At 42.9% G+C, this 142,132-nt stretch overlaps 2 protein-coding genes across 4 annotated transcripts; one reads left to right on the top strand and one right to left on the bottom strand.

The window, feature by feature from the left end:
- The first annotated feature begins 24,572 nt into the window (after positions 1-24,572).
- On the top strand, positions 24,573-49,196 carry PLAC9 (placenta associated 9). 2 transcript variants are annotated; one of them, XM_032786387.2, is made up of 4 exons: positions 24,573-24,975; positions 45,179-45,279; positions 47,825-47,942; positions 49,109-49,196. In XM_032786387.2, exons 1-4 carry the CDS (start codon positions 24,918-24,920, stop codon positions 49,117-49,119), a joined length of 288 nt encoding a protein of 95 aa, XP_032642278.1. In that variant the 5' UTR covers positions 24,573-24,917; the 3' UTR covers positions 49,120-49,196. The 2 variants fall into 2 exon arrangements, with proteins under 2 accessions (XP_032642278.1, XP_032642277.1); XM_032786386.2 differs by having other exon boundaries at positions 24,583-24,975; positions 47,822-47,942.
- A 1,461-nt stretch (positions 49,197-50,657) lies between these two features.
- Positions 50,658-105,822, bottom strand: ANXA11 (annexin A11). Of its 2 annotated transcripts, none has more exons than XM_032786383.2 (15): positions 105,497-105,822; positions 72,774-72,834; positions 71,457-71,569; positions 69,137-69,523; positions 68,398-68,485; positions 67,853-67,947; positions 67,271-67,384; positions 65,968-66,058; positions 65,697-65,776; positions 63,510-63,566; positions 59,893-59,986; positions 57,910-58,005; positions 54,474-54,532; positions 53,361-53,483; positions 50,658-51,441 (listed from the first exon to the last, which is right to left on the bottom strand). In XM_032786383.2, exons 2-15 carry the CDS (start codon positions 72,823-72,825, stop codon positions 51,382-51,384), a joined length of 1,509 nt encoding a protein of 502 aa, XP_032642274.1. In that variant the 5' UTR covers positions 72,826-72,834; positions 105,497-105,822; the 3' UTR covers positions 50,658-51,381. The 2 variants fall into 2 exon arrangements, with proteins under 2 accessions (XP_032642274.1, XP_032642275.1); XM_032786384.2 differs by lacking the exon at positions 105,497-105,822 and adding an exon at positions 88,957-89,098 and having other exon boundaries at positions 51,056-51,441.
- Positions 105,823-142,132: the final 36,310 nt, after the last annotated feature.

The following is a 142,132-nucleotide window of genomic DNA, read 5'->3' as shown; positions in this document are numbered from 1 at the left end:
GACCCGAAACATCCAAGCCTGTCTCCAGTACTGAGTATTAAACCCTAGAGTTACTAATGAGGCACACTATTCCCTTTTTTCTTTATGGAGACCAAGGGACCTGTCTCAGACTCTGTGCACTTTTGACTTAACATTAAAAAGGCCATACATACCCATATAAAGATACCTCAAAATAATCTATCTAATGCACATCAAGATTTAACAGAGGTGATCAAAAAATTTTAATTCAGAAACTGGAATTGTATAAAAATGATTCCCCCCACCCCCAAAGAAAATATTATTGTTGATTGTTTTCCAGTTTCTCTTAACAGGTAAAAATAATTTCCAAAGAGATTTGTGCACGCATGCACAAACACACACACACACACACACGCACGCACGCTTTCTTACTCACCCTCACCCCGCAATAGTAGGTAATGGTAAGAATGTGTGATAACAGCCCTGATGAGTTGAAAGTGTTACTTTCTGTCTGTTAAACACTTTCGGATCAAGCCATATTTTCACCTTTCAGAGCAATGCTTCCGAACACTTAACAGTGTTTCCTCACACAGTAAGAAAGTGTGTGTGGATACTCTCCAACCTTTTCAAAATTTCCTATGGGAAAATTTCAAGAGGGGATTTTTCCTGCAAATAATTTCATGGGGAAAAAAATCATGGTTTTCCATCAAGCTCTAAAATTAAGGGCTTGCCTACCCTGCCCAACAGTTTGGATTACAGGGCTGTGAATAGCAACACACACACTCCAAAGTGCGGTACTGTAACTCCCATGTCTGGACATGAACTAAAAATTTCCTAGTTTGCATTAATGTAGTTCTGTTTGAAGAGGACGAAGTTAACGTGACCACAGTGTCCACATAGTGCAGTAACAGTGCAGGACGTGAGTGTGCACTGCTATTCACAGTAGTCTGAACTATGGGGTAGTGCAGACATAGGCTAAGAGACCCCTCCTGTGGGACTTAATTTTAGTAAATCCTGAAGGACCTAAAACCAGGCAGCTAGACACTAGTTAAGGGATTAAAAGATGGCCCAAAACCCCAATTGCAGATGAAGCAATCAACATCTTACTCTAACAGATATAACCAAAACCCAGAGTCACATCACTACAGAACTCCAATAATTCCAATCCAGACAGCCCTCTGGTTTAGGGAGTTTGAATTCAGCCTAGTACAGAGATAGAATGAGCTTCAAACTCTTGATCAAAACTCAGATCCATGAGGTTGGTGCCATCTTTAACTACAAATTTTATGTATAATCTGCAGCAATTAATTAGTGAGAGCAGAAGAAGAGCTTGAAATGGCCTATTCACAATGAAAAATGAAATTAGTTCATGCTCTTATATCAACACTTTGCTACAAATATTTCTAGCCCTGATTCAGCAAAGCATTTAAACAAATGTTTAACTTTAAGCACATGCTTTGCTTCATAGGGATGGTCTGGTTTTAAGCACATACTTGGTGCTTTGCCAAATCGGGGCCTAAATCCAGTACAAAACTATATTATTTGAACTGTGTTAACTATATCACCATAAGCAACAATGACATGGTAGTTTTAACAGTCTTATTCCTCAATATTTCCTTGTCTTTTCAGGCCTCGCCTCCTTCCACTCCCACCCCCAGCAAAGCCTTGTAATTACTAGAGGCACTTTACTTGATCATTCAGACCAGCATAAAGATAGCAAAGAAACCCTGAGGTTAGCCCCACAGCTGGTCAAGTGGACACTGACAGTTGAAGTCATCACAGTGGGGTCATCACACTAGCTCTCACACTGCCACCAAATGCAACTGTCAGCTGTGAGGAGAACATCAGTCCACTGGGAGCCGCAGTGAAACATTTCATATAGGCCACCACCAAACAGCCTTTTGGTCACTACTGGCCAGCGACAGATTTGAACTAATGACCTAGAAGTGAAAGATTCTCTATCCCATTAGCAATCCCCTCAATGAGCCATCCAATTCCCTATAAATCCCTTTTTCCAATATTAGTCCCAGTAAGTCAGTTGTTTGCAAGCTTTAGTAACTATCATGGTTGACTGAGCGACCCACAACGTGCCTTGTTCCCAGCTTGTTTCTGCAGCAAGCAGCATACTTACGCTCCTACAGTACACCATCTATTTTAAGGATGATCCAGATTACCCTTCACATGTAACCTCACCGTCTGCCTCGTGGATATGAATTACCAGATGTCCCACAATTAGCTCTTGCATAGCACTGGGTAAAGTACATTGTGTTAGGTTCAATCATTTTGAACCAGTTCTGAAACTGGAAAAGAGCACATCCTTCACGATACGCCATCTCACTAACCTCTTATCAGCAGAGTGCAAAAGGAAGTCACCTGACTATTTGGGGAGTAATCTGTGCATGTATTTAAAGAACAGTAATCTAACTTCCTTGTCAGCTTGCTACAATGATTTTGGATGAGTTCAAGGTTCTAGCCAAACTCTTTAAATAGCCTTAAGAGCCCTTGTAATTGCTGACTAAATTTTTTAAAGGATTTGCTAGACTATTAGCCTTAGTAATACCCTGTGGCAGTGAGTTGCCTAGGACACATTGTCCCTTTCAATCTCTTCCTCATTCATTAACTCCCCACATTGTGTGTAAGAAATGCAGGGCTTGGGATTCACACTTTTTTCAGACTCCTTGAATATCTGGTTGCAACAAGCTGAACAGAGGAAGCATGTAAGCCCCAGCTTTTAGCCTCCTTCCGCGAAGCAGTTTAACTCTGAAACCAATTTCTACTATCACGTTTTGCTGATTTTGCATGGATTTTTTGTTCTTTGACTCAGCTTTAAATGCCAAGTATTACAATTATGATCTCAAAATGCATTTTATAGGAATGCAATTAGTACTGCGATGGTATGGGAAGTAACCACAATTTTGAATCAAAACCATTTGAACAGAGCTGCAGAGTTAGGGCTTTATCCTACAAAGAGTTACTGCTTTGTATATTTCACTCTGTTCAAAGTCCCAGTGACTTCTCCACACAGTAAGAACTGCAGAGCCCATTTCACCCAAAAGGATCGTAAGTACATTATACAATTTAAGTGACATACAGGGTTCCATTTATTCCCCACTGAAATGCAGCAACCTCCAAGCCAGAATGCTGTTGAAGAACGTACAATAACCACACAGGAAGGAAAAACCCTCTTTCACAATTAAAATTATGAGAATTTAAACAGACAAGAGACAATGAACCTGGTGGCCTGGTTAAATTCCAGCCTGAATAACACTCCTATTCAAATACAAAACAATTGCTATGAGATCTTTAAAGACCATATGGGGTCAAGATCTCACAGCACAGAACTTCCAAAAAACCAGTGTTCTTTATATACCACACTGTAGCTCAATACTGACCTAAAAGGGAAGAGAGCCACCATTTCCACACTATGCAGCATTTTAAGAGAATCTTATACACCCCACACCCACACTTTATTTGGAACAGGGAGATTGCAAACCCAGGTAGCATGACTGTAGGCACATCTAGCAAATAGGTCTCAAGTGAAGCCAGCTTTCTGTCAGAAACTTTTTAATTTTATAAAGAGACAATCTTTTCCATTTATGATGTTATTGATATAAACTGGGACCATATAGAACATGGGTTGCAACCAAGGTCCTGTAGTGGCACCAGATCTTATGTAAAGAGGGTCATATAAGGTGTCAAAGACCAGGTTATGGGTTACTGGTTATGATTATGCTGCCTCTGTATCATTTCGTAGTTGAAGTTATTAATATTGGCTATATACTGTCTATATTTCAAACTTGTGCTGTGTTACTGGGAAAGATCCCAGACAAGTGGGCATTAGCTCCACTTAGCCTGCTTGATGGCCCATTAAGGACCATCAGCTACACAACTGACCCATTGAGAGGAGGCAGATACTCCTTGTGACTCAGCAGGGTATGCAGAAACTGGCCCATGTGACTGCAGACTCCATTTTGCTGTAACTTTCCACAGTAAGAACAAAGACGTGTTCTTACACCTGGAAAAGCCTATATAAGGCTGATGCCTCATCTCCATTTTGTCTTCAGTCCTGCTTCTTACCTCTGGAGGGACTTTGCTACAAGCTGAGAGCCTAAGCACAAGACTGATTGACCCATCCCACAGTCGGGGAATGTTCTCCAGAGAACTGTGGATTTGAACCTGCAGTTTACTCCATCACTGCGCTAACAAGCCTGATTAAGACTTTGCCATTGACTGCTATGTAATTGATTATTTAACACAAATTCTATGTCTCTCATCTCTACCTTTTTATCCTTCATGAATAAACCTTTAGATGTTTAGATTCTAAAGGATTGGCAACCAGCGCTGATTTGGTGGGTCAAGATCTATGTGTTTATTGACTTGGTCTGGGCGGCTTGCGGTCCTTTGGAGATCGAGCGAGAAAACCTTTTTCTTTTACGGGGTGTGGTTTTCATAACCGTTCCATCCAGGACGAGTGGCACTGGTGGTGATACTGGGAGACTGGAGTGTCTAAGGAAATTGCTTTTGTGACTTGTGGTTAGCCAGTGGGGTGAAACCAAAGTCACTTTTGTCTGGCTGGTTTGCTTTGCCTTAGAGGTGGAAAAACCTCAGCCTTGGGCTGTGACTGTCCTGTTTGAGCAATTGGTCCTGAATTGGCACTCTCAGTTGGGTCCTGCCAGAACCGCATAGTCACACCATTACTTTATGCAATATACCACAACCCCCATATGGTTCATATGTTTGCGATATTTTATTCTGGGTCTTTAATTCACTACCAGCATGACAAGTTTTACCTACTGTAGCATTTTATGTCAATACTGGAGATGAACTCATCATCTTCAGGGTGAATGTCACATGATAATCCTTAATCTTTTGCACCAGCACATGAACACTTTACCTTCAGTGAAACTGAGATCAGGTGAAAAGATGTAGACAGTAATAACTGATTGCGGGACAGAACCCTTAGTCTTTTTATACAAACATTTGTGCTAACTTTTGTACATCTTGGTGGTACACTCCTGACACACACACAGTCATAAAAACACCCTCCATGCTGTACTGGACTCATTAAGATACATCTTATTCCCCAAACAGCCTGCCCTTGGCACTGACCACTCCCTCTTCTCATAGAAGACATTCCAAGGCTGTGCAATGCCTTCCACCTGTGAAAGAACAGCTTGCTCGTTTCATTGCAACCCTTGTTTAGAAGGTTCCGTGCTGTTCTTTTTCCAGATTCAACTCAAAAACAAAGAGATCGCATTGGCTTTTAAAATGGGGCAGGAGGGGAAATTCACTTGCATTAAACCAGAGTGAACTCATTTTGGACAGCACAAAGAGACTATTATCCTAGTGAAGAAAACCTCCCTTGAATTATGTCACTTAAAGGTAGGTTCACAGGATGTAGTTAAGTTTTCCATATCTAAGATGAGTAATATTTCCAACTTAAGCATACAATGGCATGGGTGGGAACGGCATCTCTCCATGGTGGAGGGATCTTTGGGGAATTTGATTAGCTACAGAAGGAGGGAAAATGGGGCCTATGGTAAAGCCCACACTCAAAGTTGTAAAACAAGGCAACACAGGAAAACAAAGTGATCACTTAGAATTATGCTGTGCAGTGATGCAACTGACATTTTACAGAACATCATTATATAAAAACTAATGTGGCCACACAAAATGTGTGAGGTGAAGAGCCAACAAGAAACACACAAAATATAGAACAAACACTAACTGATGGCAAATTTCTCTTGATCAGTTCCAAGTTCTGTTCAATCTTCCAGACCACATAACTCAGATTTTAGTGGCAAGTAAGATCCGAATATGTCCCCATCTGTTCACATTTGTAAAATAGCAGCTGAGGTATGTGGGCATAGTTTTCATCTTATTGTTCATTATCTCCAGGGATCAACTGAATAACCTCCCCCAAAATGATGCAGCAGGCTGAAATGAGTGGGAACAGAAACAGCTTTCCTATGCCATGTAAAGTGGAGAGGGAAGCGAGGAGAAAAACCAACACAAAGAAAAATATCTGTTTGTGTAAAACTCTGGAATGGAGTCGGAGACTTTTCTGCAAGACACTTACTGTGTGGGATACAGACACAGACCATGTTCATTTATAATTCAGATACATGTGCAGAAGTTAGGAGTCTAAATATGAATTTTGGAAGCTATGTAAGTGATCTGATTTTCACAAAGGCTGAGTACCTTCACATGCCTAGGCCAGTATGCGCTGGTCCAGTGATACTCAGACCTCAGTGCTTCAGGAGCCAAATGTTGATTCCTAATTATCCAAAAGAGCCACAGTCATGTGAATTCATTATTTCATTTACAATAGTGCTATATTTTCATATTTAAAACAGTATGATAGGGGAAATATTTAATTTTTATATCTTATTCTCACAACAAAGTGACTGACCAAATAGTATTATTTTATCAATTACAATTGATTAACAAAGTAAAAGCATGCTGATTGGTTAATAATTAAATCACACAGTATTTTAATATCATGGGCTGCAAAGAGCTACTGGAAACACATTAAAGACTTGCAAGCCTCAGTCTGAGTATCACTGCCCAGACCTTCCTGCAATTCAGAGACAAAAATAGGTGATGTGTGCTCTTTACACAAACAATGTGAAGGAACCACAGGCACAGTGGGGACCAAATGGCTGTGTTTACTCAATATTTACAGCACACTAAGCTTCGCTATGTTCTCTGGTCATGTTCTGCTAGACTCCAACAGAATAGACTGTGAAGGTTACCAGAGAGCTCACACACCATTTACAGGGCCACCCGGAGAGGGAGGGAGCAAGTGGGGCAATTTGCCCCAGGCCCCAAGCCCCGCAGGAGCCCCACGAGCCCTGGCCCGGTAGCAGTCTGGGTTTTCAGCAGCAGTTCAACAGCGGGGGAGCCCTTCAGTGTTGCTGAAGACGCTGAGCGACTGAAGGGCCCCCTGCCGCAGAAATGCCGCCGAAGACCCGGACCGCCGCCGGGTGAGTACAAGCACTGCAGCTTTCCTGCTTTGCCCCAGGCCTCCTGAATCCTCTGGGCAACCCTGACCATTTAAAAGGATAATACCCAACTTCTATATTTATTGTTGTGCACTAAAGCATCTCTAACTGCCAAGACGGATGTATCCGACGCAAAATGTGGGCAAAAAAAAAAAATTACTTACGCAGGCAACTGATTGCTGTGGGATTCATTTCTTCAGCATAAGTACATTTTTATACTTTTAGTTTCATGCTTCATTTCTGATTTAAACCATATTCAACAATGAATATTTGACTGTTTGATGGAAGGAAGGTAACTTTGGGACTAAAATGAGGGTGCCAGAAAGTAGTGCACCAAAACGACCTATGGTTTAATGCCATAAATGAGGCTTATGCTACCACACCAGTCTTTATGTGTATTGTTCCCCTTTTACAGGCACTAGCGTCCCTTGCTGACACCAGCATTGTCCCTCAGATGAGTGGTAGCAGATGTCTGGGGTCTTCCAGGTTGGGTTCCCAGTTCAGATCAAGAAGAAATCAGTAGCTCAGATCCTATGTTTAGTTTGTACTAGTTACACATATCAGTCCTAGAACAGAGGTGGTCAAATCATAGAATCTTAGAGTTGGAAGGGACCTCAGGAGGTCATCTAGTCCAACCCCCTGCTCAAAGCAGGACCAATCCCCAGACAGATTTTTGCCCCAATCCCTAAATGGCCCCCTCAAGGATTGAACTGACAACGCTGGGTTTAGCACGCCAATGCTCAAAACACTGAGCTATCCCTCCCCTCCATCATGCAGGGCAACTCCATTTTTCAGAAATCACAGCCCAAAATTAATGTCCTGTTACTAGGAATTAACTCTGATCTCTGATTAGAGTAAATTCTTGGGACAAGCTCTGATGCAGCCTCAAAGCTGCTTCTCCAAGGACCCTTTCCCTACACACAAACTTCCAAAACAAAAACTAGCAACAACACAGCTTGTGTGCCAAGATGGCACTTTTGATTGCTTGCACACTAAGAAAGAACTCACAAGAAAACTGTGTAATAGCACCACTAAGGGACACCTGCCAGAACAGCATAATAAAGACCAATCAAACCAAAATAGACAAGAATGAGCATCAGGAAAGGAACAAGAGTAAACAGATGACTGTGGTTTTCCCCTTTTGTAATTCACATACAGAATTATTGTCTCCTGATACTGTAGAGTGATCTGCCATTACAGATTAGGTAATTGGGCCATCCTCCCCATCCCACCCTCCCCCTCTCATCATGGCCTGAAGGTGCTGCACACATGGTCCAAAAAGAGTACCAAGAAGTAATGTTGATTCTGTCCAGACGCACACCCTTACCTGCAGACACTTATGCACTGTGAGTAGTCTCATTGATTTCAATGGAACTACTCACGGCTTCTAAACTTAAGTACTTGCTTAAGTCTTTGCAAAATTAGGGTCTAAGCCCTCAGACCCACAATTGCATCTGTGCAGGACGAACCCCATGCAGAGCCCCTGAGGTTTGCCAGATTACTTCTTGTAGGGGGAAGGGGATTCTTCCCACCACTTTCTGGTCTTTTTCCTCTAACAGCTGTGAATGGAAGTGACACATTCCATAACTCACAAGGCTCAAGAATTACTATCATTTTCTATTAACTGCTCTTCTGTTTGTTTCCCCATCTGTGTAATGAGGATAATGATACTGACCTCCTTTGTAAGGCACTTTGAAATCCATAGACCTCAAACTGTTACACAAGAGCAAGGTATTGGTCATTTTTAAAAACCAATACCTCAATTAAAATTTAAAATTCATTTTGTGTACAATGTATATATATCTACAAATGTAGCCAAAGAGCTAAAATTCTAATAAAGCCTGAGAGCAGACATATGTAGGTTATTCTAGAATTGCTCAGAGTAGCTAGCCTTCCTTATGGTGTTTAGTTATTTGATGTGTTGATAAGTGCTCAAAAAGCCTTCATTTATGATACATTGCTGCTTTGATGTGACAATAGAAACCATGAATGATCGTGCACTTTGCTGAAAGCAAATAAATGTTTCGGCTCAGTGTTAGACAATACGTCAGGGCGGATTTGGAAATGGAAGACTAAACTCTTTGCTTTCCAGTCAGCACTAGTAGTCTCAAGGTAAAGTATTTAATAGTTCAAAGTCTCTTACCGTGTTCTAGACTCTCATTGATCTAAATCCTCTTTCCTGATATGTCTGATTAAAACACTTAGCTTTGGATCATAGTTCAAGCTGTGCTTAAAATCAACTCGGTTGGCCCAGTGCCAGGTAGGTCTCATTTTCTGTTGGTGCAGTTGTGGCAACACTGAAATCAACCAAATGTCTGAATTGTGTGTGTGGGGGGGGGGGGGAGAACAGCTGTGCAAAATGTATGTCTATTTGGCACATAGGCCAACAACAATAATGAAGGGACCCTGACAAAAATGTACACAAACAGGAAATAAACCTAAGAAATAGGTAACCTATAAGTACCAGAATCAGACTAAGAAATGCGTGAGATCAGGTAAGTGGACTATCTATGCAAGTTTCTGGATCATGGCTCTTGAGTTCAGAGGGGAAAAAAAAAAAAGTTTACCTGGGTCCTTCAATCTCATTGCTACCCACTACCCACCTTGCTTTTTGATTGGTCTGCTCCCTATAATCATTCCCACTCATGAGTTAACTAGTCTAATCAGATCCTAGGGCCTTTGTGCAGTCAGATCTCCTGCTAACTTCGTGAAGGCTGAAAGATCAGGCCCCTTATACTGACTATTTCCAGGAAGGAAGTATGGTGCCCCCACTCCCCTCCAATCTTTTTACAATACCCAGTTACCCATATGGGGCAGAACATTTTCTAGTGCTTAGTCTACCTTTTCTTTTCTTTTTTTTGTTTAAAAAAAAGCAAGCTTTGGACCATTGCTTCTTGTCTTACCATCTTTTGAGGTAGTAAGAGAGAGGGAGAGAGAGAGAATATTCCTTCCTTGAAATTATTCATAGGCTTATTACAATTCAGATCACCTCCTCTTCTCCCATCCTGATTATACTCAAGAAATGAAGAGTCAATAAGCTCCCCGGTTCTCTCCTGTGTATTCTGTCTTCCAATCTGTATAATATTTAGTGCTCTGTGAATTCTCTGTATCAGCTTTCCTCAGTGCAATGTTAGCAAGCGGCCTTAGAAGTGCTTTCTAAGTAAGCATCAAATATTTAAGAGGTCATAATAAAGTTATGAATGCCCTTGAATTACTATTTGGGTCACAGCAGTGTCCATATATATTAATGCAAAATAACTACCGACAAATAGGTGAAGCCACAACAAATAGGTCTGTGTATCTTCCACTGAATTCCAGTGGGGGGGTTCTACATTTAAGAACCACAAAGTTAGCCACGAAGGACCTGTACACTTAACTTTGTTTTGGTAAAATGCTGCCACACAAACATTTTGTCAGCGTATGAACAAAACTAGTGTTATCGTAAAACTATAATTGATGTACCAAAACTTCACATTATAAGCAGCATCTAGCATTCTAAATAATGCAGAGCTTCACATGAAAGCCCTCACTTTATTTCACTTCCTGAATCTTGGTCATTATTTGTTCATTTCAGTTTCAGCATTTATTGGAATCACCACTGTGTCCCTGGTGTAACCATCTGTACTTGAAACTGTATAGAACTGGTATATATTTCTGTAAGGATTAGTGCATCTTAAGAAATACATTGTCTTTTTTAGAAAGGAACCTCAAGAGAAAAAGACGGAGGGAGGATCATAATTCAGATTATGCATCTGGCTCCTGACAACATCAACCAAAGCCTTGGCTCCTGTTAATTTAGATCTTTTATTAGGTAGTTTAGAGTGTGTCAAGTTTTTTTATGCTGTGAACCACATTCATTGCTATTTGCATTTCTATTCATGATCACAAACCATCTGTGTGGCAAATGCAGCAACTGTTTCCAAGAAATAAAGTCTTTGGGAAAGTATTTAAGATACCTTTTCATGGAGGTTTGTAACTGGAAATAAGGAGAAGCCAGTGCTAGATGATCAGCCAGCTCTCATTTGACAATTTTAGGCTTATTCTACATGCCAGTGCTGGTCAGGAGCCCTTATATGATTAACTACATAACTAAGAAAATATCAGACACTCGCATTCTCTGCTCAGTAAAGTTATGAACTGAAGTTCCCAGGCTTGTCTTCTGAAGGTGTCATGGTATAATTCCCATTCTGAACCTTAGCGTCCAAAAGATGGGGTACCAGCATGAATTCCTCTAAGCTCAATTACCAGCTTAGTACTTGTAGTGCTGCCACCAACCAGGAATTCCAGTGCCTGGTATACTCTGGTCCCAGATCCTCTGGTTTCTGTAACACAAGGAAAGTAAACGTCTTTCCCGCACCGTTTGCCCTCCCAGGTCTTCCCTCCCCGGGTTAACCTGGAAGATTACGTGATCTCAAACTTCTTGAATACAAAACAGAAAGGAACATTCACCTTCCCCCCCTCCTTCTCTTTCCTCCTCCCAGACTCTCTGAAAGAGAAAGTAATCCTAACACAGAGAGAAAATTCACCTCTCTCCCCTTCCCTCCTTTCTCCCACCAATTCCTGGTGAATCCAGACCCTCCTGGGTCTCATCAGAATAAAAAAACAAAAACAAACAATCAGGTTCTTAACAGAAAAAGCTTTTAATTAAAGGAAAAACAGTAAAAAATCTTTGTCTATTTATTAAGATGGATCTAGATATGGTTTTCAGCTATAACACAGGGATACCGTCCCAGCCTAAGTATACACGTACAAATTAAAATCTTTCAGCAAAATACAATTTGAACTCTTCCAGCCAAATGCACATTTGCAAATAAAGAAAACAAACATAAGCCTAACTCGCCTTATCTTCCTAGTACTTACTATTCTGAATTTATAAGAGCCTGTATCGGAGAGAAACCTGGTTGCATGTCTGGTCACTCTCAGAACCCAGAGTGAACAACTACCAAAAACTAACAGCACATACAAAGACTTCCCTCCCTCAAGATTTGAAAGTATCCTGTCCCCTGATTGGTCCTCTGATCAGGTGACAGCCAGGCTTACTGAACTTGTTAACCCTTTACAGTCAAGAGATATAAAGTACTTCTGTTCTATTAACTCCTACTATCTGTTTATGACAGAAGGTGTTGTGCAGGTTTCTTTTGAGGACAAAAAAGACTGAGAGGTCAGATATGAAGTGACCACTTTGTGAAAATTTCCCACTTCACTTTACATGGTGTTCTACAGCACACATGAAGCCCCTACCTGTACGTAATCTGTCGTACCTTGCATTTAGCTTGGACATTCTGCTTACCTTCCCCAGACCTGCATAAGAGCTCTGCGAAGCTCATAAGCTTGTCTCTCTCCCTAACAGAAGTTGATCAAATAAAAGATATTACCTCACCCACCTTGTCTCTCTCTCTCTCACATCCTGTGATCGCCACAGCTACAACAATATGGCTAACATTTCTCCTACAACCTATTTTAAAGGATTCATGGCTTGCTTCTGCTATATGCCACCTGAAACATGATGACATGTGCTTGCTGTATGTTATCAGAAGATGGGTAAAAAATTAACCTCTTTTCTGCTAGTTCCTGCCACTGGAATATTACAGGTAACATAGCAGGAACATGGGGTGCATGGGAGGTGTCTTTTATTCGCTATGCACATTTTCATTGAAATGGCTCGTTTGGTCCCTCCCCTTGGCAAGGCATTCCCTTTTCTGAATCAGTCTGTGACCTCCTGTAGCTACAGAAAAGGGAGCATAGGCCAATGGTTAGAGCCCAATTTGATTCAGATTCTAGTCCCAACTCTACCTCTGACCTGCTGAATGACCTTGGATAAGTTTGCTTGATATCCTGCACCTCAGTTTCCCCACTTGTTAAGTGTTACCTGTGGTCAAGAGGCTTAATACACTCAGGCATCAAGTCACTCATGGCAACTGCTACAAAAATGCAAAGTAATACAGTGCTCAGCCTCATTGGTATTTGACAACACGACTTCCCTTCCTCCACAGCAAAAGAAGCTGAACTTGCTGTATGCAAGTCCTACAGCCACCTAAGCCTCTCTCTGCAATCAATTTCTCATGCTTGTGATGAAAAAGGTTCTTCCTCCACTCTCAGTTGTTTTCCACTTTGACAAGTACAATTTATAAAGCTAACCTGCCAAAGACCGTAGCAATCTAATCCTGATCTCTGGGTTATTCAAATAATTTCCTGACTAGTTTTTCTGCAGTATGATATGCCATGGATCCACTTTACCATTTGGTAACCCTGGTATACTCCACCTTAGTGGTGGGTCGCACTCTTGTATGATCTAAAGTTGCATAATACAGGAAGTGTGTAACAAATGGGTGCAGTCTATCTAATAGAAAATATTCTGTATATTTAGGAAGCAGCATGCTTAGAATAGAGGACTGGAATGCACAAATTCTATTTCTGCTTCAGTCATTTAGACCTTAGTTAAGTCAATTTCTCCAGACCTAAAATTTACCCCTCTCTGATGTAGGTATAACTAATATTCACGGATATTGATAATATTTCACAGGGGTGTTCTGCGACCTAATGAAGCTTCATAAAGAGCTGAGATCCTCAGTACGAGGCTGGTTAAAAATGCAAAGTGACAATATTATTAACTTGTTTTCCACTTGAACCCCCTATTTTCCTGTCAGTTTTCTGGCCCACCTAGTTGATCACTCACACAACTCTGAAGCAACTGCTGCACACAGCTTGGAGTCATCATTAGATTTTTAACCAGTTTTGGCAAATATACAAAGCTAGATTGTATTGGCACCAAGACGACCTAGGAGCAACATTTCCAATTACTGACTCACTGCTGGCTTTCAACACAGTACAAAATGTATTGTTCTGACGGGGGCTGGCTCCAAAGAGGTCTGCTACATTATCCTAAGGTCTCTCTCTCTTTCTCCCTGTGACAGTATGTGTGTATACCATTATGCATGCAGTTATTCTCAGCAATACATTATGTAACCATTTGGTTTTTTGCTTATTTCCACAGTGTCAGCTGTTGGTGTAGTCACGGTGATCCCAGGCTATTAGAAACAAGGTGGGTGAGATGTTAGCTTTTATTGGACTAACTTTTGTTGGCAAGAGAGACAAGTTTTTGAGCTTACACTGAGCTCTTTTTCAGATTCAAAGAGCTCTGTAAGCACGAAAGCTCGTCTCCTTCACCAACACAAGTTGGCTCAGTAAAAGATATCGCTTCACCCACTCTGTCATCTGCAGAGTTGTACTTCAGTGTCAGAAAATAGAGCACTTTATTGAAACAATGTAAAGCTTCCTGCACAAAGTATAGACAGACAATGACACTAGTTCAGTTCAACTGCTATATTGCTGCTTATGACAGTGATACTGTCTAACACGATGTAATATGAAGGCATTCACAACACAGGCTGTAGCCCACAGAATCTTGCAATGTTGATCAAAGGCATGGTGACCAGACAGCAAATGTGAAAAATGGGCACAGGAGGTGGAGGGTAATAGGGGCCTATATAAGAAAAAGACCCAAAAATCGGGTCTGTCTCTATAAAATTGGGGCATCTGGTCTCCCTAATAAAAGGCGCTCTGATGTATAATACGTCTTCGGTGGAGACTGCAGGTCCTAGGATGCCACACTCCTGCTGCTTAGAGAACAAATGTGTATGGCTGCCAACATGACCCTGGATTAGGCAAATACTGACCGTCCCTTCTGTGAATTGTAATCTGTGTCTTTTTATTGACTCTTTTTCTCTGCAATTAGCCTAGAAGTTTTTTCATCTTTTTAGAGGATCTGAACAGTTTTCCCATTCATGTTCATTTCTTAAAGTAAGGACAAAAATAAAGCACTTGCTTAAATTTCTGTGCTTTGTACCTGGGGCTTTCCCACTCTTTTATTGGCCTATTATATATATTTTCATACAGAAGTTAGCAGACAAGAAGAACAGTTTGTGTGACATTCTAAATGTTAAGGTGAGTTTAGCGCTGGTGCAATCTCTGGTCCTTGGACTTTTACTTATTCCCAGAACAAGTTACAGCAGCCGCAATGCAAACTTCCCACACAAAGATCATCCATTGGGCTGCAACGGTGCCCTGGAGGGACCCACCCCCGCAGGCAAAAGATCAGTTTAGTTTCCATGTCTATTCAACCCTCAATCTCTTGCCTGCAGATGCCAACAAAGTGGGACAGGTGTCCAGTGAAACCTATCTGGCGCGCACTGGAATGGATCCAGAACTAACCCCCTTGTTTTACATACAAACAGCTGTGATAACTTCTGGTCACTACCAGCCAACCACCATTAGCTAAGTTTAGATGGGGGAGGTGAGACAATTCTCAGAGTACCTGTAGGCATGTCTCCTTGGTTTGATCAGCAAAATGATCTCCTCCTAGCGATGAAGTGTCTTTTCTCCATATCTGCTCAGGAGAAAGCTCATTGTACTTCACCCCCTTCTCTCTAGTGAAGGATGCTTTTCTTTCCCTAGACGATGCCACATTTCTGTTCCTGGGGTGATTTCCCTTTGAAGCCAGTCACTACATCTCCTTCCCTGGTCATAGGGGACTCCACATCAGACAAAATCCTTGCCCAGGACATGCCCAACCCTAGCTTCAGTCAGCCCTTTTACAAGAGATCAGACCCAGGAATGCTACTGATGTTTCTCTCATTGCAGCACAAATCTGCCTACAGATGTCCCCTCTTTACTTCATTCCTCCTCCCTACAACTCAGCAATATCATTGAGCATTTATTTACTTCTTTTATCAAGTATTGGACTTGTTCAAGTGAAAGACAGAAAAGGTTTATGCAAACATCATTGGCCAGTGGTATGTTGGGAACATCTCAACAGCTGGATTTTGTACAAACCCATATTCACATGATCTAATTAGTTTCTCATGTAATGCCATTGCCAAAATAAATACACTGGAGAATGCTTTCTCCAATGGTAATTAGTAGCTTACTTTCCAGAGAACTGCATCTGTAACATTGTTTCCTCTGTTCCAAAAACTTCCTTCCACTCTTCTGTTGAAGAATTTACTTAATCAGCTTAGTCATGCATGTGCTGTGCTTTTTTATCTAGTAAGTCACTGTTGCTAGTTATGTGCTCTTCGCTTATATTTTTGTTCTAAGATCTAGATCCGTAAAGAGACTTGAGTGCTAGCCAGTTTTAGGGACAACTGCAATCCACAAAATCCCTGCTTGGTGGCTATCTAACCCTGCAGATACCTAAACTCAAAGTGCCTAAATTTCTGCCACTGGGCATCCACACTGCTGCCTCACTTCTAGCTCCCAGATGCCTCTCTTATGTCTAAGACTCCGCACGAGTCTCAAGCCAGGTGTAGATAGATGTTCCTCCCCGCCCTTGTCACTGGGGCCTGATCCAGAGCATGCCTAACTCCTCACATAATGGCCAGGGAGGAGATGGTGGCAGTGTCCCAAAGTGTCACCTGCCTAGGAGCAGCCCAGTGAAGCACCAGGACTGGCCCATGGTGGTATCCAGCCTGCTTCCTTCCCACATGCCCGCCGAGGAGGAATGCCATTATAACCATTAGCCCAGTGGTTAGGTTACTCATCCAGGATGTAGGAGATGCTAGTTCAATTCCCTCACACACACACCTGATGAAGAAAATGGATTTGAAGAGGAGTTTGCCACCTCTCGGGGAGTGCCATAGCCACCGGACTATAAAGTCACTATAATACAAAGTGGAACAACTTCAGCGAGAGAGAGACCACTTATCAATATTGTATATTCAGCTGCTCAGTCCCAAGAATTGACCTCAAATACAGCAAATGAGAGAGACCAAACTCTCTGCTGTCTGCAACAGCATCTTTCAAACAAAACTAAAAGCAACATTTCTTCAAAGATTTGTGCGCATGCTAAGAAAGAGCTTGTACCACATCCAAGTGGAGTAGATTAAAGTGGGCTAGGGAATTTCTAGTGGAAGGTAGCAGGATCCACACAGATTTCCCTTGTGCACTGCTGTCATAAATAGATAGCTAAGGGTTAATGTTTCTTTCACCTGTAAAGGGTTAACAAAAAGAACCAAACACCTGACCAGAGGACCAATCAGGAAACAGGATTTTTCAAAGCTGAGGGAGGGAATGTTTGGGTCTGTGTCTTTTGTCTGGCTCTCAGCTATGAGAGGGGATCTTTTCTATCTGTAAGCTTCTAATCTTCAGTTTCAAAGTTGTGAATACAAAGGTAGAAAAAACAATAGGCTGTTATTGTTTTTTTGTATTCACATGTGTGTAGTTGCTGGAATGTTTTGAACTGGATATCTTTTTGAATAAGGCTGTTTATTCATATTTTTCTTTTAAGCAATAGCCCTGTATTGTCACTTTAATACAGAGATTAACTTTTTTGTCTTTTACTTTCTTTTTATATAAAGCTTTCTTTTTTTAAAAAACTTGTTGACTTTTCTTTTTCTAGTTAAGGCAAGGGGATAGGAATCTCTGTGCCAGGATTACAGCCTCTCTCAGGGAAAGACTGGGAGGTGGGAAAAGAAGGAGGGGGAAGGTAAATTGTCCTCTCGGTTTTGTGTTTCAAGGGATTGAAGCAGGGAAATCTCCTAGTATACCCAAGGCGGGAAAATCTGGGAGGAAGTAAAGAACAGGAAGGGAAATGGTTTATTTCTCCTTGTTTTAAGACTCCAAGGGATTTGGATAGTTGGGGTCCCCAGGGAAGGGTTTGGGGGGACCAGAGTGTACCAGGCACTGGAATTCCTGGTTGGTGGCAGGCTATCAGATCTAAGCTGGTAATTAAGCTTAGAGGAGTTTATGCTAGCTTCTCAGTTTATGAACACTAAGGTTCAACTCTGAGTAGGAAAGCTACGACAACTGCAGGTGAGCATGAAGTACATTCAGGGCCAGTACAAGGATATTTTGCGCCCTAGGTGAAACTTCCACCTTGTGCACTTCCTCCCCAAAATTGTGCCCCAGACAATTTTTCTTCTATCTGCCATGAGGCTGCATCAGCTGAAAAATGAAAAACACACCATTTATTCCTATCAGCTTTTCCTTGTTCACTATTAAATGTAAAGGATAGTTAGCAAGTGACATGTATTCTCTATGAGTCACTATTTGAATTTCATCAACTGTTTGACCTAAATATTGATTAAGAGATCAAGATGATCTTTCCTTAAAATTAAGCAATGTTGATTGTAATTGGAAATACACCTTTTTTAGTTTCATATACGTTCTCCCTTCATTCTTTCATATCAAAATCTACTACATTTTATTCTACCTTTAGAATATCCAATTGTTAAAATTAGAATGGTGGATACTCTGTCAAACAACAACTTGACAAGCAGATGAGCTTGTCCAGTCCGGTGAGCTGAGGAGCGTCACTTTTCCTTGCGCAGCAAAAGTCTCCACACCCCAAGCCCTCTGGCAGATGGGACCCCAAGGAGCACTCCCTGCTGGGTTTGCAAAAAGGAAAGCCCCCTACCCCTGACCTCCAGTGCCATGAAACAAGGCAAATGCCCTGGGCCCCTGGCTGACATGCTGGGGCGGGCTCAGCTGGGAGTCCGAGGTTCTGGTGCCAACTCGCAGCCGCTTTGCTTGAGCATCAAGTGGGAGGAAAGAGGAACTTGGCCTTCCCCAAGGTGCCCCCAGAGAGAGCCAGGGAGGGACTTGAAGGCCAAAAGGACCCAACCTTGATGCTGGCAGACCCTTATCTATTGGAGGGGGCACATCCCTGCCAGAACCCACCTGCACCAGGGTCCCTCCCTTCCTCCTCTCCAGTGTCCCAAAGTGTCACCTACTTAGGAGCAGCCCAGTGAAGCACCAGGACTGACCCATGGTGGTATCCAGCCTGCTTCCTTCCCACATGCCCGCCAAGGAGGAATGCAGCCCGCTGGCTGGCGAGGGCAGATCACTGGCTCGGAAAGCCATAGAGCCATGTGGGGCTAGGAGGAGCCCTTAGAAGTTCATCTGCCTTGGTGGAACCGGGCAGGGGGAGGGAAGATGTCAGCCCTAGCACAGGCTGCTCCAGAGATTTGCTGTTGTTCTGCCTTCATGCAGCCCACCAGGAGAGACAGCGGGGCAAGGAGGCTCATTAAACATCCCCCTGTGTGTGTGTCTCTGATCCAAGAGGCTCACGCTCAGCCACCGCTTTGCAGGAATGCCTGCGCTGCTGAGCACACCCCCCGCCCCCTACGCCATGTGCTGTTGATAGTTTTAATGGAGCTTGGCACCTACAGGTTTGAGCTTGCAGAAGGAGGTGGAGACTTCCTCATCCTAACCCCTTAAAAAAATTGGGGGCACCACTTTTTGGCACCCCCAAATCTTGGCAAACTTGGCAGCCGCCTAGTGGTTACACTGCCTCTGAGTAGATTTAAACCTCATCTTGCTCTGAACTAAGTGTCCATGAGGACAAGTTGTTCGGGTCAAATCTGTTTCATTGACAGAGACAAGCATTTACTATCATTAGCCCTGAAAGGTTGATACAGCCACAGAATGAAGCAGCTGGATTCTATTCTGCCTCATATATCAAGGAAAACAAAGATTCTGCAGTTGGAATTCAGTTATTAGTGGGGATGACATAAGAGGCAGCAGGGGGACACATGGATTTCACCAATCCCAGTGGAGCTGGTAGGGATTATTTTTAATCCCGTTGGATTGTAAACTACCCAAGGTTGATATGGAGGCTGAATAAAGATTGAATCCCATGAGGTCATGTATAAAAGCTGACTTTAAGCAATTTTATTTTCAAATAACTTGATTGTAACTTTACTAGGAATGTGTCAAACAGAACACACAAAAACCTGTTTAATTTAGCAGGTGTTTTCAATAAAGGGGGCCCTGTTGATCCTGGATAGTGGCCTTTAAAAAAAAAAAAAGTGCATTAGCTCACCAATATATAGCATCTGACCCTTTAGATTTGATGGTTTGAGAAAAGACAAGTCCTGCTCAGCTATCATATGAAGAAAGTCAATTTATGGAGACATCTTAGTTGGGCCTCTTGATATCAGTCTTATGAGTGTCTGTTTGAAGCTAGATTATACCCAATAAGACACTGAAGCTCCATTGTCCATTCTGTCTCACAGGTGGGAAGGGGGAAAAAAAAAAGTCTTAATAGGACCAAATTGTAGGATTTACCAGCCATTTTTCTAGCTCAGGGGTGCTTAAACATTTTCATAGTGCAGACCAGACCTTATTGAATAGGTTGTAGTGCGCATCATCCTCCATCATTAGCCATCGCATGGTCCCTCCCCGTCCACAATGACCATATCAGCTGACTGCTATGTTGCAGTCACTTAACGTTTTGGCAGTGCATACAATTTCTGTCATGGAAAACCATTCTTACAGTCAAAAATTTTAGCTGCCTTTGATGAGAGAAGCATTTTGTCCTTTAAAAACAATCACACTGTATACTTTTGTCATTCATTTCATCTCTCTTCCCCTGGGCTCTATTTTCGGAAATAATGAGGAACAGATGTAGTACAGGGCCCAGATGAGTTTTACAAGGCACTCCAGCAAATGGAGGACAACACTAAGGTTGGCTGCTATGTTTTGTGGTCAAAAGACAAAACTGCAAAACCTAGGATCAGGTCCACCCATGACTCCAATCTCTTTGAATACTGAAGCTGTCAAAGCAGTCTCCAGCTTTTGCTATTTGGGTTCTATACTCACCAGTTCCTCCAGCTCTCACGTGGAGGTTCTCCACTGGATTGGATGACAGCGTCTGCCATGGGTCATTTACAACGAATATGGAATCAACATCACCTCACCATGGCGACCACATTCAGGATCTGTTCAAGCTGAATCCTGTCCGTAGTGCTATACAGTTGCGAAACATGGACATTGTGCTGCTCAGACTGGGCAGTGCTGGAAGCTTGACACACAAAATGTCAATGTCATATCGGGCATAAAGTGGAATGACTTTATTTACAATGCAGATGTTTATGGTCGCTCCAGTCTACAGACTACTGGGTCCATTGTCCGCAGACAGCCTCTAACAACACATCCAAAAAGTGCAAGAATGCCCCAAGACATTCTGGCCAACACTGTTCTCCAAGTCTTGTAACATCCAGAATAAAATTACACCAACCAAGGGGTGGAGCTAGCCCAGAGGCAAACCCCCTATTACATGGGTGCATCAAGTGTGTTCCAACATTGGACTTTCAGCCTGTCAAGCCCTTGTAGCCACACAGGAACAGACCAAATGGCTAACAATTACTACTGCCAACCATTTGGCTAAGCATTGAAGAAGGAGGGAGAGATGTACCTCTCTGTGACCAGTCAGCTCTCCAAAGACCACCAACAAGTTCTCCATAGACTACAAACCATTTTGGAAATCTTTATTTTCTCTTTTAAAAGAAAAAGGGTAATTAATCTGCTAAGCAACATTTTGATTCTTTTGGATTGCTCCCCCCCACAAAAGCAACTTGGGACAGGACCTGAGCCAGTGTAAATTGCCATCGCTCCACAAATTTCAGCAGGAGGATGAGCTGCTCCAAGAAGTTCTTTAGGCCCATCTGATTTCCTAAAAGACTTAACACTTCATAAACTCAGCTGTCAAATTCAGTTTGTCCCTTGAACCAGACTGCAGCATGGAAGTGTTAACATGTAGAAACACCAGCGAGAAGGGAGAATCAGGACAGCTGCCTACTATAACCACACCACCTTTGGCTATTCTGACCAGTGCTATTTACAGGCAGCATGCAGTGAATACTTAACAAGGGCACATTGTATAGTGTTGCCATATGAAATTGGGTAGCATCCCTTTATACAGTTTGGAAACCATTTACGAGCCACTGTCTTCTACTGAAGCCATCGAAACAGCAGCAAAGCAGCAATGTACGTAAGTAGCTTAGCTACATACAATATACAAAACTAATACATACAGTGTTTTGGAATCCAACTGTGCCAGTGTCTTCGCTGTCTATGCAACGTCAAGACAACACCTTCCGAATAGACTCACTTTCATTCTGCTAACAATCCATGTGGCAAAGTGCTGGTTCTGAAGTTTTCAGCAGCTGAATTTCATTTTCCTTTACTGTATGATAATCTCATTAGCTCTGAGAGTTCACATAAGAGGCATAGGAGAGTAGTTGTCAACAAGATACAACAGTATTGCCAGCCTCGAGCCTTAAACACATACAAATCACAAGGCAGGTCTCCAAAAACCACAAGATTGGCTTAAATGTACGATTCTGAAAATAAAAATTTGTTTTTTTATTTGCTCTATTTTTTGAGCATTTAGGGCAGGGTGCACCAAGGTGCACTCCTTCACCATCCAGCACACTGACTGTTACAATAGTATTGCCCCAGAAGCATAGGTACTAGAAGAATGCTCCAGTCTCACAACAATGCTTTCCTAGTTTTAGTATTTTTCTAGTCCATCTGAGAACCTGAGGTTCCCCCCTTCTTCATTAGGGACAGTTGGAATTGCAGAGAGTTTTGCAGAGAAAATGGACATCGGGGTTTATTTACCATTTTATCACCTGTGGTTTATTTCAGTTCTGCAAAACTGATCTCTCCCAGGTGCAGAACAATTTGTGAAACTCACTTTTAGGAAATTCTGAGCATTAATGCTATCATTAAGCGCCAAACCAAACCGTCATGCCAGTCATTCCTTTGGGATGTCTCCAGAGGCCTGCTCTCCTGCCCCACCATAACTAATTGCTTGAAAAATGGAATTACATTCATTGGTGAAGCACATGTAAAACCAACCACTATCACATTACTCTCAAAGTAACATTCTCACCACTACAAGCACATCTCAAACATAACTGGGCACATTCAAGTGAAACACCAAGAATTTGTGAACAGAGAAGGTATTTATCAGAGCTGAGTGGGAACTGGAGTTCCCAATCTGTGGAAAATGTTGAAAAAAGTTTTGGAATGGGAACCAAAAATCCAAATTGTGACATTGTTTGTGAAACAGAATTCCATTTGAGAAAATTCAGGGCAGTTAGGGAACCAGTCAGCCTGCCCATCTACCAGCTGGCTGGAAGGAAGCAGCAGGCTGACCAGTCAGCCAGCCTACCTACCTAGTCTCCAAAAAGAGTTTTGATGGGGTCACCACATTCTTGTGGGAGATTTCAATTCCATAAAATCAGCATTTTCTGATGGGAAAATTTTTTCCTTGAAAATTTTTGTTTTTAGCAGTTCTGGTATTTAGGAAAAACCTTTAAAAGCAAGTATGTTCCAAGCAAAACTAGAGGCTCTGTTCTTAACTTACATTTTTGTACTGAGAAGATGACTGTATCATGCATTAAATTCAGGCACTACTTGGTAATCTCATCCCGGAAGGGAACAGGACAGAGAGGAAAGACACCAAATGTTTCATGAAAACACATGGTCATGAAATTTGCTTTTTGCAGGCTCTGTCTGACAGAATGGCTGAACTAACCTCTTGGTCCACTTCGTAAAAGTCAGACATTCTGACTGTGAAAGACATGCTGCTGCTTTTGTCCCCCACACTTCAGATGAGACACTAAGGATTTGGATCCAAGTTAGGCCTCTTTTAACATTTCTGCTCAGGTCAAAAGATCCTCAAAGATCATCCTGAAAAGCATCCAAGAAAAATACTAACTCTGCAGGCTCAGTAAGACAACAGGATTTTCAGTGGGTCCCACCCAGAACAGATGTCATTATCACAGCCACTCTTTGCTGAAGTGGCTTTTGTAATTCCCCCCTTGCTTTGTGTTCATTTTCCTTCAACAAAGGATAATGCTTTACTTGTACATATCCACTTTATCCAAAAATCTCAAAGCACTTTACAAACATTAAGTAAGCTTCACTGTCCTGTGAGGTAAAGTAGTATCTTGTTTCCACTTTGCAGCTGGAATTGAGGGACAGACAGTTTAAAGTGATGTGCTCAAAGTTACACAGGAATTCTGTGGCAGAGTCCAGATTAGAGCCCAGCTGACCCCAAACCATAGTCCCATATACTAATCACTTGCCCAACCAATACAGACTAGCCCCATTAGACAAAAATATGTTTGGTAACAGTTAGTTGTAATCCTGTTAAAAGATAAACAAGTCTTCAAGATAAACCTTCCTTGGCACTGAAATTTTCATGCATGACAGTATCAAAGACAAATATCGTGATTTAGGTTAGGATTTAAGATGGCTGCAAAACTGAAAATTCAATGCAGTGAGTCCCAGATTAGGTCCAACAGTACTTTTAAAATATTAGGCAGAAACAACAACTACTAATAGAGGCGGTGTTGGCAAGAGCACTGGTCCGGGATTCAGAAAACCTGGGGTCTATTCCTGATTCTGCCACCGGCCTACCGGGTGATTTTGGGCAAGTTATTTCCCCTCTGTGCCTCAGTTTCTCTGAAAATGGAGTAATGATAGTAAAGTTCTTTGAGATCTATGGATGAAAAGCCCTACAAAAGAGCTAGATATTACCACCACCTCTAATCCAATACTATTTAATCCAGTATAAATTTTCAACTGTCTGAAAGAGACTTAGCCACTAGCCAATATCTTTAAAAAGAAAGAATTTGTACTGCCAGGGAGATTTGTGGATTTAAAAAAACATAAAACCTGTTAGATCATATGTTGAAAGCCGTTATGTTCTTAAAATGTTCACTCTCAGTATCCCCACCCTAGACTGACTTCTAAAGGAGGAACAAACATGCACACACTCACTTGTCTCAGGATCCCAGGCAGAGCAACCCCCTCTTTTTCTTGCCCCGTTTGCCTATAATCAGGATTTGAAGCTCTTCAGCACATTCCATTCATGCTCAATATAAATAAATACAAAAGTTTGGAAAGCTTGGACTGCAGCCAGGTTGCTTGGTTAACTGGACCCTTTGTGGAGTTTGAAGGGTGTTTTTAAAAAGAGGAAGGAAAGAGATCAGTTTAAAAATGTTGGCTCAGCCTTGGAGTATTTCCTCCCAGAGCTCTGGCTAAACCTCCGCACAAAAGCCTGGACTAGGAGACTATTTAACGGAGAAGGGACTCTGCATTGCTCCTCTCCTCTTGGACTAGGAGAGAGATCCCCAAACAGAGCTTGGAGGCTTTGAAACCATGCTTTTCATTTGGGCTTTGGCTTTTATTTTAGTGCTTCAGGAGCAAGCTTTTTCAGGTAAGTGATTCCCAGCTTGAAAGGAACAGACTGTACGATAACTAACTTTTTGCGTGAAGGGCTTGCATGGGGAAAAAAGTAGATAAATTTCTTTGTATAGGTGCTGAAATCAAGTCAACAAGGATTTTATGTGAAGATGACATACGCAGTGTTTGTAAAGCACTATATAGGAGAGGTTCACATTTTGTGCTATTAAAATGCATGTGAGCATTACAGTTCTAGTTAGAAATGTTACAGGATAGGAGATGTTTCACCACTCATGAAACATACCATCATTGAGCTATTGCAGAAATTTAGAACTACATCCACAGGCTGCTTCTAATGTCCTGCATGTTTATAATTATAGCTGTGGCAGTCTTAAATAATAACGTACATATAAAATCATCTTGAACTAATGCCATATGGGCACTGGGAGATCAATGTCCCAGGAGATCAGAAAGACGTTTCCTTAGGGGTGGAGGAAAATCTACTTTAAATTTTCCATTAGTAACAACAAATTCTGTTTCTGGTGCTTTTGCATTATTGACTTTTACCTGTTCCTGAGCTGTCTAAGCACATAACTCTAAGCATGCTGAAACCACTGTGATGATGAGCCTAGAATAAGCATGTAGACAGAAAGCACACTGGTATCTATGTTTAATTTTTATTAGTAGTACATCTAGCTCTGGGCTACCCTCTAACAAAATTGCAGCTGCTTTTCTGGTGAGCACTGAAATCTATTCTCAAGCAACATTTCCATTTGGCTGGTTCAACGATTTATAGTCCCCACGTAACCACAAACCTTGCATTGCCAAATGTTTGTTTTATGTGTTTTTTAATAACTAGAACCAATCGTTATTTACCCTTTCCTATTACTTCTTCACAGCACTTAACTTTTTGGATTTTATGACAAGGGAGCAGGTTTTCTTTACAACCAAAACAGTTTCTGAAAAACCAGTGGTACCTTTCCCCTCCCAAACCTAGGCCAACCTTCGCTGTTATTGTACAAGCCTACATCTTTCAGGGATTATGCCAGCTTTCAGCCTAGAATGGGGCACTATCTTTCCTTCACTTTATAGGAGCTCATTACCCTTTCCTGCATTATTGTGGCTTTCAAGTAGGGCTGGCTGCAAAACAGTGTTTGTGTTTCATGAAAGATTCTGAAATGTTGAAATTTGTTTTCATTCTGATCCAAACAAACATGAGCAAGACTGTCCCAATAGCCAATATACCAGGGACAGCTCTAGGGATTTTGCCACCCCAAGCACGGCAGGCAGGCTGCCTCCGGCGATTTGCCTGAGGAGAGTTCGCTGGTCCTGTGGCTTCAGCGGGTCCTCTGAAGCTGTGGGACCAGCGGACCCTCCACAGGCAAACCGCCAAAGACAGCCTGGCTGCTGCCCCCACGGTGCCGGCAGAGCACCCCCCGCGGCCTGCCACCCCAAGCACACGCTTGGCATGCTGGGGCCTAGAGCCGCCCCTGCAATAGACCAGGGTATTGATTGGGAGCAGTGGCTTGAACGTGGGCCTTACACCCTAGTCATCAGGTTATGGGTATTCTGGGCCCTCTCTCTCCTGCCCCAACCTGAGAAAGTTTTCTCTGAACTAATACACCTCCAAAAATTGGCATTTTCCACCAAAATCATGCATCTCTGAAAAATTCTCAACCTGCTCTACTGAGAAGTAGCTTGAAGACGACTAGTGGTGGCATGGAGTCTCCTAGATTAACACACATATGCTCCCTACATAACAGCAGTGCTTTGCTATGGTTTGATGGGCTATTCGATGGGGTTCTGCTGCTGCTAAGGTGTACTAGGCAGTCTGGTGCACTGCAACGGCTGCCCCCTCAGAACAACGAGTTCATTCAACTCATTCAAGTACTCCAGCGTGATACCCCAGGCTGGGCAGCTCTTTAAGGTGCTCAGTGGGCTGTTCTGAACTCAGTGCTGAATGACCTTAGATCAGCAACCAGACCTGGATGATCAGCATGCCTGAGTATTTGAGAGAGAAAAAAACTGCTTCAGATCAGTCTATTCTTGCCAAGATTGGCTGCATGCATCTTACAATTGCACAGTGATGTGCTTTGAATCCAAGAGTCTACACTCCACTGAATACATTTCTCAGCTGGAGAAGCAAATCTATAGTTCAGATTTTAAGAGCATTTCCACTGTAAGCTAGATTTTTGTCCTCTATCCCTATGTCATAAATCATTTGAAAGTTAATTCACATTCCCCTGTCACGGACATTTAATCTCCATATGCAACTCCAGAAGTGCCAATACACAGCCTTCAACATATGCAGGGGTAACCTTTGAATGGGCTAGAGTTTACTTCACTGCCCTTTTTCTAGTGCCTAAAAAAAACCCAATTCCCATAGCAAAGCACAAGGAGACCCCAAATTCAGTCACTGAGGATTTTTAGCAATGAATGCATAAGGGCAACAAAATCAACTCCAAAAAAAGAATTCAAGTAAATCGCATCTTTACATAATCTTATCATGATAAAGCAGCATAAGTAACTTAAGTTTTACAACATAACATGGCTACTTTATAATCCACATATATTAGCTTCACAGTTATAAACAAATTAAATCTAAATAGGTCAGTCTCCACAGAAATGGAGTGAGAATTAACTCAAGAGTTCCCAAAAGCAAAGGTTGAGTGCACTCAAGTCTGAGTTAGTCTTTTATCACCAAAATCTATACAGTCTGCTGAGTCTAAAGCACTGCAACAACATCTTCTTTCCTCTTGCTTGTCAATACCTCCAGCTGAAATCCATGCAGACTCTTCCTCTGCTGAAATCACTCAGTTAGCTAGTCAGCTAATTAACCAACCAACCAACCACTCGCTTTAAGTATGTAGATAAAAGACCCCTGCAGCAAAACCCTTCAGAGTTAGGGGGAAAACAGCCTGCTTTCTGCTCTGGATTCAGCTTCTCCCAGCCCACACAGGGCACATGGCCTTTTGTAAAACAACTGTCATGACTGCTTGCCCTCATGGAGTCTGAGTAGAGCTACAGGGAACTTATTGAGCACAGTCAAAACTACCACACCCAATTCCAGAAATTCTAATTGTGCATCTGCTTAGCAACAACAAACCAGACAACTCATTCCTACCCCCATAGATCTCTTTAAGATCTATCTTCCTATTAAGCACCTAGGTTACATGGACATTGTTGTCTGGGAGAGGGAAAAGGAAGGTTGGCACAATTGAGGGGATATGTGTCTGGATACAGGGAGGGCTCTGAGCAGAATAAGATCATAAGTACAGGGTCAGTGCTACCATTAAGGAGAACTAGGTGGTTGCCTAGGGTGCCAAGATTTGGGGACACCAAAAAGCGGTGCCCCCAAGTTTTTTGTTTTTTTTTTTTTTTACAGCGGTTCCTCCCCAGGCACACAGTCGCTACTCCACTCCTCCCACCTCCCAGGCTTGCAGTGCCAATCAGCTGTTTGGCCAGAGGGGTGGAGGGGTGGAGAGCTGCCCCAGGGCTGCCTCAGGGTGGGGGAGAGCTGCCACAGGGCTCCCCATCCCGGCTCACCTCTGCTCTGCCTCCTCCCCGAGCATGCCGCCCCCGCTCTAATTCTCCCGCCTCCCAGGCTTGCGGCGCCAAACTGCTGTGGGTGGGAAGGTACTACACAGCTCCCCAGAGGTGGGGGAGGGGGGGAGTTGCCGCAGAGCAGAAAGCTGCTGCAGGGCTTGGGGGGGCAAGGTGGAAGTTTCACCTAGGGTGCAAAACTTCCTTGCACCTGCCCTGCATAAGTACATCCATGCTGGGTCAGACCAATATTCCATCTAGCCCAGTATCCTGTCTTCCAACAGTGGCCAATGCTACATGCTTCAAAGGGAATGAACAGAACAGATAATCAAGTGATCCATCCCCTGTCACCCATTCCCAGCTTCTGGCAAACAGAGGGTAGGGCCACTTCAGGGTAGGGCCTGCCTATCCTGGCTAATTCCCATTGATGGACCTATCCTCCATAAACTTATCTAGTTCTTTTTTGAACTTTGTTATAGTCTTGGCCTTCACAACGTTCCCTGACAAAGCATTCCACAGATTGATTGTGCATTGTATGAAGAATCAGAGGTCTGAAGAAGGGATCCAAGTAGGATTGGGCTTTTTACCAGATTTAATAAACCCTTCAAAATTCCATGTTCCAGACTTTACATTCTATTAAGTAAAGTTTAGTTTATTATTAAATTCTGTGGCCTTTATAATCTTAACTCCCAAGAAAGCCAGGGGTCAGGTGGAATTTATAAACCCTGTGCTGTTCAGCTGTATATATAACTATAGTTGATCTGCTCTGGCTGAAGGAAGCATTGGGTTTAAATGTTGGAATCTTGTATATCTTCAATGTACAAGGTCCTCTTTAACTAGCAAAATTGCAATATTAGGCTTCCACTGCATTTTTGGAAGTGGATGGCTGACAGTGGAAAAAATCACATAAAAGTAATAGTGGACTTCATTACTGCAAATAAGGTCTATTGTTACTTTTCCACAGCTTGTCTGCAACTCAGCTGTCAAAATATTGCAATCATCCTGCAATTCAAGTAAAGCCTTAAATATATCGTATTTACACCACATGGGAGATGGTACAATAGGAAAATGTAATCTACAGCAAGCTCCCAGGAGTAGCTAAGTATTGTCAGGGGAAAAAACAAAACAAAACAAAACACGAAACAAAACACACAAACAAACACCTTTGCCCCAGACAAAGGTTGCAAAAACATCAATTACTCCCACTGTACTGTGCTATTTCCAGTACAAGCTACCTACTCACACAAACAGCCCATACAAACTACATTCAGTATGGAGTTGACAAGCTAGCCCCAGAGCCTTCTGGCATGAGAGGCTACAACAGCTTTCACTCTCCTATTTACTAGATACAAATTAAGAGATATGTCTCCTTAAGCCGAGAGACAATTTCTGTCTCCTTATCTACTGTAAGAAAGATAGGGTATAAAACAAACCTAGTTAAGCAACTGCTTAATGGAGTATGTGTACCACCTTTCTTGGGGTTCTTTTAAATTCAATTGCTTAACACAAGAACAGGATTCAAGAGATCAATTTAGTTTTATTATACATTCTTAACAGCAGCAACTAATAATGATAATATGTGATATAAGAAATCAAGAAGTGGTATTGGACTATGATTTGTCTATATCCACAGTAGAAAAATAATTTCTTATATTCAGTCACTATATTGGTGACTTTTTAGATCTTATGACTAATTGTTGCTCATAACAGGGCCTCACTTGTGTCAGTTGGTTATCAGCTCTGGTGTTGCGAACACAACAGAGGAAAAACAAATCAAAGCTAGGTCACAAAACAATTGGGTCAGTTACTCACATGCCAATTCACCAAAGTTTCCCTCCCAATGGATCTATGGCAGTCAACCCTTGTTACCCATTTCTTAATTAACAATATTAGTCCTAGGATCTTACTAACTCCTACAGATGGAGCACAGTTCAAAAAGCTTGCACTCTTGGTCTCATTTTATGTCTACATACACCTAGGACTTGAAAGGCTGTGTGAAGCCATTGACTATGATAGACACACATATACTGTTCTATAATCCTAGTTAACAGTACCTTATTCAGTTTTAAAGTTACTTTACAGCAATCTTGACTGGAACCAGTTGCAAAACAAGACACCCTGTAACTCTGTGACAATCTTTAGAACATATACAGGAGCATATACATTTCCTTACTAATTAGGTACTCTGTTTCAGGAACTGATCAATTAACTGATTTGGGTCATCACTCAAGAAAAAGTCTGTATATTACTTATTAATAATCAGTCATCAGTTTTCAGCTCCATTATTGTATCAGGTGAAGTGAGGGGTGGACACAAGTACCATCATCTTTTCCCAGTGCGCTAGCAGGAAACCTATATTGCTGAAAAATGGGAAGACAGTTGAATGTGCCTCTCCAAGACAGGCACTTGATGTCACCAGGAGGGCTCCCAGGCCTGGACCCCAGTCTGCTCTCTTCAAGTTGTCTTTGGCTTTCCGGAAGCAATGTGCCGAAGGAGAAAGGTAGTTTTATCCTATTTCTGCTGAGTGGCGCAACTTGGTTCCTTTTCTTGGAGGTGCAGACATGGGCAAATCAGATGGTTACTCACACTTCTTCCAAAGATTCAAAATCTCCAACCAAAATGTAAGTCTTCCTCTCTCACCATCCAATCAGGAAACAAGACATCAGACACCCACCCCTATCTTAATGTTTTGTAGCAGCACCCATCACTCCAATGACTGAGTGCCTCAAAACATCAGATTAGTCTTCTAAAAACTCTAGTGTATAGTAGCACAAGTGCCACTACATGCTGCTTATTTTCCTTCCAGATGAAGTCATCCATACACTGCTATCCACTGACAATGGTCTTATACAAGTGCCAGATGCAATCTCCAAAACAAAAAATATATTTATAACAAATAAAATAGAGGGGCACATCTCCAAGGCTCTAGGCACCCATCCCATAATTTACACAACCAAATAAAGTTAATCCATTTAACTAAACTCCCCTCCCCTTTCATAAATCTGCTTTCCTCCAAAAGCCCACCTCTGCAGCAGTTTGCACAAGTAGATTGGCAGCATGGCCTGGAGGTCAATAGTCTTGGGCTATTTTGGACGCATGTTCCAGAATCCAGGGCAGAAGACCTGTCACAGAGTATGTTGTACCACTTGCCCCCTCTCTTAAAATCACTGTTGTCGTACGGAACAAGAAAAAGGCTAGTCTCTCAAGTACCAACATCCTAGGGCTTGTCTACACAGTAGATTAATGCACTCTATGGGGTGTGTGATTTCTAAAACACACTAATGTGTTGCACATTCATTGGTTTGCATAGACTCTGCTGGAAAGCACTAAAGGTTCCCCTCTGCACTTTAATGTAGAACCATTTCAAACAGCACCACGTTAAAGCACACCAGCAGGGTCTGCAAGGACCAGTTAGTGTGCAAACCATTAGTGCACTTGCAAAACCACACCTCCGTAGAGTGCATTACCTCACTATGTAGGCAAGCCCCTAAGACATTTAAGGCTTTATAGACCAAAGCCAACAGCTTACACTGAACCCAGAAACAAGCAAGCAGCCAGTGCAGATCATGGCGCACCAGCGACACATATATCACTGAAGCATGGGCCACTGCATTCTGTATCAGTATAAACCTCCAGATAGAAGCAAGTAGTTGCCCCAGGTAGAGTGAATGACAGTAATTCCCCCATGGGGTGACAAAGGCATGGATCACAACAGCAAGATCTGCATCCAGATTAAATGGTTGCAGTCTCCTGGACAGGTGCAGATAGCAAAAATATCCTTGGACCCTGCTGTTTCTGATTTTGCCGCCAAACAAAATACTTAGAGGCACCAAACAATGTTGCACAACACATGCACGCATGGCAGAAACAATGCCAACAAGGAAAACTAAGGGCTGGTTTTGTAGTGTGCCTATTTCTTATGTTGTCTCTATCTGTTTTATTAACTCCTCTGGATACCCAATGCATCGGAATTTCTTGTCTTGGTACTTCCCTTTTTCAAGGAAAGGTGTTTAGCATTTATAGCAGGTACTGCATCAATAGCCCTGGAGATTGAAGTCCTAGAAATTATTTTAAAACTTTTTACACTTAATGGGTAAATTCCTCCTCTCCAGTCTGCACTGCAGACCTTTACCTGTAGTTTGGGTCACTTTTGCGTATTCTACACTTGCTCTTTTTATAGAATTTGCAACAATGTTCTGCATTGCGAGTTGGAGGAGAATCAACATGCATTTGTGCCGATATGCAAATCCTTGCAGCTACCTCTGGAATGGAGCACAGAAGACTATGCACAATATACCATAAACTCAAAACAATCTTTGCATGTAACTTATTACTCCACTGAGCCTCATCAATCTAAATTCCTAAAATCCAATAGCTGAACGTTGTATCTTAACTGGAGGTTGGGGGTGTGCGGATTGTAGCAGACCCAGTTAGCGATATGACGAGTTCATCCAGTACCTCTAACCCTGGAGATGTGAGCATAATTGAGACTTGGAATTCATGAAAGCTGAGTGATGCCCCTAGGTAAGGCCCTAACCAGCACTGATCCACATCATAAAAATCACCATATATAGTCTACCAAGTTAAGCATGGCAAACAGGGGCTCAGGGCAGGGCAGAGCAGAGCAGGATCAACTATCTGAAGCTTGCAATGGGCCTATTTTACACTAAACCTCCAGTTAGCTAACCACATCAGTCCCGTTTTCGTAAAGTGTATAATTTTCTGGGACAACAAGTTATTTAAAGTGGAGCACAACACTGTATTTAGATATGGAATCATTTAAGCAGGGAAGGGCAAAGTCCTTGGGAGGTCAGGGCTTCTAGAAACCTCTCAGACTGTTGTTTTGGTTCACCATGAACTTTTCGTAAACCCCCTCTAACCTCCCCACAACCCCATGGGAGAGAGTCATTAAAGGACACTTGTGCTATGTATCAGGATTAGAAGGATCCTTATATTCAGTTGTACACCCCCTCCCCCAACATACATAGCCGTTATCTGCATCAGTTACACCTTTCCTCTCCCCTGATATATTATTCCCTTCTTCACCTTTTGGATATTGTCAAGCTCTCATACTTGCAATCTGGTTCCTGTTTTAGTCTCACTTGTCTGTCATTTAGCTTGCAGTCTTCTCTCTCTTTGATTTGTTCCCTGCCCCCCCCCCCCCCCCTTCCCCACACACACTTGCTTGAGCAGATCACAAACCCAGTAACATTTCAAAGCCTCTGGGGTGATGAAATGAAGTATAGTGAGTGTTGCAGATGCATCAATTTGAAGGTCAGAATGGACAATTATGATCATTTAACCTGACCTTTACAGGCCACAGAATCCCACCTAGTAATTTCTGCAGCAAGCCCATAACTTCCGTTGAGCTATCTGCTTTTCATGTAAAGACTACAAGTAATGGAGAATCCACCACATCCTTAGGTAAATCGTTCCAATCGTTATTTACTCTCACTTTTTAAACAAATTTATTTCTAGTCTGAATTGGTCTAGCTTCAGCTTCCAACCATTGGACCATATTATGCCTTCTTTTAGGCTGAAGAGCAAGTTACTATCAGAAATTTTTTCACCAGGTAGCTACTTGGAAGCTGAGTTTGCTTATCCCTAATACTAAATCAAGTTAATGAAGTTTGAGTTTTTTGTGAAATAAATAAAATTATCTAAAGCTTTCCACTTATTGCCAGGGGAACGATAAGTGATCTCTGTAAATTGGGAATTGATCCTGCGCAAATAGGCACACATTTAATGGAAGGCACATTTGGAAGATAATCACTACATGGATCAGAGTGGGTTCTGTATTTCATATTTTTATTGGAGTCAATGACATTACTAATCTTAATCACTTCATCTCCAGTGGGATTTTTCTTATGTGAACAGCGTCACTCCACTCTTGGCTACAGTCCAACAGTACAACTGTCTGTTATATTTTAAGATAAAGCAGATTTTTCTCTAGTTTGACATACATATATCTGATTATTAAAAGATTAAATGTTGATTCAAGTGTCCTGTTAAATAGCTTGGCTAAATCTACACCTGGGTGTGGGCAGCTGTTGTGCCAACTTCCCTTCCCACTAGTCTTCTGCAAACAAATAATCAGTCTTGACCTGCAATGCTGTCATAGGCCTCTATGTCCTTATTCTAACACAAGCACATTCTCAGGACTAAACTAGGAAGATCTTTTACTTGTGAGTTGAACCAATAACATGACATCCTAATGGAACACTGATCTTGGGAGTAACAAAGGGTTTGTCCTGACTGCAAAGTCAACTCAAGATATAACTTGAGTGTTGTCCTTAACTTGAGTCCCATCCATGCACAAAAACCCATGTGTGGTGGTGCTTTTAACTCAAATTGGCTGAAGTGTCAGTGGGAAAGACTAAGCTCAGATTAGAACTACTCATCAGTGCTAACATGACCCTCTGCAGTTTGGATACAAGCTATCTCCACATGAGTGGTGTTAGTCCTCCAATGCCTTCCCACAATTCCCTCCATCTGCCCAGAAAGGACAAACATTGAATTTTTTTTCCCAGTGAACTGTGAGACACATAAAGCAGCTCAACTTACTGCCATGCAAAGAACCATGGGACATGCCCCCAGAAGCCTTAGTGCCACCCGTTGGTGAGTGCAGTGCCAGTGGGACACAGCCGCTCAAATGTTACAATATTTCATTGTGTGGCTGTTCTCCCCGGAGCAAGGCTAACTCCAAAGGAATAGCTTGAGTGTAGATAACGAGTTAACTCTGCAGTGAAGACGTACCCACAGAGGGGTGCAAGTAGATTTTTTGTTTGTTTAGCTTGCTATGTCACAGCCAGCTTTTGAAAGCAATTACAGGAAATTAGTGTTACAACTGGGATTAGACTGGCTCATATGCATATCTACAGCTGAGAGCACTTCCCTACATGTCATCAAGCAAAAAGAGTTTCAGCTGATGAGCCATGTTATGTCTGAAATCACTATGTAACCCAATATCAAAATGTACACATCATTTACTGGTACAGCATGGCAAACATTCAACCCATTACTGAAAGTTATGGGCCTGATTATCTGTCACCGTGTGTAGTCATTTACACCAGTTCAGTTTTCATCCAACTATAGTAACAGTGGGACTGCTAGCGTAGACAAGGCACATGTGGTTGCTGAAAAGCCAGCAGCCACATCACCCAAACCTGGTGCTTCATGTTGGCAGCCACCCGAAGCTCTGTCTACATCACTTGTTCCTAGGGTGGCCAGACAGCAAGTGTGAAAAATTAGGATTGTGGGGGGAGGGAAAAATAGGAGCCTATATACAAAAAAAAGACCTAAAAATCGGGACATCTGGTCACCCTATTTGTTTCCACCAGTGGTAGCAATAACCAGCAGCAGTAACACTGGAGACATTGGAAAAAACAATTGTTAAAAGAGCTGGGGCTGATAACTTTAACAGCATATGGAAGCTATCTGCAGACAATGACAGAGTGCAACTGTTTGTAAGGGGAGGAATGAGCCCAAGGTGGGTCAGGTATAACAGCAGCCATGGCCCTAAAAACCTCACCAACGTTTGCAGTGTTATTTCACATTAGCCTTTTGGCTAAGCTCAAATCAAGTGACAGTTAATTACTGTAACCATCCCCTATTAAAAGACTAAGTTCTGTCCTCTAGGGATGGAAAAGAGCTACTAGACCAAAATCCATCCCAAATTACTCCATCTCTTTCCTACATTTCCATGAAAGAAAGATTTTTGGTAAATCTCTGAATCAACTGCTAACAATTTCCTGGTCCCTCTATAGTTACAAGCTGTACCACAAGGAATTTAAAGTTACTCAACTCATTGGCATAGACAAGTCAGTACAGAGATTTTAATCAAGAGAAAGGGAATGGGGGAAAAAAGAGGACAGCATAGTGCATGTAGCAGCCTTTTAAAAGTTTCCAACTGCATATACAATGGTCATAGAAACTGTAACTCTTGATAGCACGAGAATGTAGTTCCCTGTTACTGCAAAAAGACTAAGTTTTCTGAAAAATAAGCCTTCTTAATAGTTAAGCTATTTCACATAGAGTTGTAAAAAACATTTGAATATTAAGATGTCGACCTCCAGAGCGACTAGTTTGGGTTTTAAGAGTCTGCTTAGCATTTCGCTTGCAAGAAATAGACTCTATCCCAGGGCTCTTGGTCTTTGAGTTTGGAGAAAAATTTGGCCCCAAACTACTGATTTTTCCTCCAGATTGAAACATTATTGCAAAACGTCTAGTCTGCTAAGTAAATACAACTGCTTGGAAGACAAGATCATTACGTCAAAGTTTTGTCTCTTGGAGAATAGCCTGACAACCAGAGGTCAATCATATATACATACACATATCCCTTAATTTCCAAGAGTGACTAGTGATTTTGAGTGCCTAATTTGAAACATTGTCCCACCCTCTGAAAACCAGGCCCCTTTAAGCTATCAAATTGAGCACCCCTCGAAAAAGTCACGTTATTTTTGAAAAGGTAGTTATCTATGTAACCGTGTATAAAAGCTATGTATTGCAGTACAAAGAGCAGTTGGCCTTCAAGAGTTCTTTATAATAAACTGCCTATCAAGATTTTACTCCGGGAGAGTATGTAGATTCTACTGCACTTCTAAATCCGAGTTTTCCCACATGACTTTTCTGAAATAGCAGAGCACGTGCATGGGAACACCAGAATTGTTCAGGTGTGCTTTGGCTACATGGGTATGATTTGTAGCTGCTGACTTATTCTTGACCTAGCTCTTGTTAACCTATTATAGTAGCACTCTCCCCCACCCACAGCTTATTCCTGAAACAAACTCCATAAAACACACGCTAAAGGAGTCCGAGTTTCAGAACCACCTTTAGATATAATTCTTACCCAGCTATCTTGAGACAGTCTTTGTATTACACTCTGACTGTCCTCTTGATCTCCCAATGAAGTGTACCTGCCCTACTTTGGAAGGACTGCTGACTCATCCTGGCCCCACCCAGAGCACATCTGTTTAGAGTAGCACTCAGGTCAAGCAGCATCATGTTGAGGTGCTGCCTACAGAATAGAATCTCACTGGCACCCAGACAGACAAAGCAAAGTAAAGGCAAAAAGCTCATTCTTTGAAGAAGGCCTAATTGTATCATCCCTGCTTCTAACTCCCATTTTGCCACAACATAGTCAGCAGTAGTCTCCATGGCTGCTACATCAGGGCCAAGATGAAAGGAAAATTTAGTTGTTCCAGGCACTGCAGACTGTTGGAGGAGTTAGAGAAGGAGAGAACCCCAAGGTCACAGTCGATGTCCAGCAGCACAAGTAGTTACCTTTCCATTCATTCCAATAGAGCCCTGTGTTTTCTATAAGCTACAGGAACGTTATAAGGATCATAATGAGAGGAGGCAGCATTGGCTAAACACTAACTTCTTTGCATTCTGTTTCCATAAAGTGAGTAAACTCAAAGGAATCTGACTCTTAAGTTAAAGCTGACCAAAGGCTACTTTAACAAATGTACACCACAGATGTTGGGTCTCTACTCAAACCTTCCCATATCCTCCTGATCCAGCCACCTACCATTAGATTATCCCAGTAATCCACACTAAAGAGAATAATATTCCATTGTGGGATTTTTACATGGGGGTACCTTCCTGCATTTGCTGTACTAAGCTCAGAACAAAAAGAAATCAGTGTACATCATAGGCTATTATAGATGGCAACATTGTTTTCCATTTGCATGAATTATGTGAATACCACACACTTTACTTTTGCAGCATTTACTCATTGTGGTTAAACCTGGGGAAGTTCTCAACAAGCTGAATTAGAAACTGTTTACTTCATATCTGACCCGCCACTATGCTCTGTTAATAAGTCAGCTTTGCCGATGAGAACACTGCATATATGAGAATCATACATGTAACTTTTGACAAGAATAGCAGCAGGCAAGGTACACGTGCAATTCTCCTTGACCTAGGTCTTCTAGACAGAAAAAGGCTGCAATTTGCCATGCTGCTGAATCAGATCAGGCTTAAACCTGTAAATATTGGAGCCGGAGAGAGATTTGATTATCCTCTCTCAGTAGAATGGAGCTTAGCCCATTATGATAGTCTTGCATAACTGTCAAGCTCTAAGTGCATATGAGAAATTACTGTTTCATAATTGATCTATGCAGTCAATTCTTATAGCCAGACTCTGGTTTTACTTCTAGTTAAGACAGCATAAAAGTGTTTCCAGAACATCAATAGTAGCAAAAAAATATTGATGACTGTAGGGTTCTATATCCATTTGCACAATAGTTAGTAGCTATGTACAAGCCAAATTCCAGCAGTCCTTACCGAGAGTTAAATTGACATATTACTTTAGTAGGATTCAGTCCCAGCAGCACCACCTATTGGTGAATTCACTGAAACAAACCAAAATCTACCTTCAAAGAGAAGAATGGAAATGGTCTTTATTTAAGCATTGACTAGCCCATTTTAAAATAAAGACCAGATCACATTGTAGATTAGCAAAAATTAATCTAGTGTGACAAAGTTCCTCCTCTACCTTGGTGGGTCCTGCGCTTATTGGCAGATTTGCTCACCTCAGTGATCTTCTCCTCTAGAGGAACCCACAGTCTGGGTCAACTCCTCCTATGTTGGATCAGGAGTTGGGCGGTTTGGGGGGAACTCGGGCCCACCCTCTACTCTGGGTTCCAGCCCAGGGCCCTGTGGTTTGCAACTGTCTATAGTGCCTCTTGTAACAGCTGCATGACAGCTACAGCTCCCTGGGCTACTTCCCCATGGCCTTCTCCAAACACCTTCTTTATCCTCACCACAGGACCTTCCTCCTGGTGTCTGAAAACACTTGTACTCCTTAATCCTCCAGCAGCACACTCTCTCACTCTCAGCTCCTTGCACCTCTTGCTTCCAGCTCTTCACATGCCCACCACAAACTGAAGTGAGCTCCTTTTTAAACCCAGGTGCCCTGATTAGCCTGCCTTGATTGTCTGCAGGTGTTCTAGTCAGTCCATCTGCCTGAATTGGTTCTAGCAGGTTCCTGGTTACTCTAGTGTAGCCCTTGCTCTGGTCACTCAGGGAACGGAAAACTACTCACCCAGTGGCCAGTATATTTGCCCTCTACCAGACTCCTGTACCCACTGGTCTGGGTCTGTCACATAAGCTTCAGAAAATTTCTTCTATCAGTGACACTCCAGCCTAGTGGATGGGGGGATGCAGTAAACGTGACAGATCTGGATTCTAGTAAGGCTTTTTGACACAGGCCTACATGACATTTTTATAAGCAAAATGGATGAAATTCCTATCAAATGGGTGCACAATTAGTTGAAAGATTGTACTCAGAAGTTATTAATGTTTCATTGTCCACCTGGGAGAGAGTATCTAGTGGAGCCTTGCCTGGGTTCAGTCCTGAGTCTGGTATTATTCAATATTTTCATTAATGACTTTGACAGTGATATGATGAGTATGCTTATAAAATTTGCATATTACACTAAGCTTGGAGAGGTTGCAGGCACTTGAGAGTACAGGATTAGAATCAACATGATCTTGACAAATTGGAGAATTGGTCTGAAATCAACAAGATGAATTTCAGTAAAGACAAGTGCAAAGTACTTCACTTAGGAAGAAGAAAAGTCAAATGCACCACTACAGAACGGAGAATAACTTTTAGGCAGTAGTAGTGCTGAAGAGGATCTCGATATTATAGAGGATCACAAGCTGAATGAGTAAACAATGTGATGCAGCTGAAAAACAAACCAACAAACAAAAAAAAGAGCCATTATCATTCTACAGTGGGTTAAACAGGGGTGTCATATGGAAGACATGGGAGGTAATTGTCCCACTCTGCTCCACACTGGTGAAGCCTCAGCTGGAGTAATGGGTCCAGTTCTGGGCATCATACTTCAGGAAACATGGGGACTAATTAAGGAGAGTCCAGAGGGGAGCAATAAAAATGATAAAAGATTCATGACCTATGAGGAAAGGTTAAAAAACTGGGCATGTTTAGTCTTGAGAAAAGACAAGAGGGGAGATCAGGTAACGGTCTTCAAACATGTTAAGGGTGGTATTTATAAAGAGAACAGAATTGTTTTTGTTCTACTTTCACTGGACCTGGAGAAGTAATGGGCTTGATCTGCCACACGGAAGATTTAGGTTAGTTATTAGGAAAAGCTTTCTAACTGTGAAGGTCATTAAGCTCTGCAGTAGGGTTTCCAGGGAGGTTATGGAATCCCCATCACTGAAGGATTTTAAAAGACAGGTTGAACAAACACCTTTCGGGGATGGTCTAGGTTTATTTGGTCCTGCCACAGCACAGGGGGCTGGACTTGCTGGCCTCTTGAGGTCACTTCTAGCCCTACATTTCTAAGATTCTGTTCAAGTGACAACTTTTAGTTTAACTATTGTGGCTCTTAGCCACTTTATAACTGTACTTAAGAAATTCAATAGAATATTCAGCAGCTAATATATAATTTTATACCCATTTCCTCTTCCCACAGCTTGTAGTAGAGTGGGGGGTGGGAGTGGGGAAGGGAATGGAAAAGGTGGTAAGCCAAGAATCACTTCTCAGACTAATTTATTTAAAGTGAACGTGGACAACATAAAGTAGGCCTAAGCTAGATGGTGAGAGAGATCACTGACATTTTGACTAAAGCTCCGAGTTGGAAGAAGTGTGTATTTGAAATACAGTATTCAAATTGCCCTCTCTCAGTAAGCACTACAGTAACTCCTCACTTAACATTGTAGTTATGTTCCTGAAAAATGTGACTAAGTGAAATAATGTTAAGCGAATCCAATTTCCCCATAAGAATTAATGTAAATAGGTTCCAGGGAAAATTCTCTCACCGGAAAAAAGACTAGATTGTATATACAGACACTCTCTGACCTATGCAAGCATTCCATTCCGGAACACCTTGCATAACTTAAATTTTGTGTAACTCAGAAATGCATACCTGACCATTACACAAAAAACACCCTCCTATTTCTGGCTTACGGAACTTTTCCTTAAGTGCAGATTTGCGTAACACAGGGGGCATCTGTACATACACACACACAAGTTTTAAACAAAATTTAATACTGTACACAGCAACGATGATTGTGAAGCTTGGTTGAAGTGGTGAAGCCAAAGGGTGGGCTATTTCAGGGGGAATGCCTTACTGCTAGATGATGAACTAGCATTCAGCTTAGCCCTCAAGGGTTAACACATTGTTGTTAATGTAGCCTCACACTCTAGAAGGCAGCACAAGTGAAGGGAGGGGAAGACAGCATGGCGGACAGAGACAGTGATGCACATTGCCCCTTTAAGTACGCTGTCCCCACTCTAAGTACGTTGCCTTTTTAAGTAGGTCAGCAAGTTGAGACAGCAGCTGCTGCCAGCACACTCCTTGTCCGGAGGTCTGTTGTGTCCCCCCAAGCTCTATAGAGATGGGGTAAGCAGGGGACACCCGACATTAGCCCACTTCCTCCCTCCCCCCACCCCCCAACCACACAGCAAGCAGGAGGCTCCCAGGAGCAGCTTTAAGGTAGAGGGCAGAAGCAGCACATGGCAGTGAGGGGAGGGACAGCTGAACTGCTGGTAATTGATAGCCTGCTGGGCTTCTGCCGCACAGGGAATTTAGGGGAGCAGGGAGCTGATGGGGTCTGCCAGTCCACCCTGGTTCCAAGCCCCAACCAGCTAGTTGCAACGGGCTGCTCTTTCTGCAATCAGTGGACAAAGCAGGCGGCTGCCAAACAATGTTATAAGGGAGCATTGTGCAACTTTAAATAAGCATGTTCTCTAATTGATCAACAACGAAACAACATTAACTGGGACAACTTTAGAGACTAACAAATTTATTTCAGCATGAGCTTTCGTGAGCTGTAGCTCACTTCTTCGGATGCATAGAATGGAACACACAGACAGGAGATATTTATACATACAGAGAACATGAATAGGTGGAAGTATGCATACCAACAGGAAGAGTCTAATCAATTGAGATGAGCTATCATCTGCAGGAGGGAAAAAAAACTTTTGAAGTGATAATTAAGGTGATCCATAGTACATTTGCCAAACTGGACAGTCTGGTGAGACCCCAGGGGAATGGAGTGTTCCATTCTATGCACCCCAAGAAGTGAGCTGTAGCTCATGAAAGCTGTAGCTCATGAAAGCTCATGTTGAAATAAATTTGTTAGTCTCTAAGGTGCCACAAGTACTCTTGTTCTTTTTGCAGATACAGACTAACACGGCTGCTACTCTGAAACCTGGGACAACTTTAAGTGAGGAGTTAATGAACTCTATATTGTGGAGCAAGACGACAGGCAGAATAGGCTAGTGGATAGGGCACAAGATTAGGAGTCAGGAGCCCAATGATTCCCATCCCAGTTCTTCTTGTGACCTTGGATGAGTCATTTCACCTAACAAGTTCTTATCTTTCCCCTCCCAGCCTTTACCCGTCTCGTCTTTTTGGGTTGCAAGCTCTACAGGGTGGGCCTGTAGGCTTAGATGACATAAGAAATAATAAAATCTCTTCACTCAACTATAAGAAAGTTACTCAGAGAAACTTTGGCAAATTTTTCTTCTGATTGTACAAACATGGTTTCTAGGAAAGCCTATTGCGAAGAGAAGGTAAATGATATTGTGTGGGGAGAGACTAGGGGTGCTCATAGATTTTACCTGTTTTGGGGAATGGAGGCTGCATGTGTCGTAGGGAAGAACTTAAACATAAGCTATGACTCACATTGATCAGGACACACAGGAAAATGAAGGCCAACATATGGATGATTTAAGCAGCAGGCTTAACTTTATTAATTTAACAGTGAAGAAGGGCCCTCTCCGCCCCAGCTCTTTCTGTGGGCATTTAAGTGGGTCCAGTGGAGCTTTACAGGAAACTTACCATATAATACAGGGGTAGTCAATGAGTGGACCCCAGGCCAAATCCGGACCACCAGATGCTTTTGAATGGACCCCAGAATCTTTTTATTTACTTATTTTCTTCTCAGGAGACTGGACCTTGACTATGGCTTGACCAAGAAATGTGGACTGTGACAAAATAATTGACTACCTGATATACCCCATAACTCCCTCTCCCTTGTGAAGGGGGACAAAGGGTCCCTAAAGAAGGGCCCGCAAGTCTTCAGGACTTGAATTTGCTCATATGCCAATGGTCTGCCAGTGAGATCCCAGGTCTTATTTCTGGGAGCTAGCACCCCCCTCCTCCCCCTCCGTACGGCTTCAGTTGAGCCACGTAGATATTCTTCTTCTACGTTTTGGCCATCCTCTACTTTTCTCTCAGCCTTGTGGGCTGGTGCCAGCAGTAGCTACCAGATATAAGGGCTGAGCCAATTCCCATAGGTATTGACAGAAAAAACTCCCAATTACTTCCATGAGTGTTAGATCAGACCCTTTTAAATACCAGAATGTGTCACTGTTACAAGATCTTTCTCCACTATTTCTTTAGTGTTTCTCAGTCATCTTTTAATAGGAGCATCTTAAAATTAACTCATTATTATTTGTTTAGAATCACAAAGTTTAAAGCCAGAAGGAACGCCTAGATCATTTACTCTGATCTCCTGCATACCACCAATGCCATCCAGCATTCACACACTAAATCCAACAACGGAAATCAGAACAAAGGAAATGAGACCCACATTGCTCTGGGTTCTGTACAAACAGAGACAATCCCATCCCAAAGACCTTAAAAGGCTAAATAGACAAGATGTGTGCGGTGAATTATTTGCTCACAGCAGATCAGTTGCAGAGCTGAAAATAGAACACCCGTCTGTGGCTCACACCCTTTTCCACAGGACTGTCCTTTCACATTCAGCATTCCCAGCTGAAATGCTTGTGTCTTTGGAGGTACCATTAGTTATTAAAAAGTTTTTTAATAACTCTTTAGGATTTTACACAAATGCTTACAAAACCCTAATGCAGCAGCACATAGACACGGAAGAATTATTAAAGGGAAATCATGAGATGGCTACATTAATGAATGAATGCTGACAGACTCTAACCCATACCTAGGGTCCTTTCAGAGGCTACAAACAAGAAAATGAAAAGTGCACTAATATGAAGTGAAAGGAGCTCATTAGTTCCCTCAATCAAGTCCCTGAGTAAATGAGGAGGAAGAGCAATGCAAACAAACAGCACTACTAAGCAGATAGACAAAGATTAACCACATTATAAACAGCTCCACAGGCACACCATTTGTCAACAAAACATCATTTGTACATGTCTGTTGCTCGAGTTTCACAGCAGGGAGGAGAAATAATCAAGACACTTGCTCAATGGCAACAGGCATCACCAAACAAATTGTATCCCTTCAAGCAGCATAAGCAAACAGGCACGTCCTTCCAGGCCAGGGTACACCACTTTCCTTAGAGAAAGGCTAGTATAGAGTCATGTGGAAGTACAGCTGCACCTCCTTGACCATCAGGATATATATTAGTAGAGATACAGCAATATTATGGAAAGCACAGATTATGCATACAACAAGGGCTACATAGCACGGAAGAAAATCAATGGTCTCAAAAAGCATGCAGCTTGATCGCAACAACCCCAGTGTGTGTACCTAACACCCCAGGGCCTGGCTTAGGGGGCTTAGTTATTAGGACCACAGGTTCAAAAATCCTATGTTGGTGTTTCATTGTATTCTCTTTAACATCCCAAGAGCCCTTCAGTCATTAGAACTCCAAGCTGAGCTGCCTGATGAAAAGTTATCAACCATTAGCAAAAGCAAAGCCCCGTCACATCACTGTAATTGTTTTCACAGCTACTGCAGATCCTGTTAGCGTACCACCTGGAAGTTCAGGGAGGAGTGACTGGTGCAATGAACACAACACAATCCACAGGCACTTAGATGCAATTGAGGAGGTAAGAACTGCTGCCACTTGGCCCCAAACCTCAGTTCCAATAGGCTGACCAAAAAGGTGGAGCAAAAGGCCACTTTTCAGGCAATTTTCCTTCCTGGATTCAGTTTAGCCAGACCTTCCAGATGGGGCAAGGGCTCTTGCACTATCTGCAACAGAACTAAATGCTTAAAGGCAGGAGATAAAATCTTGGTGCCTCTGAAATCAATAGGCATTTTGCCACTGACTTCAGAGGAGCCAGTATTTCACCCACAGGACATCTGTAAGTAGCTCTTCCAGAGCTTCCACGGAGATTAGGCTAGACCTGAGAGAAAAGGGAAGGGACACGTCTTTCCATGCAGTTGTTTAGTTCTATGATAAATCAATTTACACAATTCTTCTATCCCTCCCAGGCTCAACTCAGTTCTTGTCAGCCATCACCAGAGCACCGATTCCCTGGGCTATTTCCTCTTGGGAATCCAAGCACAACAGAAACCACAATGAGCTTCTATCCCCTCTGGGCTGCAGCTAATTTAAATCAAGTCTCTCTTCCTCCTTACCAGAGCACTGACACTAGATTTTTGTCTCCAGGACTAAACTATATCTCCCCTAAAATAGAAGAAGTCACTCACCACTTCTTCCTCTCCCTGGTCTTCTTCAGGAACACTGGCCCCCAAGGCTGCCTTCCCGGAGCCTAGCCTTTGTTTCAGGGCTCGCTACAGGAACTTGCCACACCCCTGTAGCTCTTTCTGATAGGCCCACCTTTGCTGGCTTCATCCATTCTTAAAAATCCTACAGCCTGCACAGGTGTGGCATGGCAGGGTATGGCTAATTGAACAGAGCTAGCCATGGTTAAGGATCATATTGACTTATGACATTCAACCCTTGAATAACTATTTACTAAGACATCACCCATTCACCCTTTATAAACTGTTTATAAAATTTACCTTCAACATACCAATCCCAGCTTCTTAGTGCTTCATAATATAGGCTGCAAATAGAATTTCTTTGAATATTGGATTGTCCCAGGACAGGACTAGTCCACCCTGCCCCTAGAATTCAACTTCAAACCCAGAAAGTTTCCACTCTCATACTCATTCGTCCCAAAAAGTCTGTGGTGAAGATTGCTTGTGCAGCATGATCGGAAGGTAACAACCCTATTTCCAGGTGCTAGACTAGAGAAAAGCCCATGGCAAAAGGGTGCATCCACATCCGTGTTGATGGCTGAAGTGTCAAATTTATGACTGGGTTTATATTGTAGCTCACAGCACTGATATTTAATTACTCCTAGTGCCCATCCAAAGCTGTCACATCATATCAGGGATTGGCAACCTTTAGCACGCGGCTCGCCAGGGTAAGCACTCTGGTGAGCTGGGCCGGTTTGTTTACCTGTCGATTCCGCAGGTTCGGGGATCACAGTTCCCACTGGCTGTCGTTCGCTGCTCCAGGCCAATAGGGGCGGTGGGAAATGGCAACCAGCACATCCGTCGGCCCACACTGCTTCCCAGAGCCCCCATTAGCCTGGAGAGGCGAACCGCAGCCAGTGGGAGCCGCGATTGGCTGAACCTGTGGACGCAGCAGGTAAACAAACCAGCCCAGCCCACCAGGGTGCTTATTCGGGCGAGCTGCATGCCAAAGCTTGCCACTCCCTTCATCAGATCATTATTAGTTGTGTGAGAACATTAACACCAGTTCCTTGGAGACTTCATGGCTGAAGGAGGAGGCTGGACTATTGCAGATGCTTAAAATCCAAATAAAGGCAGTGAATGGATTTCTAGTCAAGTCTGGCCCTTTATTGTCTTGCCATAGTGTAGGAAGCACCTGCAATTTATGTTCAGCACCAAGTGTTTTCAATAAGCACATGGGGTGGCACCTAATCTGCCTTTTCTCAGTTCTTAACAGGCAATCCCTCCACCCAGCACCTGACCTAGCTTCTCCATTGGTTCTGTTTTCCTGGGTGCTCTGCTGGCTCAAACACACACATCCTTTCTAACCCACCCTCCAAAAGCCAACATTACAAACAGTTCAGTTTATTGAGCTGCTACATGTGAAAAACAAAAATTCAATGAAAATTCATCTCTCATGGCCACCAGAGGTCAGTATGACACAAAAGTTATTAACCAAATAGGCAGTTCAACTGACTGGATGAGTACAGGACTTAAACACAGTTGTAGCTAATGTCCTGACCCTCAGTTAGGGTATGGCTACACTCAAAACTTCAAAGCGCTGTCGTGGGAGCACTGCCGCGGCAGTGCTTTGAAGTGTGAGTGTAGTTGCAGCGCCAGCGCTGGGAGAGAGCTCTCCCAGCGCTGCATGTACTCCACATCCTCTACGGGTGTAGCTTGCAGCGCTGGGATCCGCGCTCCCAGCCCTGTGGCACCGTTTACACTGGCGCTTTACAGTGCTGTATCTTGCAGCGCTCAGGAAGGTGTTTTTTCCACACTCCTGAGTGTGAAAGTTGCAGCGCTGTAAAGCGCCAGTGTAGCCATGGCCTTAGTTGTTTTACCAGCAGGCTTGACAGTCTCTTTCTCCTCCTATCCTGACTTCCTTGCCTCGATTTTTATTAGCAGGTAGAGAAAACAGTCGAGTATCTAGAGTCAGAAGTGAAGACATTATTGAAGGACATCAGTGAAATGGCATGGAGTGCCCCAATCGCTCTTGGAACCCCCCTTGTGGACATTTTTGATGGTTTGTATCTCCTAGGGATAGTATGTAGTAAGGTCAGCAATAATTTTTGTTATGCTACACCAAAGGATCTGATTTTTTCCCCCCACATATAGTCTTTTGAAAAATCACTGGGGAGACTACATTTTTGATAGCCTGAGTTTACTTTTGAAATGCAGAGCTTGAACACCAAATGCATGGAGAGCATCTACAAACCAGCAGGGCCAGAGAGGTGAAGTGACTTCCACAAGGTCACACTTCTATACAAAGTATCGGGGGTAGCCGTGTTAGTCTGTATTCACTCCATGCATCTGAAGAAGTTCTTTTTTACCCATGAAACCTTATGCCCAAATAAATCTGTTAGTCTTTAAGGTGCCACCTGACTCATTACTTCTATACAAAATCTTTCATTGCATTCATCACCTTAGTAGCTGAGCACCTGCCAGTCATGCATTAAGTTAAATGACTAATATCGGTCACATGTGGTTTGTTCTCTCTCCCATTCGCTCTTCAAAAGGAAAAAAAACTTGTGCATGAAATATTGGGTTTTGTTTTGGTGAATGTTTTGGTTATTTAATGTACACACAGCTGGGTGTTTTGAGAAGGCAGGCTGCAGAAATGTGCCTTGCAAGCACTGGCACATGGAGCCTGAGGTTTACGATGGACCTTGGTTCATGTGAGAGTTCATTCCAGAGCCTCAGCCCCCGTGAGAAATCTGTCTCCAGGTCAGCATCAAGAGTTAGGTTAAGAACAAAGGGCTCCTGCATCCCAGTCCTGTGCCTATTCCTTAGACCTTGCTGCCTCTTCATTAACCGCAGTTACTGGTCAGTAATTAATGCTCTCCCCTACATTAACTAGAATTTTTTCCAAAAATGAAAAAGTTTGAGGGACTATAGAATGGAAGTCAGATGTAAGCTGATTTGTAGAATTAGGAAAGAAGATAGTGTTATTTATATTTTACAAGGTATAGTATATACCATTGTGAGGGGAGGGAAGAAATTGTTGAATGGTCCAAGAATTGCAGAGAGATTGCAGGGGTCTCCCCTCTGTGACCCAATGAATCAGTAGAGCCTCTCTCATACTTAAAGCCAGTCTTATTTGTTCTTTAAAGTGTCAAAAAAACTCACACACGTAAAGTATCAATTTGGCCTTCATATCACCAAAAATAATATCAAATCTTCTTCCCACAGATTCCAGCTGAACACCAGGACAATGGAAGAGAACAGAATTTAATAATATTCCAAAACATGGCTGTCTTAGACAGTTGCACTTTGTTGCTTTATTAAGCCTTGTAGGATTTCTAGAGATTGAAGAGGGATGAAGAACACTGAGAAGTCAATTACTTTGCATTTGTGCTTTGTAATAAAAAGAATTGCTTTTCAGATATTGTTTTAAAGCTTTATCTTACAAGCAACCCCACACTTGACAAAAAGTGCATTTGGAGGGTGGGATTTTCAAAGATGCCTTGACATCAGCAGTTATGAAAATTTCAGCCTGATCCTTTCTTATTACCTGGGCCAGATCACACCTGACAAGCTCAACTATCACAATCTCAAAGTCCAGGAAGTGGCTGCTACTCCTTTCTACCTAAGTATTCAGCTCTTGTCACCAGTGTGTACTGGTGAAGACATGTATTCACTTATGGTTTCCTTTCAGAATTTTCTTAACACACTGCTAGGCTGTCTGGCAGAACAGACAGAACTAGGGGTGTTCTGACTTGGGATACAAGCACATCCCTACCTTTGCCTGAATATCTGAAGCCAGAATGTTGGATACATTGTTACTGCCTAAACTGGAAGTGCGGTCACATTATAACAGCGTCACACTGCTTCCCTCGGCCTTTTTGCGGTGAGAACCAAATCTGGAGCTGAACTCATTCCAAGGCCAAAGATGGAGGCATTCACAGCAAATAAAAATCTAAAGGCTGAAGGCCAAGGAGCTTATTAGGTGAAGGTAAATTTATTCTGAAAAAACCTTTTGCCTAGTAAAACCTAAGACTAATTGAGCTGTAAAACCACAGTAGGCAAAGCAGGTTTAAAAAAAAAAAAGTTTGAAGTCACTTGCCTCCTGTCCCATCCCTAGGACTCAGCCAGGCTCCTCTCCCCAGAATAACACCAACAGGTATTTGCTTACATTTTGTTTCAAACCTGAATTGGGAAGGCCTAGGTTTCTCCCAGTGTAAACAATGTAATTTATCCTACGAACAAGCTCCTGCCTGAGTTTTAGTAGATAAGAGTGGAAGGAATGAAATCAGTTAACAGGGCTTTGCATTTTTCCTAAATCTTTCCCTTTCACAGCTCCAGTTCACCTCCTACTCTCTTGAAAATGTTGACATTTTCCTTCTTTGGGAGTGACAAAATGAAGAGACATTCACATTGTGGCAAAAGGTCTGAAAATTCAGAGTTATAAGAGCCAATCATAGAAGAGATGAGTCAGAGCAGAGAGACTGGCATGTTTGGCACATGCCTACCAAGAAAAAACAGAGCAGTGATTAAACAAGTCAAACACCCACATCTAATCAGCGTGTGGGAAATTGCACAAGTAAAGAAACACAGAATAGCTAAGCACAATTAGCAAAACACTGTCATTGGCTAAGACAGTTCTGTTTGTGGATAATCCTTAATCAGTTCCAGCAGAATGTTTCCATCTAAGTCCCAAGTAACATGGTTTAACTGAGTCACAACACAAAAAATGTAGGATGATATTAAGAACAAAAGGAAGCTGTTCTGGGTGGTTTAAAAGATATATGGCTTTAATTTTACAATCCTCTTTTAGATATATGCATTGCTTTTAAGGCACAATCCAAAAACCTTAACTGGAGAGGCTGAATTGGTATTGATGCTACATTCTTGTGATACTTGCAGTGAAGCATAAAGAGCAGAGCAGGTCTTCCTGGAAAAAAAGCATTTAGTAAAACTTCTTTAAAAAACAATATAATAAGATGCAAAACAAACTGAGGGCGGTTCCATTCATGCACACAAAACCACGGTGTGCAACAAATGCAAGAAAATTGGCATGTGAAAAAAGAGACTCATACAATGTCCATAGAAAAAGCATCCAAAACAAAAAAGTCCCCAACCCTGCACCCCCACCCTCCACACACACACACACCACCACCTTTAAATCAACAAGAGTGATTTTTGTACCAGGAAACAAAATTAGTGTAGCTAAGGATGCAAGCAGAAATAATAATCCATTATTCATTAACAAGAGAGAGTGACCTTAAAAAAATCCTGAGCAGTTTCTACAATCGCTAGATTTTCTTGTGTTTATCGTACATTTTTGGATGGAAACGGGAAGATATGGAGAGTTAGTTTTACACATACATAGTAGCTTTAGGAAAACAATTCAGGCAGTGCTGCCTGTTTGGTTTTTTGGAAAACAAAAAGAAACGAAACCCAACATGAATATTTTAATGTGATAACAGAAAAGCAGCTCCTTTTTAAAAAGCTGAAAGCTCCACTTAGTCATTTCCACCACACAACTTGAGCAGGATTTTCCGGTAGTCTCCTGAAGTATCACCCTAGCAACAAATCCAAAGGGAAAAAGTTAGGGAAAGAAAGCCATTCAATTTTAACACTTCTTTTTTGTTTCTGTTTTTTGTAAGGGAGGTGAAAGATGCATTGTACAGATCCCAACAGTCAGAATGGCTAAAACTGGACTGAGGGTAGCCTTTAATAAAAAGGAGCCTTCATTATTCTAGACTCCACATTTGAATTTCAGATCCCAGCGCTAATAAAAAGAGTTGACCCCAAACACTGTACAAGTCCACAGTAGGATCTTTAGGATTCATCTAGTAAAAACCCTTCAAGAACATATTTCTTCAGAAGACTGTCCCTGGACTCCTAAATACTGTGCTATGTTCTTATGTCATGGAGGACACATCAACTTGTCCTCCAGTATTCAAATTCACCTAATTTTTGAGCAGCAGCATAAAAGCATCTCCCCTTAAAAAGCCATAACAATGTGTTATGGAAATGTGATGGAAACTGGAAAACGGGGCCCATATTTTCTTTCCTTCTGACCTTCCATCCTGCTGTGTTACGGGGACATGCAATGAGAATGACGTCCTTATAGTGTCCTACTAGACACCAGTATGGCTGAAATTGGTGACTTCACATTAATGACTATAGCAGAATGATTTCTCACTCCTAAACACATCTATTGCATTCTGTGGCATGGTTTAAAAAAGAAAAAAGAAAAGCTTCCATTTAGGCCCAAACCAAATGAGAAATCAAAGAGAGTGTGTATGAGAGAGAGGTGAAAAAGTTACAAGATACCTTGCAGCTAACAAATATCTCATCACAAATGCCATACTGACTGAAATTCACCAATGGTTCCTTAGGAGCAGAGGCATGCCAGCTACAATCATTTTAAATATCTGTTTCTGAATGACAATGTGTGGTAGCTAAACCGGTGCTGTAAAAGGGCTCTCACAGTTTTTCTGTCCAAGAATATTGTGTACTCACTGAAGCCATGCTACAATCTGGTTTTCGACATGTCTGCTAACTGTTCTGTGTGGATTAACAGTGTCACAGTAGTTCTCAGCTGGGTTTGGAAGTGGGTTCAATACACCAGGACAAATCCTAAACATTTAATAATTTTAATAAATTGGATCTATGCCATGGTCAATGGAAGGAGAGGGCTGCTCTGCATGAACAAAGGGAATATCCATTAGGAACCTGATCCTGTTTGCATAGAAGTCAATGGAAGTTTCCACTTTTACTTCAAAGGAAACAGAATGGGACCATATATATAACTACTACTTTTTAATTCACATCCATGGTGTCCTGAATAATCAGAGTCTAATAAACTGAATCACCATAGGTTCATATCTTTGAACCACAAACTCTGTATAAACTGATTAGGGCTGGCAATTGCTGCTGCCTGATAAAAGAGCTGATTTTACACACAACCCATCCCAGCAGACAGCATGTCCAATTTTTGGGCTTTAGTCTACATTCTAGTAGTTATAGTGCAAACACATCTCCACCCAAAGACAGACTTGTAGTGAGCATTTGCTAAGGGCTGGGGACAATAGTCCTCTCCCTGTCATCCACAGCCAGGTTACAGAGTTGCTGCGCAGGCGGGCAGTCTCTATGGCTGCCGTTACAGCCCGTTACACTCCAGTAGAGGCTGGTGACCAGCACATCTCCTCTGCAAGTGAGGTGGGTGCCAATGAATCTGTGGAGATGCTGATCCTTTGCCCTCTCTCCCCAAACCCACATTCCACTGCTGCCATGGAGAGTAGACAGAAGCCATCAGTATGGCCTCTTCCCAGTCTCCTCCTCAGACAGCTTTTCCATGGCACTTTGGCCCTCCATGCATGAAGACAGAAGCAGGGAGCATACACTCAGTTATTCAGTGTCGGGAGTGGGGTTTTATGGTACGTACAGGAATCAATGGTAGGAAAAAAATAATTAAAAAAAAAAGAAGTCTTACTGTGATGTCCGCGTAGAGGGATTTGCCATACATCCGCTTGTATTCAGTGCGTATATCCAGCAAGTCAACCTCGCTGCGCGACACCATAATTCGAATCAGAGTCCTGTCTTTTGTTCCCGCTCCCTGTGAAGAAACCAGTGAAGTGCATGAATACAATCAGCTTGCAAATTCCAGATAATTCAACACAAACTGGAGAGTCCAAGGGCCAATCCTTCCCCATGTTATGCCAGGGCAACCCCACCAAAGTCAATAGGATTGAAACAGAGTCACACAGGACAGAATTTAGCCTATAGTGCTTTAGTGAATGAAGCATGTGCTAACAGAACATCATCACTTTCAGTTCCTTGCACAAAGAGCAACCAAAGAGGATGATGAATTTCCACCCCATTCCACACATTCCCATCATTGTCAACCCTTCCTTGTCTCAGTCTCTTTCATAAATAAATGCACTGAGTTGCATTTCTGAGGGGATCCCAATTTTAGACTCATGCTCTGGCTCCAAGAACAAGAAACAGAAGCAAAATACATTTGTAGGAAGGTCAAGGTGAGAAGGCCAGGGATTTGCATTACAACTGTTATTAGTTTAACTTCAATGTCTCAACTTGAATGGGGCTTAAGCATACACTTAAGAGCTTTGCTGAACTGAGTTTTCATAAATAGACAGCAGGTTATGATCATGTGCATTTCTTTAATGAATCCCCTACTGAAGGTCAGATTCCATCAGCCTTACTCCTAGGGGAGCAATACCTCACTCCTGGAGTAATTCCATGAAAACATATGTACAGCTTATCGAAAAAAGGTGCTTTTCAACATGAACAAGGTGGCAAGATATGGACATTAGTAAGTACAGTAGTGCCTATTCTAATACAGACAGCACACCCCCAGCTCTTCACATCATTTACATCCCCACTGGGATGATTTTCACCCTCTCAGCCGAATTAGCTTTATTCCGTGCTCGCACAATAAGTGATCCAATCTTTGCTCAGTCAAAAACTCTCAAAACATTTGACCCATTACTAATGAAGTTATGTTTTATCAGTGCCAAGGCACTTATGCAATTATATAAAAACACAGTGATGCATGGAGAGATCACACACAGCCACAGAGACCAACCTTCATGGCTTTATGGAGTCTTTCTGCAAAGAAAGCTGGTGTATTTTTCATGCACTTAACTGTAAAAGAAATTGTAGTAACAGGTTAGTTACAGCTAAATAAAAATCATTGCACTTTATTGGACTTGCTCTGAATCAGGTATGTACCTCTCTCTCTCCCCCTCTCTAGATATACATACACACACACACACACACACACACGACCCTGTTCCTGCTCACTTGAGTTAGTCACTGAAATTAACTTTTAATTTGCAAGGCAAAGTTTCTAACTTTGCATCAGACTGGTATTAGTTGTAGTGTCCGAGAAACCTCAGTACTTCCTTGCTAAAAGTGAATCTTTCGGTCAATGGAGTGAATCTAGTTATGGGACTGAGGCAGGGGAGCAACATCAGGAAGACTGGCAAAGACCTAATGTGGAGAAGTTCTAGTGCAAATTTTCTGCAAGGTGGATTCAATTTCTTGTCCTAAAAGTTCAAGGGAGTGGTTAAGCTGGTCAGATGAGTCCCATTCTCTCTACTTTCCAGCCTCTTGCTGTATAATCAAAAATACTTGTAATTTCCTTCAAATACTTGACAGCTGGTTTCCCTCCAGCTGCCAAGTCTGGGATTTTTAGACAGAAAAATAACCAGCAACAAGGATTTAGTACACTGCATGGCACAGCATTAATTCCAGGTGACTTAGACAACTTAATAGCCATTGTAGCACATGCAGAAATAAGTGGCAGTTTAACAGCTGCATGGCCACAAAGAATTTGTATTTTAACAGTTCTGAAAACTATAGTCAGCGTAAAATTTGATAAGCTACCAAACTATACTAGCAGTTCAACTTACAGTTGTTGACCGTGGGGACGATTTTCAAGGGTAGGAGTATAAAATTTAACTTCTAAATCCATTTAGGAGTCTAAATCAGTGGGGTGACTTTCTAAAAGTTACTGAGCACCCAGCACCTTCCACTGACTTCAGCTGATTTAGGAGTCTAAATTGGGATTCTAGTTTGAGTCCAGCAGCTGCCTTCACTGGAAGCCTCACCCTTCACTTCCAGGCAAGTTATTTGTTCTTTGTTTTAGTAACCGCACATAGGTTCACAAGGACTTCTGAAAATCTTGGCATCCCCATGGAAGTGAAATCTAGCTTGAACTGGCTTTCCATAAATCATTAGAAAGGTAAAAAAGCATATTAAAAATACACCAAAAAATCCCACCCATCATTTCAACAGAATGAACATGTACAAACTGATCCCATATTTGATATGAACAGTCAGTCACACAGTGCACAACAAACAATGCGGTAACCACACCCCATATGTGTCTCATTAGGACAGTTCATAGGGAATTACAAAAGTATGAAAAGCAACCAACTAAGATCAGAGTAAAACGTAAGGAGCAAATCTGAAAAGGAGTGTTTCATAGCAATGCACACTTTATATAGAAAAATGTAGGTTTCTTGGTTTTTAATTGAAATGTAGATGAAAGACAGCAGTCCACATATACACACAACTGCCAAGGATGTGCACAATTCACTTCAAAACAGAGGATGACAAAACATGAAATGTATGTTTTCCGATTACCATAATCGGCTAAAACAATCCACTTGCACTGCATGATATTTTGAGTCTATTATTGTAAATTACCATCTGTACAGTCCAGAAAGCTTTAGAGAGAGCAAAACCAAAAGGAAACAAATATTTACAATTAGACTTTTGCAGACTAGGTGCAAAGAATAAATCATCCCCGGGAAAAGGCTGATTTATGCAATAAAACCAGGATGATTTCAAATGTGTTACAAAATGATCAAACATTAATGTTACAAAGGTCACATTAAAAAGGGTTATTGCTTTGCTTGCAAACTAGAGTCCGAGTCCTGTACATGGATCCACATATCCGGCCCCTTGCACTCTTGCAAAGTCCCACCCAAGTCAGTGAGACTCCATGTGAGGAAAGGGCACTCCTAAAAGGACAGACTGTAGGATCCAAGCTGTGACAACAGAGAGTTTCTCTGCTGTGGTAAATGGAAGCCTTTTCAAATACATTATCCTCAGTCCTAAATACGATGCCAAAGGGGTATTGGTTTTACTGTGGTAATATATACCTAATTTGCCATTATTTCTATTCTGTAGGTCTGACTTTTTAACGTTAGGATATGATTAATCTGGTATGAATTTATCAATCATGGGAAAAGAAAGAAATAAATCCCATTGAGGGCTTCAAAAAGTCATTGGAATGACAATCTGGCCAAGCAGAGAAATATAAGCACAGTTAACTATGAGAACAATCAGTCCTAAAACTGCATTTCAAAAACGTTAATTAGTAAAGGATGGTTACACAGACATTGTGTACATGAACGAGGGAGTGAAAAATAAAGGACATTTACATAAAATTCAACATTTTGAAAAGTGTTGTTTGGAACTTGCATAAAATGAACCTGCTAGTTTATCCAAAGGCAGCCAAATGGCCTGTTCTTCCTCCTGTTGCAGTTAGCTGTAGTTTTGCTATTGATTTCAGCAACAGCAGGATCAGGGCTCAAATTTTTATTGTCATGTCCCTGTTCTAGTCACTGTTAAATCATGTTAACCAGTTACTTGTTAACGTAATTAAAAGAAGAAAATAATTTTGTGGGAGGCGGCACTCAAGTGTCATACCAACACAGTTATTTAGAGGAGGTAATTTGAAACAGATGTGTCAGTAAATTAGCTTTAATAATGTGTATTACAGAGAGGAGACACAGCAACTCTAAACTGGTAAAGCTTGACCCAGCTAAGCTGCTGCTTAAGGAATTGGGACCTAATCCAAAGCCCACTAAAGTTAAGGGCCTGGTTTTCAAAAGGCACTCAACATGCACCATTCTTGTTGGCTTCAATGGAAAGTGCTCAGTACTTCTGAAAATGAGGCCAGCTATGCTTAATAATTACCTCTCCTCTGTCTAACAAATTCTAATTTTAAGTCCAGAGGCTGCCTTCAGTGGAAGCCTCACCTCTCCTTTCCAGGTAAGTTATTTGTCACATTTTATTAACTGCAGGCAGGTTCACTAGAAGGCTCAACAAAAATGTGAAAAACTGGAAATACAGGTCAGGTTTCCTTTGAGGGGAAAAAAACCAAAAAAAAAAAAAATAACAACAACAACAACCATCTCCAGCTAGAACGAGCAGTGCAAACACTGCAGCGATTCCTGCTGCTATGGCCATTGCTGCATCAGCTTCTATACACTGAAACAGGGGGGAGGGATAGCTCAGTGGTTTGAGCATTGGCCTGCTAAACCCAGGGTTGCAAGTTCAATCCTTGAGGGGGCCATTTAGGGAACTGGGGTAAAAATCTGGGGATTGGTCCTGCTTTGAGCAGGGGGTTGGACTAGATGATCTCCTGAGATCCCTTCCAACCCTGATATTCTATTAAAAAAAAAAAAAAAAAAAAAAAAAAAAAAAAAAAAAGGAGAGAGACATACCTACTGCCACCATGCCACTTTCAAGGTCCCCAGACATCTCACGAGATATGCTCTTCTCAATATCACGGTTACACATCCGCTGGTACTCACTGAAAACTGGGGGAGGAAAAAAAAAAAAAAAAAAGCTTTCAGCAGCCAATCTTGTAAGATGGGCATTGATTCATACCTATACTTGTCAGCTTCCTCTGAAGTTACACTATGCTAACAGAGCCTTTACTGTAGCATCTGGTGGTGATGGTTCAAATGCTTTTCAGGCCTAGTTTGCCAGTTTTCAAAATAAAAACTGGAAGTTCATCCTTCATGCCCAGCAAGACTTCCCCACACTTAGTACTCCATTTAGAAGCCATGTATTTATAATCTACCCCTTCTCTTCATAGTAATTGTGAGGGGTGGATGTGAATAAATAGGAAATGCCTTCCTCATATCTCCCTGTCTTGATTTCTGCTTCTTCAAGGAGACAGGAGTCATAGTCCTGCTATTGGCAACAACCTTTTAGAACCCAGCAGCATGAACAGAAAAGAGGTCTGTGGTAGAGAGGCCTTTTTTATATATACACACACACAAATCAAATAAATCAATCTTTAAAAAGATTTAGAACATACCTCTAAATATAAACTTTTTAAAAAAACCTTTAAATTCCAACAGGATTTAAAAAAAAAAAAAAAAAAAAAACCACAAAGCCACCACCCTAATGATCAGACAGCCTAGCTAGCGCAAATAGAGGCTGCGGCTGAGTGGATTACTTCTCCATCTTGGCCTCTTTGAGACTGTCAAATCATACAACAACCTTCTGGTCATTGCCAACCTGGGCTGGCTTCAAACTAGCAATCCCGCAGTTAAGGTCAGGAGCCTAATTCATTTAGGCTCCTTTGAAAATCTCAGCATAAAGACTTTATAGCCTAGTCACAGTTCCCTGAGGTTAAGCCATCCATTTTTAAAACTTTGACAACAGACTGGAAGGTGACCTTTAAGACCATCGTACAGTAACAGCTACTCTGTTAATCCAGGATCACAAGGAGGACCAGGGATGAAAAAAAGCATCCTCTTCTACTCTGTCACCCTGGGGCACTTCTAAGCCACAGCTCTTAGCCATGCTGAGCACATTGTTACAGAGATCCAAAGGAAAAATGAAGTCTAGGGTCTATATGCAGACTCACTCTCTCTGTACCATGAGCAAGATTTAGAACTGAGTGACTGCAGACTGTGACCATTATGAAACTTCAGTTGTGGGGGAGGAGGACAGAAAAATGCCAGGCAAAATCTTCTACAGCTGTAAACTGACATTCTGAACTATTATGGCTGTGTCTGCACTAGACATGTTCCCTAAAATTTCCCTCTGCTGTAGCTCCACAAGTGGTAGCAATGGTGGGAGCACTAGTGCAGAGCAGTCTTTAACCACCATGTTGTCTAGACCTCAAAAAACACCTTGTCTACACTACAGCTTCATGCCCCACTGCTAACACCAGTGGAGCTGCACTGAGAGTAGCAATGGTGAGACTGCTTAGGAATGATAGAAGACAATAATAGAGAAGACCCATGTTGAGATCAGAGCATTATAGCATTGGATATAGAAGAAACTAATCGGGCATGGCACTAGATTAAAGGATGAGATTCAAACCTTTTCCTTTCTCATGCCATCCCAGAGTCCCAATAACCAGCATTTAAAAACAGTGCTAACTGTAGAACAATTACAGTAGTTGTGTAGAGACTCCAAAAGAGCTACTGATATGACTGTAATGAGGAATATGTGGGACTGCTATGCAGGCATGTGGATGTAAAAATTATGTAGAGCTCCTTAATTTCTTCTTAAGAGACACATTCAGACAAAAGATGCGCCTCTACAATAGTTTCACCTTTAGGAGAGATATGTGCCTACATTTTTCACTGTTACATACACACGGCAGGATAAGCTAAAAGTGACATTTATGTGTGTAATCTAAGCTCCTTAGGAGACATTTATGTAGCAAGTTAAGACACCGTTACCTGCCCTGAGGTGAGCTCTGCTCCTGGTACACAGAATGGCATTGAACTTGGACTCGTCGGTCCCTAGACGGTTCTCTCCAGCAGCATACAGCTCCTAAACACAAAAAGGGATCCACACTTCATTAACTAGCTTCCCAGTCTGGTGGCTTTTAGACCTGCCTTCTAGGCACTTATACACGTCCCCTCCTCTAAACACGGACAACTTGGTCTGGACATTGTTGGAAAATAGGAACAAGTGACCTGAGTGGCACTAGCTTGAGCCATTATGCATATTATGAGCCTTATTTGAACCCAGAATTGCCAGTGAAAGATGCACAGATGTTTAACTACAAGAGCTCCAGAGTATCCACCTTAAGGGGAAACCCCGGGGGGGGGGGGGAAAGGTTGGTCACATGGGATGAGAGTAATTCTTGGCAGTTCTAGTTTTCATCCTAAAATATTCCCAGACACTGTCGGAGTTCCTCAAAATTCTCATTTTTTTCTTAAGATGAAATTCACCATGAAGAAAGCTACTTTTATTACTATTTATATCACACTAGGGCACTGAATATGCCAGGTATGGTACAGACCCAGAGAAAGACAGTCCTTGGCACAAAGATCTTATTCTCCCCCTTCCCCAGATAGTAAGTGTCTACATGCTATGACAAGGAAACATTTCATTAGGATTCAAGTGTCTCCCTGCTGAACAAATCCTGAACTAATGGGCTTTAAGGAGCAGTAGTTGGGAAGGGGAAGTTTTCCTCTGCTCCAAACATGTATTGTACTTAAAAACACTAGTCTTCAGCCTGTGGCTGCTTCACATACTTCCCTCCCACCCACAACACAAGAGCTTTGGCCAACGGATCCACAAATTTACAGAATCAGAGCCTGATCAAAAGTCCATTGAAATCAATTAGAGTCTTTTCCCATTGCCTTCAGTGGGCTTTGGATGAGGCCTTCCATGAGACACACTCTACTCCTGGGGGAATTCTGCACAACTGTGCAGAATTTATGTCCCCCAACAGATTTCTTTTCTTCCCCTCAGAAAAATTACTGTGACAGGGGAGCAAAGAGAAGCCACAAGCATAGTCATGAAACCCTCCCCAGCAGCATGTTTCAGGTGCCATGGGCAGCCAGCAGAGAGGTAAATCACTGTAGGGCAGGGGGTGGGACTAGGGAAGACCCAGCTGGTAGATCCTACTCTGCACTAGGCTCAGCTGCTAGTCCCGGCTGGGCTGGGGAGGATAGGACTTCCTCTTCCCATGCTGGCATCCAGCGCTGTGTCAGACCCACCCCCAGATTTCTCCTCCAGCTGTAGGAAACTCTGCAAATTTCCCCTCCCCACACTTCCTGCACCCATCGCTCCTCCGCTGCAGGGTTGGGGTCACTGAACAGGGAACTACTCCCTCCCCATCTGCCTAACCCCCGTACATCCAGACCCCCTCATACATGGACCCTCCCACCAAGCCTTGCTCCCCCGCCCCCAGAACCCCTCCCCCCTAACCAACAAGCCCCACTCCCGCTGCACCTGGACCACCCTGACACGTCACCCACACCTGGATCCCCACCCTACCACGCCCCAATCAACTGCACCTGGATCCCAACCCCACTGGGCCTCACTCCCGCTGCATCTGGACCCCTCCCCAAGCCCCTCACATCCCTCTGCTGAGCTGACTCCCCCCGCTGAGCCCCAACCACCTTCAACTGGGCCCCCCTTCAGAGTCCCATTACTGATGCACCCAGAACTCCCCAACAAGACGCTGTGCATCCAGATCCCCCACTGAGCCACCCACACCCAGATTGCCCCACACAGAACCCTCTCCACCCACACCTGTATCTCCCGTCACTAAGTCCCTCCACACTTGGATCCTGCCTTGCTGAGCCTGCCTGCCCACACCTGGTGTCCCTGGCATAGAAGAGCAGGGCACTGGGGTGTTTCTGGGGCAGGCCCGGTCCTTGCGCTGTGTCAGGGTTGGGTGTAGCCTCACCGCTGAGTCCGTGTCCCAGGTGGGAGCTGCATAGTGATCTTCTGTCTCTGTGCAGCCAGTGGCCTGTGCTCCCCAATGCCATGCTGCAGCCTCCCCATTTATTTGACAAATAAAATTTGAAGAATTTTAAAATATGTGCAGAATTTTTCTTTTCTGGTGCAGAATTCTCTCAGGAGTAACACTCTTTCACTTTTCCCATCTCATTCCTCAAAATCCACTCACTGGGACATAAGGGGCATCTCACAGAACACAATTCCACAACACAAAAGGGCTGTGTCATCCTAGCTCAGGATCTCAATTTCCAGCCTCCTGCAGCAGAAACACACAGTTCTATTGCTCTGTCAATTTTGTCCACAGTGCAATTAGACACCTACAATTGGCTAAGGGGCTGTTTAATTGTAGTGTAGATCAGGGGTAGGCAACCTATGGCACGCGTGCCGAAGGCGGCACTTGAGCTCATTTTCAGTGGCACTCACACTGCCTGGGTCCTGGCCACTGCTCTGGGGGGCTCTGCATTTTAAATTAATTTTAAATGAAGCTTCTTAAACATTTTAAAAACCTTATTTACTTTACATACAACAATAGTTTAGTTATATATTATAAACTTATAGAAAGAGACCTTCTAAAAATGTTAAAGTGTATTACTGGCACACAAAACCTTAGAGTGAATAAATGAAGACTCAGCACAGCACTTCTGAAAGGTTGCCGACCTCTGGTGTAGATGTTCAAGCTCTCACCCCTGTGAGGTGGGAGGGCCCTAGAGTCTGGACTCCAGCATGAGCCTAAACATCTACACTGCAATTAAACAGCCCCATAGCTCGGTCATTGTGAGCCCAAGTCAACTGGCACGGGTCAGCTGTGGGTGTCTAATTGCAATGTAGCCATAACCTCAGGGTCCTTCGGGGGTCCTTCTTGGGCTGAAACATTGGCCTTGGGCCAATAAAACATACTTTGTAATCAGAATAAAATAGTCAAGGGTATGCATTTTAAGTAGGTGAGACTTTTAAGTACCAATGTTGCCATGTCATTTTATGACAATAATGAAACAGTTTGACTTTATTTCCATAACCTGATGCCAGGAGGATGGGGCACACAGAGCTGGATCCCACAAAAGGTATACAGACAACACAGTTCAACTCAACCTTTTTCTTTTTCTTAGTGCAATGGCTCACCCAGCAGTATTTGGTAGCAAACCACCAGATAAACATGAACCTGACATTATTCCTGCTTGCCAGCATCAGTAAGCAGAACCATGTTTAGAGGTACCCACATTCTCATGGGGATCTCCAAAGCAATTTCTATCCTCAGCCACAGACATCATTTGATATTGTTTTGTAGAAATGGGGAAGGGCAGGGGAGCGGCAGCAAGCCACTGAAATTAAAAACCAACTAAATGAATCAACAATCTTTGAACAGTTATTTTTACAAGTATTTTTTTTAAAAGGTCAAAAGAAAATATTTGTACAAAATCAACTACACAAAAGTAGGAACAATATTTTGAAAGAGAATAACTACAAATAAATCTCTCAGTTCAATGTGCCCAGTTTGAGTAGACCAAATCCTACTGGATTTAATAGGAATTGGGCTAGTAAATTCCCACATACTGAGATGAGATATACACTTGTACACAAGGAAGCATTTCTTACTAACCTGAACATCCCTTTGGACAAGTGACATGTCTACATTTGTACTTGCATCTCTGTTTCCCTGAAAGAATTACAAATAGTAGTGATTAATATACACACTTTTCAGTTAACAAAATAGTCCCTTCCTCTCAAGCTCTCACACACTCAAAAACAGCCAGTAAGCCTTTACACTTTAATATTTATTACCTGGGACAAACAAAACCATTTTTGCTTTGTTACTACGGGGATTTTGATTCTGAAGGTACAAGAAACTGCAGACCCTTTCACCCTGGGGGAAATACAATTCCTATTCATAGAAGTAACAGATAAAAATGTAGGACTCACATGTAATCAAGTAAAGAAAAACATAGTTGTGTGCGAGTAATAGCGTTCACCTGAATTCAGGAAAATGTTTGCCTTACTGTTGCAATAAACTGGTGCAAGCATAAGGACAATAGAAAGAATGACATTGTTACCATACTCATTTATCCAAAACCCACCAGAAAACACTACGAACCAATTTGTACTTAAATGGATGTCGGCCCAAACATTACAGCAATACAATTTATTGTGTTTACCTAAACCTAAGCAAACCAAACACTGTCCTCCATCATAATCCTATATCCCAAATCAGGGGTCTCAAACACGCGGCTTGCTGATTATTTGCTGCATCCGCCAAGCTCCCCCCTCACCTGCTGTCCTCCCTCTCCCACCAGCACGTCGTGTCTCCGCTCCTCTGCCTACCTCCAGGCACTTCCTGCCACCAAACAGCTGTTTAGTGGCGCTTAGCGCTTTCCAGGAGGGAAGTGCGAGGAGCCACGCTCTCAGGGGAGGAGGCGGAGAAGAGGCGGGGCAGGGGCAGGCATTTGGGGAAGGGGTTGGAATAGAAGCAGGGAGGGGCCTCATGGAAGGGGTGGAGTGGGGGCAGGGCTGGGGGTAGCGGAGGGGGCGTGTGTCAGTAATGCGGCCCTCGGGCCAATGTACTAGTCCTCATGTGGCCCTCATGGTCATTTGCATTTGAGACCCCTGTGCTACATACAACCTTGGACTGTTCATTTATATTATCAAGAGGGAAACCTAGATTCTAGACTGGACTATATCTACCGTTATTCCATTTAATAGACAGACATTATAAAATGTTTTTCAGAATAATTACTGGATAGAATATCCTGCTAATCTTTGTACAAGGACAGGGAATTAAAATATATCCAGGAAGAAGGGGACACAAGAATTTATGTATGGTAGTTACAGGATATCAATATTATCGTATTTTTATTTCTTAAAGTTAAGCTTATTTTTTCCTCCTCCTTTCACTCATCTCTGAAGACCCAGTAGCACTAACACAGACAATCATTTTCCTGACTGGGCATCAGTTTCTGAAATCACACACTGATTTCATGTTTTGCATGAGTGAAGTTTGAAGTACTTGCCCCTTTTATCAGTGCAAACAGGTAAGTAGAAACCAGTATTAGAAAAAAGGAAACAAATTTCAAAAATTTCTTGCTCTATTTTGCATCAAAAATTGAAAAAAGCCCAGGTCATGTGTGTCGATGTGCACAAGAATAAAATTACTTTACAAACAAGTTTAGTTTAAGCACTTTGCTTCTTTATTTGAATGCAGGTTACGTGATTCCTGGAGAAACAGTTAACTGTGTTAGCCACAACTGAGTTCAAAACTAAGGCCGCAGGTTCTGCAAACACTTATGAACATGTTCCATTGCAGACCTTCAATACAACTGTCATGTGGTTTAAAAATTAAGTTGTGTGCCTCTACTACATATTACCCTTTCTTATAAGACAAGACAAGACACGACACGACACGACACAACGACACAGGGGAAGTGGACAAATATTTAGAGCCTTAAGGACTGGCCACATGATAATTTTAAGTCTTTTCTATCCTTTTATTCTCTTCTTAGCCAGAATAATTCAACCTGCGTTGCTAAAGGACTTTCACCATCTTATACTACACGCAGTAAGGACCATGTTTTCAAGAGTTCCTTATAAAAAACAGCACACTTCAATTTTAGAAGCTAAAAATACAAGAGAGCAGATCCTCAGCAGCTATAAATTGGCACAGTTGCACTGATGCCATTGAGGGATGCTAGTTTATATCAGATGAAGAGCTGGATATGCATCTCTCTCTCACCCCACTATGTCCACTAATTTTCAGGAAGGATTGTACAGAAGTATTACTTGAGTGTTGAAGTACCTGGGAAAGTGAGATTAAAAGCCTCTGGAAGTGTCCAGATGTGTCACTTCGTATAGCTTCCTCCAGAGTTTTCTTAAATTCTGCAAGACCAAAAGTCATTGTGCATATCTGCTCATTTCATAAGTATTTGTACGCAATTTTACTACAAATCTGTGATTACAGCCTCCAGTGCCTGGTGGAGGCCTCTGATTTTTTTCCATTACTGTTATGAAAATGTACTCTGAGGGATGATCTAAAAAGGTACAGTTACTGAGACTATGTCAAGCCTAACCTGTTTTGTAGGTCCTGCTGATTTCTCGAATGTGCTCATTACTGCGAGAAGACATTATTTCAATGAGACAGGCTTCATCTGTGCCAGCACCCTATATGCAAAGAGGAGAGAAAAAAAAAAATACACATACATATCTTGGACACTCAGTGTTTTGGTATGATAGCTCATTGCTGTAATGAGCTATCTCACTATCTCCAGAATTAAAACTAGGCAATTCAGAAGTCATTATTTTGTGTAAGAAATATTCCAGTTAAATAGTTTACACGTTGTTCATAATACAAACTTCCAGAACCAAATACATATTAACAGGCTCTTTTTTCCCTGAGAAAACACAAGAACCATGTTAAGAGCATTACTTAAGTACTTACAAAGTATTTTTAAGTGATATCATCATTTATATCTGATTTTATACAGCAAATTTTACACAGTTAATATTTCTTATAATGAACAATACTTGAGAGACTGATTTAATCTAATTCTGTTTCTGAGGGCAACTAATGTTATTAACTGTTGTTTCAACCCCCTGGCTACTTTGCTTATACCCTGCAACTGAACCTTGGTGCTATGATTCAGGGATTTACATGTTTATTGCAGCTCATTTTTGTAAGGTTAACAAAAAGTTCAAGAATTAACATGTTTAAAAATGGAACTATCTTGCAAGAAAACAGACTTGCAAAACAGTCTGGAAAGTTTCAATAATAATGAATACCCATCGTTTCTATAATTCTTTGCATCATTTAAAGCATGTGAAGTCCTAGGTGAGATAGGAAAATATATTCCCATTTTATTGATGGGGAAGCCAAGACCAAAGTTACAGCCAAAGTTTTTGCTCAATAATTTTTGGTGCCCAAGTGACATATCTAAGGACCTGATTTTCAGAGGCACTGGGCACCCCAACCCAAAGGAAACCGATGAGAGCTGTGGGTGTTCAGCACCTCTGATAATCAGGCCTATCATGCCTCAACCTGGGCATCCAAGAATGAAAGAACCTCAAATTTGCAGCTAATCTGGAAAATTTTGGTCTAAATAACTTGCCTCCACCCACACTGGATGTTAGTGGCAGAAGTAGGATTAGAACTCAGTTCCCAAGTCTCACCAACACAGATCCTCTGCATAATATTATTTCTCTTTAAACAAACCAAAAAAAAAGAACCTCAAATCTATTTCATAGTTACACTTGGTCGTTATCTATTTGAGAGGTGGGGCATAAACAATCCAAAGACAAGTTTATGGGGGAATTTAAGCACCCAACATGATTAACAAAAACTACATAATCTTAAAGGCTTAATTTCCCTAAACAAACCTTTATAGCTTCCTTTATTTCACAAACATCATACATGACAGGTGTCTTCAGCATTGCCAAGATTGTCTTCTCAAAGTTGCCTGACAGCTCAGATTTAAGATCTTTGATCAAATCCTGATTGGAAAAAATATTTTTTTTAAAAGGCTCAGAATCAGAGATATTGACAAATACTAGCACTAGATTCTTGTAGCTTACTGGGACTTTTTCACATTTAGGAATAAGTAGCACATACACAATATAAAATTGTTCCACTTAACGGTACTAATGATAACAACTGGCAACAACTTTAAAAAAAAAAAACTTTAAATGTCGTATACCAAACAAAGTGTCAAAATGAACAGTTAGCAAAGAGGACTGGCGCCTTGCAACCAAACTGGATTACAGGCCGGAGGTCAGGGAGGGGGAGCCATACCTGCTAGGGCTATGGTGACTGCCCACCAGTACCAGCATTCCTTTATGAGTGATATCAACATTGGTTAATTCTCAGTGTTTTTTTCAAGCATTGGGACTGGTTGGCCATTTGATAAAAGGCATGGCAGCAGGTGGTGGTTGGCTCTTAATGGTCTGCTGTGAAATACTTGCCTTTCCATAAGCTGTTTTGAAGGACAGGATGATTTGCTGCCTTTGCTTGTTTGAGCGACTTCCAAGACAATCTATAATCGCCTGCTCATCAGTTCCTGTGAACACAAACGGTGCATAACACATGACATTTTAACGCTACCACATTCTATTAGGGTCTGATCCTTCTCCTACTTATGTCAGTAGCTAAATTTTTTACTTTCTTGACTTTACTAGGAGCTGAATTGAACCCTTACTGCACAGCATCCCCAACGTATCAGATGGGACATTACATCAAATATTCTAGTTATAGGCTATGATTGTCAAATTCATTGCAGCACTAATCTCAACTGCAAATACAACAGAAAGAAACACACCAGACTCATAATACTGGTTATTCCTGTGGTCTCTCCCAGTTGATTATATCAGATTAAGGCTTAGTTTGTTACAGGAAGGATAATAGTTCTGGAACTATTCCACTCTTCGCAAGTGTAATAATGAAGAATGGCAGTGGTGGAGCAATGCTGCAATACCGCTTTCAAGAGAAACTAAGCCCATCAACTACTCACCAAATCCTTTCATAGCTTTTCTCAAGACTTCTGCATCCCGCAGGGGGTCAAATCCTGGGGCATCAGTGATTGTGCCTCGGTTTCCAGACTAAGTCATGCCAATAAAAAGGATAACTGTTAGATACTAGATTAGCTATATAGCTCAGTGGTTTGTGCATTTGCCTGCTAAACCCAGGGTTGTGAGTTCAATCCTTGAGGAGACCACCTAGGGATCTAGGGCAAAATCAGTACTTGGTCCTGCTAGTGAAGACAGGGAGGGGGCTGGACTCGATGACCTTTTGGGGTCCCTTCCAGCTCTATGAGATAGCTAGAAAACTGGATTTCACATTACTACTAACTTGCTCATGTCAGAGAAGACATGAAGAAAATTACAATGGAATTTAAATGGTTTATTCATTTTATATTCAAACTATGTGGACATGTGGAAAAGAAAATACCTCACAGCATCTCGTTAATTAAGGTTTCATAAAGTGGTATAGGCAAATGGAAATATTTTGTTAGGAAAGGCAGATTCCATAAACAGGATTTAAAACTCGCCTTAAGAATTTCATTTAGGATATTTTACCAAAATGAGATTTAACGTCACCCAGTCTGTATTTATACTGTTGCGAGCTGAATAAGACTTGCTCTTTCTGTCCAAATCTCCTCCTTTGTATTTTACTGGGATTAGTTTTCTTCTGGTCCACACAAAGGAAACATGCAGCAATTAAAGATTAAAACACACTGAAATGAATCTTACTGTTCCAGGTGTGATTGTGGGCATCACAGACCCTGAATAAGGTGGCATAGAGGGATTCACAGCTGGACCTGATGGATAACTTGGCATTGGCTGTTGCCCAGGCAGTGGCACTGGCTGTTGCCCAGGCAGTGGCATGGGTTGCTGTCCTGGGTAGGTCATTGGCTGCTGCCCCGGTGGTGGCATGTGGCTGCCTGGGTATCCTGGATAAGCTGGCATTCCTGCTGGTGGATTTCCTCCAGGTGGGGGGTACATTCCATAAGAGGCTTGCTGTCCTGACGGAGGTTGCCCAAAGCCCCCAGGAGGGACAGGAGGATAGCCTCCAGGTGCAGGAGGATATATGCTTTGTGGTACATTGGCACCTCCAAAGGTTCCTGACAAATTAGAAGCCTGCAATAACAGACAATTAAAGCAATATAGATTAAGATGGATCAGGTATTGACTTTCAACTGTATACTAGGCACTGTTAAAAAAAACAAACAAACAAAAAAAACAGTAGTCTCTCCTCCTCCCAGTCAGGAAAGGAAAGGAACTGACCAGCAACCATGGAGAAAATGAACCACACTCCATGCATATCTCCTATTGTCTCTTCTTAAGTTTCTCTACCTCGGCCATCAGAACTACAGTCTCATAACCACAGCCTCGAGCATTATAGACCACATGCTCATACAAGCAGCATGCCACCCTGACAGTTAAAAAGGTTATCAGATTAACACCAACACCAAAAAGCCAAATAAGGAACAGGTCAATTCTTTCTCTGATCATGGTTGTCTTACTGTATCAGCTGGGATTTGCTCTCGGATACTGTGAGTAAAACGCATTTGCCCTCCTCCCTGGGTTATTTTATGTGGCAGACAGATGTGCTAGTAGCTTATAATTTATAATAGCCTCTGCAGCAAACTTGGGCATCTAGGTAGAATCCCACAGAACCATCCTTCAGTGATCACTTCATGCTCTTGCGAAGTACTCCTTTTCCAGTAGCATAAATGAGACTAGAACAGGATGGTTTTAGTCAGTTTCATGCTGCTGGTGATGCTAATTACACTACTGAGAACATGCTGCTAATTTCAATCTGTAGATACCAAATATCTCCAAAAAATAAAAACAACACTCAGGAATGCACTTTGTGGTGCAAATGTTCACAGTTTGCCCAAGTCCGTTGTATAAACAGAGAGACCAGGTGGGTGAGGTAGTATCTTTTACTGGGCCAACTTCTGTTGGTGAGAGAGAAGCTTTGAGTCACACAGAGCTTTTCTTCAGGTCTGGGGAAGGTACTGTCAGCCTCCCAGCAAAATGCAAGGTGAAACAGATTGTTTAGCATAAGTAGTTTGCACATTAGGGACCATTCAAGATAGAGTGGCTCCTTAATACCTCTACAGTCTTAGGACAAAAAAGAGGGGTTTGTGAGTTACAGATTTTCGTAATAAGTCATAAATTCGGTGGCTCCTTCCAGTCCACAGTTTTTAGTGTCTAGCAGAGTAATGAATTTAAGCACCCAGGCTTGTCTTTTGAAAGAGTGTAGGTTTCCTTTGAGGACGAGGATTGATAGATCAGATTTACACTGATCACTCTGTGTATAAACAGCATACAGTGAAAGGAGATTTATCAGCCTTCCTGCAGCTTCTACTTTGAGCATAAGAATCAAATAAAAATAAAGAGATAAACCACTTCTGCATTTTCCTAAGTCTACAAAAGTTACTTTCACCTTAATCTATTACAAGGAGACGCATCCAGTCTTGGAGGAGCAGTGTGGGAGACAAGGGATGAGACACTGTCTCACACTATGTAACTTCAGCTAAGTCACTTGTTCAGAGCTTTGCTCACTCAAACTGGCTGAAGAGTTAGGTAAAAAGCAGAACTTGGACCAAGTTTTCCAGTGTGAACCAATTAGCCATATACATCAGCATTATTAGTTTCCCCTTCCTCTTTGCACTGCAAAAGCACAATACCAATCCAAGATTTAAAAAAACAAAAAACCCTCCCTAAAGTTAGGCTCCTAAACCCATATTTAGTTGACTAAATTAGTGGCCTGATTTTCTTAAATGCTGAACTCCCAACAGCACACATTAGCCTCAGTGGAAGTTAATGTATGCTCAGCACTTTTAAAATCAGGCCATGAATTCAGCTACTATATTTTTCCTATTTGCCCCCCTTTCTGAACTCTTACCCCCAGAGTGTATGGAGCTTTGGGCTTCTCCTGTATGTTCCTAGGCAAAAACACACAAACTGAAAACATACCCAACCCTCTCGCTGCTACGGAGGAAATACAGCTTGACATTGAAGTAAAACACATTTAAAATATGTTAAATGGAAATATACTCACCATCCCCGACATATAGTCTGGATTAAATTGACTGGCATAGTTGGCGACATTTTCCAGTCCAATTGGAGGTGGATTTATAGGAGGATAGCCAGAACCACCCCAAGGATTACTACCTGAAATAATCAAGCAGTCACCTTGAACCACAAAACTTAAATGATTTTCTACCGTATTCATTACTACTTGCATTTTTTACTGTAACATCTATTAAACACAGGCAGTCTGGACAAGAGAAAAGTAAAACTAAACTAAACTAAAAGGCCTGCCACGTTCAAATGAGCAGATTTCACACCTAACCAAGGTGATAACATGACCATAATAGGAAAAGAAACCTGATCAGAAACATGCAATAATGTGAAGTATCCTTGGACCATTATGTTCTCTATTAAGAAAAGCAGACTTGATACAGTTAGAATATAGTAGAAGACCCTTCAATCCTCACGTTTAAGGACTTGATCTATTTTGGGATGGCAGCAGTTGACACTGGATATTCAGCAAGCTGAGCGTTCCAATAGGATGGACATTCTCAGGCACTTCATAGTTCTGGTAACATAGTGATCCCTTCACTATCAAACAGCGTCAAAGTTCAAACGCTGTTCTAAAACAGTAGCTTCAGAGGTTTTAGTTCCAGCACTGTTGGGAGCCCTCTAGCAGCCCTGTATGTTTGATATTTGGCTGTCTTCACTGCTTCATCGTACTATGTAGTGCACTGAGGATAATTACGACCAAGGCCCATGTTCCGTGTGGCGTACTGGTCTCAAATTACACAACAGATCCTCACTAAGCATGCAGCAAGGCCCTCTAGTTCTTTCCCCAATCCAGTGCCATCAGGGCATTTCTTCTTGCTATTTATTTATACTGGCCAAAATTTTCAGAAGCAACTACTGACGTTGGGTGCATCGGTTTTTGGATGCTCAACATGAGACACTCTAAGGGGGCCTGATGTGCAGAAAGTGCCGAGCCCCTTCCATCTGGAAATCAGGCTCCTTTAAGGCAGCACAAGTTGGGTACCCGGAATCACTCATCACGTTTGGAAATCAAGGACTCCGGTATTAAAATCAATTTATTTTCTACTGACCCCAGTGTTGAGTGTGCTGCAAGTACCTGTACATTAGGAGCAAGGCTGAATGCACTCAATTCATTTCATAAGAGCCCACATAACCACCAGACATAACAACGCTCATTCATTCCTGTCCTGAATTTTAACTGATGACTTAGACACAGAAGGCTCTGTGTTCGAATCCCCAGTTACTGAAGCCATTCAGATCCCTCTTTTTTGTGCTCTGTCTCCACTTGAACTGGGCTGTTTGGATAAGTTACCTGGAGCTGCTGGGGGGTACCCGCCTGCCGGAGGATAGCCTGGGTAACTCATTGCTAAGATCTGAAAAGAAAAAGAGAAGTATTTTATGAAGTTGTTTTAAAAAATATTCTGTTTTATATACCATGTACAGTTATTGTATAGATGGCGGGCTAACATCAAACTTTAGATCTCACTGTGCTGCCCTTATTGTGTAAACCACAGAGGTTCTTTCTGATACAAAAAAAGACATGAACAGAGGTTCCCTGTTCCCAGCTCCTGGTGCTGGATCAAGGGATATTGATATTATGTGTGGGACAGTGTGGCAACACTTCATGTTAAGAATAAAGTAACAGTATGAGTGCACATACTCAAATGACAGAAAGAGCAAGAGCGACTGACAGCATTGAAATGTTATATAATTAAGACTTATACCTGTCAACTCTGCTGTTTGTGTTAATCCTACCTGCCTCTCCACCTGTTAACTAGCCTGCCTAACCCTCAGTTAATCATTAACACTGTAGAAGCTAGCTAGTTATAACAATGATTATCTCACTCCCCCAGTAATCACCTAAGCCTCAATCCAACATTCAAGTATCTTGATGATTCTAGCCCATAATTAGCTAGCCATCCTTTCCTGTTCTTTCAGTGAATTATTGACTAGCCACTGTTCAATCATATACAGTAACTCCTCACTTAAAAGTCACCCCAGTTAATGTTGTTACATTGCTGATCAATTAGAGAACATGCTCATTTAAAGTTGTGCAATGCGCCCTTAAAATGTTGTTTGGCAGCCATCTGCTTTGTCCACTGCTTGCATAAACAGCAGCCCGTTGCAGCTAGCTGATGGGGGCTTGGAACCAGGGTGGACCAGCAGCCCCCCTATCAGCTCCCTGCTCCCCTAAATTCCCTGTGCGGCAGCTGCCCAGCAGGCTATCAGTTGCTGGCAGTTCAGCTGTCCCTCCCCTCACTGCCATGTGCTGCTCCTGCCCTCTGCCTTGGAGCTGCTCCTGGGAGACTCCAGCTTGCTGTGCTGCGGGGGGGGGAGGCAATGTCAGGGTGTCCCCCTTCCCCCTGCTCCTGCCCCCCCATTTCCATAGAGCGGGGGCGAACACAAAAGGGCTCAGGGCGGAGGGACAGCAGCTGCTGTCTCAACTTCCTGGTCTACTTAAAAAGGCAATGCACTTAGAGTGGTTCACCATATTTAAGTGGGCAATGCACATCTCTCTCTCTCTCACACACACACACACCCCGTATGTGTGCGCGCGCCTGCCATGCTGTCTCCCCTCCCTCCATTTGTGCTGCCTTGTAGAGTATGAGGCCACATTAACAATGTGTTAACCCTGGAGGACTCAGCCAAGTTCTAGTTCATCATATAGCAGTAAGGCATTTCCTGGGAAATATCCCACCCTCTGACTCCACCACTGCAACCAAGCTTCACAATCATCATTGCTGTGTACAGTATTAAATTGTTTGTTTAAAACTTACACTGAGTGTGTATTTTATATATATAGTCTTTTGTCTGGTGAAAAAAAATTTCCCTGGATCCTAATCCTCCTCCCTCCCCCAATTTACAACAATTTCCCCATAAAAATTAGATTCACTTAACATCGTTTCACTTAAAGTCGCATTTTTCAGGAACATAATTACAACGTTAAGCGAGGAGTTACTGTAGTTAAGTCAGCATTGCCCCAACCCATTTGTAATCCTTACTGTACTATTAACCATCGTAATTCGCCTTCTTAGCTGAGAGTATGAGTGTTAGTTCACTAATGTTCCCCTAGCTTCGCACTGCCTGACTCTAGAAGGCCATGCATAGTAACTGCACTTAGCGGTTCAGAGTTTTCACTGTCTTCAGTCTAATTTTGGTCTAGGTTTGTATGCGGGTGCTTGTGTGAGTGGTCTGTGTTATACAGGAGATCAGACTAAGTGATCTGGTGGGCCCCTCTGTCCCCAAACTCTATGACTATGTTTATACTTAAAATGCTACAGCTGCAGTGGTGCCACGGTAGTGCTTTAAACGTAGGCACTCCCCACAGGCAGTAGTGTAGCTGGGGGGAGAAGTGGGGGAAGCGGCTGCTCTCCCACTGAGCACAAGTAGCGCCTTATCAATTTCCTGGCACCTTGGTACTCACCTGGGAGAGAAAGAGAGGAAAAAAAAAAAAAAAGAGAGCCACCTGCTGCGGCGCTTTTATTTTACTCGCCCGGTGGCGCTCTGGGTCTTCAGCGGCAGGCCCTTCACTTGCTCCGGGTATTCGGTGGCATTTCAGCGGTGGGACGTTCAGTGCCACCGAAGACACCCGGAGCGAGTGAAAGGCCTGCCGCGTGAGTAAAATAAAAGCGCCACAGCAGGTGGTTCTCTTTTTTTTTTTTTTTTTTTTTTTTTTTTTTTTTTTTTTGTTCCCTCCACCTGGCTGCGCCACTGCCTATAGCGACAGAAGGGGTTCTCCCATTGGCACTGGTAACCCACCCCCCCCAAGAAGAATTCTTCCATCAACCTAGCACTCTTGACACCGGGGGATAGGTTGGCTGAGCTACGTTGCTCAGAGATGTGGATTTTTCACACACTTGAGCGATGCAGCTGGGTTGACCTAACTTTTTAGTTTAGACCAGGCCTAAGAGAGGGTGTGGCACAGTGGAAGTGCAGGAGGATGTATGCAGTACTCAATATTAATAGAATTTGTAAACAGGTAACGGGAGGGAGGAGAAATCAGGTCAAATTTTGGCTACATTAAATCTTGACAGCGTCCCTTTAAGCACTAAAGCATATGAAATAATCAGCTGTCCAAAATAACTGCAAAGAGAACAGAGATCCAAACAGGAAAGAGAGCTGCACAATCCCAACAATTGTTTCCCAAGCTGAAAATAAAAGTTTTGTTTTTTTAAAAATTACTTCAAAACAAAAAAAACTTGACCCAAAAATTGAGAGGAAACATTTTTAAATGGTGTGCGAGGATTTTAGTCTTGTGCCTCCTGCCAACTAATTTATCTGAGCGATGTGGTTACCCAGACACCACCTGATTGAGTCTGTGTGTACCCTGAGAAATCAAAAAGCTCCTCATAATGGTAAACTAACAAACACTTTGCTAGTGATCCTACTGAAACATTGATTCTGGATTTTAGCATCCTAGTAAGTAATAAGGAAAACCTTCGAGAAGCTATCACATATACAATGGGATTCACACACTCGCGCTTCGTTGTATATTTATCCTTCCACATCAGGGGTGGGCAAACTACGGCCCATGGGCCACATCTGGGGGCAGGGAGCATGAGGAGGTTGGATAGAGGGCAGGGGAGTTCAGGGTGGTGGTCAGGGAGCGGGGGTGTGGATGGTGGTCGGGAGGGGGGAACAGGGGATTGAATGGGGGCAGGGGTCCAGGGGCAGGGGCTCCGAAGGCAGTCAGGGGACAGGGAGAAGGGGTGGTTGGATGTGGCAGGGGTTGCGGGGGGGTTGTCAGGAATGAGAGGAGGGATTGGATGAGGCAGTGGGAGTCTAGGGGCAGCCAGGGGACAGGGAGTGGGGAGGTGTGGATGAGGCTGGGGTCCCAGAGGGGTCATCAAAGAACATGGGGGATTGGATGGGGCAGGAGTTGGGGGGGGCAGATAGGAGGTGGAGGTTGGGCCACGACCCCCTCCCCTAACCGGCCCTCCATACAATTTATGAAACCCGATGCGGCCTTCAGGCCAAAAAGTTTGCCCGCCCCTGTTCTACATGTTTTGCAAAAACTATTTTAAAGCGTATATTTCAGGCTGCAATACAGTCAGTCAGTCTGTTCTTTAACCTTTTTGATTGCAGAAGCAGGATCTCCAGGCATTAGCAAGCACTGTAGTGTAAGCAGTATAGGAATCCAAGATTGACAAGTGTCCAGTGAATCTTCACTCCTAGGTTTTCCAGGTTATTTTTAGTGATAAGAAAATACCACAGTCTATTTTAAAAAATACTGTGCAGAGTATTTCACTCATGAAACGTAGTATACATTTGGATATGCAGAGCACTGACTGGAATACAGCATCATCTCTCATTACCAGTTACTGAAGCACACATCATGTGCTATTGTCACTCATCAGAACTTGAAATGCTCAGTAAAGCCACAGATTTAACTGTGGATAGATGAACCAGGAGTCTTCAGAAACACATTGTGACTATTGCAGTGAAAGTGTTTTATTAGAGAATGAAAAAGGTTCAAGACTTCAACATGCAATCAGTTTGTGATAAATACTTGTGGTTGCAAACCAAGCAACCTTTCACCTTTTCTTGCTCTTTATCAGCAGATATAAAGGAAGGGACATCAGTGACTTTAAAAAAATTATACCCCCTCAAAATTTTATGTTCTTTTATTGCCAGTATCTCCTATAATGACTCAGAGATTAACGGAAAAAGTATTGCTTTATTCTTCAGTTTATTCACATTGGGCATGTGACAGCCTTGTGTGTGTCTAGTCAGTTTTGCTATTTCTTCTGCATAGTTGGATTCATTTCCCTCTTCAGTTTGAATGGATCTTTCACACAGCAAACAGTGCAGAAAAACCATTTTTAAAAAAGGGACAGGGTGATCAGGAAAGGCCACAGAAAGTGGCGGGTGTGAGTGTTGTACCTAAAATGACTATAACTTCACTCTAAAAAAGACTGACTGGGTTTCAAATTGCTGTTGCTCATTTAACTTAACGAGACAAAATTTGAAGAATTGCAATACAGATTACACTAAGCAGGGTAGACTAACAAAAGTCCAAAGAAATAGGTTTGATATACAAGAAATATCTATTAGACTGGGTACATGAGAATGAACTTTCCTGGTGTGGAGTTCAGTATTAAAAAGGCAGAGGATTGTCTCCCTTCCAGTATAGCCAGAATGGGATGGTCTGCTCACATATCTGTCCCCTGAAATAAGGATTTCCCTACAACTAATTTAGGCTGGAAAAAGCCTGGGTATTTACCAAATCACTTGTCCCCTGTAGCTACTGCAATGGAAGCTTCAGATTGCTGCACCCAGGAAGAACAAGTGGCTCCTTCAATTAACTGTTCCTGTGTCAGGCAGGGAGCACTGAGGAAGAATAAGGGCTACACTCTACAGCTGCAAAAGTATCTGTGAATGCTGTAATGTCCATCCTCTACAGTTGGTGTTAACAAGGTTAATTATTTAACCAACTCCACCTGTCAGGAGAGTGAGCAGGAGGAATCTTAGCACAAGGTGCAGATGTTTGTGCACATTTAGGTCCCAATCCTGTGAACTGATCCTCACAAGCAGACCCCTCATACCCATAAAAAGCCCCACCAAAGTCTGTACAGATTTGATTGCAAGACCACAGCCGTTGTTTGGCTTCTAATGTACAGTGCACGGCCAAACTACATTTAAAAGAAAGGGAGATTTAAAAAGGAAAATCCTCTACACCGTATGAGGTGCCCCCTCAATATTCTACAGAAAGCAGTAAACATTTCCCACATTTCCTCCCATCGTTTTCCACGGTCCTTGGTTACTTACATAAGCACTTACTGACATGGTAATATCCAAGTTCACTGAAAGCATTTATAAATGCACAGTTGTTGCTAGCAATTAGTTTGCCACCCACACACAGTGGAAATATTTAGCTGCAGGGCCACACTAGAGAAAAACCAGATCAATCAGATGCATCTTGCACTCATGCTAAGAACCGCCAAGTTAGGATCTGGCAAATGTAGTAAATATGATCCACTAGAGTTAGCAATGGGCCAGGCAAAATACTAAAATTTGGTCTCTCCAAATTTTGCAGGTATTTTTCAGATCTGAAAACAAAACTTTACAACTCACCTTGATCCCCATGTCTCATGCCAAAACCCCAGATCCAGAAGACAGCTAGACTTTGAAGAAGGATTGGCTCAAGAACCAAATTTTGTGGCTAAGGCCTATTTCTATTTTGAATAGATTTTTCATCAGAATTATGAAAGACAGGGTAGGCAAATGAATCCATCTCCAATTCTCTAAGAGATCCAGGCTGCTGTCAAAATCCTATTGCTTACTTCTCTCATCATATTCTCACAGCTTCCCTCTCCTGCTCTTAGAGTCTTAGGCCATGTGAGCACACAGCATGACCTAGCGGACAGAGCACTGGACTAGGACTCAGGAGACCTGAGTTGTGTTCCTGGCTCTGTCACTGGCCTGCTGGGTGACTATGGGTAAGTTACTTTCCCTTCTGTGCTTCAGTTTCCCCATTTGTAAAATGAGGATAATGAGTCTGACCTCTTTTGTAAAGTGCTTTGAGATCTATAAATGAAAAATGGTATACAAGAGCTAGGCAGGGAAGTCTAGAGTATGCTAAGGCACATAAGCTTAAGAAACAACAATAGCCTGAAAGTTATTCCATAAACAATAATCCTTGAATCAGAGTGAACAAGGCAGCAGCTTTGCAAGGTGCCCCTTCTTTCATAACTGCCATTTCTCAAAGAGTTAAGGATTTAAGAACATGGGGAAAAAATCTGAAGTTTCTCCAAGTGCAGCAGAGGAAACATTTTGTGTTTTATACTACAGTATTTACAATCCAGGAAAACAGACACCTTCACCCACCAAGAACCATCTTCACAGTACAAATATCACAACTTTAAGAGCCATATTCCCTTGCAGACTTGGGAGACTGAGCTTTTTGCTGCCATGTCCCTGGTTTGAATTTGGCATCAGTTCAACAGTGACCTAAAATTGGTGCCATCAGATGTGTGACTGATTAGCGGCCTATATAAAATCAGCTAGGGGCCTCACTAGCAGGCCAGAATCAACTTTGGTAGTATGCTTTGCTGCTCAAAATGCTTCTGAGCGCTCTGAACTGCAGGCAAAGGTAAATGCAATAGGCAAAAAAAAGAGTGAGAAAGCACATTGCCCCACTCCTCAAAGACTCTGTCTACACTCTCCTCCAAATATACATCCCTCCTTCCCTTGGGCATCCTGATATGCTCAAGCAATTCTCGGATTTCCCTGTTGATCGAATTCACCCCAGTGTTTGTACAGTTTACCTAAATTCAGATGGTCCTCTATCGTACTTCCCCCAAGTAGGGCACAATCTTGCAGAGTGCTAGAACCCCCCACGGCTCCCACTGTAATCAGTGGTACGTGAGCATGCTAAGCACCTGACAGAACAGAGATGTGTGACAGTATTGTGACATTCTCTCTCTTTGAGCCCTATGGAAACCCCCTCCAAAAGTCTGCAGTTTTGTGGCCTTTGTCCACAGCATCACCTCCCTTAGAACTCAGGTATTTTCTATACAAGAAACCTCTGCACACTGAAAATGGTAGGGAAGGGAAGAAGTTTTGTTCAGCCAGAAGGTTCACTGATTCAAAGCCCAATGAAGTCAATGGGAATCCTTCTATTCACTTCAGTAGGCTTCAGGTTGATCCTTGAGGTGCTCCTCTCCTGCCTCCCAGCTAGCGTCAATTGGTTTCCAGACACTCTGACCGTGACTCCCTCAATACCAACAATGGCCTTGTGAGCATACATTTCCACTCTGATCTCAGGTAGGGGGTAGCAAGGAATGAAGGGACAGGGAAACCAGGCCCCACCAACAGGATGCTGTAGTGGAATTTTGTACCTGAGGGAGTTTCCAGTTTCACAGAAGGAAAGAGTCCCACCCTGACCAGCTGGGCCGAATGGAGGGAAACTCCATGAGTCAAAATTGCCATGTTTTCTTCCCCCAAAACAGATTTTTCCAGTATAAACAACCACCTAGCCCAATATTTGTTCAATGTTTTGGCACAATCCAGAAAAGTGCTGGAGTAGTGTGAAATATTTAGTAGTGAAGGACACAGTCAAGAGCCCCTTGCCCTCATATTTTCCTATTATTCTCCCACTGCTATTGCTCAAAATCAGATCTTAAACCAGATCTCTGGAACTGAGATTGCTCTGCTTAGCAGTATTTCCCCCTCCAAGTACCCATGATGAGTGTGTGTGTGTGAAAATACAGGGATTGAAGCATTTGTTTTGAGACTAACTATAAAACATTAACACATGAGGAAAAACAGGGAGGTCATATTTTTGACCTCCAGTCTCAATAATGTCCTTTTCACACTGGTAAACAAGTTTCAAAGTGGATCCACAAAAGATTTAAAATAATAAAGAGACAGGGTGGGGGAGGTAATATATTTTATTGGACCAACTTCTGTTGGTGAAAGAGACAAGCTTTCGAGCTATACAGAGTTTCCGACCTGAAAACCACCTCTTTCACTAACAGAAGTTGGTCCAATAAAAGATATTACTTCACCCGCCTTGTCTCTCTAATATCCAGGGATCAACATGGCTATAACAGTGGAAACAAAATAATAAAAAAGTTAATCACGAATGCACCATTCTCCATTTTTCATTTCACCAGCAAGTGCATTATATAAAACTTACAGTAACAAATTAGGACTAAGAAGCACACACATATACGCCGCACTAAATTAGCAATAAGGACCAAATTCCATGCATCGATGTTAACGCATAGATCCCATTGACTTTACTGGGAGTGCCATGTGTGCATCCAAGGACAGAATTTGGCTCCACTGGTGTGTTAGCGGTCACAGAGCATAAAATCTCAAACTTGGGAAAAGGCCTCTAGTGCTCAGAACATATCACTCTATTGGCCAATAAATTACTAATCTGCCCCCCCTGCATTTTTACTGATAAAAAAATGCCAAGACAAATACTGTAAAGTTATGGTGGAAACTGTGTGCCCCCCCTTCTGGAGGATATAAAGAGACAACGTTCCAGCCTAAAGGTTATTCACTGCAACTTCTTTGTTTTTCTTGGAAAGCCATTGTAACTCTCCACAATTTAATGGAACATAAGAAAGCTGAGATTCATTAAAAGAGGATCAAATCCACATCATACTAAACAGCCAAGTGTTTTTTTCAAAACTGCCTTATCCCAAAGGATAGCTAATTTCTGGAGTTAGTTCCAAACTAAAAGACCCTGTAAGCATTTCCCATATAAAGGATGTCGTGATTCCCTGTGATAATGGCACCGCCTACAAAGCAAAGTATTATATAAGACTTCTAACCAAGGTTGAAGGCAGAACCATTTTGTCCTGTGCCTGGAGAAGGTACAAAGGACCTTGTGTGTTCATCCAGGAAGAGAGAGAGGTCAACAACTGAGGATGCTACCCTTAAAGGAGGAAGGTTCAATTGATTTGGAGATGTAACCAGGCCCATGTCCCAGCATGAGCTCGTTATCACCACCAAGCAGGAAACTACACACCACACCTCAATGCAGAGGCGGTGAACCCTGTGTACAGCCTTTCCTTTCTATCAGTTGTACTGCATGGGCAGAATGCCTTGGGAAGCTTGTTTGGCCATTACATTAATGCCATTACAGCTATTTGTACTTGAAAGGACAGTTTAGCCTAAGTATGTGGGGTAGGGGGGAAAGAGTCTCAGAAGTTACACAAAAATTAAGAGAAAATTGTTTGGCAGCTCAAGTTGTTACATATTAACTTGCTCTTTGCAATAAAATCTGACCTCATCCAAATGACTTTAGAGAGAGAGAAGCCAGTAGTTTATTTTAATAGAACCTATATCATAGAATATTAGAGTTGGAAGGGACCTCAGGAGGTCATCTAGTCCAACCCCCTGCTCAAAGCAGGACCAATCCTCAGACAGATTTTTACCCCAGTTCCCCAAATGGTCCCCTCAAGGACTGAACTCACAACCCTGGGTTTAGCAGGCCAATGCTCAAACCACTGAGCTAGTTCTCTCTCCCTCCCCACCCTGTTCATCTTTGGAAAATGAAGCAGGCCAATTAACATACAGAGTTTTCTGGCAAAACAGTAAACCCTGCCCTTCGAAACACATGAACCAGAGAAAATACAATATTTTTAAAAACCCTATATTATTTCCTCATTAAGCAAGTTCTGTTTAGTAGTACAATGTAGCACAGCTTCTTACAAAGCGCTACAAAAGGGAGAAACTCCTATTAAGGAAAACTGGGTATATATACACTTGGTAGATAAAGACTGTGACCAGAAAGATGGTGCCTCCTTTTAAGTTTAAAAAACAAAAACCAGCCACAACACTGGCCCCGCTCCAGTAAACCCTATTGAGCCAGACACCTATCCTTGGGTTAATGACTCTGAATGCTGTTTCACTACATTTATATTTTTTACAGCCAAACTATTTCAGCATCCAAATACAACATTGCTGCCTCCAGGTTTAAAATAAATGTAAAGCCAGTAGGACATTCTGAAACTCTCAAGATTTTCATTACAGAACTCCAGAAATAAAATCAAGTGTGTATGTGCATGCCGGGGGAAGGGCTTGAGGGGGGAGAATACAACAGATCAGACCTTAATATAGATTAGAGAAGCACAACCACAAATTTCATACACGTTAGTCAATCACAACTTGCCCTTCCATTCTATCTTGCAGTAGAACCCTTTAAATATTAAGATGAAAATTTAAAAATAATAATAAAATAATAATATAAAAGCTCATATAGACCATCTTCTCAAATTATAGAGAAATTTAGAAACATCCTTAGACTCAGAAAGCAAGACTACTACTGAAGACGTGTTATTTTCAACTAGAAAGGCCAGGATTCCTCAATATGCAAAGTATGTTACAAAAAATCCTCTAATCCTTTTGGGTAAATACATTATTCATGTGTTATAATAATAGATTTTTTTCAACATCACTTTGATTTCAGTCAAGTCCCGTCTACCAGAATCCAAACCTCTCACTCTCGATAGCTGGTCTGTCCACAGCTTCTTGCCTGCTCTGTCAATTTTTCTTGAGCCATTTCTCCATCTCTGTGGTCAGCTACCTCTCCAGGTTACTTTCCCCAAGAACTGCTGTAACCCTCTGTCTCTCTCTTCCTAACATTTCCCCAGCCTAGTGCATGCAGTGAGTGACATGTCCAATGAGGAGAAAATGCTTAAGTATCTCATTTCAATACTCATTGTGCCGGAACCAGCTATTTCAACATTCTGAAGCTGAGCAGTTGAAACAGGATTTAGAATACACCCAATTGTGCAAACACAGTGAGCAGTGGCACATGAGCTGCAATGTCTACATTTCCTCGAGCCACTGATGAAAAATACAGAAGTGCCAGATATTCCTTCCAAGCCCCATACAAACAACAGAAAGAGGGAGTGTCCTCAAAGGGAAAACACAAAAAAACAAAACCACCACATACCTACAGTCACCATCCTCTCTCCTCGACATCAATCCCACATCCCTTCATAGCGTTCGCTCTTCGTCACTGCCTGAAAGCTGTACAAGGTTCTTCCCCAGAAATACAAGCTACCTGACCTATCTCAAAATTCAAACAGAAGGACTCCTTAGCCATTCAGCACAAAAAGGGAAGTGCCCAAGAATAAACAGATCTATCTGTAAGAGACATAGCTGGTAACATGGTTTTGAGACGTTTATGGGGGGCTTATTCTTCAGTAAACTCTAAAAGTAGACCCCCCCCCATATAAACCAATGTGGTTGGAAAAAAAATCACAAGAGACAGTATTTGTTTTACAATATGCATAAGACCAAAAGGCAAAAAAGTAAACAAAGTTATACTAAAGGACAGCTTACTGCACAACTAGATAATTGGTTGGTAATGCTGGCAGAAAGCTTGTTACAAAGGGCAGCAAGAAAAAGCTTCACAAAATTTTATAGGATGCCCAGAGTAAGAACTCACTGGGCATAGGTGCCATGCTCAAGAGCATGAGAGCAGGACTGTCATGGTCTATTTTTGTTGTAAAACCCCTTTTAATCTAATTAGCATTATATGCATTACAGTAGTGCTTAAACTAGGGGCCCTTGTGTCCCGTACTGTCCCAGAGACCTTGTAGTTTAAATAAGACAAGACAAAGGATGGAGGGGGAAAACATGCACACAGGTGAAGTAATCTGGCTAAGGCCTAATAGTAGGTCAGTGGCAAAACTGGGAATAGAGTCTAGATCTCCTGAGTCCAGCCCAGCGCTGTAATTCTCGAGACCATGCTGCCTTAACTCCTCTCTCTCTCTCTCTGGGAAATTCTATCCACGTGTGGTGTCAACTCTGTCACACTTTACCAATGGCTAATCAAATGAGGCTATAATGCTGAACCCATTTATCAGTCAGTGTAGATGAGGACAAGCCACATTCAGCATCCTATCAGCTAACTGTGATTAAACCCAGGGCTGAGCAAGATATAATCACTTTTATCATTAAAGTCAGATTTGTCCTGGTTCACACTGAATTAGGATGACCAGATGTCCCAATATTGGGACAGCCTCAAATATTCAGGACTTGGTCTTCTATAGGCACTTAAGACATTCCCCCTCCCCCCCCACAAAAAATAAATAAAAACGCTTGTCCTGATTTTTCACCCTTGCTATCTGGTCACCCTACACTGAATGCAAGTCATGTTCATCCTTATGTCAGATAAGAGCTCTTTAATATTTCACCCCCCTTCCCCGCCCCAAAATGGGAGGTGTGTGTTTATTTTATACAATTTCAAATACTTGTCTAGACTTCCTCCATTTTAAACTGTAGAAATGACCTAATTCAATAAAATATTTTAAACCCATTGCAGTAAGCGTAAACATTGACTCAATCTGTGATTTGACATAAGCCCTATCTCATGTGCACAAAGTGCCATTCACGGTTTCTTTGGGAACCCTTTTTGTTTCCATCCACAAGACACGTTACTGAGAACCACGTATAATCATCCTTAAAAAGCACTACAGTCTCATTCACCAAACCTATGATTCCCTACACAAAGGTGCTTTCAACAACTCATGAGACAATGGTAAGTGAGGAAAACAAAAAATGAATTCACCTAAGAAAAACAAAACAAAACAAAAAAACCCTCACATTTTTAATTGTGTGTTTAAAATTGCTTTCTGGAGCAGAATTAGGAGAAAAACATTATTGAAGTTCGCTAATTTTGTAACATACCATAATATTACTTCCTTGGAAAACATCCCAACATTTTCTGTCCTGGCTGTTTTGGGGTTTTTTTTGTTTGGGGGGGGATTTCTTGGTCAAGATATAGTCAAGGTCCCAATAAAATGGAAGAAGAAGAAAAAAAAAAAAATCACAGAAGCAGCAGTTACAAACCCTGGTCAAAACAAGGTCAAAGCAGGGGAAAAGAAGCTGTTTCCACCACACAGCAGCTCAGTATGAAGGTTCCTCAATAAACCAGCTCTGTTAAAAAAAAATAACTTTGTTTTTGTTAATTAGTGTTTATTTTCAGCAATACAGAACCATACCACAGTAGGAACAGAAGCAAAGCTAGTCAATGACTACAAATTTCACATTATTCAGAAAATACTCTGGTGTAAGACATTTCCTAGCATATTTGATTCTGGTATTTAGAGCCTGTTTACTTTCACTTTCAGCCATATTAATTATTTAAGCCATTTTGTTTGTTTCACTTCAGCCTGTACACAGCAACTCCCTTAAACTGCAATCAAACAAGATATACTAGATCAATATGATTTCCTTCAGCAGAGACTGTGCACTGACCATTACAGCCTGGAAATCTGAAAGCAATCCGTTGATTCCCCCCTATAGTTTTCAGGAATTTTGACAGCTGTCATGAGTACCCTTAAAGAGACCTCAAACAATTAGAAAAACAGTCATTAACACTAAGTAAGTAAGGATACATCTAGTGCCATAAAGCTCTGCACAGAGCATGTGATAAAAAATTTTGTGAAACAAAAACATTCGAACAGGAAAATAAACTAAGCTCACATGAAAGCAGATGTTTTCTGGTCCTGCAATCTAACAGGAACACTAGCCCACAAGTTACCTGAATGTAGTGCTACTCTGTTAATTGGATATCAGAGTGGGACTTCATAGGGATAAATAATTAGAAGAACATTATTGCCATGACAGAAGAGAACTATATGTGAGGGTGAGAAGAAGGCTAGACCGGTGGTCTGGTTTAGGAAGGTAAGGAGGTAATACAAACTTGATGTCACTGGACAAACAAACACACTTTATGCTAAACACTAATCCCTCTCTCTCACTCTCCCCTCCCGCCCCCCACCTCCATGGATATGGAGCTCTTTTCCTCACACACCTGAATATGGGGTCTCAGTGGGAGAAAAGAGCTACTGAGCAAATGCTTAACTTTGCACTCCATGAGCAGTTCCCATTCATGTCAATGGACTGCTCACAGTGTGTACATTTAAGCATGTGCTTAAGTCTTTGTAGGATCAGGTAGTCAAAAGTTCATGCAGGAGTCAAACGGAGGTGGTGAGGAAGAGCAGTGGTGCAAGGTTTGAGAACCAGGAGAAAGGTGCCACGTGGTAAAATCGAGGACAATCTAGAGAGAAATGTGCTAATTCATTTCTACATAACATGGACACTGCAGCAGAGTCCTTCTAAAGACTACCAACTCCACAGGGACTTGAAATACTGACACACTAAACCCTTTGTCTAAAGTGAAGGTATTTTCCTGTTCACGGAATGTTTGTTAAGATGGAGTCAGGATTATATCCATTTATAGAGTATTTCCCACAACTGCACATGTAGTATCTGAGCATCCTTTATCTGCTCAGAAAAAGAACTTTCCTCTCTTCCTCTTAAGTCAAGTTCTACATTGATTGATTGCCAATGGTTGTTTGTCTCAGCCAAATGTTTTCTGGATATCCTTGTTTGGGGAAATACTGGCTTAAACTTGTGCATCCAATTGCACACTCAAAGACTGTACATAAGAATAAGGGGTAAAAAAATTCTTAAGAAAAACTACTGCATTTTTCTCAAGCAAGACAAATATTAAAAACCCTGAAAATTCAAGGTTAATACCACAAAAAAAGAGTCAACATGCATTGGAAAGCATGGATAACATTGGCCAAACACTGCAACTCTGTTCCTGCTCTGCTTTCAGTCTGCAGGATTACCAGAAAAAACAGAAACAAAAACAGAAAACAATCCTGTTTGCCATCAATATAGATCTTCAGCACACCAGCAACTCTGAAAACTGAGAGGATCTAACTGAATAATCTTAGAATAGGTTTTAGACTCTGTACTACAGCACTTAAACCAAAGTGCACCCAATATCATGACACTACAGTAAATTACTTCTGCCTTCTTTAAGTCACTAGAAGACCACCAGCTTCTCTCTCTATTGCTCAAAAATGACCACATTTCAGATAACTTCTAACATACACAGGGTTTCAAGTGGTGTCACACTGTAAGACTCAGTATGAATAGGTAATCACATCTGGATCTAGCAATATCTTAAAGGCCAAACCAAAATTTATATAGCTTGTACACCAAGAAGTAGGGTGACTGCAAAGTTACTTTTAATATCATACTACTATGAGCTGGGTGAAATCTGGTTATGATCCCTAGGGTGTCAGGGCTGTCACCACCACCTCCCACTAGTGTTAAACTCTTGTTTATGAGCTGCCTGAAACTAACAGCCTCTGGCCACATAAGCACTGTCTTCCAGGTCTCCACAGGCCTTGCTCTCTCTGAGCAGACAAGCAACAGGCACATACCAACCCCCGCAACCCCCTTGACACATCTGTCACTGGACACTCACAGAAATTAACAGGTTTGCAGGCCCCAAAGGGCTAGTATGCACACAGCTAGACTGGTACAATTCAGGATCAGGTCCTTGATAACTTCACAGCACGGAGACAGATTTATAGTGAAAACAACCGTAAGTTTAATAATAAAGATTAAGATCTAAAAGACAGCAAATAAGGATAACAAGTGGGAACAGAAATGGTTACATAGAAAACAAGGAGGTATAACATGCTTCTCAGAGTCTCAGCTTACTGTTTACAGGCAAACAAACCATCTGTCTAAAAGCAATCTTGTCTCACCAAAAGATTTTTCACAGCATTTCCAACCAAGACAAGTTGGGATCCTGTTTTCATGAATGTAATTGCACTGATCAATTACTCCCAAGGTGCAGGGTAAGTGGGTGCTGTCCTTGTTCCCCAGTTACAATGCAGTAAACTTTTCAAGTATACTCCCCACACACCAGTGTTTTATTCTCCAGTGTGCTCTTCACTGTTGATTTCCCATCCCCCAGCTGGTTCAGTATGTAAAATGGGTTTCCATTGTGTTGGCTTACAGTGCTTGATTTAGACATGAACACACAGAGAGACTGGAGAGTCTACATCCCTTTGTCTGACAAAACTTGTTTGACAAATCTGCCTGGGACACAAACTCTAAGACACATTTTTGCACCTATACGTAACTCCTTAAAATCATCATACATACATCTCACAATGATTTTGAGTATCAATAGGACATAAACTTTTATTAGTCACCTTTTTTAGACAAATACTATGAAAGCAGCCCGTTAGGAGTTGCTGTTACAGAAGAGTGAACCTTTTGCCAGCTGGCATTGCAGGGTTCTTAGGGTCACAATGGGTTCAGACAGACAGCATGCAGCATAGAGATTTCCATTTGGTTATTCTGTATTCATGTTTCCCGAAAGTGTCTGAGATAAAATACACCAAATAAGTCATGAGGTAAACAGACAACCACAATCTAAACAAGACATAATTTTGATCCCTGCAAATACAGGGTCCCTGCATCCCTTACTCCCATAAGTACTTCCGCTGTGCCTGTGCAGTGGTTGACTAATCATCCTTGAAGAAGAACACCCACATAATAAAAGGCAGTAATTCCAGGACAAGTTTGGTGTCATCACTGAAAAACACTATGCACTTAAAGCCTCAATCTTGCAAACTTTAATTCACATGTGTAACTTCATTCACAAAAGTTATGGATGTGCTATGCAGAGTGGCACCCATAACTCATAGCCCTTCCACCATGGGGATTTCCAGTGTACCCAAGAGGGTGACTAGTGAACTAAATTCCTGCTGAGTTAGGTCTTGTTTAAGTGACAGGACAAGAAAAGGCGATGGAATTTTGTAAAGTAAGTCGACAGCTATGGGAACAACTACTCTCACTGTCAAAGCAAGGCCAATATAAGATAGGACAGCGTTTTCCCGTTGATTTAAAAAAAAAAAAAAAAAAAGCATTCTATTCCCTGTAAAACCCCAAACAGCTTGAATCTACCATTAACAGGAGTGAGTCAGGCCTAAAACAGCCAAAGATATGACCTGTGCAATAGCAGTATAATGTCATGTAACAAGCGAATGGCTTTTTATTGTTATATTGGTTCAGGCCATTTGAAAACCCTCCCTATATTAAAGGGGGAGGGGAAAGAACACAGACACACTCACTCAAACCAGGCTCAGTGAAGACAAATACTTTCCCAAGCAGGAAATGATCCCAATTACACCACCTTACCAGTTCCATGAAGAATGCAGGCATAAGAAGAGCAGGGTGAAACAGGCACCCACTTGTTTGGAAGGGACACCATAAGAGAGACAGAGAGGCAAACTTGCTCACCAGTTCTTCTCCAGAAGCACAAGTGGTGAACATCCATGAATGGTGGAAAGATGTGGCTGTCCCAGATCCAGTTTCTGGAGCTGTATGCCAGCCTACATCCCTGGAGGCGGCCTACTGATATTTCTGTCCCCCACTGAAAGTAAAGGAAGCATGGTCAGAGTTCCCTCTAGCATTCTTATTTGCTAGCTGCACTCCTTACCAAAGGCTACTCTAGAGCCGCAGAGACTGTTGCCTGGCAGTTGCTTCTGCCTCACACCAGAGTTGCATCAGATCAATCACCAACTGCTGCCCCTAATGAGAGTGATTTCAAACCCTTTCTTCCCCCAACAACTGCTTCAGGATGCTCTCCAGCACCAGTGCTACAGCCACTACCCCCAACAAAGCTTGATTATGGTCTCCTCAGCTGTAGCCACAGCCTGGATGCTGCCTTCTACCTTTGTCCCACACTCTTTGGGTCTGCTGCTCGTCTATGTTTTAATCAGAATGGTGGGGTGACAGAAATGAATTGTCTTCAGGAGCCCTTCCAGATCTGCTAGAATTGCCTTTGGACTTGAGTAAAGCTAGGGAAGTTACCATGCTATTTTGAAATTACTGGAGTTCTATTCTCAGTCTTCAGTTGTTACAACTGAATCAAGTGTATCACCATCCAGGGTGGAGATAGAGACAGAAAGGAAAGAAAAGAGTTCTACCATATTTAACAGTAACCAACTGTTGCCTTTTTAATCTATTTCCTTGAAGTAGCAAAGGTTTCTTTTACCAGTGGTTAGTGAGAATTCTGCATTTCCCACAAGGGACTTGACAAATCACTGTTCTTCTGAATTACCACCTATACCTTGCGAATCACCACGTGCCTCAGAAAAAATGCACGATATGTTCAAGGGAGACCTCAAAGGGACTACCGTGGAGTTTCAAAGGCTGATTTCATGAAGTGAGCAGTTCAGCAGCTCCACACCAAGACTCTTTAAAGATGATTCACAGTAGGTCCCTCCTATGTTAGCACAGTTGGTAGTGACTGCCCAACAGTTGTCAAAGTACTTCAATCTATGTGAAACAAATGGGCAAGGTAAGCCCATGTTCTCATCAATATCATACCACCGGGACACCCACATTCTCAGGAAAGGTCATGGACTGAATGAGTTGGAGACTGAACTGGTTTCTCAGCCATGGATGTAATTCCTCCAGATCAGCCCAGCGGTAGGACGGAGGAGCAATACAAAAACATCCGCACCTATGCCACTGCACATTTTGTGATATATGCAGGACCACAGTCTCTAGCACCATTCACCAGCATTAAGTCAGAGGAAATCACAGGCAAAGGAAAGAAAACATCTGTATGCTTATTTTTAAGGGAAACTTTGCATTAGGATTACAGAGGAGTAGGGGAAGGGATAATATGTTAAATAGCATGATATGGAGCAGCCAATCATCATCAGCTCGATTGCTATATCCACAGAAAAATCCAGGTTTCAATTCCAAAAATCCTGTATTATTTGTATCATTATTAAGCAGCTGAACATTTGTTTCCCAATCACTGTGTTCTGTGCTCTTTGGGATAGTTCAGTCCCTGTGGGTTTGAGGGATAACATTAATGCTCGTTAGAGAACTTCTAGTGAATACCAGCATAGTTCACGACAGCCAGTTGTTGTGCAACACACTGGAGTGCCCTAAAATTTAGACTCCTCAAGTACGGACTAAAGCATTACGTAGACAAGCTCTTGGTTTATTAATAAGTCTCTAAATACATACTGGGGGACAACACACACCACAGCCTTTAACTGTGTCTGTACAAGCTTCTAACTTCCCCACCCAGTGTCAAAAGGTCAATTAATTCCACCTCTCAGTTTACAATCATCCCTGATTGATCATTTTCCTTTTGTAGCACCACCATGGTAGTTCATTTTGAAATGCTTCTTATACTTTCAGTCAATAAAACATTTTTGACAATACACATATTATGACACTTGCTTTGAGACACACTGTAAGAACAAGATGTTTGCATAAGGAAAACAAATTCAGCTGACATCAAATTAAGTCTATGAGCTCTTGGAATATATGATTCAATTGAATGGTTATGATTTAATTATAATATTTTTTATAAAGTCATTTGGAGAACAGATAAAACAGCCTCCATACAAATATCATGGATGTTTTTCAGAGTTCAATTACTCCTCAGAGGTTTAGAATATTCTATTTTAAAAGGGCATATGTCCAACACAGCCCAAACCTTGCAAAATTTCAGCCTTTAATATTTAGCCTTTTTGTCTTAATTACTCTGAGTAGGTTTTTTCAAAGAGTCAAACAGCAATAAAATAACCTTGCCCTTGTCTTTGATATGAAAACACAAACACAGGAAAACACAGTGTCATATTTAAGATGTCTAAATGTATTACAAACCCCTGCCTTCTTTACTGTTTGTTGTATAACAAACTTTATAAGATGGGGCCTTAGAGAATGTAGCTGCCATCCTCTGTGGTCTAAGGATTCAGGAATTCTCTCCACCTAGCTTGGGGAAATAAAAAAAAGAATACAAAAGCCTTTCGAAACCTCTATTGCAAATACCTGTATTTCTGTTCCAGAGACTGCAAAAGAAGGGGAAAACTACAACAGCAATACCTAGCTCTTAAGGAGACAGTCTCATACACACTAGGATGGAAAACCCCAGTGGCTCTCAATCTTTCCAGACTACTGTACCGCTTTCAGGACTCTGATTTGTCTTGTGCACCCCCAAGTTTCACCTCACTTAAAAATTACTTGCTTACAAAATCAGACATAAAAATACAAAAGTGTCACAACATACTATTACTGAAAAATTGCTTACTCACTCATTTTACCACATTATTATAAAATAAACCAACCGGAATACAAACATTGTACTTATACATATTTCACTGTACAGTATACAAACCAGTATAAACAAATCTGTATAAATTTTAGTTTATACTGACTTCACTACTGCTTTTTATGTAGCCTGTTTTAAAATTAGGCAAATATCCAGATGAGTTGGTGTGCCCCCTGGAAGACTTCTGCATACCCCTGGTTGAGAAATACTGGCTAGAAGAGACCTTAGTAGAAGCTGTATTTGTGAAACCTATGCAGTACAAATATATGAATGTGCTCTGTAAGTAGGGTGACCAGTTCACTACACTAAAATATTAGGACACACTGGGGTGCCATCAGCCCCACCCACAGTCCACCCCCGCTTCTCCCAGGCTCTGCCTCCACTCTGCCCTAGGTCTTGCCCCCTCCCCACCTCGCCCTTCCTCATCTCCCGGCCTGCCACTGGCTTGCTGTGTTCCTCCTCAGTCCCCCACCCACCACTTGCCTCCTCGCCCCTCACCTCTTCACCCACCACTCACCCCTACAGCACCGACTTTCCCTCTGTCAGGTGGATGCTCACCCACCCCCGGCCTCTTCCCGCCCAAGCATCTGCCCTCACTCCACCCCCATTCCACTCCCCTTCCCCAAGTCCCCGCTCCTGCCCTGCCTCTTCTCCATCTCCTCCCGAGTGCGCTGCGTACCTGCTCCTCCTCCCCCCCAAAAGCGCTAATCACCGCCAAACAGCTGTTAGGCGGCGGGAAGTGCTGGAGGGGGGAGGAGCAGGGACGCAGCATGCTGGGGGAATGGAGGGAGAAGGAGGAGAGGAGGAAACTTGGCTGCAATTTTTCCCCGTGGGTGCTTCAGCCCTGGAGCACCCATAGGGTCAGCGCCTCCCTCCCACTCGCCTCCTTACCCGAGTATCGGGACACCATTTGTCCCGATCGTACATTGATTGGGATGCGGGACAAAGGGTTAAATATTGGGACATCTGTAAGAAGCTAGCTAGATTTGGCAAGGCCACGGTCAAAACACAGTTAACTATCAGTCTGCATATAATCAGTCAACAGTTTTTTATGGAGACTAGTGTAATAACAGTCACTACATACTTAACTCCCTCAGGTGCTGAATTGTCCAGGAAGTCAACATGCAAAGTACTGTATTCAATAGTCATACTTTGACTATGAGCTTTGTTCATTAATGACGGCAAAAAGAGTTACTGCTGTGCCTCAACTAATTCCTCACAGGCACCAAGTTAACTGTATTTAAAATCAGAAATCTATGCATTCCACAGTAATTAAAATTTTACGAAAATAGTCAAAAGGTAGTTAAAAGAAAGCAACGCTTTGTTTACACTAGAAAATTAAGTCAGCTTAACTACATCACTGAGAGGTGAGAAAAAAAACCCATTGTAGACCGTGCTACACTGTCTGCTTCCGTTGACTTAGGGGAGGTAGATTACTTACTTTACCTGGAAAACCCCTCCTGCTTCTGTAGCTTGTGTCTACACTGAAGTGCTACAACCCTTACAATATGTGACCCTTCCATCAGCACCTGTCGAATCAACAAAACAATTTTGAAAAGAACATGGTCAATTTACATCTTTAACATAAAAACACTGGCCAGAATTCAATTTTTAAGAATAATTTTAACAGATATTGATGTTCATTTTAAGCTTTTTTATTTTATCAATTTAAATTTTAACAGTTGTATGAAATTATGCCTGGGAGATAGCTATTTGATGACAGACACTGAGATTCAAAAAGTTAAAGTTTTATTAACCATTAAAACAAATCAACAACATCATGTGCCAGAATATATTTTATATATATTATCCTAAAGTCAACAAACCATATCTGTTTTCACTATTCATTTGCTTGTCCATTCGTAAAAAGCCTAATTTAAAAGTCTAAATTATTGGATTTTGACCCTATCAAGCTCCCAAGCAACATTTTTCTTACTTTACTATCTGTAAACGTTGTCAGTTTGTGCATATATGGTGAAATCAACATTTACTGACATTTACCAATACAATCCTTTTAACCCTAAACATACCATTTCTGAGACAGTCTCCTTGCCATATCATCTCCAGATTTTTATCGTTACTATTAAAAAAAAATTGTTCCATCAATTTTAAGTCTTTTCAGCAATGGAGAAATCGGCTGACTTTACAGGTGTCCAGTCTGATTATGTCCAAAAGTTTTGTCAAATTTAGCGGGTTCTTGTAATTTAGTACTTGTAACAATCCCAGGTACAATATTTACAGACAAAATGTGGTTTTCAGGTTAGAAGTGTCCCTTGATAAATAACACTGTGCAGGCTGAACAATGTTATTGAAGATCAGCCCAAACCAAAACCCACTTCCCGCAACTCCCATTGGCCAGGAACGGTGAACTGCAGCCACTGGGAGCTACGGGCGGCCATGTAAATGCAAACAAACTGTCTCACGGCCCGCCAGCAGATTACCCTGATAGGCTGCATGCGGCCTATGGGTCACAGGTTGCCCACCTTTGCTCTAATGGAACAAACTAAAACTGTGCCTCAGAACTCCCTGGACTCTGTATCCAAGGATCATCTTCCACTGTTCCCATATGATGGCTGTTCAGTGGTTTCAGTGAGAGAATGTGGTATCACAATCCAATGCCTAGCTGAGAAGACAGAATCTGAATGTTCTTGGAATTTTTTATTAATCAAAACAGTCTGTTTTGGGTCTGTTTCACAGTGGGAGATTCGAACCTCTGTCTACCAAACCCCAAGCAAGAATTCCCAACCACCGGGCTAACACCAACACCCCCTCCCTCTGCAGTATTAAAAAGAAATCAGCACAGTTTTGGATCCACTGGGACTGCATTTTTCAGTCTAAAACTATTTGCCTGAAACTTTTTGCCACGCACTAGATAGGCACTGGTGTAGACAGGGCTCTAGTATTATTACCACCATGAAACAAAAGCCTGTTCAGACCAAGTTCTCATGTCATAATACCTGAGCCGCATCTACACCAATTGTTTAGCACTAGTGCAGCTGCCGCACGGCTGGCTTCTGCAGTAATATGGATACAAATTCTCTTAGGGTTAATGCACCAGAGACCAGCTCTCGAGCTTGTAGCAGATATCTACTGCCTGGATACCTGAATCACATGTGATTCCTCCCTTTAAAAAGACAGATAACTTGTTGACAGAACTAGCTCTATATCAATGGTCAGAGGAAGCTTTATAAAAATCAGAGGGCAGAATCCGAAATTAAGACTGGGATGGAAAAACAGTGGAAGCAATACATTGTAAATATTTACTGCTGCCTTTTTCACTACCTATATACCTGCAGCACAGCAGGATATTTCACCCTGGCAGCTACAAGAAGGGAAATACAGTATTTGCATAATATCAGAAGCTGAAAAAGACAGTAAGGTCTCTGTTGTTCAGGTCAACAGTAAACCATTTAGCTGAGATGCTGGGGTCAATAGTGGTGTTTTACCATAATTTAAAAGGACTACCTCCATCAATACTATTTATTATAAACGGCATGTGAAGGCAATCACCTAAGCATCAGAACACTACTTATTAGTTCTACCTGTGTATTCTATTCCTATATAATTTCTGTATATTGTAGAAAATCTAGCAGGCTCTGTTTTGAGAACCCTGGTGTTTAGTATCAAACTTCAGATATTTGCCTGTACATTTGAATCATCATCGTTATTCTGATGACACTGAGCTCCAATCTTCTCTTTCACAGGTTCTCTCTGTGCTATTGTGTCTTACCAAAGTCCAGACCCAGATGTCAGATCGTTTTCTTCAGCAGAGCAATGACAAAGCTGAGTTTATTGCAGGTGATCTCCTTGCATATTTGTGGTCCCATTGCCTCTAGGTAGGTCCCATGAATAAGGCTACATTTTAGCCATACATTTTTAATAAAAGTCAGGGAAAAATTCATAGGCCCATGACCTGTCCACAACTTACTAAAAATATCCGACAAACTGGGCACCACGTGTGCTGGAAAGGGGAGCACAGGTGTTGGGTGGGGGAGTTGCTGCCGGGGGCGGGGGGGCACGGGTGTTGGGAGGTGGGCTCAACTTTGCTCCTTACCCAGCTCCTGGGAAGCTCCACGTGCTGCCTCCACTCTGCCCCATGCCCCCAATGCCCAAAGGGGCGGTGACTGGCTGTCAGCAAAAGCAGCACGTGGAGCTAGGGGAACTGAGGGAGAGGAGCTCCCGCAGGTAAGCCCCAACTCTATGCCCTGAGCCCTGCCCCACCGAAATTCCTGCTGCTGGGGAGCAGCCAGTGTGACTGACCTGGGGGCTGTCCCAGCTGCTCAGGCAGCTCCTGGTCCAGCCGCATGGGGCTGCTGCAGAAGTCACAGAGAGTAACGGAATTCGTGACTTCCATGACAAACACGGAGCCTTACCCATGAATTACTAAGAGACTCCTTTGACTCCATATTTGCCACAGGATTGTGCTCCACCACCTAATTTTTTTTTTTAAACTACATTTCTAGTGCTTATGGTTTGCTGAAAAACCTTCCTAGCATATTCTGTGTGCAAACAGCTTATGCAATAACTGAAAGAGGGGCAAACTAGTACCCCACTTGTTACAGGGGACATTAATTCTGAAATATAAGCAACAAGAAGTGACAAAATGTTTAAACTCCTTTTCTTACCTTAACGTCTAACTTTTATGCTTATTTTACAAGCCCAAGAACACGGAGCCTTAGTGATCCTAACCAGCAGCCAAGACTCCATCTTTTCTCTACATAGCTCATATACTGCAGTTAAATACTTATAGCGTTACATTGGATGTACAAAGCAGCACAGTGAGAAATAAAGTTCTAGGAGTAGTGTAAAACTAATATGATTTGATATGAAAATAAATAAAAAGGGAAAGACCACTTGTATTATTCACTTTCAGATTTAATTCAGGATAAGCCTCCATCTGTGAATTTCCCTGTAGCTGACACAGGATTTCCTATATGCAGCACCAAGGAGCCATACTAAAGAGAACACAGGGCCTGGCCCTTAGAGTCAGCCACTCTGTTAATATCACAGCTACTCTCTCATCTGACCAACACCTTTGGTCATATCTGTATTCTGACCAGAGCTTCCCTCTTGCCATCTCTGGATCATAATTACATTTCATCCCATGCGACCTTTTACCCATGCTACCAGATAGTAAATGGTCCTCCAGAGGCTGCATTTACCATAACTGGCTGATTTATGAACTAGTAAATAAAATATTCTGTGGGCTTAATCTCAGGCAAAGAATCGCTGAGTGGATTTTTAAGCTAATACCACTCCTCCCCACCCCCAAACTATTTTTTAACAACACAGTCATTACACTGGCTTCCCATTAAATATCATATTACATACAGAGATGCTTTGATGACTTTAAACCTTTGCCACAAATGTCGTTTCAGAAAATCATTTTGATAGTTTTGACACCATGATGCTGGCAGACCAGATAGCTCACACCAAGGTCCCCATGTCTCAAATGAACACTAACAAATACATAGCTGAAATCCATCTCACTCACCTGTGTGTTAGTATTATTAAAATAGGTATTAGAATTCTAAGCACATTCAGTGTTCAGATGTTATGAAATGCTTGTAAATTGCTGTACGCATTAATATCTCACTTTATAAGTAGGGCTGTCAATTAATCACAGTTAACTCACGCAATTAACTCAAAAATCGTGATTAATCGCAGTTTTACTCACACTGTTTAATAATAGAATACCAATTGAAATTTATTAAATATTTGTGGATGTTTTTCTACATTTTCAAATATATTGATTTCTGTTACAACACAGAATACAAAGTATACAGTGCTCATTTTATATTATTTTTATTACAAATATTTGCACTGTAAAAATGATAAAAGAACTAGTATATTTCAATTCACCTCATACAAACACTGTAGTGCAATCTCTTTATGGTGAAAGTGCAACTTACCATTTTTTTGTTACATAACTGCACTCAAAAACAAAATCATGTAAAGTTTTAGAGCCTATGGGTACGTCCACATTACTCACCGGATCTGCGGGAGGCGATCGATCTATCAGAGATCGATTTATCACATCTCGCTCACTCAAAAATAAAACGAACAATGTAAAACATTACAGCCTATGAGTCCACTCAGTTCCACTTCTTGTTCAGACAATTACAAAGACAAACAAGCTTGTTTACACTTACAAGAGAGAATGCTGCCCACTGCTTATTTGCATGGCACTTTTGTAACCAGCATTTCAAGGTATTTACGTGCCAGATACTGTATGTTAAACATTCATATGCCCCTTCATGCTTCAACCACCATTCCAGAGGACATGCTTCCATGCTAATGCCGCTTGTTAAAAAAAACAAAAGAAAAACTTGAATTAAATTTGTGACTCAACTACTTAGGGAAGAATTGTATGTCTCTTGCTCTGTTTTACCCACATTCTGCCATATATTTCATGTTATAGCAATCTCGGATGACGACCCAGCACATGCTGTTCATTTTAAGAACACTTTCACTGCAGATTTGACAAAATGCAAAGATTGCTACAGCACTCAACCCAAGGTTTAAGAATCAGGAGTGCCTTCCAAAATCTGAGAGGGATGAGGTACCGCATGCTTTCAGAAGTCTTAAAGGAACAACACTCCGATGCAAAAACTACAGAACCCAAACCACAAAAAAAGAAAAAGCAACCTTCTGCTGGTGGCATCTGAAAGCTTTGGATGGTTATCAAGCAGAACCCGTTATCAGCATGGACACATGTCCTCTGGCATAGTCGTTGAAATATCCTGCGATACTGGCTACAACAGTGCCTTGTCAATGCCTGTTCTCACTTTCAGGTGACATTGTAAATAAGAAGGGGGCACCATTATCTCCCATAAATGTAAACAATCTTGTTTGTCTTAGCAATTGGCTGAATAAGACTCGTAGGCTCTAATGTTTTACATTGTTTTATTTTTTAATACAGTTATTTTTTGTACATAATTCTATATTTGTAAGTTCAACTTTCATGATAGAGATTGCACTATAGTACTTGTATGAGATGAATTGAAAAATACTGTTTATTTTAGTTTTTACAGTGCAAATATTTGTAAGCAAAAAATGTAAAATGAGCACTGTACACTTTTTATTCTGTCTTGTAACTGAAATCAATATTTGAAAATGTGGGAAAAAAACACCGAAAAATACTTAAACAATAATAGAACAACATTTATTTAACAGCACAATTAATCATGCGATTAATCATAATTAATTTTTTTAATTGCTTGACTAGTTATAAGGCAATATTGAAGTGTTTGTAACTGTAAGTCACCAGACAAAAGAGAAGCATCGAGTGTGACATATTAACACCTCCTGCTGGAAACTATCTCCTGGCCAAGAAAAGAAGGCCAACTCCACAAGACGAACCATTGTGGAACCTAAGAGGACAAAAGACTTTGCTGACTGCTCCTCCCTCCCCCAGAGAAGTGCAAGTGAATTCCTCCCAATAGTTGAATTTGCAGAAGGCGGGAAGGAATCAAAAGCCCTAGCAAAGAGGAATTGTATCTTTTATGCTGCTTGAACTCTGAAGGGCAAAGATAATTAAGCATAAACAAAAGAATACCCGTGCTTAGTGTAGGTTAGTACTAAAGAACATAGAAAGTTTGCTGCTTATAAAAATTTCTATTACTTTTGGAAACTTAAGATCGGAACCCACTTGAGTTTATCTACGTTTACCTGCTTTAACCTTGTAAATAACACTTATTTCCTTTTCCTAGTTAGTAACTCTTTAGATAGTTTATTACAAGTTTGGATATAAGCATTGTTTTTGGTGCAACTGAACTGAGGGAAGGGACTGGTCCTTTGGGACTGGGAGTAATCTGAATACTGTTGTGATTTTTGGTGTAAGGGACCATCTATCACAAGACAGATCGGAGTACCTCAGGGGACTGTCTATGACTCAATGTTAAGGCTAGTACAGTGCTTGAGGAATTTACACTTGGTAATTGGCTAGTGAAATCTAAGTATAGAACTCAGAACCAATTTGGGGTTTGTGCCCTGGTTCTTAACAGTCTGCCCGGACACTGGTATCTATGCTCTTGAGCCACTGCAGGACAGCATGACAAGCTCTCATGATGCAGGATTTCTGGTGACTACTAGGTATAGGATTAGCAGGTGGGATTTCCACAAGAACCTCAGTGAGTCTGGGAACTCTGCCTTGGCTCAATAAGGAGATAGATATGAGGCCAAGCTCTCCGCTGGCATGACCCCACTGTAAACAGAGAAAACAGCCTTATATGTATTTTAAGGTTTGGTCTAGGACATTTATTTCCGATGGCTTACTCAATGGCAGTTGTATTTATATATTTCATGGGCTGAGGGAAAGAGCCGACATGCACACTCCCATGTCTTTTTTTCCCCAATGCAGTTTCCCCTCACTTCCTGAAGCATCACTTGCAATTCCCCCTTGACACACTAGATCCATCCCCTATACCAGAGGTGGGCAAACTACGGCCCACAGGCCACGTCCAGTCCGCAGGACCGTCCTGCCCGGTCCCTGGGCTCCCAGCCAGGGAGGCTAATCCCCAGCCCCTCCCCCTCAACCCTGCAGCCATGCCGCCACAGAAGCAGCACAGCTTGCACTTGCCCACCTCCCAGGCTTTCGAATAAGCTTGTCCTGCCGCTAGCATGGTAAGGGGGTGGGGGAAGAGGGTGGTTCGATAATGGGCAGGAGGTCCCAGGGGGCAGTCAGGGGACAGATGGCAGTTGGTTGGGGTGGAGGTTTGGGGGGGGTTAGTCAGGAGACAAGGAGCAAGAGGACTGGATAGGGGGCGGGGTCCCCAGGGTTGGGGGTCCCAGGAGGGGGAGGGACAGGGAGAAGGGATGATTGGATAGGGAGTGGGGTCCGGGGGGGGGGGCAGTTAGGGATGGAAGTCTCAGGAGGGGACAGTGAGGGGACAAGGAACGAGGGGGTTGGATAGGTTGGGGGTCCTGGGGGGCCTGTCAGGGGGCAGGGTGGGATCCCGGGAGGCCAGTTTGTGGTGGGGGGCTCCCAGGAGGGGGGCAGTCAGGGGACAAAGGTGTGGAGGGGAGGTTGGATAGGTTGGGGGTTCTGAGGGGGGCGGGAAGTGGGAGGGGGTGGAGGCCAGGCTGTTTGGAGAGGCACAGCCTTCCCTACCCTGCCCACCATATAGTTTTGCAACCCCGATGTGGCCCTCAGGCCAAAAAGTTTGCCCTCCCCTGCCCTATATGCTCCACCTCATGGCAAGGATTCCCATTCATCTGACAGTTTGTTTCTCTGGCTATGTGTACATTTGAGCTGGGAAACATGTCTCCCAGATCACACAGAGGTACTCACATTAGTACCTAAAAGACAGCAGCGTGTCCATAGTGGCATGGATGACAGCTTAGGTTTGCCACCCCAGTACATAGCCAGGGGGTCAGGAAGGATTGTACTCCAGGTCAAGTGGCTGCCTGTGCCACCATGGACACACCGCTATGTTTAGATGCGAGCTCAAACAGAGCTAGCATAAGCACATCTACACAAACTGCTAATCGCACCTCCCATCATGAATAAGAACATAGAACACAAGAATGGCCATACTGGGTCAGACTAATGGTCCAGCCAGCCCAATATCCTGTCAGAAGACAGTGGCCAGTACCAGGTGCCCCAGAGGAAATGAGCAGAACAGGCAATTGTCAAGTGATCCATCCCCTGTCACCCACTCCCAGCTTCTGGCAAACAGAGGCTAGGGATACTCAGAGCATGGCATTGCATCCCTGCCCATCAATGGCTATCAGTCCTCCATGAACTTATCTAGTTCTTTTCGAACCCTGTTATAAATCCTTCACAACATCCCTGGCAATGAGTTCTAGAGATTGACTATATGTTGTGTGAAAAAGTACTTCCTTTTGTTTTAAACCTGCTGCTTATTAATTTCATCGGGTGACGCCTAGTTCCTGTGTTATGTGAAGAAATAAATAATATTTCCTTGCTCACTTTCTCCAAACTAATCAAGATTTTATAGACCTCTATCATATCCCCCTTTAGTCGTCTCTTTTCCAAGCTGAAAAGTGCCAGTCTTGTTAATCTCTCTTCATATGGAAGCTGTTTCATATCCGTAGTAATTTCTGTTGCCATTCTCTGTACCTTTTCTAATTCCAATATATCTTTTTTGAGGTGAAGTGACCAGATCTGCTCACAGTGTTCAAGGTGTGGTCATACCATGGATTTATATACAGTAACTCCCCACTTAACATCCTCTTGCTTAACATTGTTTTGATCTCACGTCCCTGCTCAATTACAGAATATGCTCCGTTTAAAGTTGTGCAATATGATATTTTCTGTCATATTATCTATCCATTTCTTAATGATTCCCAACATTTTTTGACTGCCGCTGCACACTGAGTGGATGTTTTCAGAGAACTATCCACAACGACTCCAAGATCTTTGTTGAGTGGTAACAGCTAATTTAAACCCCATCATTTCATACCTATAGTTGAGATTATGCTTTCCAATGGGCATTACTTTGCATTTATCAACACTGAATTTCATCTGCCATTTTGTTAGCCAGTCACTCAGTTTTGAGATCCTTTTGTAGCTCCTGGCAGTCTGCCTGGGACTTAACTGTCTTGAGTAGTTTTGTACCATCTGAAAATTTTGCCACCTCACTGTTTACCCCTTTTTCCAAATCATTTATGAATATGTTGAATAGAACTAGGCCCAGTACAGACCCCTGGGGAACACCGCTATTTACCTCTCTCCATTCTGAAAACTGACCATATATTCCTACCCCTTGTTTCTTATCTTTTAACCAGTTACCAATCCATGAGAGAACCTTCCCTCTTATCCCATAACAGCTTACTTTGCTCAATAGTCTTTGGTGAGGCACCTTGTCAAAGATCTGAAAATCTTTCTGAAAATCTAAATACACTATATCCACCCCCTTGTCCACATGTCTGTTGGTCCCCTCCAAGAATTCTAGTAGATTGGTGAGGCATGATTTCCCTTTACAAAAACCACGTTGACTATTCCCCAACAAATTATATTATCTATGTGTCTAACAATTTTGTTCTTTATTATAGTTTCAACCAGTTTGCCCGGTACTCAAGTCAGGCTTACCGGCCTGTAACTGCCACTGTTACTTCCAGAGCCCTTTTTAAAAATTAGCTTCACATTAGCTATCTTCCAATCATTTGGTTCAGAAGCTGATTTAAATGATAGGTTATATACCATAGTTAGTAGCCCTGAAATTTCACATTTGAGTTCCTTCAGAACCCTCAAGTGAACACCATCTGGTCCTGGTGACTTATTACTGTTCAGTTTATCAATTTGTTCTAAAACCTCCTTTAATGACACCTCAATCTGGGACAGTTCCTCAGATTTGTCACCTAAAAAGAATGGCTCAGGTTTGGGAATCTTCCTCACATCCTCGACCATGAAGACCGATGCCAAGAATCATTTAGTTTCTCCGCAATGGCCTTATCATGCTTGATCGTCCAATGGCCCGAGTGGTTGTTTAGGAGGCTTCCTACTTCTGTACTTAAACATTTTTTATTACTTTGTGAGTCTTGTTCTTCAAAATTTGTTTTGGACTTCCTAATTACATTTTTACATTTCATTTGCCAGAGTTTATGCTCCTTTCTATTTTCCTCAGCAGGATTTAACTTCCACTTTTTAAAGGATGCCTTTTGTGCCTGTCACTGCTTCTTTTACTTTGTTGTTCAGCCACAGTAGTACTTCTTTGGTTCTCTTGCTATGTTTTTTTTTAATTTGAGGTATATATTTAAGTTGAGCTTCTATTATGGTGTCTTTTAAAAGTTTCCACGCAGCTTGCAGGGGATTTTACTTTTAGTGCTGTAACTTTTAATTTTTGTATAACTAATCTCCCAGTTTTTGTGTAGTTCCCCCTTTCTGAAATTAAATGTAACATACCTAAGAAGAGCATGTAATGTGACAACATTCTGGAGGGAATTCAGGTGAACAGGAAACACTTTCAGCTGATTAAAAGGCACATGGATGACTTATGTAATATTTAACAATATACTTCAACATGGTTATTTTTATTAAACACTCTCCTGGACCATACCAGGAAGCAACCACATGGCATCACACTGTTGGCTACTGCCCAAAAGTAGTGTAGGAAAATGTGTGCACGGGGGGGGGAGAAATGTAAATATGGAAGCTTATACTCCTCCCCTCCCCCGTATACATACATACCCCTCCTGCCCTTTCAGCAGTAGTTACCGAGCAGTGAAAATGACACGTATTTCCATTACAGCCCTTTTGTGGCTAGGTGCTGCACGGCACAGAAAGACAGCACCTCCCCCCCCCCACCCCCGGAGTTCGCAGTCCCAACCCAGCAATGCCCCAGTCAAGCTACACCAGAAACCCTGGGTACGCTACAGCCGAGGGGCCGGCCTGTGACTGGTTGTCCCGCTCCAGCTCCCCGGGCTTTCAGGGTTGGGGAGCTCGGCCTCGCGCCCGGGAACTGCAGTCGGGGCTGGGAGCGCAGCAGAGGAAGGGGGTGAGGAGCTGGGGTGGGGGAAGGAGCCCGCCCAGCCCCGTCCAGGTGCCGCGGGCGCTCCTGCGCCGCTCCCGCTGCTCCGCCTCGCCTGCCAGCCCGGCCCCGCCAACCCCGGCGCCCCCAGTCGCCTACACCCCCGGCTCCTACCTGGGGGACGCGGGGCTCCCCGGAAGCTGAGGCGGCCGCTGCTCCCGTGAGCCGAGACGCTCTGGGGGAGGAGGAGGAGCCACAAGAGCTCTTCCTGCTTCCCCGCTGTGGGCTCGGCCGGGCCCGGGGCGGGGAGGAGGGTGTCACTCGCCCGCAGCAGCAGTGGAAAACATGACAGCGCGTCCTGCAGCCTGGGGAAAGGCGGACCTTTCTTGAGCCCAGCGGGCTGCCCCGCTCGGAAAATGCAGGTGTGGCTCGCTCCGTGCTCCGGAGAGCTCTGCTGTGACCCGGGAGAGCTCCAGCGCCTGCTCCTGCTCCTGCTCCTCCCGCTCGGCGGCTGCCCAGGCAGCAGCGCGTGGGTTTCCCGGGTTAGGTCAGGGTTACAAAGGGGTAGCAGTGCACGCCCGAGGGCCTGGGTGGGGCTTGAAAACTCACCGAAAATAGGCTGCATAACTACGGTCTGACCTGCCTGCATGTGGAGTCAGGAGGTCTCCCACGTACGAGGCTGCATTTCCACTGTCACTAAACCTAAAAGGAAACCGAGAATATTTTATGTAATTTTTTTCTTGCAACATCCTTTTGACTAACTCCCAGCTTACTGAACCCTCCCCAACCTCGGTGAAGTCACCCCGAGGTTGTACAGACTGTAGGTCAGAACAAAGCGTTTGGTCTGGCTTTTTAATAGCCCTTTAGAAGTTGAGAAGCCAGCCCCTCCTTTACTAAGTCACCACTCCACTCCTATCCTTTCACACACACACAATAATTACTACTCTTTATAGTGTCATGGTACATAGGGTCCCCAGGACTCCATTGTACTAAGCTCTGTACAAGCACAGAACAAAGCCTGGCCATGCTCCAAAGAGGTTGGTACAAAGAAGTAATGGTGGATGAAAGGGAGGGTGTAAATGTAACAGGTGAGAACACATCACTGAAAAGACATCCCCTGAGCCACATAAGTTTCACGGGGATACGCACTAGTGTGCATGGCGCTGTGTCTGTGGGAAATGCTCTCCTGCGAACATAGCCACAGCTGCTGGCTGAACTGGTTTTGTGTCAACTGGGGAGCTCTATCCCATTGGCATAATGTTGGAGTGCTCATGCAGTGGCAGATTTGTATAGGTATAGCTTGTAAGCGTAGACATGACCTAAAGAGCTATTATCAGAAATCTCTACCCCATGTAGGTAGGTGTAGAGCATGATGCAGTCACCTCTTCACCTTCTCTTGAATAAACTAAACAGATTGAGTCAGGGGACTGGATGATATGCACCCAAAGAGTTCTGAAGGAATTTAAGAATGAAGTAGCTGAACTGCTACCAAAAATCTGCAATATCTCCTTAACATCAGCTAATGTATTGGAGAGTTGGGAATGTTGTTCTTATGTTCATAAGTGGTGCTGAGGATGATCCTGGGTGCTACAAGCACATCAGCCTTACTCCACTATGAGGACAGCTGCTTGCCATGATCATTTAAAATAAAATTATTAGACACCTGGGTGAAAATATGATAAAGGCAAAGCAACACAGCTTCTGCTAAAGAAAATCATGACTCTCCCTTCAGTCGACTAGAATTCTGTGAGAGTGAGCATCAACAAATCAGTGGATGAAGGTAAACTGGTTAATTTTTTTTTTTTTGAGCTTGCAAAAAGCATTTGATAAAGTCCCTCACATGAGGGTACTACTGAAACAAAATAGTAATGGAGTAAGAATTAAAGTCATGGATTAGAAACAAGCCAAGAGAGAAAACAGGGTACACATAAATGTTCAATTTTTCACAGGCCAAAGTGAGTAGCCTAAAGTTCTATACAGGAACTGCTGATGGTGAAGATTTGTAAACCATCTGGAAGGAAGGAAGGAACTGCAACGCATCCAACTTTGCAGATGAGACAACATTATTTAGGTTCATCAAAAACAGTGAAGACTAAAGAACTTCAAAGGGCCTAACTAAGTTAGGTGAATGGGTAGCATGAGAGTAGACTACATTCACTGTTGACAAGTGCAAGGTGATGCACATTGGAAGGAATCATTTAAACTATACCTCCATAGTGCTGGGATCTATATTAACTGTAGTACTTAGGCACATATGGACCAAGGGGAATATGGAAGCACCATGTGATAGGAGCAGTATAGCTTAAGAGGATTGTAGTATGAATTCTAACTGGGTTGGAGCATCAACATCATTGCTCCAGAGACCAGGAGATTAAGCTAAGTAGCTGGCAAAGTGAAAAGGAGGCATACGTTTGCACAACGGCAGAGAATAAAGAAAAGCAAAAGTCAGGGACCTTGGGGGAAACAAGAATCCCAGAACACAGAGGGTACAGACTCCAGGGAGAGTAAGTTAGTTAGAGGACAGACTGGGTGTTATGAACATGGAGAGCAAGGTAGTTAAGCAAACAGGCCATTCTAGGGTTGGTTTAAATGTTCAGTGCAGCATCTGGCTCTAGATATAACCAAATAATAATACTTAGCTCTTATATATTACTTTTCATCAGTAGATCTCACAGTGCTTTAACAAAGATGAGCTTGACTGATCTCATGGAAATCCAAATACACATCTACCCCGATAGAACATGACCCAATATAACACAAATTCGGATATAATGCAGTAAAGCAGTGGGGAGCCCCAGGCCCTTTGAAGCGCCACCCAAGCCCTGCTGCTTCACTGCGTTACTTCCAAATTCGTGTGGAGCCCCGGGCCCTTTAAATTCCTGCCGGGGCTCTGACAGCTGGGCTTGGGTGGTGATTTAAAGGGCCAGAGGCTCCAGCTGCTGCGGGGAGCCCCAGGCCCTTTAAATCCCCACAGGGGAAGCCAGTCCAACTTTCACTAACACAATATTCACAAACAGGAACTGGGGCAGCTATGGCAGTCTATGGAATAATTCGGGACAAGGAAACCATTGTAGGATGAGCTCACTGACTGCCCTTTTCATATAGGCAGAGAGGGAGGCATTTGGTTAATGCATTTCATTTCTGGATGTCTCCCCACAGGAATGCTACCCTCTGAGTACAGACTCCTTAGGTACCTTTGATATAAAATTGTCCCTTGTATAACTGTAACTTATTGGGTCTGCTGTTTGGAACTGCTGCACTACAGTGTTCATTTTCTTTTTCTAGCTAGTTTATTTGCGGCCTATAGCAAAATTTGGGGGAGAAGGGGCCATTAAACTACCTAAGGAGCCTGTAAGAGTTGCATGGTGAGTTTGAACCAATTGGTAAACTGTTACAATGAGATTTTCTCACTGTGCTAGAGATATGGGAAACAGTGTTACTAGATCATTGTGAGATGCAGCACAGTTATGGCCAGATCCAGAGTCCAGTGAAGTCAATAGGAATCTCACCATTGAATCTGTAAGGATGTTTGTGATTTTACCCCCAAGTGTGGTTTGCAATCAGTAGGTCTAAGGTCTGAACTTAGCCCCAAAACAGAAAGAGCTCAGTTGAAAGCATGGTTAGATTAAGGCAAAGGCCATATTGGCTTGTGGCTAGGGCCCCAGATCCTGGAGTCAGTCTGAGTATAATGCAGCTAAGTTTGTTAATGCTCAAAAAGCAGTATGTTACCTTCCTGTTGTGTTGTATAAAGTTCAGGGTAGTGAAGCTCTGGCTTTTCATTTTGTGGGTCACTTAGTAAGGGTTGGCTCCTCAACTTCAACTGATACTACTCAAACACCTTGTTGTATGGTCCTTAAAATACTTCACTCAGCAGACTACCAGGAGAGAATTTGATAGCCCACAGCAAATCCAATGAGCTGTCTGTACATGCTTTTTCCCCCCTTGCTCCTCCTCCTTCTTCCCTAGCTCTCAGATCCAATATCACATCAATAAACAGCCCATGAACAGTAACTACCTATCAATGAACAGCCCTCGATTTTCTCCTGATCTGGAGAAAAAATCCAAAATACTAAAGAAGAATTACTCCTGGGAGATTTCTGCATCATTGCACCTGTGCAGAATTCATGTTACCCACAGATTTCTTTGCTTCTCCACAGAAAAAATGACTTCTGATGGGGAAGCAAAGGGAAGCCACAAGAGTGATCACATGCCCCTCCCTGGCAGTGCAGGCAGTTCGATTTGGGTGCCCGGAGCAGCTGATAGAAACATAAATCACCACTGGGATGGGGGGTGGGCAATCATGCATGTGAGAGCACGACATTTGGCCCTTCTTGCTCACTACTGTAGCACACTCAGCTTAGTGAGGCAGGGTTTCAGAGTGTTTCTGAGGAGGTAGGAGTAGGGCAGGCTCTGTTCCCTCAGGCAGAACAGAATGTATACTCCTGGGGGAATTCTGCACCACTGCGCAATGCAGAATTTTGCAGAAAGTAACGTGCATGCAGAATTTCCTTTCCCTCACAGAAATGGATTACAGTGCTGCTAGCTGCCATTAGAGGCCACTGGACCCAGCAGAGTCCAGCTCACACATAGAAGACACTGTTTGGGGGAGAGAGATGGAGCTAGAGGCTTTCTGCCAGCTGCAGTTCCCAACATGCCCTGAGGGAAGAAGAGGGTGGTGTGCAGGAAACTGCATGCAAGCCTGGTACCAAACCTCAGGCTGTTTCTCCCTCTGGATCCCTGGGATCTGGGGGGAAGGGGTGTGGGTCTCTGGGCTGAGGGGGGCATGGCTGGGCTCTAGAGGGAAGAGAGGGGCATGGGTATTTGGGCAAAGGGGAGCGCCGGTATCTGGGTCGGAGCAGTCCCTCTGGGCTCTAGGTGTACTGGCAGGGGGGGCCTGTGGCTGGGCTCTGGGAGGGATGGTTGTGGGTGTCTGGACCCCCAGCTGGACTTGGCTGGGGGAAGAGGCAGAGAAACAGTAATTGGATTGTCATTGGGGTTTCTTCAACTCTCTACTCCTGTAGGGAATTTTTGTGTGTGTTTGTATTGTTACAGACATACTTGCTGACAGGTATTTTGAAATAAATTACCAAAATAATTGAAACTGGCATGATTATGTAGTGTTATTTTGAAAAATAAAATGTGTAGAATTTTTAAATTTTTTTTCCTGGGGTATTGTCAATAAATCCAGGAGCTACACAAAGTCTATGTCTGACAGGAAGGCTGTATCTAGGGGTTAGAACACCAACCTAGGACATGGGAGATCTAGATTCAAGTCCCTACTCTGCCAGAGACTTTCTGTGAGACCTTGTGCAGGTCATTTTGCCTCTCAGTGTGATTGTTTTATCAATACAGATAACAGTACTTCCCCCTGCCTAACAGGGCTGTTGGAAGAATGGATACCTGGAAGACTGTGCAATGCTCAGATACTATGGTAACAGGGGCAAGGTCCATACCTAATAGTTTGAGAGAGTTGTATACCAAACATTGTTATAGAACATGAGCCATGAAAGCTTCCTAAAAGTGGGGGGCCACCAGTGCCCAAACTGTGGCCCTGCCCCCATGCTGCCCCTTCCCCCACGGCCCNTCTTGCTGCAAAGCCTTATTCTGCACATACATTAGCTTTCTCTCCGCACAGGCAATCACACATGCTCAAAGCAGGACCACTCCCCAGTTTTTTCCTCAGATCCCCACTCTGCCCCCTCTCCCCCACTGCTCGCCTTTAAGGCCAGTAAAAAAAGTGATGGAGCCATGGCCCCCTGGGTCCCCTCATTCCGGCACCCTGTTATAGAATTCTTGCTGCAAAGCCTTATTCTGCACATACATTAGCTTTCTCTCCGCACAGGCAATCACACATGCAGCTTTGGCCTCCAGCGCTGTCATTCTGGCATCTTTCACCATTACTAAATTCACTCAAATATTAGGAAAGGAGCTAATTAGACACTTCAATTTATGCAGCATATATATGTTAAAAAAAAAAAATCTATCTTTCTGTGAGAAGCAGATTAAGGTACTTGAAGCTAATTCATTAAGATTTAACAGACAGAAGTGCTGCCTGCTTCTATTTAATTAATATGAACATTTCAAAATCATATTTCATTCAAATCCAAGTGTTACGATGGGGTTGTGCAGTGTTTTACTACCTTACTGGACATAATCCAGCTTTTGCTGCAGACTTCACACTCAGCATCATGCATTTTCCCTAGAAGGGACTGGCTCAGCCCTCTGCAGTTTTGATTGCTCTATAATTTCCCTTAGCAACTGCTGCCAGGTGAACTTTTCCTGTTATTGCTCTTTATGCAACTCACTTGGCTCTTCTGCCTAAGGCCATAGGTTCTGCATAATCACAGTCAGTCCTGAAATCTAATCTAGTTACATTTGTAACCTAATTATCTGAACCTCCGCCTTATCCCAATCCCTTTCTTGCACCCCACATATCTCATGCTGGGGAACTAGGAAGGGATTTGGATAATGCAGTGGTTAGGCTATTAGAACAGAGAAATGTCCAGCCAGGACTGTGACAAGGCTGAGCCCCCAGCCATAGGAGTGGCCACCTACTGCTGAGTAGTCCCTGAGGCAGTACAGGGAACCCTTTGCAGCCCCACCTCCCCTTCTGGCGCAACGTGCAGGGAAGGCTGTGCTCCTGGAGGCAGAGTCCTGGCTGAGGGTCTCTTTCCTGCTCTGCCCCGCACCTTGCGCCTGAAGAGATTGGGTATAACTGAGTGAAGGGGGCTGAGCAGAGACATCCCACCAAACTGTGAGGGGGACGAGGGCCTGGTAGGTCACGCCGCTGCTCAATGGCTCCTGCCATCTTGATTATCTGGAGTCCCAATTATTCAATAAAAATACATATCCCCCAATTTTCAAATTACACTGTGCAATTTTGGGGGAGGAAATGGGCAGGTGAGTACAGCAGAAGGACCAGGCTGGCACTGGCCTGAATACCCAGCCACTTCTACAGATTTTATATTGACAATTCATGCAGTTTTATCAGAAGTCTCATGATAGTTTGTGTTTTTCTTAAAGCCCCAGCTCTTGGAGTCTCATGATAGAAGTCAAAAATTTCAGCTTTCATTTTAAAACAGAAGTTTCTAATTCCAGAGACAAGCTTGCCTGAAATATAAAGAACCCCAAACTTACTTTTAAAAATCTCATGCACTTCGGGGGCCTGACTTGAGTGCCTGGGGTTGACAGTAGTGGATGCAGAAGTAGTCATTAGAGGACCTTCAGCTGATCACATTTATCTGAATGGGGTGTTAACCCTGAAGGCTAATGTTAGTCTATTTTATTGACATTTTAACCAAAATGGTACCCCAGGTTTGTGGGTGGGGCTTGGGTTTAATGGTTGGAGTTTAACTAGAAGATTAAACCCTTATCCCCATCTGACTCTTAGATATGGATTGTGAACTGACCCCAAAGCACCTCTTGCCATCTTATCGTACAATAAAGATTTTAAGAAGCAGGTCAAGAGTTGAGCACAGGATTTCCTGTTCTGCAGTGATCCACTCCCAGGGTGGTGCATGGAATGTGGGAGTCAGCTTGTGCTTTGCTGAACTGTAGTGTTAGGTTTCAACAGCCTTGCAAGTTCAGGAACAGGATATTTCGCTGGCAGCAGGTTGCTGGAAAGGAATGTGCTGAGCAAAAAGGAAGACACTTTTCCCCAGCACCTTCCCGATGATAGCATGAAGTTCTGCTGAAACGGAAGTAGGGCATGCTGCTCTAGGCTGATAGCAGGTAGCTCTGGCAACTGTATTAGATTTCCTCCTGTCACAAAAATTTCTCCACAACCTATAATAAAAGTGCATGCTGTTTACTACTAGCATAGGAAAAGCCATGCCTATTAAAAAGCTGGACTAAAGGGTAAAATATAATTCGAACCAGCTGTTGTGCAACTTGTGATGCCCTCAGTTTACCCTATCTTACACTCAGTCTGATCCCAGAAGGTTTTGAGGGCCTCATCGACCTCAATAGGAGGTGAGGGTGCTCAGCACCTTGCAGAACCATGCCCTTAAATTACAGCCAGATGTAGCTGTAGTAGGCATATTTCTAGGGGCACAATACCAGAAACAATTTAGAGTATGTTTTATTTGCACAAAAGTAGCACACAGTTCCCATAACTTGGCTCTGACTCCCCACAAAAGTCCTTGCCACATTCAAAGGAAAATGGTGGCATTTTCCATTCAGCTCCCCAAAAGCCTCTTCACCCACCTACTCTACTCCAAGACTCATGCTAAGCAAGGAAACTATTGCCTTTCACATTATCACATTGTGCCCAGCTAGCTGCGTTAGCATTAATCTAATGAAGCAGTTATGCATCTGTATCCAAGATGCTGCTGCTTAACAGCAAGTTGTCTTTCTAGAGCAGTATTTCCCAAACTTGGGACGCCGCTTGTGTAGAGATAGCCCCTGGCGGGCTGGGCCGGTTTGTTTACCTGCCATGTCCGCAGGTTCAGCAGATCGCAGCTCCCACTGGCTGCTGTTTGCCATTCCAGGTCAACGGGGGCTGCTGGAAGCAGCAGCCAGTAGATCCTTCAGCTCGCGCCACTTCCAGCAGCTCCCATTGGCCTGGAACAGCGAACTGCTGCCAGTGGGAGCCACGATCATCCGGACCTGCGGACGCGGCAGGTAAACAAACCAGGGGCTTTCTCTACACAAGCAGCATCCCAAGTTTGGGAAACACTGTTCTAGAGCAAATCTTACTTGAGAATCACAAGGTGCTTTAGAGCCATTACTTCATGTCTGAAGGTATGTCTACACTATGATATTATTCTGATTTTACAGAAATCAATTTTTGGAAACAGGTTGTATAAAGTTGAGTGCACGCAGCCATACTAAGCACATTAATTCAGTGGTGTGCATCCATGTACCAAGGCTAGTGTCGAATTCTGGAGCGTTGCACTGTGGCTAGCTATCTCATAGTTCCTGCAGTCTCCCCCGCCTATTGGAATTCTGGGTTAAGATCCCAATGCCTGATGGTGCCAAACATTTGTCATAGGTGATTATGGGTAAATGTCGTCAGTCAATCCTCCCTCTGTGAAAGCAATGGCAGACAATCATTTTGCACCCTTTTCCCTAGATTGCCATGCTATGGTGTCTGCCCGGGCAACCATGGAGCCCGTTCAGCCTTTTTTCACTGTCACCGTATGTCTACTAGATGCTGCTGACAGACGCAGTACTGCAGTGCTACACAGCAGCCTTCCCTTGCCTTTGCAAGTTAGCAAAGACGGTTACGAGCCATACTGTACCATCTGCTGCTTTGCAAGTTGACAATGATGGTTACCTGTCACACTGAACTGTCTGCTGCTATCATGGGTGCTACTGGCTGGCCTTGGTGAGGTGAGCCAGGGGCGCATGGACAAAAATGGGAATGACAGCCCAGGTCATTCCCTTCTTTAAGTTTTGTCTAACAGAGAATCAGTCCTGCCTAGAATATCAGGCAAGCCTACTAAAGAACCAGAGAGGCAAACGCCGCTCTGGGTCAGAGTCCCAGACATCCCGCAGAAATGATGAGCTGCATGCCATTCCAGGGGGTGCCCCTGCAACAACCCCACCCAGCTGTGCAGTGGGCAGCGCCGGCCAGCAGGCATGGCTTCCACGATGGCATGCCATCCCACGGCTCCTCCGGCCGTGCGGCGGGTAGCGCTGGCCAGCAGGCGCGGCTTCCACGCCAGGCTGCCACTGCCGCTCCGCGGCTCCTCCGGCCGTGCGACTGACAGTGCCGGCCGGCAGGTGCTGCTTCCACACCTGCCAGCCTGAGGGGAAGCGGCTGCTTCTGCTGAATCCTGCCAGCTATGCTACTGCTCCCCATACAGAAATCAGATTCAGTATCTCCCGTACAGTCCATGCTGGAGCTCTTTTTTGATTCTGGGACTGCATGGTCACCTATGCTGATCAGCGCTCCATGCTGGGCAAAACAGGAAATAAAATTCAAAAGTTCACGGGGCTTTGCCTGTTTACCTGGCCAGTGCATCCGAGTTCAGATTGCTGTCCAGAGCGGTAACAATGGGGCACTGTGGGATAGCTCTCAAAGGCCAATACCAACAAATTGCAGCCACACTAACCCTAATTTGACATGGCAATGTTGATTTCAGCGCTACTCCTCTCATCGGAGAGGAGTACAGAAATCCATTTTAAGAGCCTTTTATGTCAACAAAAATGGCTTTGTTGTGTGGACAGGTGCAGAGTTAATTAGATTTAATGCTGTTAAATTTGACAAACTCATAGCGTAGACCAGGCCTGAGGCACAGAGCTGAAGAGACTTTAAGGCTATGGAGCCTAGTTAAGCTAAATCAATTTTAAAGCTGGTGGGAGACAAAGCGTAAGCATGGGTTTAGATGGCTTAATGCATCATGGCTTATCTTCACTAAACCAATTTTAAATACCCGTGTGTGTACACACACACACAGAGTCTTGAAGCCAGTTCAGGAAAAACAAATCAGTCTGCCTTAAACCAGATCTTCACTGCAGCTCTAAATGGTTTAAACCAGTTTAGAACTAGGTAGAAAGTTTCCCCATTGAGTCAGTGGCAGATCACCCCTGAGTTTCTCCACTCAACTCTATCTATTCAATAACAATCTGTCTTTCTATCCTGGCACAGGACAATCACCAGGGGGAAAGATACAATGGAAATATCTAAGGGCTTGTCTACAAACAGAAGTTATGGTACATAATTTCTAGTTAAAGCAGTACAAGTTTTATACAGGTATGAAAGTGCTTATACCAGTATAAATTATTCCCATAGGGGAAGGGGAATAAGTTATACCAGTACAAGGCACCTTCAGTCTGATATAACTGCATCTACTCTAGTTATTTTACTGGTATAACTATTCTGGTAAAAAAGCTAAGTCGCACCCCTACCCAATATAGATATACTGGTAAAACTTAAGTGTAGACGTAAAGCTTTAAAGTGAAAATAGCTAGATTCACTGATTGTATCATTTGTCCATAGGGCTGTACAGCTGTCACTTTACCTACTGTACTTCAGTACGTATAAGTCACTTTAACAGTCTGCTCCTTTTGGTCTAGTTTGCATGAGTATAAGGACTTGTCTTTGTCAGACTTTTGTTTACCTCTTGTTAAAAAACCTAGATCCAACATGTGGGGAACATCTTCATTGACCTATACAAACATGTTAAGTAAGTACTTCATGTTGGCAATCAATTGAGTCTAGTGCAGCCATACCCGAAGGACTTGTCTACACTGCAAAGTTGTCAACAAAACTTGTCTAATGGGTACTTAAAAAAGCCTCCCCCCCACCCCCCCCGAAAGACATAAGTTTTGCCGATGCAAGTGGCAGTGTGAATGCGGCTTCCTGCCAACAAAGCTAACGCCACTCATGGGGCTGGATGTATTTTGTCAGCACAAGTGCCAACAAAGTACCAAAAAAAAAAGAAAAAAAAAAGTGTTTATACATGCTGACTTTTAGCGACAAGGCTGTGTCAACACAGCCTTGTCGCTAAAAGCTGCGTGGTGTAGACATGCGCTTAGACAAGTGTTAACAGGCTGAGTGATGGTCTAGTGACAGCTGTTACACACATCTACCAGGCTTTGTTCTAGACCTGGTAATGCACAGCATAAATAGCTCCTGTGCCTCTGGGGCAGGTTGGTAGAAAATTATATCATATTACAACACCACCTTGATCAGTCAAGTTAACTCACAAGCTGGTGACCGTAACTTCACAATCAGAATAAACCTAGCAGCTGGTTGTGTTTAACTTTAGGATTCCAACAGGGTTTACATATTAATATCACATTAGAGTCCCCTTAGGAGCTAAATTGTATTTGGACAGGAGCTGATTTTCTTAGTGAGGAAACCCTGGTTGAGCATTCCAAGTATATTATGTTGTTGGGAACTTGTATACTCCATCTACAGGTCAGAAGCTGGATTGTATCTTGGAAGATCTTTGTGCTAGCAATAGTAAAGCAGATAAAATCATTGGGGTCAGTCAGTAGAGGAAGCAGTTCCCATTAGTTTGTGCTCAGATAACAGAAGATGTAATAGGTGTCAGAAAACCAAGACTAGTGAAAGAGGGGAATCCTTCATACTTTTGCTACTGGTCTTGGTTGCTGCTTCTTAATAGCAGAGGAGTAAAGCAACATGTTTTAAAAGGTACAGTTAAGGTCAGAAAGCTGACTGTAAAAATAGCACCTTCTTACTGAACACATTTTCTCCCTGTGTGGATTCTGAATCATTCATGCTTATTGTCCTGACAAAAATAAGTTTCAGTACTTTAACTGCAGTTAGCACATCAGACCCCAGACAGCTGTGGAAGAGGGAGCTGGATTTCATTGTGGTTGTAGCACCACCTGCAGATACGCTAACTGTGGTTGTTTTCCTGGCAATGTTGTGTGAACTGGAAAGAGCCAAGGTTGACTTTTAGGTACCAGGGCGGGGGTTGTAGAGCTGGCCAAAAAAAGTCATATCACTTGTAAGCTGAGTGAACTCATTATGGAATTACTGAGACACAACAAACATGGCACCCCATAGTGTCTTTTTTTCTTTAAAACAGAATAACTTTAAAAACCTCAGGAATTCTGTTGGGTGATCCAGTTACAACAGTTGCCCCCTGGAATGCTGAAAACTCTCTTGGGGCATAGATGTAGTAGTGTAGCTGGCAGGATTCAGAAGAAGCTGCTTCCCCTCAGGCCGGCAGACGCAGAAGCGGCGCCTGCCGGCCGCACAGCCAGAGGAGCCACAGGGCAGCAGCAGCAGCCTGGTGCGGAAGTGGCGCCTGCCGGCCGACGCTGCCCACTACACAGCTGGAGGAACTGCAGGGCTGCAGGCCGGCGTGGAAGCGGCGCCTGCTGGCCAGTGCAGACACAGCTCGGCGCTGAGACAGGAGCCGGGGACAGGCAGCAGCATAGGAGGGAAGGTGAGGGGGGGGGGGGGGGGGCAGTCTGGGGACGTGGCCAGAGGGGGAGCCAAGGAGGGAGCGCCTTTTTTATGTTTTTGCTCCCCCTACGCTGAAAACCTGGCTATGCCACTGCATAGATGGAAAGCCAGTCACACCTTAACAAGGTATCTTTGGTATTAGTGATAAAAGTGAGTTTGCTGGAAACCAAGGCGGTTGCATGTGACATGGTGCAAGTGAAGTGCTGAGCCACAACCTATCATTCTACCCACCCGAGTTTTAATGACCAGTGAATGACTCTTCTTTAACACTGTGTCCTCTGTACCCACTGATGCAGCAGATTTTAGAGGCACAGAAATATACTTGAGTACATCCTAAAAAGGAATTTCTTTCAATCTTGTTCTAGTACAAAAGGAGTCAGTTTCATCCTTTTGTTTCTTGTCCAAGAAGTGTTTGCTGCTAAAGTAAGTAAAAGAGGACAAAGATGATGTATTATCCTCTTTATAAATCTTTTGATCTAAATATTTTAATATACTGTGATTAAGAAACTTGACACAGAAAATCTGTGTTCTACTCCCACCTCTGCCATGAGCCTCCTGTGTGACCTTGAGCACCTCACTTAATTTCTACCTCAGAATAGGGATAATGCTTCCTTTCCTCTATCCTTCTTCCACCTTGTCTATTAAGATTATAAACTCTTTAGGACAGCAGCTGTCTCTCTACACTGCAGTTATAAGTCTGCCCAAGCTACCACACTAGAAGTAGTGATGTAGCTTGTGATAGCACAGGCAGCAACTTGGATTAGCCATCTGAGTACAAACCCATCGGGGTACATATGCAGGCAGCTAGCCCAAGCCACTGCCCATGCTAGTTCTGGCTCCACAGCTAATTTTAGCAGCTAATTTAGCACAGAGCTAGCAACTGTCTGCTCACATTAGGAAACCTGCTTCCAGCTGCAGTGTTAAATGCACCCCCTGTGTACATCACAGGGCACACAGCACCTGGAATAGTGGGGTGCCTGGTTTCTACTGCAATGTGAATAGATATAGTTCATCTTATGGACCAAAAAGTCCCTTTCTTTGGCATTACTAAAAATAACTGATAACACAGGTATCTGAAACCCCCTTTTACTTTTGTTTATAAGTAAACCCCTTTTTACCTATATCTTTATGTTCTGCCAGAGCTCAGTGTGGGACAAAGTCCTCAAAATAAAACTCCTAAGAAACAGGGCAGAAAGCTTGAAATTAACCAGAATCAGTTTCTGTGGTATTGGAATAAATTTCTTCAGCCTCAATTTAATAAATCAGCATTTCTGCTGTCACTGTTGACAGTAATGAGAGGAAGAGACAGCAGCAGCAGTTATTTATGGAAAGGAGGTAAATCTGGATCTAAAATTAAGGAATTTCCCTAAAAACAGTTGAGCTGTTTAGTTTGTTACAATAATAAATTTACTGCAATAACTGAACTGAAGAAGCAGAGAGCCCCCTGGTGGTCAGAGGTATTCATTTATTCAAGGTCATAATCTCCAAATGTAAGGCAAAATTTTGCCATCCTTTGTGAGCTGCAGATTGCAGCATAGATTTCTCTTGTACATCCTACACTCACAACCCATGCAGTTTCCTTTGACATTAAGGAGTTTTGTGCAAAGAGTCAGGGCAGAATGTGTAATACAAAGAGACGGTCAAATCAGATGCAATGAAAATTCACACTTACCTAAAGGTAACGTCTATACGTACAGCGCTATAGCAGCTCAGCGTACTGATACAGCTGCACACCTGCAGAGCGTGTGCTGAAGATGTTCTATGCCAATGGGAGAGAGCTCAGAGACATCAGCATAAAAAAAAACCCCATCCCCTGAAAGACACAGAAACTACGTCAGCAGAAGCTCTCCTGCCAACATAGCGCTGTACGCACAAGTGCTTATAGTGGTGTGTAGATGGCCAAACTCACCCCTGCGGCGCCTCCTGTTGGTGACTCCTGGGAATTAGCTCGGTTCCAGCTCTGGAGCGCCCTCTTCAGGCCAGTGATCCACCTGTCCTCTGGCCCTGTGCCCCTCTCCCTGGACCCAGTACCCTTTTACATGGGGTGCTTCCCCCTGGCAGTAACCCCTTTCTCTCAGGGTCCTCCCTCCCCAGGGAACCCCCACCTTGCCTCAGTATATGGCTACTGCTAGTCATTTTCTAGCCCCACGCCCTGGGGCAGACTGCAGTATCAGTCTACTCATCACTGGCAAGGAGGGTTTGGATCTGCTGCCTTAGCCTACCCCTGGGCTGCCCTCTGCAACCCTCATGACCTGTTAGCCCAATCCTAGGCTGCAGCCTGGGGCTCTCCAGGCTGGAGCTCCCCAGCTCCTCTGCCTTTCCCCAGCCCTGCTTCACTCAGGTACCTTGTGTCCAGCTCCCTGCAGCCAGGCCCATCTCCCTCTATAGCTAGAGAGAGACTGTCTTGGCTTCCGGCTCACAGCCTCTTATAGGGGCCAGCTGGGCCTGACTGGAGCATGGCCACAGCTGAGCCTACTTTCCCCAATCAGCCCAGGCTTCCTGCCCCAGCCTAAAGACTGCTTTCTCCTGCCAGAGCCCCTTCCCAGGGCTGTTTTTAACCCCTTCAAGACAAGAGCAGGGGTCCACCCTGCTACATGGTGCAACTAATGTCACTCAGATGGATGCGTTATTTATACTCCTGAGTGACATAAATTAAGCCAGCATAAGATGTAGTGTAGACCTAGCTGAAACATTCACCTCTCCCTTATTCCCCATCATCCTCAGCCAGTTCTGGAAAGTTACAAATGACAACAAGCTTTTCTATATTTGTGGTGTTTAGATGTGCTTGTAATTATTAGAACTGGGAGCACTGGCTGTTGGGAGTCTGAAAGGACAGGAAACAGGAAGGAGGGGGGAGGAGTTGAGGAGGTTGAGTGAGAGTTACAGAGTGTGCAGCAGCAGCTTGGTAAAGAGGTTTCCACTGTAAATAAAGTCCTGTTGAAGCTTGTTATTACCTTGCCTGCTTGATACAACAATATTTCAGTCTTCAGCTCAACTCTAAAGCCTGCAAACATACTGGAGAAGGGCTCTTTAGCTCTCAGGTCACTGAGTATAGAAATCCTCTTACTCTCTCTGCATTAGATATTAGGATTCCTGACAGAGGCATAGATTGTACAACGCTGTGTATCCTGGATAGGAAATCTGGGTGCCATTCCAAGCTCTTCCACTGGCCTGCTGGGTGTCCTTTGGGCAAATCACTTAACCTCTCTGTATCTCAGTGTCCCCATCTGTAAAATGGGGATAATGATACTGACCTCCTTTGTCAAGGGCTTTGAGATCTACTGATGAAAATCCTATAGATAAGTGCTAGGTATAGCATTATATATCTCTATTAGGCCCTCTGTGAAATGAGTTTGGTGGTTCATCATCTGGACCATGTGAAAAAGGCCCTTGAGGAATTCCACCAGGATTTTAACAAATTTCCACCCCACCATCAACCTCAGCGTGGACCAGTCCATGCAAGAGATCCACTTCCTGGACAATACAGTGCAAATAAGTGATGGGCACATAAACACCACCTTTTACCAGAAACCTAATGAACACTATATCTACCTACATGCCCAGCTTTCATCCAGACCACACCACACAATCCATTTCTACAGCCGATACAACTGCATTTGCTCCAATCCCTCAGATAGAGGCAAATACCTACAGGATCTCTATCAAGTGTTCTTAAAACTAAAATACCCACCTGCTGAAGTGAAGAAACAGATTGACAGAGCCAGAAGGGTACCCAGAAGTCACCTACAACAGGACAGGCCCAACAAAGAAAGTAACAGAACGCCACTAGAGCTGTCACCTTCAGCCCCCAAATAAAACCTTTCCAGCACATCAAGAATCTGCAACCTATCCTGAAGGATGATCCCTCACTCTCAGAGACCTTGGGACACAGGCCAGTCCTTGCTTATAGACAGCCCCCAACTGAAGCAAATACTCACCAGCAACTACACACCACACAACAAAAACACTAACCCAGGAACCTATCCCTGCAACAAACCCCACTGCCAACTCCGTCCACATATCTATTGAAGGGACATCATCATAGGATATAATCACATCAGCCACACCATCAGGGGCTCGTTCACCTGCACATCTACCAATGTGATATATGCCATCATGTGCCAGAAATGCCCTCCTACTATGTACATTGGCCAGACAGTCTCTACACAGAAGAATAAATGAACACAAATCAGATGTTAAGGATTATAACTTTCAAAAACCAGTTGGAGAACACTTCAACCTCCCTGGACACTCACTCAACAACAGACTTAAAAGTGGCAATTCTTCAACAACAAAACTTCAAAAAACTGCAGAACTGGAATTAATTTGAAAACTGGACACCGTCAAATTAGGCCTGAATAAAGACTGGGAGTGGATGGGTCACTACAAAAACTAAAAACTAATTTCCCCATGCTAATGTTACCCTACTGTTACTCACACCTTGTCAACTGTTTGAAATGGGCCACCCGATCACTACTACAAAAGTGATTTTTCCTCCTGTTGATAATATCCCATTGAATTATCTTGTTAGAACTGCCCCCCCACTTGGTAAGGCAACTCCCATCTTTTCATGTACTGTGTCTGTATCTATCTATCTATCTTCCTACTGTATTTTCCACTCCACACATCTGATGAAGTGGGTTTTAGCCCACGAAAGCTTATGCCCAAATAAATTTATTAGTCTCTAAGGGCTGGTTTACACTACAGGGGAAAATCGATTTTAGATACGCAACTTCAGCTACGTGAATAACGTAGCTGAAGTCGAATATCTAAAATCGATGTACTCACCCGTCCTCACCACGCGGGATCGATGTCCGCGGCTCGCCATGTCGATTCCGGAACTCCGTTGGGGTTGGTGGAGTTCCGGAATCGATATAAGCGTGCTCAGGGATCGATATTGCGTCTAGATGAGACACGATATATGGATCCCCGAGCAATCGATTTTAACCCGCCGATATGGCGGGTAGTCTAGACATGGCCTAAGGTGCCACGAGTACTCCTCATTGTTTTTGCTGATACAGACTAACACGGCTACCACTCTGAAACCTAATCTCAGACGGCCTCTTTGGCAGACACAGCAGAGTGGCTCCAGCTCAAGGTTAGTATGTATTGGTATGGTAGTGAGGGGGAAGCTTACGCTGCTGCTGCCTAGGCTAGATCTGTACCCGTTATAAATAAACACTTCCACCAGATTTGCAATCCTTTTCGTCTAGCAGTTTTAATAAGCATGAGGCTCCTAACATTTTCAAATTAAATGAATGCATAGGAGGATGTAATTATACACATACACACTTTAGATAACCTAGATCTAAATATATAAGGGGGACAATTTTCAAGCACAGCTCTAGCTAAAACTGTTACATGGATTGCACTAGAAAAATATTTAGAAGTCTGTTTAAATAAGGAGCAGCAAGGGTCATCTAGTTCAACCTGCCTTTGAGCAGGGGGTGGGACTAGATGACCTCCTGAGGTCCCTTCTAACCCTGATATTCTATGATTCTATGATCCTGCTTGCATATTGATAGTTTACTCTTTGCTTTGAAAAAACCTCTCTGCTCCAATAGCAGGAGCAGAAGGGGATAGGGAACAAGTAAAGGAAAATCTGTCCCCCTAGAACATCTTGTCTGAGGTTGAATCTGGTTTGTAAGTTCAGCAGTATGTTCAGGATCACAACCATCAGAGTCTAGAGAGAGTGTGTATGTACAGACACATGCATGCAGGGGTGGTGTCATGTGGCCATTCGGAACTAAGGAGAAACAAAGAACTTCTGAAAAACCCACCAGCTGGTGAAATTCATTTTCCCTTAGATTTCTTTACTGCTTTTTAAAAACAGGATAGTTCAACACTCAAGCATATGACCCCTCAGCCCTGTCAGGAGATGACCCAGGGTTGACAACTGTCTTCATCCCTATGCATAGAAATAGAACAAAAAACAACAAAAAGTACTTGGGTAAAAAGTAAAAGATGAAACATTTGTGACTAAGGTAAATATATCAGCTTATTGTATTGAGGAATCTGCATCTTTAGAATTAGTTAATTGCAGACTGCAGTCGGTTGTTCTGGATCTTAACAGTGTTAACTAAATTACTGTTATTTGACAAAGACAAAATAGAAGCATGAAAAAGACACACAAATGGGATTTATTCATTTTGCAGTTATGCATGGATCTGCCAACAGAGGGAGTAGTTCTAGACAAAATGTCTAGACAAAATCCAGTGTAGTTCTAGACAAAATGATGAGTAAAGGTTTAACACCACACTAGTTGTGTCCCTACTGTGCCACTACCATGGCAGTAATACTAAAAAAGTCACATCATAGTATTTAAAAGAGTAACAAACCATGGGGTAATGGCAGCCATCCAATCACTTCAAGGGGACTGCAGAATTCAGTTGGTAAATTATATCTAGGGGCACAACTTGAAAATAGCTGAGAGGATAAACACTTTTATACCCATGTAACCCTTCTGCCCCTCTGAGTTGGCAGCAACAAGGGCCAGGTTCAGTATCCAGGGGTTCCGTTTCAATAACACAAGGCATAACCGGCTTCGAGCTTCCCGCCAGTGCCTGCGGCACGTTACGGCTACCTACCTTTGGGCGCTCTAGGAGGTCCCTAATATTCCCTCTGAAGCTCGGTTTGAGTGTAGGAATCTTTAATAAGGAAGAAAATCAATGTGCATCTCCTTGAGGACACCACAACCAGAGTTATAACAGCACACCATAAACGCCCACCCCACAGTTACATTTGGACTTCGCTTTCCCTTGGGTCTTAAGTCCAATCTCATCCAAAGGTTCCAACCAAATCCCAGTCTCTGGTCGTCATGCCACCCCGATTCATAGCTACATTCTTTGGTAGGGTCCCTCTCCCCCGCTCGTGGTGAAGGTGGCCACATTACGGTGGTCTCCGGGCATGCCTGCTCTCTGTGGGTTTGTGCTCTATTCTCTTCCACGGAACTCTCCGCCTTACCGCCGCTCCACTCTGTCCTCCGGCCGTCCTCACAACTGTCGCTCACAGCTGCTGTAGGCTGCTCCAGTTGTCCAGCAAACTGCTCGGCTCCGCTTCGCTCTGGTGGCTGGTGCCTCCACACATCCACAGCTTACCTCCGTCTGCGTAGGGCTCGCCTTTCTTCCACTCACCAAGGCTGTTCCTGTGGTTCTTGCTCACCATCCCCTAACTGGCTCCACTCCGCCCAGCTGCCTCTGTTACGCTAGTAGCTTTCTCAGGGCTTCCCCATAGTTAGCACTGTTACTCAGTGCTTCCAGTCAGTCGGGTTTTTGTTTCGCTTCTTGTGGATAGGCTCTAGCACTGGGGTTAGGGGGCCAGTTGTGAGTGGGCACCTTAGTTTCAAAGTGAGTTTCAGCTCAGCAACTGTATTTCTAGGTCTAGGGAATAGTAAAAAATCACCTTGACATTCCACGAGGTGACGACGCGGGTAGCTACTTGGGTGTTCTAGGCCACAGGCGGCGGCATGCACAGCCGGCATACAAATACCTGTCCCACTCTTCCTGATTTACCTAGGGTTTTCTGGACTCATGTTCTTCTCTTGTCCTCGCAGTAGCACCCAACAAACATCTGAGGTTTGGTTCATTTTCTGGGTCCAGCAGTCCCACAGCTCGGCAGTCTGGGATGGGGTAGGCATGCCTATGCAAATATTTGAGATTTCGCATTCCAGACATTCTTTCCACACTTCCCATACTTCACCACCAGATGTCAGGGTCAAATATTTGAGATTTCGCATTCCAGACATTCTTTCCACACTTCCCATACTTCACCACCAGATGTCAGAGTACAGCTCATCCTGACTCTGCTTACACCCATTTTAGATAATTATGCCATATAGCCAAAGGGCTCTTCTCTCAATTGACCAACACATACCAAGAGTCATTTGGGTTCTTTCCAGATGTAATTTGATCTTGTCCAACAGCTACAATTCAGTTAAACCACCTCACAGGCTGTTGTGAGGCTTAGTTCATTGATGTTTGCAAAGCACATTGTGATCCTAATACGGAAGGTGTTCTCTGCACCTAAAGACATATTGTTCTACAGTTCTCATGTCATTATACAGGCTAAACTCACATTGACTTCACTGGGAAGTTTGCATATGCAGACATTCTGGAATCATACTCTAAATGATTCATTGTGTTTCTGTATTAAAACCACCGAAGCAATGGACAGACCAGTTCTGATCAAGTAAGAGCCAATTCTAAAGTGAAACCAAGCTGGAACCAAACCTTTGAGAACCTAAAAATATCTGTTCACCTTTTCCCTCTTCAACAAGAGCAGCTCTTCACTTTCTGGTCTGTGTCAGGACCACAAACTGAAGTTACAAAACACAGCATGAACTTCAATGGAAACAAGTACACAACACAAACACACAAGTGAACACACAAACATGTTTCCAGCCCAGTTTTTGCAAGTCTGGCTATTTTGGATCAGCGTTCAAACTTTTAGATGCTTAAAGATAAACTGCAACACTGAAGCTTTTGGTGTTTCACTTAGCACCATCATTCCCATGTTTAATTGAAAGGCTGCCAGAAATATTCTTCCCACAGGTAGATGCAAAAAGAGACCCATGCACAAATCCAAGTCTATCAAAGAAATATATGATTATCAGTCTCTCTTTGAATATTTAGCACGCAGCTGTCTAACTAGTGGGATTTATAGTTGGGTTATGTGGGATTTCCAAGTTTTAAGAGGTTTCTCTGTCTATTTCCAGTCCATCTAAGAATGACGATTATTGATAAAACTCAAATGATGACTGGAGCTTGGCTTTGGAGTTCCAAACTAAGATTTCCCACCAAATTCCAACACAGTAAAAAAATCAAGAGTTTAACAGAATTTCTTACAAGATTTCTACCTGCTTATGGTTTCTAGTCCATCACTCACTCCATGCCTTCTGTTATTCAGTGTCTTGTCAAGTCTGGATTGAAACAACACAGATGATGGGCTATCATCAGTTTACAACACAAAGTCTGATTTTCCCCCGCCTTGTACCTTGTGATGACATCTAGGGCCTGATCCAGAAGTCAGTGAATTCAGTGGAAAGACTTTCATTGACTTCAACGGGCTTTGGCTCTTCCCTTCACACCTGTGCAGATAGAGCGTAACGTATTTTGATACGGTAGCATTTCTACACTCACTGTGTACTGGTATAAGTCACACAGGCATAAGACAGTAATGAATCAGGCTCAGTGGTTGGATACCAGGCACAATTTTCTCACCATTCTAATAGTTAAGTACTAGAACAGGCTTCCAATTGAGGTTGCAAAATCCCTGTCATTGTTTTTAAGAACAGATTGTTCAAACACCTGTCAGAGATGGTCTAGTTTTACTTGGTCCTGTCTCAGCAGAGGAAGATGGACTAAATGACCTCTCATTCCCTCATTCCTCCCTTTCCAGCACTACGTTTCTCTCATTTTATTTATGCAACGTCTAGAAGCACGCAGTGCTGGGAAATTTTGAGCACTGAGCCTAGCATTGTTCGGTTTCTTCTCTTTGCTCCTCATTCAGACCAGTTTGAATTGCTCTGAACTAGTCTTCTCTCTCCCTGGTGTTTATGTTACTCAGATCCTTTTGAGACAGTTTCCTATTTGTCAGTATATAGACAGATGAAAATTAAAAAGGCAAAAGACACAGACGGACCTAATCTAATTCATAATTCACTGAAAAAGCCAGTTCATTTGCAGAAAGAAAGTTTACTGGCCTATGATGCTGTCTGTCTTTTTTGTTTTCATCTGTTTATTTCTTTTTTTAAATGCCCTCAGGTACTAGTTGCCTGCATGCTGTTTGCTGCTCTGCTTTTATGTAGAAGCTTTTAAAAAAAAAAACAGTATGATGCAGGCAAGGAAAGGTCTAAACTTCCACAGGCAACTTGTATGTTTTGATTCCATTGCTGAGTTTAGGGACGCACACATCCATCTGAGTGTGCAGCATATTTAGCTCTAGAGCTTCCTTTGGGGCTCACGCCATCACACATTTCCTATTTTGTACACAACACAATGAGCTTTTTCAAAGACACAGTTGTATGAATGGAGTTAGGAATCCATGCTGGCACCTGAGATGCATAGATGAGAAGTGTGAAAGTAGAATGAATTATATTGTAAAAATAAGAATGGATTAAAGAAATGGTGTATGTACCTTTAAGCAGAAATAAGAAATGTTGAAATACAGGTGCCAGGAAAAGAAACATTAGGCATAAACAAGGGTGCTAATGGCGAAACATTAAAGAGATCGTTAATAGTTAGTAAGGAAATAAAAGCTATTTCATGGCCCCCTATTAGCCCAGGTTTAAACTTATCAGAATTCTGTTCCTTTGTATACTTGCTAAGTGCTTCCCTCCCTTTTCCAGCTAATAAATAGATAATGTGGACATACAGCACAACTATTGGGTGTATTAAGAGCGTGTGTAATCACAATAACAGAGTGTTCCAACTGATCTGGTCTAACTGTGACAGGAAAAAACACGGCTTGAGTCACCCGTGTGCGCTGACGCGCAGGTGAGTATCTCAGTATAAACCAGCAGAGAACCCTATGGCACCTTATATAGACTAACAGACGTCTTTGATCATGAGCTTTCGTGCCAAGATGAAATACTCCACTCGTCCGGTTGTATGTAGTGGAATTTCCGAGGGTTTGGTAGTGTATATAAATGCTGCAAGCGCTGAGTACCGAAGTGTTAATTCATTCCGGGTGGGATGAGGCCTGTTCTAGGCAGCCCCTGAGGGGTGAAAAAACCAGGAGAGGAGGAACTGGTTTTCTGCTATGCAAGCATTCACAGTCTTTGTTCAGCTTCTGAGCTGATCGGGTGTCCAATTTCAGGATGAATTGAAGCTTTAGCTTCTCTTTGAAGTCTGGTCTGAAGATTTTTTTGCTGTCAGGAGTGGCCACGCTAGCTAACGGTCCTGCTATTAAATGTGTGGCCAAGCGGGGTTGAAGGCTCTCCTTAACAGTGTTTTGGTATATTGCCATTCTCAATATCTGATTTCGCTGTCCATTTACTCCTATTTCGTAGAGACTGTCCACAGTTTGGCGATGTAACATGACGCAGAAGGGGCATGCTGGCATATGATGGCGTTGAACTATCTATACATGGTGAGCCGTGCACGGTGATGGTGTTGGCTGATCTGGTTTAGTCCTGTGATGGTGTGCCAGGTTGTAGATATGTGGGTCAGAGGACATTCTGCATCCGGAAGTTATGTTCGACACTGCATAGGTTGGTTCCTGAGCTACGGAATATGTTCTGTCCAAACACCGAGATCCATATCTGGGCTGTGCGGTGTGCTTTCTCTAGTGAGATACGTCGTTTCAAGGTTGGCAGGGTGTCTGTGGGCGAGGATTGCTGCCACCCAAGCCTGTGAAAGTGTGGGATCATTGTCTCAGGATGGGTTGTAGATCCCTGATGATGCGTTGGAGGGGTTATGCTGGCGGCTGTATGGTGATGGCCAGTGAGTCCTGTTTGGTTTCTTTCTTGGTTTGTTTGCAGTAGGAGGCTTTGGGTACACGTTCTGGCTGTTGATCTTGTTTCCTTATTTCTCGTGGGTATTGTAGTTTAGAGAATGCTTGGTGGAGATTTTGTTAGGTGTTGGTCTACTGTTTGGGGTAGGGAGCAGATGCGGTTGTACTCAGTGCTTGGCTGTTAAACAATGGATCACGTGTAATGTGCCTGGGATGGAAGCTGGGCCATGAAGTAGGCATATGTGGTCGGTTAGGTTATTGAATATAGGTTGGTGTTTGTGACATCGCTTATTTCCACCGTGGCATCTAGAAAGTGGACTCCCGGTAGATTGGTCCGGCTGAGGTGTGATGGGTGGAAGCTGTTGAAATCGTGGTAGATTTTCAGAGTTTCCTTCCATTGTGTCAGAGATGAGATGTCATCAATGTAGCGTAGTAGAGAAAGGGCGTGATGGACGAGAGCTGAGGAAGCGTTGTTTTCAGGTCAGCCATAAAATATTGGCATATTATGGGCCATGGGGTGCCCATAGCAGTGCACTGATCTGGAGATATATATTGTCATCAAATTTGAAATAGCTGTGTGTGAGTAAGGCACAGAGACTAGCAGCCCGTTGTGCTGTGGCATCATCAGGGATACTGTTCCTGACAGCTTGTAATTCCACTGTGTGTGGGTGTTTGTGTAGAGAGCCTTACATCCATGGTGGCTAGGATGGGTGTTTCTCTGGGAGGTGACAATGCTTGATGTTTCCTCAGGAAATCAGTGGTGTCACGGAGATAGCTGGGAGTGCTGGTGGCGTAGGGTCTGAGTAGAGAGTCCACATATCCAGACAGTCCTTCAGTGAGAGTGCCAATGCCCGAGATGATGGGGCGTCCAGGATTCCGGGTTTGTGGATCTTGGGTAGTAGATAGAATAAACCTGGTCGGGGCTCTAAAGGTCTGTTGATTTGTTCAGTGTAAACCAGGAGCCTGGTGAATCAAATGTGCTGATCTCTAACGTGACTAAGAACCAGATCTGAGTTCACAGCTGAAAGGGGCTGAATTCAAACACTAAATTTGAAAACATTGGTCACTTTGAGCTTCAGATTTGGATTGCAGATTTCTAGGTTTGGAGCGTCTGAGTCTGGGATTTTGCACTCAATCATTTTACAGGCAAGCAGCCGAACTCTAATCTCAGTTACACCACAGTAAATTCATGGCATCCCTCAAAGTTGGTGACATGGGGGCTATATTCAGACCTAGTGCAAGCACCTGCGTTTCATGGTCTAGTGGATAGACCTAGACTGGCATTCAGGGTATGTAGGTTCTAGCCCCAAATCCTGCCACTTCCCTGCAGTGTGACCTTAGTCTAGCTAGTTAATTCATCCTCTGGTCTTCGTCCCATCCTTGTCTACTTAGATGGGAAACTGTTTGGGGCAGGGGAACCTACAGGTCTGTATAGCATCTAGCACAATGGGACCCTAATCTCAGTTGGTGCTTCTATGGCACAACTCCTATACAAATTAACAACATTCCAATCACTTGCACTAGGTCTGAATTGGGGATTCTGAGGTGAAACCTCTGAAACATTTGCTGAATGCTACCTAGCTGGAAGTACAAAATCCCAACACTGTATACAATAAAAGCATATGCAACACTACAAATCTGCAGGATTTAATGCTACCTATAGTATTCTTTAGGTCAGGGCTTTGGAGCTGTGCTCCGGCTCCAGGCAAAAATCTGCAGCTTCACTGTTCCAGAGCTGCTCCATGCTCCAGCTCTGTACTCTGCTGGAAAGCCCTGCTTTAGGCAGTTAATTACTAATAAGGGGTTTCAGAGCTATAGCAGTTTAAATTAGAAAAAAGATTGGCCAGAGTTTCTACCACATTTATAAAGAGAGGAAAAAAAATACACCACTATTTTAGCCCATAGGAACACTATCTGGGTTGCCGTTTTCTCATTTGAAATGATTCCAAGTGATAACCTATTTAGCATTGCCACTAGCTAGAATCACTGTTTGAAGGGTAAACGTTTGGGCTCTGGGAGCACATTAGCACTGCTCCCTCTGATCACGTTGGGGAGCATCCAAGAGTTGACAAAGAACAATCTGAAATTCTCCATCTGTCCTTTTGTGCGATAAGCAGAGTTTCACACATCTAAAGGCTCTGGGATGGGACACTGGATCACCATGCAGTACCAGGATCAGAAGAGCCAAAATTCTCAATAAAGTCAGTGGAATGAATGCACCAGAAAGCACGCCCAAAATGAAAAACCTTATTAACTGAAGCTAAATTTTAGGCCCTTTGTGAAGGAAAATACATGCAGTACCTATGAAAGAACACCAGGAGGAGATAAAAACCCTTCATTTATAGGCAGCTGAGGACCTGGATATTTGGCAAAAGGTGAATATCTGCTCCTCAGTAAATTAGGTCAAAGAGTATTCTCTCATAGTGTGTTCTTTACTACATGATAAATTAGGAGCAAGATCTATTCTGCAAGGGAATGAGAAACTGCAAGGCACACATTTATGGGCGTTCTACAGCCAGAGAGGGTGAGTTTAGGCAAAGCTGCATGGGAAGCAAGACATGGTTCTGAATTACAGTGTGCTCCGAGCTCATCATGTAGGAGCTTAATTCAAAGAGGGAAAAATAGGAATTCCAACAATTCTTGCTTGACTGGAGATTGGACTGGCCATTGGATATGGAACCTTTTCATCTCTAGGCTCCGAGTGTAAATCCAGCTTTGGCATGGACTACAAACCCATCTCACACCCTGCTCAGCTCTGATCCTGCAATGGCTCCGGGCAGATAAATTCGTGAATAGGACTCTGAGGGTGCAGAGTCTGCCTATGCGGTGCTCAGCGTAGAATCCTACATCTGTTTTTTGCCTGACAACAGTTCGGTGATGTGAAAGTGATGAGCCGATAGACGTTTGCTGGGGACTGGTCTGAGTACCTCTGGCAAAAGTTAGTCATTTCAGCAGAGAAGCTGCAGAACAATGTGCCATGGGGACTTCAGTACCATCTTACACCAAGTACTGCTATTGCTTTTGTACTATTTGTTCAAGGCAGAGGGCTTCATTTGCCAACGTTTGTGCAGTACTGTATGGTTAACTGTCTGTCCTTGCTATGGAATAAGGAAATATACCACAGCAGTGGAATTCTCTTTCTACCAAAGTGCTCTCAACGAAAGACAACACGATTACAGAAGTTAGAGATGGGGAAAAACATTCTAAATCATCTAGTCCTATTCCTTGCCAGTGCAAGACTGTTCCCTGTTGTACATTTTCATGTGCTACAGCCAGTCAAATGATGTGTCCAGGAAGGAAGTTCCACAACTTCCACATTCCACAACCTAATATCAAGTTCACTGTCAGTGTAGCTTGATATTTAGTGTAAAATCTTTCCCTTTCTTAATTGCATCCCATTACTCTTCATTATGCTGCCCTCAACAATGCCCTCTCTCATTGATGTTTACACTCTTCAAATATTTGCAGGCTGTTACCATGAACCTTCTGCACTTTAGTTATTGCTTAAGCAAGACATGCATATTTATTTAGCCGTTTCAGGGCTTGAACCTGCCGGTATTCTATATGAGACTTTCCCAGTGACTTCAGGGGGAATTGTGCACCCAACAACATCTGCAGTAATGGCCTTTAATCTTTGCTCAGAAGACAATTCCTCTAGTGTTCTACATACCTTGATGCTCTTCTCTGGACATCCTCTAGCTTATCTCTATTCTTCTGGCAATTAGGTGCCCCAAATTGAATATAGTATGCCAGTGGCTCTCAACCTTTCCAGACTACTGTACCCCTTTCAGGAGTCTGATTTGTCTTATGCATCCCAAGTTTCACCTCACTAAAAAACTACTTACAAACCGAACATAAAGATGCAAAAAAGTGTCCCAGCACACTATTACTGAAAAATTGTTTATTTTCTTTTTACCATACAATTATAAAATAAATCAATTAGAATATAAATATTGTACTTACATTTCAGTATACAGTATACAGAACAGTATAAACAAAACACTATCTGTATGAAATTTTAGTTTGTACTGACTTCGCTAGTGCTTTTTTACGAAGCCTGATGCAAAACTAAGCTAATAGCTAGAGGAGTTGATGTACTCCTTGGAAGACCTCTGTGTACCCCCAGGGATACATGTACCCTGGATTGAGAACTATTGTAGTATGCCACTCGTGGTCACACCAGAGTCATGTTAACTCCTTCCTTCATTAGTATAACACGTCTACACACACAGCCCAAACTTATATTGGCCTTTTTTGATATCTTAATGCTTAGCAAATTAAAATCTAGTTCGCAGTCTGATATTACCCACAGTGTCTTTTCAGATTTCTAAGCTTCTCCTTCCCATAGGATACTTGACTTTCAGATTCCCCCTCCCCACCCGCAGCTGTTGTAGTCGCTATTATCCATATTAAATATCATTTTATTATTCCCTGCTCATACTACTAATTGCAGCAGAGCTCTTATTTCTCAGCCCTCCATGGTATTTGCCACTTACTCCAAATTTAGTATGATCTGTAAATTTTGTTAACTTGCTTCTTCTATAGTGCTTCAATAATGTTATTTATTTCCATTCTACATTTGCCAAGTAGAAGTTTATCAATGTTCTAAGGATTTAAAAAACAGAAAAATGTTTGCTAAGTGTTAGCTCTCACTGTTCCTTGCATGTGAAATTATTTTAAAATCCTGAGCTTAACTTCCCCATTATTGTATTCTGTTTTATTTTACAGCTGTTTGAAGCTTATCACTGAACTTCTGCAATTGGAGTAGTAATAGTAGCTTTAAAAAGCATTCACTTACTATCTGTGTCACACTAGATTCTCACTTCTAATTAAACTCTCAGAAATGGAAGAGGTAAGCAACTCTGTTTTTAAGTCTTTTTAATCAGGAAATGTGGGAAAAACCATACATGGGCAACAACATTGCAAACCAGTCTTTTGATATGCGATACCAATGGGAGTTAGCTATATAAAAGCTCGATAAAGAATACAGTATTAAAAACACTAGCATTTATAAGGCCAAATCATGCATGCAAATTAAGCAAGATTTCCACTGAGTCAAAAGACCAGGTAAGGGCTGCAAGACTAGGCTCACAGTATTTAGGAATGCAATTCCAGATTGTTTCAAACAGTTTCATCTTGTGAAATCTGCTTATAGCTCCAGCCAGGAGAGGCCTAGTGAAATTGTAGATGTTCCCTGGAGACAGCCCTTTTACAGTCCTCATGTGGAAATAGGATATGCAGGGGCTGGGGCTGGGGGGAATTAAGCACCAGGGAATGCATGTTAAGAAGTCTATTGTGGAATAAAATGAGAAAAAATACTAGCCAATGCTACAATGTAATTTATTTTGATTCATGGGAGTCTGTCCTGGAATCACAAAAAGCAGAGCCAACATTAAGCTCTTCATCTTTTGTAACTTTCTTTGTGAAAACAAAGCATCTGCCTACCTATCTATCTATAATTTTAAGTATTACTGAATGAGAGAGAGAGTGAGGGCAACAAGTCATAGGAAAGCCATAGGGATTTGGGGTGGGATTTTGAGCATTGGCCCAACTCTGCTCCCACTGAAGTCAATGGAGGACCTACTCTTAATAAGTGAGCATTTAAATTCCCACTAAGGCCCCGATCCTGCAAACAGTTATGCTCGAGTCAAGAATAATTTTGCCCATATGAGTAGTTCCATGAGCACTGAACATTCCATTCAACAGGACTAATCACATTGTTTGCTTTTAGAACTGGGACTTCGTAATATCTGGCAGAAAAATCTCAGTCCTTTCACACCAAAGTAATTTCAGGGTCTTGCAGTCAATTAGGGTGTTGTAGATAATGAAAGCCCAAAGCAGGGTGGAAATAGGAGGAAGACCTGCCTCTCTGTTCTAGGATAGCTGCAGGAAGTCTCCTGAACAGATGGGTAAGAGAGGGTTCTGAACCCTTGGATCTCACAGATTTAAAGGGATTGGAGCATGAAGAGATCATACCATGTCAATTTCTATAAGGCTTGTGTTGGATGAGACAAAAGTTATTCTCCTTCTCCCATGAGATGCACCCAGACAAGTGAGGAGAACACTGCCTCCTAAAACAGCTGGGACAAAACCACAGCTGCCAGGAACAGGGAAAGTTTCCAAGGAAAGGGAAAAATTAAGCAAAGTGTAATCATTTTATCAACAAAGTCCTTAGGATAGGGAAAGGAAAACCTATGTGTGTGCGTCCGATCTAGTGCACAAAACAGTTCAGAGATAGGGGAGGGTCAGGGAGTTCAACAACAGCACAGGGTAAGGTTTAGAACAGGAAGTGAAGGGAAGAGATCACATTACCAGCCTTTAGAAACGCGTGGTTTTCATTTAGGGCCCAGCTGGACAGTAAAACAATCTCCTAATTCTCTTTAAACTATCAAACAGGATTAGAACTGTAATATATAAATAGGCCCAACTAATATCATTCATATTGTGCCATCCAAACAAACCTCTCTCGTGTACTCTAGCTGCCTTCCTCCTTGCTGTTCTCTCACCTAGGGTCCTGTCCTGTTTCATTGTGGAAGTAACCTGTACAGGAGATCGAGTACTTTACTCACTGGTAAAGTGCCATGAACCCTATGAGCCAACATACAAACATTAAACAGAATCAGTCAGACAAATACTAGGTTATGGTTTTTTGATAACATGGGTATAGAAATATCAGATTGCTGAAGCTTGCATATGAAACTAACACACGCTATTGTGGTGCTTCTCAGTTCTAACAATAACACTTAAAATTTTTTCCCCCCGTTTCTAAATCCCAGATGGGTGGGAAAGGTCAAAAGGCATCACAGACTCACCATTTCCAGACACCTCTGCAGAAACCAATCTGACTTTAGAAAGTGTAGAGTTGGGAGAAATTTCCCTCCAGATCAGATTGGCAGAGACCTGGGGTATTTTTGCCTTCTTCTGCAGCAGGGAGTACAAGTCACTTGCTTGTTTAAATTAGAGTAAATGGTCAGTTCTCTGTAGCTTCAAATCCTTAAACCACGATTTGAGAACTTCAGTAACTTGGCCAGAGGTTAGGGGTCTGTTACAGGAGTGGGTGGGTGAGGTTCTGCGGCCTGCAGGGGATCAGACTAAATGATCATCACGGTCCCTTCTGGCCTTAAAGTCTATGAGGGCAAGTATTAATCTCTTTGCCCCATGCCCCCCTCCCTCCTTTTCTTTAATATTGTCAGGGTTTGTGCATGTGTATTTTTAAATAGAGCATGGGGGGTGGGAGGGGAAGAATAATATTGTGGAAATTTCTTTAGATCGTTTCTACTCTCTGCTTGTGTAAGCAGGACTGACTTCACCAAGAAGCTACACCCATAATTTCCAAACAACATGTTCAAGTAATCTCTCCACACTCTTCCTTAAAATACCCTGGAAGCCCACCTGTTCTATGACACATTTCAGCTATAATGGCTACATGGCACTCCCTGTTCTGTTCTTGGTTTGCACTGTATTTTACCACTGCTGGCTTTCCTTCCCAAAGTTCTTCAGGTCAGGGACTGAGTCCTGAAGCAACCCACCTCCCTGCCCCACCAACCTCTCTACACTATATAAATAAAATTACATTGTCTGCTTTTGGACCCAGAAGCTGTACAGAGCAAGCCCCCCTGGAATATGCATTGACTAGTAGGATGATGCTGTTGAATTCTATGATATGAATGCAATCACCTCACCTGCCTTAAAGGGATACTGATTTTCAGAATGATCAGAGATGATCATAGATGTTTAGTGTAAAGGGATCAATCTTACCTTGGTTTTATTTCTGTTAGGATATTTAGTGAGACATAGCTAAATGTTGGGAACTGGGGATATTTAAGTATTGCTGAATTTTAAAGAAGTTCCTTACCCACTTATAAGGATTTATTTTTTTATTCATATACAGATCCATTTTTTTGTAAAGTTACGCTCTTCCTTGGATTTGCAAAACACCTGAAGATTGTGTCCACACAGCAGAGAGCCTCACATGTGCAAAGGCAACAGCTCATGCTTTTAAGATATGGGTTAGAAGCATATGAGGTGCTTTAGAAATAAGCCATTCAACACAAAATTAGAACAGGGATGTAGAAGAGTGGTGTTATGGAAGCTGCGCCCCCTTGTGGTTCTTCTTGGCTAGCACCCCAGTCAACAACTGGTCTGCCTTTTCTCCTGACCAGGTCTCACTTGAGTCCCATCCCTCTGGGGAACTCCAGTCTCAAGTCTACATAAAATAAAGTTCCAGTCTGTTCAGTAACCTCCAGGAAGACGACCCATGACACCTTGAATGTAGACCACTCAATTAAATCTCAGTTCAAGTACTTCTAGTCTTACTCAGATCCCAATATTTTGCTGAACCCTGTTTGGGGGTTGCCATGGCAAGAACTGCTCACCTTTCACCACCTTGGTACTTCCTCGGTTTCAGCTCCATCCTGAGCCCTCTTTCAGGGCCAAGGCAGCGAGAATCACCACCTCCTGTAGCCTTGACCTTTTTAGCTCTCCCTTCCAAGGGTTTTCCCTGCCTCTTGTGGCCTCTTCTGACACCCTTTGCTTCCCAGGTTTCCTTTCCAGGCCCCCCACCCTCCTTCCTCAGGGCTTCTTGCTGGAGTTCAGTTTAATACCTGCAAAGTACTTTCCTGATCTTATTTCAGAGCACTGCCTCCTAGGACTTTCTCCCTGGGATCTCATTTCCTCAAGGGCTGCCACAGGAGCCAAATCCTTCCTGAAGCTCCTTTCCCGGTCCTGAAAACTTCAGTCCAAACACTTAGACTTTACCCTCGCTGCCTTTTTGGGTTCACAGCCTACTCCTGGCTGAGGACAACACACCTTTTGCCTTTCCCTAGCTGCCCAGGCTTCCTCTTGGCTCCCTACTCTAGTTCTGGCTCCAAACCTCCCAGGCTTCTGTCAGCCATTAGCTCAGAAGAGGAAACTCACATTTACCTTTACCCGGATCTCCTCTCTGGCTTTTCCTACTGTCCTCTGCACCTTTCTTCATGAAGGCCCAGCTCCTCCCCTGGTGGGTTTGCTCATCAGTTATGTCTAACAGGTGACCTAACTAGACCTGGTAAGTGGTAAGCAGGGTGGGGTTTACACTGGGGTTTTCACAAGGTCTTTGCGCTGGTATAACTCAGTTTAAAAACTGATTTAAGTTAAACCATGCACATTTTTAATGTAAACAAAGCCACAACAGGGGTCTCTAAACACTATGATAATTGAGAACATAGATGCAAACACCTTTCCTAGCCCCATAGATAGAAATTGCTCGTATGATTGTAATAAGAGCTTTTTGTGATGTGTTATGTAGTGTATTTGCAATAAACTATGTGCACGTATGACTACATGGTATTTAATGTACATATGATAGCTCTCATACGCAACCTACTACTGAACCTCAAGTTTTCTATTTCAGAGTGAGGAACATTCTCTTAACAGCATGATCCTGTTTTATCAGACAGAGTATATGGTGTGTAAATGAAGAAGGGAAGTGGAAATTACATTAGTGTATTTGCACATTCTGTTGACTTAGCCCAGCACCCACTTGCCGCAAGCTGTATGGAAGAATATAAAAATGTAGAGTAGTTGGCACTGAACTCTATGTGGCAGTAATGTACCAGTTCAGTTTGCACAGCTCAGGCCCAGAATTGTAGGCAGGGAATACACACCATCAAAATGCAAGGTAATTACATGGTACAGGTCCAGCTATCAGTATTAGGACTGAGCCCCAGCAACTATATGAAAGCAAGAACCCAATAAACTACAGTTTGCCATCCTTTTGGGGAAATTGTAACCACTCTATTCTGCATTCAGTCTGGCAGTAACTGCCCTTCACTTTTTCTGACTCTGTATTCATGCCGGGAAACAATAGTACAGTCTTAAAATCTACTTATATTTTGAGGTCATCCTGCCTGGCTTTGTAGGAGCTGTTGAAATGGAGCTTTACAATTTTCCATCCTAAGACACCCGATAGCTACACTAAAAATAGCCATGGACCAGTTCCTGTGTTACGACCTGCCTCCTAGTAGGCATCATGTTGATCACAGTTTAGGATCCACTTGGGCCATCAAGCAGGGCACCCTGGACTGTAAATGACCACTCACACCCTCAAACTACAACAGTGTCATTCTCAGTGTGCACTTTAAAGCAGGGTGACCAAGGCAGCGCTCCTAACCAAGAGATGTTTCTGTTTCTCTGCCTCAAGTGTATGTGATTTACAACAGTCTCTGATCAAATGGAGGGGGATGCAACTCAAGCAGGGAGAGAGGGAGTGCAAAGAACATCTTAGCATCATTTGCACAGCTGTATTGTCATTCCTCCTCCTCCCCCGTCCGCATTACAGCTTCCAGCATTCATGTTCCAACCAGTGAAATACACAAGGAGATTCAGAAATATCCTCCTGTGATTTGTTACGTGCTGGCGGTTAGAACAGTCAGACAAAAAGCTGTTCTATAAACATCCTTGGAGACAATTTATGGAGCTTTTGAGGGCTAGTCTTCCTTTGATGCATGGGGGGGGGGGGTCTTAAACAGATAACCCCCATTTAGGCTATTGGAAGGCACAGATTGCGATTCCCTCATGAGTACATCAATGGGAGAAAAGACCCCTTTGTATTCACTCTGTGGGTGTTAGAAGCAGAAATTCCTGCTTCTGACATAGGAACGTTTCTAGACAAGTCTCATTTTACATTTTTATTTCATCTGTACCAAGTGCTTGAATTCTGAGTGTCAGTGGAATGAGAGAGAGAGAGAGAAAGAAAACGAAAACATGTTCAAGAAGTAAAACTGCTGATCGTGATCTCACCCCAATGGAGGCTTCACCATATACTTGTCACCCTTCTGCCAAGTGGTGTCAGCAGCAAGAAGAGTTGGGTTCAATATTTAGGGGTTCCTACTAGCATTACAAAACAGACCCAGTTAGAACCCACTCCCTCCCCAGGAATCTGGGGGAACTAAGCACCACCCCAAGTGCCTCCAAGAGGCAACACTTCCCCTCTCAGTCTGCTGAGGAAACAGCATTCGTTTAGAAAACCACCACAACAAAGATTCAAAAGCATGCCAACATCCCCTCAAGACTTAAAATTCACTTAACTCCAAACAACCAAAACTGATCACTTTGACAAAACAGGTAAGCAAAGTAGGTGTGTCTATGCAAATATGGTCTGCTCCTGGGGGATTTTCCTCAGTTCATCAGCAGATGGCAGGAGGGAGTTCATTCAGATCATCAGCTTAGGTACCCTATGCCATTCTGATATAAAGGTCTCCCTCCCTCTAAGGAGCTGAAGAAAGCAACTTACTGGGCACAAAACTTAGGTATTGTTCATCCAACATTTTCTGCCTTATCTGATTGTGCTCCACCATGGTAACAAACATTTTGTCTCCCTTCCAGTTTATACAATGAAATACCTGGAGCAAACTTATCCTCTTTTTTTTTTTTTAAATGTTTCTTCATTACTTTACGACCCCCATATAGGTATAAGGTATTAATGCAAATGGCTGGAGGCTAGGTTCAAATTAGTTGCCTGTACCTCCACTCTAGACCCTCATTCAGGTAATACTGGAGTGATGAGATTGGACACATGAAATTACAGGGATGGGATGGACTGGGTTTTTGTGAAGGATGACTGAGGAAAGACCACCAAATTAAAAGGCTTTCACCTATTCAGTGGGCTCTCACTAGATGATCCTTTATTTGAACCAAGCAGTAACTCTGGAAAGGGTTAACATGAAATATGGAGGATTAGTAAAAGGTAGATAAAAAAATATAATTACACATGCTCATTTCTTGTCTAACAGATGCACTGAACCAAATTCAGAGCTGATTTACAGCTGTTCTCTGTTTGAAAGCAGAAGACAGTGCTCCTGCTGGAAGGAGCACCTATTCTCCAGTCCATAATCCTTTGCCTGTTGTAGGAGAGGCTGAATGAGAGGTTATCCTGTAGTGGACCATGATGAGGGACAGTTTCAATACAGCTTTACGGTGGTGGGATAATGGGACATAACCTTGGGCTGAAATGCCCACTTCTCTCCCCTTGGCAGTACAGGAATATATTTGGCTCCCTTCCTACTAGCAGTCTACCCATGGCATATAACTTCCCAACATTGCTGTGATTTCTGGAAGGAAGAAAAGACAAACAAATTCCCTGCCAAGCAGCCTGCCCACACCACAGTTTTCCATGCATTTCAACCATCAAGAGTCATGGGGGTTACATAGTACTGTTCTCTCTGTGGCAGAGTAGGGTGTAAGTCAGTGCTAAATCTGGTCTTCTACTTGTCTGACTATCAGAACTGATAAATCTGTGGTAACCTGGCACCAGAAACCTAAGGCTCCACAGGAACAGTACAGTCTAAGCTGAGCATCTTTCATTCCAATCACATACTTGGTGAAACTCCCAGAGACAGAGCAGTCATTGCAGAAGAGAATTTCTTGCATGGGGCCTGCAGAAAACAGTTCATTGTGACTCACAGGACTGTGACTCCTCAACGGCTAGGACC

Source organism: Chelonoidis abingdonii, chromosome 15 (assembly GCF_003597395.2).
Source record: "Chelonoidis abingdonii isolate Lonesome George chromosome 15, CheloAbing_2.0, whole genome shotgun sequence".
Classification (NCBI taxonomy): Eukaryota; Metazoa; Chordata; order Testudines; family Testudinidae; genus Chelonoidis; species Chelonoidis abingdonii.
Note: the sequence above shows the minus strand (reverse complement) of the source record. Positions and strands in the feature narration are given on the sequence as shown.

Excerpts from the sequence above, each read along its gene's own strand:
- PLAC9 (XM_032786386.2), top strand. The coding sequence starts at position 24,918 with ATGCTTTTCATTTGGGCTTTGGCTTTTATTTTAGTGCTTCAGGAGCAA. Across the intron at positions 24,976-45,178 it reads TCAGGAGCAAGCTTTTTCAG|CTACTGCAGATCCTGTTAGC; the intron begins GTAAGTGATTCC and ends TTGTTTTCACAG. Across the intron at positions 45,280-47,821 it reads ACTTAGATGCAATTGAGGAG|CAGGTAGAGAAAACAGTCGA; the intron begins GTAAGAACTGCT and ends GATTTTTATTAG.
- ANXA11 (XM_032786383.2), bottom strand. The coding sequence starts at position 72,825 with ATGAGTTACCCAGGCTATCCTCCGGCAGGCGGGTACCCCCCAGCAGCT. Across the intron at positions 58,006-59,892 it reads CAGAGCTCACCTCAGGGCAG|TTTTCAGTGAGTACCAGCGG; the intron begins GTAACGGTGTCT and ends TTCCTCCCCCAG. Across the intron at positions 54,533-57,909 it reads AAGTGGCATGGTGGCAGTAG|TTAAGTGCATGAAAAATACA; the intron begins GTATGTCTCTCT and ends TTTCTTTTACAG.